This window comes from Anarhichas minor, unplaced genomic scaffold (genome assembly GCF_050575085.1).
Source record: "Anarhichas minor isolate MPS153535 unplaced genomic scaffold, ASM5057508v1 ptg000168l, whole genome shotgun sequence".
In the NCBI taxonomy this organism is placed as follows: Eukaryota; Metazoa; Chordata; class Actinopteri; order Perciformes; family Anarhichadidae; genus Anarhichas; species Anarhichas minor.
Genome location: NW_027466614.1, coordinates 5883 through 150061, shown reverse-complemented (window position 1 = coordinate 150061; position 144179 = coordinate 5883). Strand labels below are relative to the sequence as shown.

General features: G+C 42.3%; 7 protein-coding genes across 19 annotated transcripts in view; 5 read left to right on the top strand and 2 right to left on the bottom strand.

The window, feature by feature from the left end:
* cdk1 (cyclin dependent kinase 1) overlaps window positions 1-5018 on the top strand; it is a 9498-nt gene extending 4480 nt beyond the window's left edge. The window contains exons 5-8 of the mRNA XM_076085534.1: window positions 716-886; window positions 1067-1230; window positions 1955-2096; window positions 4750-5018. Of these exons, the coding sequence (XP_075941649.1) occupies window positions 716-886; window positions 1067-1230; window positions 1955-2096; window positions 4750-4866 (594 nt within the window). The 3' untranslated portion in view covers window positions 4867-5018. The remainder of the gene's footprint in view (window positions 1-715; window positions 887-1066; window positions 1231-1954; window positions 2097-4749) is intronic.
* Window positions 5019-5285: 267 nt separating this feature from the next.
* ctu2 (cytosolic thiouridylase subunit 2 homolog (S. pombe)) lies at window positions 5286-20525 on the top strand. Of its 6 annotated transcripts, XR_012952310.1 has the most exons (18): window positions 5286-5601; window positions 7525-7599; window positions 8434-8512; window positions 8636-8695; window positions 9432-9492; window positions 9583-9692; window positions 10407-10642; window positions 11083-11218; window positions 11344-11475; window positions 15564-15655; window positions 15896-15990; window positions 17329-17427; window positions 18213-18321; window positions 19045-19111; window positions 19333-19391; window positions 19573-19818; window positions 19948-20022; window positions 20207-20525. XR_012952310.1 is itself a non-coding variant. In XM_076085535.1 (16 exons), the coding sequence occupies exons 1-16, from the start codon at window positions 5546-5548 to the stop codon at window positions 20265-20267; spliced, it is 1527 nt and encodes a 508-aa protein (XP_075941650.1). In that variant the 5' UTR covers window positions 5286-5545; the 3' UTR covers window positions 20268-20525. The 6 variants fall into 6 exon arrangements, 2 of the variants coding, with proteins under 2 accessions (XP_075941650.1, XP_075941651.1); XR_012952311.1 differs by lacking the exon at window positions 19948-20022; XR_012952308.1 differs by having other exon boundaries at window positions 19948-20525.
* Window positions 20526-25974: 5449 nt separating this feature from the next.
* Window positions 25975-33466, top strand: rnf166 (ring finger protein 166). 2 transcript variants are annotated; one of them, XM_076085541.1, is made up of 6 exons: window positions 25975-26148; window position 26707; window positions 29640-29706; window positions 30629-30743; window positions 31752-31859; window positions 33401-33466. In XM_076085541.1, the coding sequence occupies exons 1-6, from the start codon at window positions 26035-26037 to the stop codon at window positions 33464-33466; spliced, it is 471 nt and encodes a 156-aa protein (XP_075941656.1). In that variant the 5' UTR covers window positions 25975-26034. The 2 variants fall into 2 exon arrangements, with proteins under 2 accessions (XP_075941656.1, XP_075941654.1); XM_076085539.1 differs by lacking the exon at window position 26707 and adding an exon at window positions 29108-29264 and having other exon boundaries at window positions 25975-26189; window positions 29594-29706.
* A 19729-nt stretch (window positions 33467-53195) lies between these two features.
* LOC142943985 (zinc finger protein SNAI3-like) lies at window positions 53196-63365 on the bottom strand. Its single transcript, XM_076085551.1, has 3 exons — window positions 63287-63365; window positions 56485-57108; window positions 53196-53396 (listed from the first exon to the last, which is right to left on the bottom strand). Exons 1-3 carry the CDS (start codon window positions 63363-63365, stop codon window positions 53218-53220), a joined length of 882 nt encoding a protein of 293 aa, XP_075941666.1. The 3' UTR covers window positions 53196-53217.
* A 3049-nt stretch (window positions 63366-66414) lies between these two features.
* Window positions 66415-76474, bottom strand: cyp17a1 (cytochrome P450, family 17, subfamily A, polypeptide 1). The gene is made up of 8 exons (XM_076085549.1): window positions 75155-76474; window positions 74918-75056; window positions 73208-73443; window positions 72600-72686; window positions 71043-71261; window positions 69467-69636; window positions 69148-69251; window positions 66415-67476 (listed from the first exon to the last, which is right to left on the bottom strand). Exons 1-8 carry the CDS (start codon window positions 75473-75475, stop codon window positions 67196-67198), a joined length of 1557 nt encoding a protein of 518 aa, XP_075941664.1. The 5' UTR covers window positions 75476-76474; the 3' UTR covers window positions 66415-67195.
* Window positions 76299-78097, top strand: borcs7 (BLOC-1 related complex subunit 7). Its single transcript, XM_076085552.1, has 5 exons — window positions 76299-76443; window positions 76668-76730; window positions 77000-77043; window positions 77138-77158; window positions 77284-78097. The coding sequence occupies exons 1-5, from the start codon at window positions 76312-76314 to the stop codon at window positions 77333-77335; spliced, it is 312 nt and encodes a 103-aa protein (XP_075941667.1). The 5' UTR covers window positions 76299-76311; the 3' UTR covers window positions 77336-78097.
* A 4167-nt stretch (window positions 78098-82264) lies between these two features.
* nt5c2a (5'-nucleotidase, cytosolic IIa) lies at window positions 82265-113157 on the top strand. Of its 7 annotated transcripts, XM_076085544.1 has the most exons (20): window positions 82265-82421; window positions 85442-85563; window positions 91695-91733; window positions 94568-94641; window positions 96026-96143; window positions 96258-96353; window positions 98200-98291; window positions 100919-100976; window positions 101415-101508; window positions 101611-101664; window positions 101789-101872; window positions 102065-102106; window positions 102323-102430; window positions 103588-103654; window positions 104765-104935; window positions 108101-108152; window positions 109153-109213; window positions 110110-110286; window positions 110375-110499; window positions 111199-113157. In XM_076085544.1, exons 2-20 carry the CDS (start codon window positions 85463-85465, stop codon window positions 111242-111244), a joined length of 1659 nt encoding a protein of 552 aa, XP_075941659.1. In that variant the 5' UTR covers window positions 82265-82421; window positions 85442-85462; the 3' UTR covers window positions 111245-113157. The 7 variants fall into 7 exon arrangements, with proteins under 7 accessions (XP_075941659.1, XP_075941657.1, XP_075941662.1 ...); XM_076085542.1 differs by lacking the exon at window positions 111199-113157 and having other exon boundaries at window positions 110375-110642; XM_076085547.1 differs by lacking the exon at window positions 111199-113157 and having other exon boundaries at window positions 110110-110196; window positions 110331-110469.
* The last annotated feature ends 31022 nt before the right edge of the window (window positions 113158-144179 follow it).

Here is a 144179-nt window from a genome sequence, read left to right as displayed (position 1 = left end):
TATTTACGTCTACATGACGTTATTCTGAGTGTTGGTGGAGCTGCTACAATGTTAGCATAGCCTAGCACCGACCCATCCGCGCTCCAAGACAAGTAAATCGGCATCATTACGGAGTTATTTCGAAGTCCCTTTTTGTCGGTTTATTGCTGTTAAATCACAGCCAAATCAGTTTATTTTGTGTTCATACAGCTGTAGTAAACAGCGACGTGTGGCTTGCTAGACACAGTGAATACAGCTCGATAACGAGTCTAACAAGACCAGAACGGACACGAGTCGTTACAGAGGGCCTTCTTATAAGTCTTAAGACTGTCTCGCCAGACTAACTGAGATTCTAACAAATTGGTGGAATGCCATGTTCTTTCAGATTTTCTTGTTTTTCTTAGTTTATTTTTTTAAGGGATGTACCATTTCTTTAACTTGTTAAATGTGAGGGAACATGCATCATGGGAGCTGAATTGAAGTGTCTGGCCACAGGGGATTTTATTTCTTGTGCTACATTTCTGTCCAGAAATCCTACTTTTTTTAGCTCGTATTGGGGCTTACCACTTTTCAGAAACAACATAACAAAAACCGATGACCTTTTGCAACACCATCTTTGTGAGTCACCTCTAGGGAAAGGGCGGTGCCATTTGTCTTGTTCTGCCCATTCAGTTTCTCAACTCTAAACATGTGTCCATGTCATGTTCATTCTGCCCCCCCCCACCCCACCTTTCAGAGCTACCTTTACCAGATCCTGGAGGGCATTTACTTCTGTCACTGTCGTCGAGTCCTCCACCGGGACTTGAAACCCCAGAACCTACTGATCGACAACAAAGGAGTTATCAAATTGGCCGACTTTGGCCTTGCTCGGGCCTTTGGTGTTCCTGTCAGGGTCTACACCCATGAGGTGAGAATTCTCTCATACACACACACACCACTGGGATTTCTGGACTAAAACTGCCCTCTCACAGTTGTCGGAGGTAGAGCATCACCAACACTTGGCGAATGATGTTCATGTACATATTTGATTAGCATCAACAAGCGGCAGGCCTCTAGAATGCTGAATGAACCCCTTGTGTGTTTCCAGGTGGTGACTCTTTGGTACCGAGCTCCAGAGGTCCTCCTGGGTTCACCCCGATACTCAACCCCCGTCGATGTTTGGAGCACTGGGACCATCTTTGCTGAGCTTGCCACTAAGAAGCCTCTGTTCCATGGAGACTCGGAGATAGACCAGCTCTTTAGGATCTTCAGGTAAACCTTCATCAGTTGTTCCATCTGGTATTTACTGAGAAAACATGGCCTAACTAAACGTCCATTTCACAGCCTAACTGTCTCAGTCAACTTTATAATAAACAACCTCTACACATCTCAACATCTTGCCCTCAGTTCAGACTGGAGTGGGTATGTTTGGTCTGGTAGTGGTGTTTCACATCGGTGCTTTCAATAATGGCCTCGATATCTGAACATATGAGACAGAGTGGTTTAGTGGCGCCAGCAGGAAGAATGAACAAATAGGAGTCCGTCCATTCTCTGTTAAAGCTCTGTGTTCGTGGTCCACTTCTCTCTTTTTAGAGCACGCCATGTGAAACTGCTTCTCTGACTGACTTCTCCCTCTGCTCTCTATCTCCCCATCTCTCCCGTGTCCGTGCAAATCTCACTCGGCTCACAATGCGTTTCAGAATACAGATATTCAAATGGCTGAGTAGCGTCACGTGCGATGATTTACAATGCATGTAATTAGTCGGTGTATTTCCTGGACTGCTGACAGAGTGCCGTAAAGGCTAGAAAAGCTGTGCAGGTTCAAATAGAAGCGCTCCGCCAAAATGTATAATTCTCAATTGTCCATCAGTTATACGGCCGGGTCCGGATAGGAAAGCGTCTGGGTCCGGACCGCGGTCCGCCTATTAGTGACCCCTGCTCTACACACTCGTCCTGGTCCTCTTAGAATCCTTCTGTCTGGTTCTGTTCTTTCTAGGACTCTGGGGACCCCAAACAATGAAGTGTGGCCGGAGGTAGAGAGCCTACCTGACTACAAAAACACCTTCCCGAAATGGAAGTCTGGCAACCTGTCATCAATGGTGAAAAACCTGGATAAGAATGGCCTGGACCTACTGGCGGTAAGGAAAGGGCTGAACAAGTGAAGAACTCAGTTCTTTATGATTAATATTAGGAGAGCAATTGAAATGATTTGCCACATCTCAAACTCCAGGCTTATACTGGTTGTGTGCATCCTATCAAACATCTAGCGTGATTACACATACATTGTCCCTCTACATGACAAGAACCAGAGTAAAGGATGCAGTTCCTCAATGCCTTGTAAGGTTCAATTTGGTCCTCATTCTCCAAATCCACGGGTTGATTTTAAGGGAACAATTTGATTGGATATTTATTTATTTTTGGTCTATTAAGATCAAAACTTCATTGGTGGTTGGCCCTGATGGCTGTTTCAAATTCATCTTTAAAAGGGGAAGCATTTTTATGGAATTTACCACAATATTTGTTCAAATGTAATAACAAGAACTTATTCACCAGTAAACAACAAAAGGTCCACTAGATGGCAGGAGAATCGCAGTGAGTCTTTAAATTGTCCACTGAGTCTTTAAATTGGCTGCCAACCTCTGAGCAGTAGCTGCCCGTTCTTGCGTTGACTGTTTGCTAGCATAGTTATTAGCGTGCTTGGAGGAAAAGTGACTGCTGATATTGTATTCTTTGAAAACCTCAACGGTTTCTTGGCAAATAAGACATACAGCCTTTGATCACACTTCGGTGAAAACATATTTAGCTGTCCACTCCTCATTAACCACTCGGCACTCACTGTCGACTTCTCTCTTCTTTGGTCCGCTCATTGTTACAGAAGGGCTCAATGCCGTGTCAAAGGTGAATATCATGTACACTGGGCATGATGGTGGGTGCCGTGTAAACAGGAAGTAGATTGGTTGCTTAGCGAAACAAAGTACGACAGAATAATAAAGTAGTCTTTAATAATGAAAGTGTGTGTTTGATACTTATAAACTCAAACACACATTTCGTGGAAAGTTTTAGAATTATTTTTCAGACTTAGTTACAACGCTGTGGGTCTCTCTCACACACATCAAATTTACTTTAAAATGAACACTTGCACATAAACGTTTACTTGATTATGGGTCCATAAATGTGTTTCATTGTTTCTGTTCACTCGTAGCTCTGCTGGTGTCTGAAGTCTCTGTCCTGCTGGAGAGCAATCAATGTTTTGTTCCTTTACAGTTTGTGAGTGTGTGGACTTCACAAAAGATGTGCAGAACAAAATAAGCATTAATAAGAAAAGGAAAGTTCTCCGTTTTGTGTCCGTCTGTCCTCGGAGCCACTAAACGTGACTTCAGCCGTCTGCTCCGTAGGTTTGATAACCGCTGGACACGCAGCTCACTAATCGCTCCAATAACAGCTGCTTCCTCCAAAGAAAGGCAGAATTTAACTGCACAGCTGCTAGTAAAGACAACAAGGTCAACAACGCCTGTAATCAGTTGTCCATGTTGAATTAACCTGGTAGTCAATCGGTAATCAATGTTGTTGTTTGTGATCTTCCGGGAAAGGGTCACGTGATAGAGGCGTGACGAACCAGGGAAGGACACGTCGTGACTGCTAAGAACCACTAGACAGAATAGACCAGACTCCAGCAAAGGTCAATTGTGTCTGGAGTGCGCCATCTAGTGGGATCAACTGAAACGCCGGGTATTGCAGGAAAAAGGCAAAATGAATGCGGCCTTTACTATAATTTGGACAATTATGTACCAATATTCAACGGGCCGGATTAAAAAGCCCAACGGGCCGTAGTTTGCCCATGCCTGTGTCCACGACTTCCGCTCACATTCAGTGTAGCATCTCATGCTCTCCGTCAATTTGATGGCTGCTGGGCCAAATACAGTAACTATAGGAGAGGAACCTCGGTTTAGTTCATTTTCCAACCAGTGTTGGTCATGTCAACAACCATGGTTGTCTTTTTAATTAAACCGTTCCTGTACTACCATCTTCGAGTCCCTCAGGCGGTCCTCCTTGCTGTCCTCCATATTCAGTAAAAAAATGTGATCAGGAGATCAGCATTATTGCTTTCTAGTCGTTCCTGATAATGTTACGTTGTAAACAACAAATCACTGTTGAAATCAACAGGAGAGCTAGAAACGCTAACGGCTAACACACGGAGGTTCACTTCAGTTACATTATGATGCGTTCAGGCTCTGCTCAGTCAATTGTTGGGCGTAGTTGCATTATAACGTTGTCGTGATGAAATGTAATCTTATAAAATGTACTAAAACCTGAATAAATCCAGTTTGAAGATGTTTTCACAGCAACATAAATAGATATTATAGATGAATTAAGAGCCGTTTAACTTCCTAACACTAAGCAGCTTATAATATATCATTAAAACTATTGATGACAAGATTTTTATTGAATCAATAAAAATCTAATCTTTCATTTCCTAATCATTTGAATAGTGTTTTTATGCAGATAACTCCTGTAGATGACTTTAACAAACTACAAAGTCTGGAGCCTTGTAGACCAGCTGCTATAATCAAACACAACCTAAATGGTATGGATCATCAACGATTGGCAAATATCAGCTACAAAAGAATGTGCTCCGGGATCTCTTGAAGATAGTTTTCCTCTTTTGCTGATCCGATCCATGAGACGGACCCGTTATACGAAGCCTGAGTTTTGTGATCTGATTGCAGCGCTGCTACACACATCTCCTGAGTGACACCGTCTCCTTTCCCCCGTCTTGTTTCTCTGCTGTAGAAAATGTTGATCTACAATCCTCCCAAGAGGATCTCCGCACGCGAGGCCATGACTCACGCCTACTTTGACGACTTGGACAAATCCACCCTGCCTGCTGCCAGCATCAATAAAATCTAAAGCGCATCCTCGGCTCGCATACAAACGCATTCATACTCATTGTGAATTCTCATTCTGTAAATACTTGTGTGTGTGATATATTTGTTGTAGACCTTTTTAGTAAAGTTTTGTCTTTCAACAGTCTTTTCAATAAAACTGCACTTTCTGTGAATCTCTAAACTTTTCAACATTTGCCTACGTACGTACATACAGTAAAAGCTTGAAGCTGTCGGTTTGACTGAGATCAAAAAGTGGCTGAAAAATGAGAAGTCATTATTTTGAGAGTTTCTCATTCTAATGACTTGCAGAATCTTTATTTCTGTTTCCATCACAGTGGCTCAATGACTTGTGTTGCTCCAGGTCTTGTTTCTCGATGACCGCTCCACACCAGCTGGCGGCGGCAACGCGCCCAAAACATCAAGAAGAAGATCCGCTACGTCATCAAAAAGAGCCACGATTTACACACGCGACAGTGGCGCACTGTAGTAACATAAATAAAGTTAGCGGAGTGAACATTTCACGACATAGCGTCCCACATGTATGTTGTCTATGTGAACGCTGCATAAAGGAGCTGGTGAACAGACCCGACTCTTCTACGAGCTCGACGTTAGACGCAGGTTTCTCTCCTGGTCACGAACCCTGTCTCTGGATTCAGTGGAACTAACGTCCGACCTGCTACAGCTCGTTAGCCGTCGCTCCAATGTGCCAGGTGGATGAAGATTACCACGAGCCGCTGCAGCGCGCGGAGGTGCCCAGGTGGGTTATTGCATCAGTGTGTACGTTGTCTGCTTCATTGAAAGTAGTGCTGGCATGTTTCCTCTTTGAACATTGACGGCCATGTTTAAGTCGGTCCCAGTTGATGCATCATCTCATGTCATCTTCACATTTAAAGCCCTCTGAGGCAAATTTGTGATTTTGGGCAGGACAAAATAAAATCAATTCAACTCGAGAGTTATGGGGGAGCACGTGCTGCCAACCTGGCTTCTCTTTACCAACGAATTTGTGACCGAGTAACATTTGACATTGCTGAAGTATGCTGAGTTCCCCTGAAAACAAAAGGTACGAGAGCAAATGTTATCAGCAGAGCAAACATCTCAAATATACAATCAATATTAAATGAAATAATTCACTATTTACGAACGGTCCTGTAGCCATAGTCAACCAGACAGACAGGCAGATAGGTTTTCTTATATTAAGGAATATTATTTTGAAAAAGCAAGGTTACATGATGCATTTCTACTTCCTGGTGCCACTGACTCAGTGTTTACACTTCTAAAGCGTTCTAAATAGATTTCTGAAGTAGCTGACTGATTGTAATGGCCATAAAAACGTTCAAGTGACCTGCCAAAGTGGCGGGTGAGGAAGAAACCCCACCCAGGAACCAAGACTCTCAGGGGCCCAAAAGCTCTATGTTCACTGCATATCAATTGGCTTTGGTCATATGATAAAATGCTATTCATTTGGGGTAATCAGTGCACCACTCACATACAACATCAACTATGGCAGGTCCTGTATTATTACAGTGCATGATCCAAAATACAGTTGTGTTTCTTCACACAATACTCCACATGCCATACGCACGCTGAAAGAGTTATCGGTTGCTAAACCAGGGATCGACAGTACGGGTTGACATGTTGCCATTGACGGTGAGCAGATTAGCAGAGGGTGTGCTGCCTTCTGTACTCTGGGTTCACGCGTATTCGGGCAGGCACGTCCTGATTGGCCGGCTGCGCTGATGCAAAACTTTAGTGGGCAAATATGTGCGCGTGATTGGAGAATAGTATTACCCATATCCTCCATGAGAGTGCGGAGCTTGTGTGAATCAGAACTCAATTACTCAAAATATGAGGTGCCTAAAAATGGCAACACTTTTTTCAGTTTCGTCAAAGAAAAGCTGATGCCTGGTTACCGGCTTGGCAGCCACTCATTGAGGTCAGTGTTGAGCCCAGTCAGTAACCTCCGGTGCTAAGGAGTGAGGCTGATGCTGAAGTGCCTTAAAGCTGCATTCTCTCGAGTGTCCACCAGGGGGCGACTCCTCTGGTTGTATAGAAGTCTATGAGAAAATGACTCTACTTCTCTCTTGATTTATTACCTCAGTAAACATTGTAAACATGAGTTTATGGTCTCAATCTCTAGTTTCAAGTCTTCTTCAATACAGCATGATGTTCATTTAGTACATTATGGTCCATTTAGAGTCAAATAGACCATAAAGCAGGGGATACAAACCAGGTGGTTGAGCTCTGTTGGTAGGAAAGGGTCACTTCATGGCCAGTTGGAGAGAAACAATTACAAGGACCAGCTACTCTTTCAGCATACTCTCACACATGGCATGTGAGTCTTGTGATCAGACACATTTCAAATGATCCCATCGAGGGCTGGGCAGTAGGGCCTCACATTCATATCACGGTATCCTTTTGAAGCCAGGACGGTATATTGCGCTATATATAATGAATAGGCAATAAATGATTGCATTTTCATTTCAATGATTGCTTGGTGGATAGGGGCCCAGCTCATCACACCCTCTCCATTACTGTTGTAGTGGGGCTTTCTACGACACAATGAACTTCCACAGTGTATTTAGACTAGAGGTTTGCAGTGAATAATGGCACATAAATGTGTCATAAAATATGAATCGTGAGTTGTTGTTTTTTTAAAGATGTGTATTCTTTCATTTATTAGTGTTTCCAAGAAATGTGTGAAATGCAAAGAGGGGACTGCAGCCGTGGTCATCAGAGCAGGAGATGCGTTCTGCAGGTAAGATGCCGTCACTGCCGTCTACTGCTAGAGGATGTTCTCCGTGGTGCAAGCTGCCTAAAGCACTGAGCTTCAACCTATAGATGCGTTCTGTGATTAAAAAGCAGCACTCAAAGGATTCACATGGCAATAATAGAACATGTTGATAATGCTGGTGAATATGGACATAGTCTTGCTAAATCTGTGGGTAGAAAAGATCCCATGTTTATGATGCATTATAAACATACTTATAATGTGTTGTTATCTGCTTCTAGCACTGTATAGTTCTGTTTAAAAGCACTCGTACAAATTCATAATGCTTTGGAACAATAATCTTATCACATTATGAAGCATTTCATAAACTCTGTTCAGCTGTATGTGGGAGGGGATTCCGCTGTGTCAGCAGAATCCAAACAGACTGAGGTGGTCTCTGACAGTACAGATGATGGACCAGCTGATGTTGAGAGAACCACGATCCAAGACTTCAGAGCTGATAACGTGTTAGATCACATTCTGTTTGGTTACTGTAACAGAGCTTTCACTCTTTAATGATACGTTTCATTGTTAACAACTGTATCGTGTCTTAATCACTTAAATATGAGGTAATCCTATTTTCAGTTTCAGCAACCAAAAGCTGATCACTGGTAGCCTGGCAACCACTTTTAACATTCAGTGTTGAGCGCTGATCCACCGGTCCCTGATACGAGCCACTATTTAAGAATTGACTATCCAGATATGACGTCGTGGTTAAACCTGCTGTGTGTCTGATGTCCTAAGTGTTCTCTACGACACAGAAGGTCTTGTTAGAGCTGGGGGTGTGGCTTAGCTCACATTGTTGTCATTTCTCTGTGTTAGGGGCTGTTTCAAGGAATACTTCATCCATAAGTTCAGAGCCGTGCTGGGCAAACACCGAGTCCTTTACCCTGGAGAGAAGGTGAGCTGTGTGCTCTGTTGTCTGAAGAACAGCTCCTGTTCTTTACTGACACAACAACATTCTTATTTTTATACAGTATATATATACATACACACATTATATACCTGACTGGTCTGGTTGTAGGTGCTGCTGGCTGTATCTGGAGGTCCTTCTTCCTGCTCAATGCTCAGTCAAGTCCAAGAGGTAAACTTGTTCATCCTTCAGTCATCTGTCTCCACCAACGAGTGCTGCTCTCATCTAGAGCTTTAGATCTTCACCTGTCAGCACTTCTCAATGCATCTTCATTTATCGCATCCTCAATTCTCCATACGACTGAACATGGCTGCTTTTTCAAGAATTTGTCCTTTGGATTATTGCAGATGATGATGTCATAATCTCTGTGTCAAACAAACGTTAATGATACTTACCCATGTTGTTCATCAAGCTAACCTTAATAAATGAACACTCCCCTTTTATAATGTTTGAAGTGTAAAGTAAAAAGCTAAAGTTAGGATAAAGGAACTCCACCGCGGTCACATGACTTCACGTCTCCAAGCTAAAGGAGGACTAGTGTTCTAGTGGACGTCTAGTCGTCTCATTTACACTCTTCTTGAAGACGCGTAAAAGCTTCTAAACTCACCAGAGGGGCGTTTACTGACCTATTTTATATCAGAGAACTAATCGTTCAAGATCAAAAACACGTAGACTTTGAGACAACGGAACAGGAAGTGGAAAAATGCTGACTCATTCCAATCAATGGAGGATTTTCACTAATGAACCGATCAGTACCCACATCCTGGCCCCGTTCCCCTAACATTCAATGAATGAAATGTACTTCAGAATATATATTCCTTCTCTATAGAGATTATGTATGACCCTGTGGATTCAAAGACAACCTCGATGTTCTTAATGCAACTGAAACACTTTCCTTCCTCCCTAGGGTTTGAGTCAGAATGCTCACAAGAAGTTGAGATTCTTACCTGGAATTGTCTTCATAGATGGTAAGTGAAAATGGCGACTGTCCCTCCTATATTGAGTGTAAATCATGTTCCTGTATCTTCAGCCATTGATTGTGTGTTGGCTCCCTGCAGAGGGCGGTGCTGTAGGTCAGTCTGTGGAGGACAGACGGAGGATGGCGGCTGAGCTGCAGGCTGTGTTCAAAGCTACTGGTTTCCCCTTCCTCGTGGTGCCTCTGGAGCAGGTCAGTGCGGTCTATTGAGGCTACATCCACACTAATACGTTTCCACTACGTTTACGCCTAGCGTCCAATCAACCCAGAGTTCTAAACATTACAAAATGGAGAGGTTTGGACACGCTACCGACTCCAGGGTTGAAATGTAGTGTGGACGGGCAGAAAATGATGACGTAGACACCCGCGGTCGCTACTTAATTGGGTCTTAGACGAGTGTTGACCAAATTTCTTGACCCATAATCTATTAAAAATTAGATTTGTAAGTGTAAAGTACATTTGATGTGAGTGTGACAGACAGACAGAGCCACACCTGCAGCCTTGGAACTAAGTTTGAAAAATCCAACTTTTTTTTTTATTCACGAAATTTGTCTATTCGAGTACATAGAGGAAGATTATAGAGGACGATCTTAAGTATCAGACACGGCCTTTTATTATTGAAGAGTTCTGTAATACAACCAATCTACTTCCTGTTTACACCGGCACCCGCATACCCAGTGTACATGAATAGTCGTGTGATCATGTGGTTAGTTTTCAGCCGTGTTACGTTAACATGACATCCAGTCAATGGAACGCCCCTTTCAAACATTCATTCACGTCACTTAACAGTTGTTTTTACTTAAAAGTCTCACGGCAGTCTGGTGAGGTTTAACCTGTAACTACACTGACAAAAAGCCTACAAGGGATCAAACGTGTTATTGAACGTGTCCTCCAACCTCCTCTCAGGTTCTGGACCTTCCCAGTTCAGTTGTGGTGGCGGCCCCGTCGCCTTCGGAGCGAGCAGCCGGCGCCTACAAAGTAGCCGTGGGTCACTTCATTCAGAGTGACGGCGTCGGCGTAACGCTGAAACGGGAGGAGACCGCTCCAGCTGATGTCCAGGAGTCCAGCACACACTTACTGCAGCAGCTGATTGGCTCTGCTAAGACACTGACGGCCAGAGAAGACCTGCTCAACACATTAAGGTAGTGCTTTTAATTTCCCGTATGATATACATTTTTAACACACCGTCATACCGGTGCATAGCCGAAACAACTGCTGTCACTCTTCAACAGGCAGCAGAATATATTATTCGCCGCTAGGGGCGCTACGGTCAGAGCTACTTAGAAACAGTCAAGGAAAAAGAAATACCGTGATTTACCGTGAAACCGCCAGAATCTTAAAAAATACCGTGATACAAACTTTTGGTCATACCGCCCAGCACAACATTAAGGTTCTACAGTCGCTGAATCCTCTTCTGTCTTCATGTTGCTTCTGTATTTAGTTTCAAGGGCCATCGGGAATAGTACACCTCCATTAATAATTCATATGAAACCATTGTTGGATACAAACAGGAGGCCAAGAGATGATTCAAACACAAACTCATGTTGAGAAAGTCCAATCTGTCATTTTGTTCTCCTCAAAGGCAGCATCTGCTGGTGCACACGGCTCGCACTGAAGGCTACAGTAAGGTGATGCTGGGAGACAACTGCACCAGACTGGCTGTCAAACTGCTCACCAGTATATCACTGGGCAGAGGAGCACAGCTGGCTCAGGACACGGTGTGTATGCGACGATGGACGGAGAGCCTTCAAATCTGTCTTCTCTCGTTTCACATGATATTAGATGTGAACTCTGACTCAAAGAAATACTATTATATTGTAATGATGTGTGTTTGTGTTGACAGGGTTTCTCAGACTCCAGGTATGGGGACATCATATTAGTGAGGCCAATGAGGGACTACTCGGCTAAAGAAATAGCTTACTACAACCGCATGTTCGGCGTGCCCTCTGTTTTCATACCGAGCCTGGACACGAAGGTAAGATCAAGCAGCAGACGTGACAGTAACAGGGTGTCACAATGACACTAGTGTCTGAAGCCATACGAGGCATTGTAGGGTGAGCGGCTCCTGCCCCGTTTCTAGATGGGGAAGTCTTACGCACCTCACACGGCGGTCACTCCGTCCGCTGTCCCACCTGTGAGGATATGCGTTCCTCTTGGAGGTGTTGGAACAATACCTTCGGCCTTTTATCTCATCCCGTAGCTGAATCGTTAGGATTTCGGAATTATTGTCTTTTTGAAAGTCTTGTACGGCTAATGCCCTATGCGCTCTCAGTAGCATGTAACCCTAACACCCTGTATGTAATAGTTATGTACGTCGTCTATACTTTACTATTGCCTATTGTGAACATTCTCACCATTCATGACTAACACTGCCAAGTTTTCACCCAGAGAACTCACCTTAAGCTCCTCTGCATGTTTCAGTCGTCACATCTTATCGCCCCGTTAACGGACAGGGGAAGAGGGTTAAACTTTTTTTAAAGGACCAGAGTACTTTGTTTTGCTTCAGACACTTACAAAATGTAAGGCTGTGTTTTTATTTAAGTTTTTCACACAACAATCACATTAAACAATTTCAATTCAATGAAACAGTCTCTGTTCACAAGAACTAATTCTAACACTCCTACTGTAATACCTTTTCCTCTTAATCAGCTTTCACTGATGTGCTGTGAAGTATAATCCACTAGTTGGGGAAAAGGCCCAACTCTCACAGCTGTTCTGCTGCTTTTATATGTTAAATCACTTCTATTATGAAATAAAACAGGTTATAGGTTTAATGGTTGTACTTTGAATCAACAGAGTTACAGGTTATAATAGTTATACTTTTATGCTTTCATACTTTTCTACGATCTTTCAACAGCAAAATCCATAAAACATGAGGAACAGCAATGGAATAATAGATGACAGAGGATGGAACTTAGAATTCTTCTTCTTTTTGTCATTGATTAAAAAAAACGTTGACAACGTCAATGAAAGGCGGTGGAAGTTGTGGAAAGGAGCCAGAAAACCACAGGAGTGAATTATTGAACCATGTTGTGTTCGTTCTGGACAAACTTGTATTAGATCAGATACACGTTCACACGTCTAACCCTTCACACTTGCAGATGACGGTTCACTCGTTGCTGAGACGTTGGAGCCGCACTGTAATATAATTGGTTGAGTTGCCTCTTGGTCAAATGCTCCGAGTAAACTAAAGTTCCCTTGTGTAAGCAGTGATTCAGTGGATATGTGTTGGGCTTTTATTGTGAAAGGTAAGCTGTGATGAGTGAAGCTGTAATGTGCTGACTCAGTGTTCATGTGATCTGGAGATGGCGATGTGCCTTCTGTGTGTAGATGAAGCATTGAGTTGTTTCATTTGACTCATTTAGCGGCTGGCTGGTTAGCTAGCTAACGTTAGCTAGCCAGTTCCACCATGCTAACGTTGGTTACAGGAAATGAGCAGAACAGCTGGTGACCAGAGTGCAGAGACGCTGGGGTTTGAATTCTTCCTGAAGTCTCATTTGTGGTCTGATAAACAGTAAAACTATCAGTGGCCCATATCACTATTTTCCAAGCTACTGTAGCTGTCATATTTGTTGATGCTGTCAGAAGTGCGCTTGGTTTCATCTCTCAGCCCATGCCTACTTTTTCAAAATGATGCAGTGGGTGGACTAAGCTCAGACCTGGGGTGAAGCTACACTTTAATAAGTATCGGCGCACCTCGTGACCCTCAGCTACATAACTTCAGTGCCATAGTTTGCTCGATGCATAAAAATGTACCAGGATGCAGGTAATTAAAAGTGTCTGACGCTCAAATATTTCCCCCCCAAATGTAGAAATCTTTGACCTAGTAGGCCCACGACGTCATGTTACATTGCCTTCATTATGTCTGTGTGTTAGCCTGACATCATTCAGTGCAGTCTTGTAACATGTTAACAGTGTTACAGAAATGTTTCAGGGCTGATTTAGTGAGATTGCAGTTGTGACTGCGTAAAAGTGACCAGGGTGCCATCAGATTAATGTAAAGCCTAAAAGCCCGAGTTAATCCCAAAGTAAACTGGCTAACTCTCCAACACTGCTTAGTGAGATGACCTTGCTGTATCTCTGTTAACAGATTCTGCTCATGAATACAGAATTATAGTCGGGTCCATAAATATTTGGACATTGACACAATTGTCATCATTTTGGCTCTGTACACAACCACAATGGAGTTGAAATGACACAAAGATGTGCTTTGGGTGCAGACGTTCAGCTTTTATTAGAGGGTATTTACATGATCCAAATCAGGTGAACACTGTAGCGATTACATCAAATGATGTACATGGTCCCCCCTTTTGAAGGGACCAAAAGTAATTGGACAGAGTAACATAATCATAAATCAAATTGTCACTTTTAATATTTGGTTGCAAATCCTTTGCAGTCAATGACAGCCTGAAGTGTGGAACCCATAGACATCACCAGACGCTGGGTTTCATCCCTGGTGATGCTCTGCCAGGCCTCTGCTGCAGCTGTCTTCAGTTCCTGCCTGTTCCTTGGCCAGTTCCCCTTCAGCTTTGTCTTCAGCAAGTGAAATGCATGCTCAATTGGACTCAGGTCAGGTGATTGACTTGGCCATTGCAGAACCTCCTTTGCCTTGATAAACTCTTTGGTTGCTTTTGCAGTATGCTTCGGGTCATTGTCCATCTGCACTGTGAAGCGCCGTCCAATGAGTTTTGAAGTATTTGGCTGAATATGAGCAGATAATATTGCCCCAAACACTTCAGAATTCATCCTGCTGCTGTTGTCTGCAGTCACATCAATAAATACGAGGGAACCAGTTCCATTGGCAGCCACACATGCCCACGCCATAACACTACCACCACCATGCTTCACTGACGAGGTGGTATGCTTTGGATCATGAGCAGTTCCTTCCCTTCTCCATACTCTTCTCTTTCCATCATTCTGGTACAAGTTGATCTCTGTCTCATCTGTCCATAGGATGTTGTTCCAGAACTGTACAGGCTTTTTTAGATGTTTTTTGGCAAACTCTAATCTGGTCTTCCTGTTTTTGAGGCTCACCAGTGGTTTACATCTTGTGGTGAACCCTCTGTATGTACTCTGGTGAAGTCTTCTCTTGATTGTTGACTTTGACACAGATCCGTCTACTTCCTGGAGAGTGTTCTTGATCTGGCCAACTGTTGTGAAGGGGTTTTTCTTCACCTGGTAAAGAATTATTCGGTCATCAACCACAGATGTTTCCCTGGTCTTCCTGGTCTTCCGGGTCTTTTGGTGTTGCTGAGCTCACCAGTGCTTTCTTTCTTTTTAAGAATGTACCAAACAGTTGATTTGGCCACACCTAATGTTTTTGCTGTCTCTCTGATGGGTTTGTTTTCATTCTTCAGGCTAATGATGGTTCTTCACTGATAGCGACAGCTCTTTGGACTTCATATTGAGAGTTGACAGATTCCAAATGCAAATCCCACACTTGAAATGAACTGCTCCTTGTTAACGAAATAATGAGGGAATAACACACACCTGGCCATGGAACAGCTGATCAGCCAATTGTCCAATTACTTTTGGTCCCTTCAAAAGAGAGGGACCACGTATAAAATGTCTTGTAATTGCTACACCGTTCACCTGATTTGGATCATGTAAATACCCTCAAAGTGAAGCTGAACGTCTGCACTCAAAGCACATCTTGATTGTTTCATTTCAAATCCATTGTGGTTGTGTACAGAGCCAAAATGATGACAATTGTGTCAATGTCCAAATATCTATGGAGCTGACTGTATGTCGGTAATGAGACAAGATCTTGTTATCTGAAGCGTTCTGGTTTCCCTTTGCGGTCTGAGTAGTATTGGCCAATCACGGTCGAGCATGTGGACCGGCACATGGGATGAACCTTAGGCTGTATGCTGACTACAGCAGACCCCTAGAAATATACCCCTCTGTTCTGAGATTGACGGCTGCCACAAAGCTTGACATTTTCTCCAGCTTGATATTTTGAAACTCTGCACTGAACAGTTGTTTAAAATTATATTATGTTAAACATGTTGGAGTTTGGCCTGTCCAACTGTTGCATTCAGTGTGTTTGTGTGCTTCCCACAGACAGCAGACAAGTCGAGCATCCAGCGTCTGACAGAGAGCTTTGTCACCAGACTGCAGGCAGACTTCCCCTCTACTGTCAGCACCATCTACAGGTCAGCACCAAACCTCAACCGCCGTGTACACGAGCATAGATTGTGCAGAAAGCACTCAATGTGAGGCCTTTGATACATCATTGTGGATAATGGATGCTGGACATTTAGTAAACGGTACATAATACGGCCTGCTTTTACAAAGATTAACAAGATACAATCTACCCAGCATTTTCCACATACACCCAAAGCAGCTGTTGAAGCCCCCATGAGATCCTTAACACTCTGCTGTGTTGGCTGTAGGACCAGTGAGAAGCTGCAGACGTGTAAGAGCTCCTCCACAGCTGACCACTGTGACAGATGTCTGCTCTGCATGTGTGCCCTGGACACGGCTGTTGGTGAGCTTTGCATGGAGTGACTTTGAACAAAAATACCTACACCTATAAGCCACTGAGGGACAAACGGGGTGAACTTGTTTTGGACGCATTCTAGGATCAAAAATAAACCAATGTCCAGTGTTTATTTCTATTTTTGGAGATCTATTTATTGACAGTTTGACATACAGACCGTAGCTTTATGTCGGTAGCAACATTGTCTATACTTATACTTATTCTCTGTTTCCATTCAGCTAAATCTGAATCCACGATGAACCATGATTAATGCATTGAGTTAGACATGCTAACAGTCATTGAAATGACCACTTCTCTCTCTAATTCTAATCTCTTTCTTTTTATCTCCAAGTCCTGCAATTTGTTTGTTTCTTGAAATTTGATTTCTACTTTTTTAGTTTAGTGCTTGCTGTACAGACAGTTTATGAATTTTCTAAACACATCAATTGGCACGGCAAGAATGGTTGATGGTGTCTTTCAGGTAACGGGTAGCGTTACCAGATGTCTCAGGCTGTACAGAGTCTGGCTCTATGTATTTATTTAATACATATAATGATTTAATACATATAATGATGGTAGTATAAACATGCTAGTTGATGTGTTTAACAGGATTCAGAAGCTCTCTGATGTCTGAACAGCACACCCTTAAAAGAAAAGAGGAGAAAATCTAATTCCACAAACAAACTTTAGTGTTAGAATTTTCCTTATTTTTAAAATGTAAAAAGTTGATCAGAGTTGCCAGTTGGTAAAATGTTGCCTCAGGTCCAGCAGCAGCACCGTGTCTGTCTTTGACACGTTCACTAGTGGCGTGTTAGTAAAGACTGTCCGTGTGCCGTCACACATGTTCATATGAAAGAGACAAGAATTTCAACTTTTTTCTTTTGCTGATGTAGATTCTAGTTATCCTCTTTTTAAAGTTGATGAAGATTATAAGTTGAGATATTTGTGTTGTAGTAGTTGTATCTTGTTCAGTAAGGAGAGAAATGGCATACTTTTTGAAGTTCAAATTTTTTTAATTTTATACTTTTCATGGATGAATTGGTGCCTTTGCTAGGGATAGAAATTCATGGCCAGAAAGCAACAAATTGTACCATTTACCAGATGCCCCCGGACCCCCCATCATGTTGTCCATCCGGCGTTTGTTACCCCAAAACCTGGACACAAGTAACAAAAAGTTCAGTCAAAAAGAAACGTCACTAGCACCCATGCAGTCCTTCGACATCCGGGCTCAACAATGTAATTGCCCTCTTGATCTATACAGCAGTTCTACGCATTCTTTACATTAAAGAAGACCTTAATGACGTTGTCTTTCCTCTCAGCCTTTTTTACAATTTTGTTTTTTTTTAGAGAATGCTTCAGCCTTCCAGGCCACGCTGATCTCAGAGCAGCTCTCTCAGACTAAAGCACCAGGAGCTACCAGTGCTGCGGTCCTAAGACAAAACCCAGGTACAGTATACAGTCAGTCAATGAACACATTCCACTCCCACTCATGGCTTCGACATTTCTTGCAGAGTGCGGAGAGTTCAGAAATACGAGCATTAAAGCTTGGGCCTGTCAGAAAAGTAACACTTGTGTTGTATTTCAGCGCTGTGTTTATAGCAGGCGGCATCCTCCGGTTCTGCAGAGTGAAGCTGATGCGAAAGTGTCTTAAGACTTGCATTCTCTCTAGTGTCCACCAGGGGGCGACTCCTCTGGTTGTATAGAAGTCTATGAGAAAATGACTCTACTTCTCTCTTGATTTATTACCTCAGTAAACATTGTAAACATGAGTTTATGGTCTCAATCTCTAGTTTCAAGTCTTCTTCAATACAGCATGATGTTCATTTAGTACATTATGGTCCATTTAGAGTCACACAGACCATAAAGCAGGGGATGCTTTAGGGCGGGGCTACTGTGATTGACAGGTCTCTGCTGCTACCAGAGACGTATATAGCATCTCTACTTCACTCCTTTGCATTCCAAATATGGCTTCTTTGGTTGGGAAAATCGCCAAACTCAAGGCTTCAAAACTTCAGTCCACAAACCAATGGATGACGTCCCGATGACTACTTCCACTTCTTATATACAGTCTATGGTTTATAGTGGCACAGCTAAGAGGTTGCTTTTGTAGCACCAGGCAGAAACCTCCTCCAGCTCAGGTCACATGATACACCTGCCGTACCGTAAAAGTCCACAATTGAGTTTCCGTACTTCTTAGTCATTCAAATCTGTTTCCTGTGTTTTCATTAAAGCTCCACTGGAGCCAGAATCCACTGCTGCCACTGGACAGTGCTGCTCCTCTGGTGGAGGAGAGGATTGTGGGAAAGCAGTAGGTGGTGTAGGCTGCTGTTCGTCTGCCAAGTAAGTGTTCAGGGATTTATAGATCTAATGTAATCGGGGATCACACCGACACTTAAAAGTCCAAAATACACAGTGTTCCTCTTACCCGTAGAGCTGTTTCTCATGCTCATAGTTTTGGTGTGAGATGCAGAGTGTTTGAGGTATCGGCCGTAGAGATGTCTGTCTTCACTCCAATGTAGTGTGACTGGATGGCACTCGCTCTGTGGTGCTCAAAGCTCTCAAAAAAAACAGCAATGTCTCTTTCTTTAATCAAGACTAATGTCCCTTAAACATGCAAAGGGATGTCAACGAGCAAATTCCAAACTTTCTAAACAGGACTCTGGATCTTGGCCTCATGTTGAGTGTGTCTGTCTTTATTCATCAGTCCTGTATGGACAATAGTTAGAGAGCTCACCTCTGCATATTGTATGACCAGGAGTTTCATTGGTTGTTGATCAGGACCACTGGGCTCTGGACCACTGGGCTCTGGACCACTGGGCTCTGGACCACTGGTCTGCTAACATCAGCACACTAGCATGCTGAGGTTTAGTGGGTAGCATTTTCACAGTGTTCACCATCTTAGTTTAGCATGTTAGCATGCTAACAATTAGCAGTAAACACAAAGCCGCCCTTGGATCATGTCTCGGACAGTGTCGGGTTTTCCAAAGATGCAGTGGTTATACCGCTCTGGTCTACTTGAAGTCAAACTTGTCTGTACATGAGTCTGACAGCCGTGTATTACAGGGGACCAGAGAGCACCGATCTGAGGAGCCTGGTGTGTTACGGCTGTCAGCTGACCATCAGAGACATGGTGAGTGAAAACATGTGCAGGAACAAACTCAATTCATCCTTTTCTACAATAATCTAAACTTTGTATTTGTTTTTAATCACTTCATCTAAATAGAAAATTTAGTTTTTTTGGAAGAAATTTGAAATGTTTCTCTCTTGTAGTACTTTGTCGCATGTTTTTCAAAGAAGCGGCATTTGATTAGTTTCACTGCTCTGATGTCTTTTCTTTATCTGTTCTTCTAGTCGTCGGTGGAACGTCTCCCGCACTACATCCTGTCTGAGGCTCAGAGGAGGCAGAGGAGGTAAGCAGAATCTTTGGCTCATTAATAATAAGAATCCCATCTGCGTTACATTAAACGACTCACTTTAGAGTCTGACCGCATTTCAGCTTTGTGAGGCCTAGTTTGCCGTGGATCACGGCCCGATCAACTGCTCTCCGACATGAATTTCTGACATGTCAGCGATTTTATTCGGCCGTTTCAGGTTCTTGCACCGTTGAGCAGAGCCAAGAGTCCATTCGGTGCCTTTTCATCTCGCTGCTCCTCCGCAAAGGGGCAACACAGCGTCTGAAGTGCCGTGGCGACATGACGCGTCATGTGGACGGGACAATACAGAGGCCAGAATGGTCGAGCTGTGGCAGCAGCACATGTGCCTCTTCGAAGTTTCCTCTTCCACCACCTATCACGAGCGGTATCAACAAGAGAGCATTCTTGAACCGCAACCGTACTGGTGACGCTCCAGACCTCTACCTGCCTCTAAGCTTGCAAACATATCTTTTTTTGACATTTGTCAATAGCCAGAACGGTGCGCAGCAGCATAGCAGTTGTTTAGTCCGTAAGCATTGGCTTTACGTTGCAGACGATGTGCTGGTTCCTTAAGAGTTTGAGTTGAAGAACATTTCTCCAGTGGGACGTCTGCCCAGCTTTACTGCTGGTCAGTAATGAAGCGCTTTTGAATGCATCTCTCAGACCTTCCTGGTCATGTCAGCCTAGAATCACTTCCTGGTCTCTATGTGCCAAACAAACTGTTGTACTGGAACAACCACATGGACATTATAACGATATATTTCAATAAGAAATGAAATGCCATCGTCCCTCCTTTGTGTTGTGTCCTGCAGGTCTCAGATGAGAGAGGAGATCGGTGAGTTCCTGCTGGATGAAGGTGACGAAGGCGATTAGAGGAAGAAGTGAAGCTGCAACCATCCACTCTGAAGAAATGTACAACACAACTATGCTCATTTCAACCTGCAGGATTGGGATTTATCAATGCTTAACACGTATAGTGATGTACATGTCCTGTAGGCTGCGGTCTGTTCTAACATGGTCTAATTCAAATATACACTCAAACTGGTGAATTCAAACCCAGCACACACACCATTAGTTCATTGTTACTGCATTCCACAAACAGAACATAATAAAGTGTCTATTGTTATTTTCCATGCAGTCTGCCACGTTTGTTCATTCATCCACCAAACCTATATGCTGACATTCACGGTAAACGCATTCAAACGGCACAGATCGGGAGCGAGCGAAGGACTTTGAAAGTTAGCGGAAAGATTAACGTGAGACAACATCCGGTTTCTTCAGACGAATATCCGGTTTTCAGAATAAGATGCCAACAAAGTATACATATTGCATAATGGAAATTAGATTAAATGAATTATATTCACATTAAGTATAAAACATGCTACCTGCATCTCGTGAGTTAAAGGGAAAATACACCTAAATTGTGCGCAAAGTGTCTTTATTCTTTGATTTGAGGGTTGCTGGAAATGAATAATACCTGACTGACAGTCAATTAAGATATTTTACTAAGTAAAAACTCTGAACTGAATTTGTACCTTCAAATGGCACATTTTTTAAATTTTTAAGGTGCTATAAAAATGTTTTTCTCAAAAATTTCACACAATGACTAATGCATATGTTCAGGACAAAAATGGGTAATATCACAATATTTGAGGTGCTACAAAAATATTTTTCTCAATAATTCCATACAATGACTGATGTATATGTAATCAAGGCATCGTTGACTTAATAATTGTTAATAGTTGTTTAAAACATTTAATAACAACAATAAATAACCACAAATGAATAAGAATAAAATTGAATATGATTGTCTGATTTATGTTTGTTTTTTGTTCAAAAAATCTAAGAAAACACTTTGAATCTGTAGACTACTGCCTAATAGTCTTATTGCCATTTGATGACAATTGCTCATATACATTGCCTAAATAAGTATATTTATTATTTTGAACAAAGGTTAAATGTTATTTCACAAGTTTCAAAAAGTGCCCCCAATTGTTTTTAAATGCCCTGGATTTCAGTCAGTGGGGGCAAAAATTGCCCCCTAAAAAATATGTAAATTTCCTACCCTGGGTAGATGGGTTGAGATGGACCTGACGGGTTGGTCTTGCTGCATTTGAGGTGATTGATGAGGGTGTTGGGAGGATGGATGGAAATGTTGGACATGGTTGTCGTGAAGGATGGTAGTTGAGGGTTGGAGCAGTGAACTGAGCAGGAAGCTGAACAATGCCAGTAAGAACATGGATTCTAAGACTTGACATATTGTGAAGTGGAGATTAAATGTTCCAGTTGCGGATTCAGTTGAAGAAGGTGGCTGAAAACAATGAGATGGGAGTTGGCAGAGGCTCAGAGGCTCGGCGGCTGGTGCCAATTGTATGAATATCTGGAACGAGAAACGTGAAAGTGAGTTTTTGTGCCCCGGGATGTAGGAGGCTTGGATGATGAACTGTTACTGGGCCAAAACCAGAGTGAGTCTCCTCATGAGCTTCATTCTATTGAGACAATGTGAGCGTCCTTTTTAGATGATGTCTAGAACGACGCTGTGGAAGAGATACCAATGGTCTTGTTGGACTATTTGTGCCCCAAAAGAATAGTTGCAATGACGACTGGGTACATTTCGGAGACCGTGGAGGTTTAGGGGTGATGGAAGGTGGGGGGGCAATGGGGCGCAGGCTGCTGAAAATGATAGCGCTTGGTTTATTAGGAGCTGAGGTACATGTGAGGGTGCATGCAATATGGGAGGGTGCGTCGCAATTCAAAGAAGAGCGAGCTGCAAAGCTTGACTTGGGGTCTAGTGTTTCCCCTAGTTGTGTTTGTAGTTGTGTTTCTAGTATGGGCAAGTTACCGGTGGCTTAAGATGCAAAAAGAACGTGATATGTATAAAAATCATTGCCGCCGAAACCGCAGGTTGAGGATCAGCGACAAGTACTCATCCAGCTCAGGCTGCGGTCGGGGAAGGCAGAGCAAAGTATTTGGCGGTACATGAGGGGGAAACAGAGACAGGAGGAAACAAAGGGTTTTGGCCAATGACACCACCGTGGAGCGCTGTCATGGGAGCAGTCCTTACAGCTGGAGTAGAAAATACAGAGGTGGGAGACAAAAAAACAGTCGTCCATTCCTGCAGTGCATATTTTTATTATATTGCATCATCAGGAATGTAAACAGCAGCAACAAAACAATCCTCTGGGCAGAAAAGATGGCCGACATCTTCACATTAAAGATTCAACACAAGGGAAACATTGTTGATCAACTTTAACTAGAGCACCAAACACCATCGATGTAAACACAGAGTCCTCCTCCTCTGGTCCCACTGGAGTCCTGCTCTCTGTCGGTCAATGCAGCTTGATCCTGGATGCCACGATGGAGCCAGGGGCCTGTACCACATAGCAAGTTCAACATATTCAGGGTATCTTTTGGTTATTTGGTTCACCGACTAAGCTGGTTATCACACAAACCGTGATCGACAAAACACTAGGAAATGGCTGGACACAGGACGAAGACGAGCTGGCACAGAGACGAGAACACAGGGTTTAAATACACTGAGGGTTAGGTGATAAGACACAGGTGAATCCAATCAGGGGCGGGGACGGCAATCACAAGGGCGGGAAAACACACAAAGGCAGGAAGTGAAGACTCTGAAACGAGAGGAAAGGTAAGAAATACAACAACAAAACAGGAAAAACTGACAAATGATAGAAAGCTGAATAGCTGAAAGGCTAAAATATTGTCATACACACCATGAGTTGTATAGTTGTAATAACTCATAATCTTTCCAATATTATTCTATACTGCTATCGCTCTACATAAAGATAGATTTATTCTGTCATTGTAAGTATCAGTTCTATTATGTTGTTCATTCTGTACACATGACATCTATTGTACCTCTGTCCATCCAGTGAGAGGATCCCTCCCCCAGTGAGAGGACCCCTCCTCTAGTGATAGGACCCCTCCTCTAGTGATAGGACCCCTCCTCTAGTGATAGGTCCCCTCCTTTAGTGAGAGGACCCCTCCTCCAGTGAGAGGACCCCTCCTCTAGTGATAGGACCCCTCCTTTAGTGATAGGACCCCTCCTCCAGTGAGAGGACCCCTCCTCTAGTGATAGGACCCCTCCTCCTGTGAGAGGACCCCTCCCCCAGTGAGAGGACCCCTCCCCCAGTGATAGGACCCCTCCTCCTGTGAGAGGACCCCTCCCCCAGTGAGAGGACCCTTCCTCCAGTGATAGGACCCCTCCCCCGGTGAGAGGACCCCTCCTCCAGTGAGAGGACCCCTCCTCCAGTGATAGGACCCCTCCCCCGGTGAGAGGACCCCTCCTCCAGTGAGAGGACCCCTCCTCTAGTGATAGGACCCCTCCTCCAGTGAGAGGACCCCTCCTCCTGTGAGAGGACCCCTCCTCTAGTGATAGGACCTCTCCTCCTGTGAGAGGACCCCTCCTCCAGGGAGAGGACCCCTCCTCCTGGGAGAGGACCCCTCCCCCAGTGAGGGACGGAGGACGTCGTATGCTGTACAGATTGTGAAGCCCTCTGAGGCAGATGTGTGATTTGGGGCTTTATAAATAAATAGAATTATATTGAAAACTGAATAATAATACATCTACAACACATCAGTCAGATCTATCGTGCTGTATATAAAGAGTGATATTATAAATCTGTTATTGATCTGTTATCTCTGGTTAGGTGTTCAGCTTAAGTTACCATGGCGATCTACCCCGGGAGGAAGGGAACCTCGGATGAAAGTAATAATAGTGTTTCATATTTTATGATGTATTATTATAGGTTAAGATAAAATAAATCAAAGCTTCAATAATTGTAATTCAATAATGTAGTTTTCCATTTTATATTCTGAATTCAGTGATTTCCTTCACTTACATAAAGACATTTGACGTTCAAAACATATCATCAAATAAAAGAAAGAAATGTGGACCTCACTAATATATAAACCCTGGCTGCAAGTCCGTCCAACTTTATGGAAATATAACACTAAATGACTCTCATAGCACTCTATTATTCCATATTTAAGGAGAAAAAAGAGGAAGACAAATAAAGCCATAAGGCGGCGTTATCTGTTTGTACACGTTCAACATGCTAAACGTCTGTTTGTTTGGTCTTGAATGGTCCCTCTAATACTTTACTAGTATTACTTGAATAACACCCGTTTGTCCCAATTGGTTTTCTGTGTACATTCATAGGCTGCTGGTTCATCTTTCTTATTCAGGACTTTTGGCCCAGTTCGCTTGCCGTCCGCCTCTGAACTGGCCTCTGGGATTTATTTTTATTTTTTCTGGTGGAAAAAAGTTAAAAGTAAAAACAAATGAAATGCACCAACTCTTTTGCTGCATCTATGACAGACCACATGTTTCCAGTTTCTGTTTAATGAAGGTCGCCACATCGGTGTCAGGATCCCTGTCAGACCAGACACCTCCCATTGCCACACAGCTGCAGCTACTTCAGCTAATCACCTCCTGCAGGCTGACACACCAGACTCAGGTCCCACTAACGATTCCCCTGGCAACATATAAACTCTGGTCCTGCAGTCTAGGGTTGTCAGGTCGTACCGTCTTTCACCCGCTTCAACCCCGTTGCATCCTCTGCCTCGAGCGCCTGCCTCCGGTGTCCGTCGGTCCGGGAATCCCCCGTGCCCTCCGTGGTGTTAACGGACTACACACGCCGTCAAGCTGCCAGCTCTCCGGTGTCGAGCCACGGGACTCACACCGTCGATCTGCCTACTCTCTGGTGTCGGACCACGGGCTCCACACCTTCCTGTCCTCTTTATTCAGGCTAAATAAAGTCTGTTTTACCGTACTCTGTCTCCTGTGGTCTTGCTATTGGGTCCTAACCCGTGAACTCCCGTGACAATCTGTTTTATTATTTCTACTCCAGAGCTGCTTCTTGTTTGAAATCCTGTCAAGGGTGCGTTTGGAACAGCAAGCAATTGAAGTATTTCATGTTTGTAAATGTCTCCATGTTCTCACAATCCATGTATAGGGTAACCTATGAAGAGCTGCTTCTACCACTGTTGTGTTAAACTATCTCATCATTTCGTCCGAATAATTCAAAATTCAAAGTGTTTTTTTATTTTTATTTTTATTTATTTTTTTGCTGGCAGAAAAAAAGTAGAAAAAAATGTAGTTTTTTATTTTACTTATTTACTTTTTTTCTGCCAGCAAAAAAACAACTTTAAATGATTTTATATATTTTTTTTCTTCTACTGCCTGAAATGGGGTTCCATAGAGACGCGAGGAGAAGACAGTCAGGACTTAATCATCTACAAAGCAGAGCGCGCGGAGGGTCTTTGATGTAGCCTCTCGTGCTGCTCGCGAGCGTTCACTGGCGTTTCTTCCAAAAGCGCTGATCTGACAACCAAGTGAGCCCAGCAGCGCACGTCCTCCGTCAGTGTGTAGATCGAAGTTTTCTATTCAGGTCATCCTCGCGGCACAGCGCGAACCCCCTGCTCCCGATGTTTACCTCAGCTGCGTGTCTCCTCCAGCTCGGGACAGTACCGCTTTGGTTTATTCACCATATGTTTCATGATTAGTAGAGAGGACAGCCGCCATGTTTGTACGGCATACGTTCAGTGTGCTGCACTGATCACTTCAGGGTGGATAGTTAGGAGCTGTCTTCGACAGTAGCGGTGTCCTCTCCGCTCCATGATGGCGATGTTCCGGAGCTTTGTCTCGACGAGCACCCAGCTCCGCCAGCAGCCCAGCAGCGGCCCGGCCGAGGGCATCGAGAGCCAGCTGTCCTGCCCCATCTGCCTGGAGGTGTTCCACAGACCCGTCAGCATCAACAGCTGCGCGCACACGTAAAGTAGCCTCTCTGTTTGGATGCGTGTTGTTATGTGTGTGCGCACGTGTACAGCAACGTTACGGCCCCGCTTTGACATCATGTGTTTGTGTTGGTGACAGCAGTTCATTCATTCTATACTGGAGCTTTCAGCATTCAACAGCAGTGACAGCAGTGCTTGTGTCATACACGTCCTTCACTGGAGGGGTGCAGCTCAACTATTTAATTATTGATACACAAATGTGAGTCTTGATCTTCACATGTATTGAAGAGAAACTAAGCCCATACTTCTGTGTCCAGCAGCAGGACTGGTGTTTCCGGTTGTTATGTCATGACTGACTACAGATAGTGAGCTGCATAGAACCTGTACGGCATTTATTACCAAGTTATACAATACAAATCAACATCAAATACAGCTACACCCATACATACCAGTACTATGATTCATTGTTGTATCACAACCAACTCAAAATATTCAGTTCTCAAAACGTGATGCCGTGTCCTGTATGAGAGGTTTGTTTGCTTCTGCTCTGCAGGGTGCACGAGTTACGTTAAATGTCCAGTGTGTAGCATTTAGGGATCTATTGGCAGGAAGTGAATATGATATTAAGAAGTGCGTTTTCTTTATTGTATAATCACCTGAAAGAATAGAATAGAATATAAATATACTTTATTCATCCCCAAGGGGAAATTTGTCTGTGGCAGCAGCAAACAAGGTTGCACAATAAAATAAAAATATTAAGTGTGGAAAATGCACAAAATATACAATATAATAAAATAACAGAGCAGGACCTATTAAATTTAAGAAAATAAAGTAAATTAAAAAAAATAAGAATCGTGTGTTTGTTGCCTTAGAATAAGCCGTTTACATCAGGGAGCCGGTCCCCATGTCGGCCACTGTAGTTCTCTCATATTATTCACTGGAGAACCTCTGAACCCTCCCATCTATAGATGCTGCCATTTCCTACACACTGGACCTTAAACCCACCACCTCTGCAGAGACCTGAGCTTGAGTCCTCGTGGTTCTCACTGATGGGTGACATCATGTGACGCGGAGGTAGCGCCTGTCTGTCAGCAGGAAGCAACCTCCGGTTCTACAGAGTGAAGCCGATGCTGAAGTGTCTTAAAACCTGCATTCTCTCTAGTGTCCACCAGGGGGCGACTCCTCTGGTTGTATAGAAGTCTATGAGAAAATGACTCTACTTCTCTCTTGATTTATTACCTCAGTAAACATTGTAAACATGAGTTTATGGTCTCAATCTCTAGTTTCAAGTCTTCTTCAATACAGCATGATGTTCATTTAGTACATTATGGTCCATTTAGAGTCAAACAGACCATAAAGCAGGGGATGCTTTAGGACGGGGCTACACGGTGATTGACAGGTCTCTGCTGCTACCAGAGACGTATACGGCGTCTCTACGTCACTCCTCAGTCCAAAAATGGTCACTTCTGTTTATTGGTTGAAAAAAAAAGCCAAGATGTTGACGGCAAAATCGCCGAATTCGAGGCTTCAAACCATCAGTCTACAGACCAATGGGTGACGTCGCCGTGACGACGTCCTATAAACAGGGTCTGCAGCCCTCCACAGGTCTCTCGGGGGACTACGGTGCACAAGGAGAAATCAAGACCACAATTCTGCCAAAAATGAACAAAATAAAATGAAGAAAAGCCATCAGTCATTCCACAGATTTAAAAAAAGTATTTTCTGCATGTCGGCCCAAGTGTAACACAATCAGCTGCTGTAGTTGTTTTCTAATGTTTGCTCATACTTGATGATTGTTACCTGAAGGACTGGTGGCTGTGAGGTGAACAGAGACCCAGCTGATCATGTGACTGATGGGATCATGACCTCATTGGCTCTAGAATGAGTGAGGAGTACCTCTAGTCTTTGTCAGTCTGGAGCTGAGAAGAAGAAAGAAGAGCAGACCTCAGGCAGCCTCTCTTCTGCTTCTAGTTAAGGAGAAAAGCATGTGTTGCTGGATGGATGCTTCCTTCTCTTCCTCTCCCATAGAAACACACGCACAGCGAGACAGCTTCTGTGTGATTCACTACCAAGCAGATTCCTATCGTATTAATATATATTATTGTTGATTGTTTTGTTAATGTTCCTTTATGTGCTATTAAATAAAAGACGGGCTGTAGTCCAGCATCTCTGATGTTATTGAAGAGAGAATCTGGAATATGGTAGAATTGTAATTTTACAACTGTGTGTACATCAAGGGCAAGAAAGTCAACTTATTAACAGAAACAAACAGCTTCTCAATGTGATTCTTTCTTCTTTCTTTGTAATATGAATGTGTGCATTTGATTATTGTTGGTCAGAATGGAGACGTCCCTTTAGGTTTAGCATTTTTATCGCTATTGTTATTAAAGAACAGGTCCATTATTTATTGCTTTGAGGTTTTTACATGGTTCTGTCGTCTGCACCGTGACCGTACATGTGTTAGTGTGAGTGAGAGGTCATCCCTCAGAACACCGATGAGCAGTGGAGTCTGGAGGCTTTGAGCGGTAACGATGTCTGAAGGCAGAGTGGTGAAACCACTCTAAATACAACACGCATTTATTTAGGTTAGCATACGTCTTTCTGCTGCTTTGGTCCACAGCCGCTTTATGGAAAACATTCCAAAGTTATCCCAGCTGTGTTAACGTTCATATTAACCTTATTGATTATCTCACTGTGGTGAACGACCTCTCTGCCTGAGTGAGTGAGCAACACACAGAACGCAGATGGAGTCTTAAACTATTCCACGTTCTCTGAGCATCGCAATGGGCTCATATCGTTGTTGAGCATGTTATCAGTGTGGGGGGGGGGGGGGGGGGGGGGGGGGCCTGGGGGGGGGGGCCTGGGACTCCCTCTCCCTCATTACCGTCACCGTGGTTCTCTTGAGCAATGACTTGAAGCGTTTCTCCCCGGCTGTCTGTTGTCTGCTCCTCCAGGTTCTGTGGGGAGTGTCTGCAGCCATGTCTCCAGGTGACCTCGCCCCTCTGCCCACTCTGTCGCGTGCCCTTTGACCCCAAGAAAGTGGAGCGCTCCTCCAGCATGGAGAAGCGGCTGGCCTCATACAAAGCACCCTGCAGGGGCTGTAACAAGAAGGTAGATACTGGGCATTCCTGTTAGCAACTCTCCATCACGGGTGTATGTCTGTTATCTGGTCCATAATTAAACTATTTATAGTCTTTATGTGTCTGCTCAGTCTGCATGTTAGCCAGATGTTTCATATCACGAGGGTGATGTAAAGTGTGTTGGACAGAAGAGCTGGTCAGTGTGAAGACGGCAGCATGGAACGCTAATGAGGCTGTGGTGACAAAATGAACAATGTTGTCTTTGTAGTATTGTTAATGACCTACAATCCTCGTGTGTGTGTGTGTGTGTGTGTGTGTGTGAGTGCGTGTGTGTGTGTGTGTGTGTGTGTGTGTTCTCAGGTGGCTCTGGTGAAGATGAGGTCCCACATTGCTTCCTGTTCTAAAGTACAGCAGCAGACAGCTAACTGTCCTGAGTTCGTCCCTGTGGTGCCCACCTCCCAACCTATACCGAGGTACACACACTCTGAACACACACATGCTGAGCGGACTCAATCCCAACATGCAGTTTCCATGCACAAACAATGTTCACGTGAGCATCTTGATAAGCAGTTATTCAGTGAAATAGTTCTAGAGAAAAAGGGACTTGTGAGTGATTCAGACACCTGCTCCCTGAAGAACTCGCATGAATTAAAAATGCTGCTCTCCCTAAAGAAATCATGTTTTTTTTGTTGTAAAATAGTAAACAATCTGTAAGAAAGTGGTGTGCTTATTATACATAAACTATGAAAACTATAAATAAAGTATGAAAAAACTATTAAAGGAAACATTTGGGCATAAGCAGATACGTAATGAGGATCTCTAGGTAATATGTATGTAGTCTCTATTTGATCATGTAACGAGACCATACAATGCTGTGTGTGTGTGTGTGTGTGTGTGTGTGTGTGTGTGTGTGTGCGCTTCATACTAGTGACTAGAGCGAGCACTGTGCCCCCCTGTCCTATCTACCGTACTCCACACGTTAGCTTTTTACTTCTGCCGATTATATTTACACTTCAAAAATCATAAAAGTGTTCATTTGTGAAGAAGTATCATAAACATGAAGCAGTGCTATGCTAACTTCCTCTATGAGCTGCATTATGTAGTTCAACTGAGATGGTCATCGTCTGTTCCTGGTTAAAGTGACATATTTGAGAGCCCAGTGCAGGAGAAGATACTCAGCCCTCTGCTGGAGAACCCAGGACCCGTCTCACTAGAACTCCATAACATGTGCTGTCTAGAGTAGAACAGACTGTATGCAATCCATTCCATATACTCTCTGACTCACCCACTACCTGGAACTCATAGAACGTGTGATATATTGTACATGTACACAGTGTACAGAGAGCAGATTGAAGTAGCTTGATCCAGGTCTTCTGTCTCTCTATCGGTCTGCAGCAATATTCCAAACCGGTCAACATTCGTGTGTCCGTTCTGTGGGGCCAGAAACCTGGACCAGCAGCAGCTGGTGAAGCACTGTATGGACAATCACCGTAATGACCCCAATAAAGTGGTAAGAGACTCACACAGGAAGTGATTCAGTGTGTCCGGGACACAAACACTCTCCTGCATGAACCTTTTAAAAACCCATGAACCGTCTGAGGTTCTCTGGAGCTCTAACACAGTAATCTAATGTTCTTGGTGTTCACAACAGTTCATCGTATGTCTCAGGAAACAGGGCTACCCTGGTGGTGTGGCTTTAAATGTGCTGACCACCGGTTCTAGTCCGGCCATGGACCTTTGTTTAGGGCCCCATGATGTCCACGATGCAGAGAACAGGGATGCAATTGTGGAATTTCATAATAAAATTTGAAACAACTTTAAAAATGAAGAAATCTGCCAAAATGTGAATGCAATGCCAAAAAACTGAGGAATAACACTGACAGCTACATTTAGAGCAGCGCAATATCCAAACCACTACTATCTTATAAGTGTGTATTAAGTGTGTATTAAGTGTGTAGAGGCACTTTCTTTGAGGAGAAATAGTGCAATGTTGTGTTCCATCAAATATTTTCTTTTTGAACAGTTGAAATTTCATTCGTCCACCACATGATTAGACTTTTTATGATGACTAAATGTGGTTAAATCATCAAACGCAGAATTCAGAAAAATGAAAAACGGAAAACATGGAATTTGAGAAACAAATGAAAAGGATTTCATACAACGCTACGGACCGTCTGTGTGCCCAGAGCACACAGACGGTCCTGACTGTAATCTCTTGGGAGTGCTTTGTGTGTAGACGGATAACTACCTCGATGGTCTGACTCATTCCACTGAGTTCACTTCCCTCAAAGCCAGCGACTGTGTACAACGAGACGGTAGCCGTGTGGCATGCTGTAGGTTCTGCTTGTATGCTAGTTTGTGTGGATCATGAGGACCTACTGGGGCTCACATGGTTTACACAGCTGAGATGGTGGTTTTTATCTTTCAACAGTAGTCAAAATAATCCACATGCTGGTGTGTGTGTTATGAGGTCCGGCAGTGACTCCACTTAAACTGAGCCGAGTGTTTGTGTCTCCAGGTGTGTCCGGTGTGCTCCGCCATGCCGTGGGGAGACCCCAGCTATAAGAGCTCCAACTTCCTCCAGCATCTCCTCCACAGACACAAGTTCTCCTACGACACCTTTGTTGTAAGTCCAGTGCTGATGTTTCAGTAACAGCTGTTTGTTTGGGGTTTGGATTTCTTTCATGATTATGATACAGGCAGCCAGAGCTCTTTATAAGCTAACCCAGCAACGTGCACTAAACCATCCAAACAACCCCTGGACCGCCCAAACTACCGTGGATCATAAAACAGTGAGAAACTACCTGACTGACCAAAGCACAGCCTCACGTCTAACATTACGGTGGCTGTCTATGGCTATGTTGAACCTGTTCCCATTTAGCTGAGAAGCTGCAATATACACTGTATATAAATACTGTAAATACACTATCATCTTAAAGCTCAGACTGTCCACCACAGAGCTTGACTGTGTCCAGTCAGATGTGTGAGAGGACGACTCTCTACGTCTGAATGATGCTTTTATCTGTAGAAAGTCTTCTTTACTATGAGCTGTTGTTATTTAGTTCAGTAGATGGAGAACAAAACGCTGTAGAATGGTCCAACCAGACTGACCAGTGAAAGACACAAAGATCCTCTGAGCAACAGTTGCATGAGAAGAGAAGAATCAGCAGTCATTAGTAAAAGAAACTGGAAGTTTTGATTTAAATTGGAACCATTTCCTGTTTCAGTGTCAAGAGTTTCACAATAAAAGCAGCCGAGAACAAGCTGGAGTTTACAGGCAACGTGTTGCTTTAGCAAAGATCTTCTTCAGACTTCACAAGAGAAATAGAAGGTTTGTCTCTAGGGTTAGCACTGCTGGAACATCAGCTGAACTAATGCTGAAACAGACAGACAGACAGACAGACAGAGAGAGACACAGAGAGACACAGAGAGACAGAGAGAGAGACAGACAGACAGAGACAGACAGACTGGAAGATTCTGCGTTAAAACTAAGCACGTCATTTATGTTGGCTTTGACATTATTCCAAATTTCTATCATCCCAGGAAGATTAATGACATGAAAGTATGATAGATATGATACCTGTCTTACTGTAGTGCACTCACTGTCATACCTGGACCTGATATCCAGAGTCATGAATGATCTTTCACTGTCCTTACTTGAGCAGCATCCAGTAATATTAATCTGCACTCAGCAGGGCTCATAGTATATAGTAGTAGCAGTGTCCTGCTGCTTGCATTCACTATAAATGTGACTCAACTATATTTGATCTGAGATCAATTAAAGTAACAATTCTTCTGAAAGACCACTTTCCACCTTCCTCGTCACGGTCTGAGTTAATATATCTGTGTACTTATTGCAAATATCAGAAAATTAATTTTTCTAACAGAGAAGGATTTAATTATTCTACATTATACAAACCTGCTAGAGGTGTTAGAGAGAGAGAGAGAGAGAGAGAGAGAGAGAGAGAGCTCCATCTCACAGGTCTTACATGTGCTGGGCTGAAGTCAAAAGTGCTCACATGGTTTCTGTTGTACATGTAGTCACATACAATCTGTTTAACTAAATGTACATGTCCCAGTGATCAGCCTCCTCACATACTGGACGTTTGTATGCGATGAGGATGCACTTCATGGTCTGCAGTCACTAGTGTCTCTTTCTTCTGTCAGGACTACAGCATCGATGAAGAAGCAGCACTGCAGGCGGCTCTGGCTCTCTCACTGGCTGGAAACTGACAGCAATCCCACCACAACCACCCTGTCACCATGACGCCTGCCCCCCCGTCCCTCCAGAAGAAGCTCCTGACCCAGCCAGACCCAGCCAGACCCAGCCTGGTCTCTACAGAGATCCACATCACAAAGAAGTCCAAGCAGCTTTGGATTTGGTGATAACCTTACTTCCTTTTTATTTGTTCTGGTGCAGCAGGACAGACAGTTTGCTACGCTACAAACCAACAGCTTGGATGCGTCTTCACTGCTTTCATTTGACGATGTGAAGACAGAATCATCCAGTGACTATAACAAGTGAGGTGACGGTGAAAAACACCGTTCCACTCACAGCTTCACTTCACCTGAACACCACAGCATGAGTGGAGCCTGTTGACCCTCATCAGTGGCCACGAGTCACTGGCTGTGCTAGTATTCACTGAGAGTAACTTATTCTTTAGATCGGTCAAGTTTGAACGGGCAAATTCACTTTATTTGAGGAGCTAACAGTAGCAGTAACTAGCACACAGGAGCTGAGGTAAACACAACAAATGAAGAGAAAGTATAAAATACAATGAGTCAGTAGCCACTGTATTCATCTCCATGTGGAGTATTTTGCACTAACAGAAGAAAACTAAATCTTTTTGACCACTTACACAGCAGAAGAGTTCATCCTGTTGCTCTGCAGGAAGGTCCAGATGACTTGTTGACTGAGCTGCTGGAAGTGAGGTCGTATGGTCACACCCGCAACGGTACTGTCGGTACGGTAGGTTAGATGTTAGGACCCCCCCCCCCCCCCCCCATAGATGGTGCCAGAAGACCATGCATGGAGAGGCTCACATTCTACAGAAGGGTCTCGCTGCAGAGCCCCAGGCTCGGCCCACCTCCTCCTGCGGACCCTTTAGGGCCCCGCGTTTGGAGAAGCGAGTAACGCCACACATCGTGATCGGATACGATAACATACGTTAGTTACAATAAGCCACACGTCCTCCACCAAGATAAACAATCAGCCTTCATACTAAAATAAGGTAACTTGTATTAACCTTAAGATAATATGAATAGTAAATAACGTTAGCTAGCCATGCTAAAGTTAACGTTCGCCAAAATTATTACATTTAGCTCTTTTTTTGTGTGCTAACGTTAACATTAGTTTGCTAAAAACATTAGCTAAACTTAAAAGTTAGTACAAAGTATTTATTGTTTAACGTTGCCTAACGTTATCAGTTTTATGAGATTTATTGAAATATGTGGATTGGTGTTATTGGAGTTTATTGATAAGGAAGAGTAATAAAGTTAACACACGTGATAGCACACGTTGCATCACGGGTCCCAGCCCGGAGCTCTGCAGTGGGACGCTATCGACATTCACCGACACATTGCTCCTCCCGTCACCTGTAACCTGTGACCTGTGACCTGTGTGTGCTGCTCCACGCTGTCCGACACGCTCCATCATTCAGAGACACTCTGTGTCCGGGTAAGATATCATAAATAAAGTGTTGAGTAACGACAACAGAATGTATGTTCCTGTGTGATACATGTGGAGCTGAATGGATAAAGGCAGGAGGTATAAACATCACTGTTCAGTTAACCCGACCGTATACAGTATGAAGAGGATACATTATGCAGGATTTTGAATTCCTATAAACTAGAGATTTTATATTTCCATTATTCTTGTTTTATTTTATTGTTATTTTGAATGCACACAATAATGGAATTTGTTAAATAAACCACTTCAGAAACAAAATATGCATTTTTGAAATGACTCCTCATATTTCTGTCAGCAGCTGGAAGTAGGAGTGTGTTTACCTGTGAATCAGCTGGTAGAGGGACGCCACCCCCCCCCCCCCCCAAGCTCACCACTTTGAATGAGCTCCACCTTTTCGGTCCCGTTACCACACATGCAGTACATTAGGTGGCTACTGCATATTAGTGGGTACACCCTGCTCTGGGTCAAGAAGTTATTTTACTTTTCAGCTAATTTACGAAAAACGGAAGAACAAATACATCAACTTTGGATGTAGTTTCATTCATGAGCAGTGTCAAGGCTAGCTGGAACTGATTATTCAAGTCTCTGAAACACCGTTCTTTCAACAGATATTCCCTGAGAAAGGTGGTGGAGGGAGCCATCTATCCTATAGGTGTTCACTTGGGTTGAGATCTGGTGATTTATATCATTTGTATATGCATCAAACCATTCAGTCACCCGTTTCTCCTTCATTATATGTACAATATACAGAATTGCTTGTGTGAGAAACATCGGTTCATGCGTCATTTGCTCGTAGACTACAATGCCTGGTGTTCACCAACAACCGTGCAAAGAGCCAGTAAACATCCAGTTACACGTTTAGGTGTTTATTCTACCATTGTGTCTATTTGACTTGGTTTGTTCTCAGACAGAATCCAGAAATCTCCACTTCAGCAGCTTTTACATACACCAAACTTTACACTTTCATTCCTCTCTATGTTCTGAAGGTTAACACATCATTCACCGACTCATTTATATGACATTTATTAATAAAAACATGGAGGAAATATATGTTTTAATGTTCTGATTAGAGTCATGTGAAGAGATATAAACTTCCTCTGTAAAAACCTTTAACTTTAATATGTCAACAAAGTAAAACAAGAATGATGAACCTGGCTTTATTTAATCTTCAGATTTATTTATCGTTAGTAATTTATCTTTAGTAAAGGTCATTAGGTACCCTTTAAGAGTATTGAGACCCTAAACCAAGGTGATGGCTTGATCCTCATCTGTAAATAGTTGAGTCTCTCAGGTTTGTTAGATGTGTTAATGCAGAACGTGAGACTGGACGGTGAATTAGTAGGAAAATATGTGTTGGTGTTGGCTTTGATGGTGTTGCCATTCTCTCCCTAGGCTGGTCTTGAATGCGTTGACTGAGGAGGCACTAACTGTTCCTTGACTCAGGCTGTTCCATACCGGTGTTGTTCTACTTGAGAAAAAAGGTTTCCATGGACCAGACTGGTGTAGTACCTGTAGTTTCAGATCGTGACCTCTTGTATTGGTGCTGAGGGATTTTTTGAACATACTATTGCCACATACTTCACAACTTCTGTCAGACTGTACGCTGTCGATTCCTGTCAGTATTTTAAAAGTTTGGACCATGTCGGCTCGTTTATGTTGTGGAAATGTATGAAAATTAGCAAATATTTCATAACATAATTCCTCATTTGCATATTTAAACAACTTGTAACACAAAATATAATTGTCTTAATAGTTGATATATCCAAGTTAAAATGTTTACCTTATTCACAAAAACATGTACTTAAAGTACCAAAAGTAGTATTCATTATGCAGCAAAGAAGACCCCTGACAGTAGTATATTATGATGTAATAATTTATTGAATTATTATGAAACAATGTTTAACTTGGCTTCATCCAATATTCACATTTTTGTTGTGAAAATATGTGCAAATTATCTCATGACATATATGGATAAGCAGGTAAGCAGTCAAAGTAACAGAGTAAAACATAAAAGATATTGAGTATAAAAATGCACAATATATACAATAGAAATAGAATAATATTATATGAACTAACTAAACAGTAGTGCAAAGATTTAACCAAACAGTGTAATGGTGTTATAGTTTGTGAATGATTTGGCCAGAGGTGATTGTTATGCTATAGTTACTTCATCGCTAGCTGCTAAGCTAACGTACGGTAGCTAACGTTAGCTTAGCAGAACTGAACAACGTGTAAACAACTGTTGGATTGAGCGAGGAGTCGCTAACAGATTGAGCGAGCTACGCGTGTTTACATGTTTAGATGTACAGCAGCTTGTACTGAATAATAAACACACAGTTAGCTTAGTTTAGCTTCTTCTTCTTCTTCTATTGTTTTTAATGGCGGTTGGCAAACAACTTTTAGGTGCATTACTGCCACCAACTAATCTGGAGTGTGGACTAAGGATTGTAATTATCTAATACGAAAACCAAACAAACAAACAAAAAATAAAACAAAATAAAATAAACCAAATCTAAATAAAACAAACCAAATATAAATCTCAAATTCTATTCACTAGTCTTGTTGCCTCCAAAAACTCCAAAAGTGGCTTCCAACACTCTTCACCAAAGCTTTTCTTTAATACATCAGTTATATTCTCCTCTCCCAACTCTCTTAGACCACTTTTTAATATTTCTCTCTCTGCCTCGTACCTCTGACATGACACTAACACATGGTCCACAGTTTCCTCTTCATTACAAAATCCACACAGTCCACTATTATGTTTTCCAATAATACAGAGGGAACTATTAAGACCAGTATGTCCATTCCTTAATCTTCTCATTACCCTCTCCTCTTTTCTATTTCGTCCACTAGATCCTGCACTCCCAACCAATGGTTTATTTTTAAACAGATATCTTCCTTTGTTCCCTTTATTCCATTCAGTCTGCCATATCTTTTTGATTTGTCCCTTAATCACCACTTTAGCTTCTGACTTACTTATATTTACTTTAACAATATTTCTCCCACTCTTCAAAGCCTTTTTTGCTGCTTTATCCGCCTTCTCGTTGCCATTGACTCCAACATGGGCAGGAACCCACACAAATTTAACCACTATCCGCATTTGATGGATTCTGTATAGTGCTTGTAATATTTCAAACAGTAAATCCTCTCTGCATCTGGAGTGGCTAAATTTCAGACTCATCAGTACTGCACATGAATCAGATGCAATCACTACTCTCTCTGGCCTGACGTCCTCTACCCACTGCAATGCAATAACTATGCCCATCATCTCACATGCAAACACCGACAAGTCATCACTCAGTCTCTTCCCACACTCATACTGGAACTCTGGTATTACTGCTGCTGCTGCTGTTCTGCCCTTATTGGGGTCTTTTGATCCATCTGTATACATTTTTATATAATTGTGATAATTCCCCCTGACGTATGACTTGAATATCCCACAGTTTACCCCACATTCATCTCTCATTACTTCAAGGAGGCCAAGATCAACTTCAGGCTGTAGCAGTAACCAAGGAGGAGCTTAGTTTAGCTGGAGCTATCAACAGCGAGACAACAGACAGGCTGGAGACCGGAAGTGAGACGGTACGCTTAACGTAACACGTCATCACGTCAGCACCGTCACAACGTCAGATTTTCATGACAGATGGAATCTGACGTCACAAAGCCATCAAAGCTTTGTGACGTCAGATTCCATCTGTCTGGTAAGTCTAGTATCCAAACAAGAATATATACACTACTGAAGTCTGTGAGGTCTAATATCCAAACAAGTATATATATACACCACTGAATATAATAATTATAAGATCATATTATAATTATAATTCACAATGAGTGCATCACAAACACGACAGATGGATGAGATATTGAACTTCAGATCAACCGTTGAACTGCTGATCAAATCCTTCTTGATAATGACGACTGAACAGAAGGAACAGCTGAAATCAGGCACCCCAGACGACAACACCCTAGTCCTGGTGCGGGATCTGCTTTGGGACATCATAAAGGCATTATTTAAAGCCCTCCGGAAAGCTGTTAGGAACATGAACCTGGAGGTGACGGAAGAACGCGTCAAGTCCAGTCTGAGCGACACGGTCACCGACAGCTTTAAAGCTACTCCGGGCATCACGGACGTCACAGACCTCGATCAGTTGACGGACATGATCGTGAAAGAGGTCATGGTCAGAGTCTTGCCTCTTCACAACACTCCGATGGACCTCATCATTCCCGACAGGGACGTGATGCTTCGACTCACCTCCAAAATGATCGAGGTGTTCGCAAGCGAGAAGAAGACCTTGCTCACGCCACAATCGCGTAGGACAAGTCCAACGCAAGACCGCGATCCAGAATCAGAACCAGAAGAAAAATCCACTCAGTCGATGCCTAAAGCTGACACACCAGAGGAAACAAAACCAACTTCAGTCTCTGAGAGTGATTACATGTATTCTTACAGCCCTATGGTGACAGACGTGTCAGAGACCTATGAGGAGAAGCAGGAAACGAAGGGAACAAAGGAAACTAAGGCAACGAAAGCAATGAAAGCAACGAAGAAAATGAATGGAACAACGGAAACGACTGCAACAATAGCAACGATTGCAACGATGGAAACGAAGGCAACTCCAGGCTCTCAGAGTGATTACACGGAGTCTTACAGCCTTAAGGCGATAGAGGTGTTGCAGACCATCGAGGATGAGCAGGGAAGGAAAGTAACAAAGGTCACGAAGGCAACAAAGACAACTAGGGTAACGAAGGAAACAAAGGCAACGTCAGGCTGTGTGAGTGATTCTTACAGCCCCATGGCTCCTTCAGCGACTCATCCCAACGCAGAGAGAGAGGAAACTAAGAGGAAAATATCCGTGAGGATGGTCGTGGTGTTGCTGGTCACGCGAATATTGAAGAAGTCCAAGATGATCCAGAATGCTGTGGCCATCACGCGTCTGTTCGAGAGGACGTGGGCCGTGGTCAAGAGGGTCGACTTCAATATCTCCCCGGAAACCTTCAAGAACTTCGACAAGATCATTGTTAAGGATTTGTGCAAAAAGTGGGGCAATGACAAAATGGTGCTGCTCGCCATGAACATAGGGGAACCGGCATTTGAGAAGTACATCGCCTCTGCCATCAAAGATCACCTCGTGACACCACTAAAGAAGAGCAGCTCCTTCTCCTGTTTTTTCTCGTCCGTGGGCCAAGCCATCACCGGCATCTGCAAGAGGAGGAGTACGGTCAGGTGATGGGTCACTGTTAAGGTTTTCACCGGGCACTCCGGTTTCTCCCACATTCATTCAATATAAACTTATTGAGAAGATAAAAAACATCAAAATATGGGAACGTCAGGCTGTGAGAGTGATTCTTACAGCCTCATGGCTCCTTCAGCGACTCGTCTCGACGCAGAGATTCAGGAATCTATGAGGAAAAATTCCGTGAGGATCTTCGTGGATATGGTGGTCATGCGAATATTGAGGAAGTCCAAGGTGAGCTCAAACGCTGTGGACGTCACTGACATCATCATGCGTCTATTCGAGAGGACGTGGGCCGCGGTCGAGAGGGTCGACTGCGATATCTCCTCGCAAACCTTCAAGAACCTCGACAAGATCATTTTTAAGGATTTGTGCAAAAATGGTGCTGCTCGCCATGAACACAGGGGAACCGGCACTTGAGAACTGCATCGCCTCCGCCATCAAAGATCACCTCGTGACACCACCAAGCAGCTCCATCTCCCGGTTCTTCTCGCCCGTGGGCCAAGCCATCACCGCCATCTATAAGAGGAGGACTACGGTCGGCGTCGTATAAGTGACGGGTCACTGTTAGGGTGTGCGTGCGTGTGCACGTAACACCTAAATTGAAATATTCAAATTTGCTGTAATTATTATATATTAGTTGTATATATATATTTTAGAGAATGTTTCTTTCTTTTTATTGTAATTATTTAATGTCTTATAAAGAATATTATAAATAATACAAAATAGAATCCTATAAAAGAATACCAGTAGAGTTGAATTAAACACAATCATCATTTATTTTGAACAAACAAATCAGAAAACATTAGTGAACGTCCGAATCGGAGTTTGCTCAAATAAATATTTACAACATTGCAAGGAACATATAGAAATAGAAATAGAAATCCTTTTTATTGTCATAAACGAAATTTGACCGATCCCTGTATATAGGGAGCAGTGGGCTGCCATTGACAGGTGCCCGGGGAGCCGGGGGTTCAGTGTCTTGCTCAGGGACACTACGACACGTGACACGTCTCAGTCGAGGATCGAACCATTGACCCTGCGGTTACCAGACAACCCTCTTAAACCATTGAGCCACGGTCGCCCCCTATATCATCTATAGCCACCAAATATTCCTACATCCAGTTCCTATAAAACAGATTTGCTTTTGTGAAGTATTTGTTCCATAATGTTGTATATTATGAGTTTGTTGTTGCAAAAGAATTTTCTAAAAAGTAGAACCTGATGGTGAAATTTAGAAAGCTTAAGAGGCAATTTGGTGACATTGTTATTGCATTTTTAGACAAATCCAATTGCCATCTAGTCATAGATCTTTCTTTGTTATCAACAATCATTAAAAAACAAACGTGTCTACATTCACCTTCAGTAGGTAGCTAACATAGAAGTGCTAACGCTAGTTAACGATGTGCTAACGTACTCTGCTAATGTTAGCTCCATAGGTTTTTATGTATAAATGTAACATTTTAGAAACGTTTTTATCCTTCCAACCTCTCAGGGTAATGAGTATCACGTTAACGCTTCCGTTTAATCATTAAAAGCCCGAAAACAACAAAACTAGCCTTGGAATCTGAAACGATTGCATGAGAGTCTACGGAGCAGAGGTGGATAGTTGTAGGATCCTGGTTATAGTTGGCCGATGCTACGCTACGGTTTGCAAGTCTGTGTGCGAGGGGCGGGACTTAGCAAAGGGTCAAATATAATATAATATCTTTTTTTAAGTTAATAAATAATGAATACATCCACTTGGTATAGTACATTTACCCCACTCAGCCACATACCCAGCCACTGAGGAATGTGAAACAGTGTGTCACAGCTTGTTGGGGTTTATCATGGATGAATGAATCTGCTCACAACAAAGCTATAAACAGTGCATAATACATTAGTTTACCTATGAAAAGTACAGTTGTATCAGACTTGGCTTTCCAGTTTGTGGTACTGTGAACTTCAAGAAGGTCAGTAAGATATAAAAGGAAACAGAGAGGACGTACAGTGAAGATTCAAGTTAACATGTATGCACAAAAACACACTAACTCTAGCCCTGTCCCTCTTCCTTTTCTCCCTCGTATGCTCACTCTGTCTACATCCCTTTCTCTGACACACACACACACACGCACATGCACACACATGCACACAAAAAACACTGTTGTATTTCCACTTGTAACATAATGCATATTTGATCTGCAGTCACAGAGTTATCAATTATACACAGAGCAGCCTACACAGAACTTAAAAGTTGTGTTGCGTATTTGTGTGTGTGTGTGTGCGCGCGTGTGTGCGTGTGTGTGTGTGCGTGTGTGAGAGAGGAGCAGAGAGCAGTGTCATATTCACAAAGATGCACGGTAAAGTCTTAGATTCTGACACCTGAAGGACAGTGTGTGTCCTGTTGGCTCAGCTGGTTCAGGTGAGTCACTATACAGAACAGAACATAAGTTATGGCCAAAATGTGCTTTGCCATGAGCACCAAACACTAATCAGTTCATCCTTGAGTAGACTTTTGTGCCACATTTGTGCCCCCCCGTGTTCTTGAAAGTCCTTCCTGAGATATTGTGTTCACAGGTCAAAGGTCATAGGCACAAGAACCCCTGTTTTACCTGTGATGCTGAAATCTTGTACAAATTGTTATAACGGATGGATGGAAAACTTGAAATACAATCCTCTATGTTAGAGCAGTTATTTATTTGCCATTTACAAAAAGTATCCAAGGGATTAAAAGACAATGCAAATTAAAAAAATTATCTTTCTTCATTTAAAGATAAGCCAAGGTGTAAATCCTCCAATTAGTTCTAATTAATCTAATGAGAGACTAGTGAAAGCTCATCATAGATAGAGAACAAGGTGTCTGCAGGACACTGATATCCTTCACCATCATGATGAAACAGGAGCAAGTTTGAGCAATAAAGGCAGAAGGCAATAAAAAATACGATTATATTTCCTTCTGGATGGGAGTGTTGGTGCAAAACAAATGAAGACAACAGCAGACAAACAACACACAGGTAGTAATTCTCTATCTGTCACAGTAACATGGTTGTATCTGCACTGTTGTAGATGTTGCAGCAGTAGCACAGCACAAGGTTATGTTTACATTTTTTAAATCAAACTAGTGAAATCATATTTTATAACTTAAGCACACTGGGATGCTCAACCTGATTTTAAGGCAGCTTCACACAGGTGTTACTAATGATGTTAACGATGCCTGGATTCCTGTTGTGACAGGAGGCCGTTTTTAACAGCACATATTTTGACTTGTGATAGTAGGAAAAGCACAGGTGTTGCTTATAACATTAACAATGTCTCTGTCTGTCTGTCTGTCTCTGTCGCTCTCTCTCTCTCTCTCTCTCTCTCTCTCTCTCACAAGACACACAAACTAATGATTTAGTTAGAAATGAGCAAGTGATGATGCAAGATGATGGGACACTTCTTAAAGAATCACCTACAAAATGAAAATTAAATGACGGCACCTGTTGAAGAAAATCCTCATATAACTTGTTATGTTGAACTTAGCACACTTGGTTTCATAAGAACATTACTAGAAAGTGATAAAGGCGCACCAGACAAATTGGAACATATCATTCCAATTGATTCCAAACATTTCCCGTACATGTATCATTTGTCCTGCCTGAATGTTATCTTGACCCAGACGAGGACATGAGAGCATGACATAATGAGGAGACCAGATGTGCTGTGTTTGTGGTTCAATTGACGGATTTGATTGGTGGAAAATGACATAAGGGGCTGACTATAGACTAAGAGTAAGCTGTAAGAACTAACACTTTGTTATGAATTGCCATTGTGTGCATTAAACAGTCCCGCTGGTTTGCAACTCCAATAATTACATCTCTTCTCTTCTTTTCAGCCACGACATAATGATGGTGTTTGTGCCACAACACAACCACAAAGGGAATAACACACTAACAAGAACACCAGTGAAGTTACTTCAGATAGTGAATGAGTCTATTCTAAAATAAACGATCTACTGTCTAGAACAGATTTGTAGGTTTCTAGAAACAACAAAAGAGATCTGGTTGTGGAGGATTTTCTCCCTAATCGGAAAGAGATGCTTTGTGAGACAGTGGGGGCATTGATGGCCTTTTAGACACAGAGGAAAATAGTACAAGTAGTACAAGTACTGATCGATATTGCCATCCCTCGGGCTGAGCTGCTATCATAGCTAATACAAAGTGTACAGCATAATGCGACGAGAAAATGTTAATTCTGTCTTGAAAGTGAATCATTTCATATTAAATATCCTCATGTCCGACCCCCCTACATTTCTTCCTTCATCTTTCCTCTGCTGTCCCCACTACATCCGGCATGTCTGCCCCTGAACTCAAAACATTTTCCTGCCCTTTTTTTTTTCTCCAACAAATTCACCTTCAAAGAACTTGCTTATCTCCTTTTTACACTTCATCTCCTTCCTTCTCGGTCTGCTCCTCTCCTCTCTGCATTCATCCCTCCTTCCTTCTCTCTCTCATCTCTTTCCTTCCTAAAAATCCTCTATCACTCCTCTATAAGTCCTCTCCCAAATTACCAATAAATGAAAAAGAGGATTAGAGACACTGTGATCCTCTGTTTAAGCCTCAATTTATTCTTAAAGCAATCGCACAGCTCTTAACAGAAGGTATCCCATTCATTATAGGGATACCGTCATATCATGAGAAACTAAATGCGAGCAAAGAATCGGAGGACACCTGTGAATTTGTCAGTGCATATGTCTGTGTGTTTGTGCCTGGTGGCCTAAATTCAAAGTAATTATCTACCCTCATCACTGGCAAGTAACTGTTTGCTGTAAATCTGCACAAACACTGTTCCAAAAAGCAGCAAGAAATAACTGCTTGGAAAACTGCCTGGTCTGTGATGATTTAAAGATACCAAAGGGAGGAGAGAGGCAAAAGATGAACTGGAACAGTCAAGAGGAAAGATGACGTACAGTGCACACACACACACACACACACAAAACTTTCCTATACTAGATAAACTAAACTAGATACTTTTTATCTATTAGAATAATGCCTCGCTGTGTGAAGTTGGCAGACATATTTGGAGGCTTAACCTTTACAGTGTCATTGCGAAATAAAAAAACGGCTTTAGTGGTGTTAGGATTCGTCACTGGCATCAAATCAACATCTAGTCTAATCCAAATAAGGTTAAACGAGCACTAACATCTATTTATGGCTTGTGCATGTGCACAGTTTCATGATACTTAATGTACAACATGTTAAATATGTGATTTACTACTGTGAAAATGCAGGCTTTACTTTTGATCGATAGAGATTTGTGCATCTGGCCTCAGTTTTCTCTGAGTGGAACCTTCACTTGCAACTGTTTGTGTTTTGTTTTTAAGCATTTGGATGTGTGAATGGCAATGTCGGCCTGTTGCTTGGTTGATTGGTCCACTTTGGTCTAGGCTGAACTGTCTCAACAACTGTTCCATGGATTGCTCTAAAATTTTGTTTGGACATTCATGCTCCCCAGAGGATGAATCTTATACTGACTTTAGTGGTCTGCTGACGTCTTTCTAGCATCACTGTGAGGTTGACATTTTTGCTTTTGAGTGGTTGTTTCACTATTTTGTAGTTGAGGCAAACCATCCACAACCGTACAAACCGTTGCATTGTCATACAACGGTTTGTACGATATCTTAAGAACATTTTTTGTGTGTTTTCCAACGAAAGCCAGCAACACGTGTCAATTTCCGCTTGTTACATGCAGACAGTCTTTTTAAATAAACTTCCGTCAACACAGGAAACACCTCAGTTAAGTTTAGGCAATAAAACTTAGTTCGGTTTTTAAAAAATAGTCGTTTGGGTTAAAAAAATTACTGAAGTACGCAAGTTTCGTGACAAATAAATCAACGTTGACTTCTTGTTTCCCACGAGGAACAAACAGCATTCTCCTGGCTGAAAAATCGCTGGTTGTTGGACCCATCCACCTCCACTCCCTCCTGCCCTGTGTGGGCTTTTACTGTCTTTATATCCTTCCTCGTTGATGATTACATGGATAACATACAAACTTATTTTGTGGGATATCTACGAATTACAACGCATTATTTAGCTGTAAAAGCTGGATGAGACCAGCCTGAAATGTTCTAGATCAGGGATTCCCAAAGTGTGGTGCGTGCACCCCTGGGGGTGCGCGAGCTGCCTCTAGGGGGTGCGCGAGAGGAAAAATGTAATGGTGGTCTAATGGTGTAAGAATTTCACAAAATAAAAACATGAATTATAAAAATTCCCTTTGTAAGATTTGAATTTAAAATTAAAAACTTACTATTTAATAAATAAATGCACTTCAGCTCCTGCCGCCAGTCTTTTACACACTAGCTAGCCTAGCTTGTGCAGCTAACGTCAGCTATGCTAAACTGGCTGAAATCTGGGAAACTGTCAGGTGGAACATCTGAAGCTATCAGTCATAAAAGAGGAGAGGGACAGAGAGAGAGAGAGAGAGAGAGAGAGAGAGAGAGAGAGAGAGAGAGAGACAGAGAGAGAGAGAGAGAGAGAGAGAGAGAGAGAGAGGAATCGGAGGCGAGAGGAACGGAGAGGTGCGTTGGGGAGAGACCGGGAGAAGAAATCGAGCAGGAGTCAGAGAAAGATGAGATGGAGGAGACCGAAAAGGAGGAAGGGATAGCACAGACAAATGGGGAGCACATAGGCCCATCGCGGAGTCAAGGTGAAAAAAGAGGAAACGAGAGTGAGCATCAGACTGGAAAAAAAAGAGGAAATATGATGAAAAGTATCTGGGTCTGGGCTTCACTTGGATTGTAATGCAGATTGCCCGAAGCCACAGTGCGTGGTGTGCAGTGAGGTTCTGGCTAACAGCTGTCTGAAGCCCTCTTATTTACGTCGCCACCTGTACACCAAGCATGCCAGTGCAAGTCAAAAGCCCCTTACATATTTTAAATCGAAATTGGAGGAGTTACAAAACAGCCCAAAACAACTGCAGTCTCATTCTATGTATGGTTAATTGTAAATTAAATGTGATGCAATCTGCCTCTAAGCCTGTGCGTGTGTCCTCGCCATCCTTATTGCTCTTTAAAAGTGACGCTTGTGTAACTGAAAGTTATTGAAACTTTGTTGCAGTGTTTCAGGGCGTTTTCACACCTTCAGTTCGTTTGCTTTGTTCTGATTCAGGGATTAATATGATACAATGTTGCAGTTGCCCCTTTGTTCGGTTTGTGTTCACACTGCAACATTTAACAGCGGACTAAATCTTGTAAACAAACGCCACGCGCGAGCAAACTGTTCTCTCATTGGTCCGATTTTTATGCGGCTATAAATAGGCTCTGTTGCTTCTTCTTTTTTTAAAGGTGTGGGGGATTGGGGGTGCGTGAACCCGGTCGGGATGTAGAATGGGGTGCGTGGCCTAAAACGTTTGGGAACCGCTGCTCTAGATGAAAGCCACTATATCTCACTGAACAGACAAATGCAGAGAAAAAAGTTTAATGCAATTATTAGGAATCATTTTAGAGTCTTCTATCTGTTTGAAGAATAATGACATGAAAGTGTACTTCACCGACCAACATAATTGGTTTAATGTTACGTCTCCAGCTGTGGAAAAACATCTGCGAAGCGAGTACCAGCGATACCAACTGTTTTCCATAATGTTGGATGGGTGCAGATTATTTGAGATGAAACAGACTATGGAGTTGTTTTCTTGGGAGAATTAGCATGTTAGCATGCCGATCTTCGCATTTAGCACAAAGCACTTTTGCACATACAGTAAATACAGCCTCAAAGAGACGCTTGCGTGGAAGTATACATAATAGTCTTGTTGTCTATTGTAGCTGTAACTTGACATTACAGCTTCCATAACAACTCATACAATAGGCTTGACAATTTAAAAATCAAAGTGTAATGTCGACTAGGGAGATGAAAGGACAAAAAGGGAGAGGACTCAGAATGTGCGTAAGAAAAGAGGAGAGGTAAATGGAAGAGTGAAACTGAGACATGCGAGAGTTAAACCCATTTTCCATTTTCCTCATTCTTGTTATCTCTCTCTATCTCTATCTCTACTTTCACTGTAACCTCCTCAGCTTCTCCCATTTCTCCCCCTCTCTCTGAACACTCCCCACTCCCCTCTTTTGTCTGACCCCACTCAGTAGAAGAGCATCACCGGGGGATTAGATAACCTTTGAGTCCATCCTTTTAATCTCACACACACCCACATCCTCTCTTTGTTTGTGTATCTCTGCCTCCCTCTGTCCTGGGGGTTTGACCCATCCTTCCCCATCCCACCTGCCAAACTCGAACCTTCTTGTTATTTGAACCACATCAGTTGCTCTGACCGTCTAATGACACGGATGGGTTTACATCAGAGTTAGTCCGGAGCGTCCCGTACAGATAGAAGCAAGTCACAGTGAGACAGAGATGAACATACTCTGGACGACACCTGGACATTTGAGGAAAGAAAGTTTCCAAGTGGCCAACAATGAAATGATGCAGCTGTGCTGGTTCCATCCATCTTGTTGTATCTCCCTCTGCAGGTAGCTTTGGTTTAAATGGCCAAGAGTTAGGATATATGTCTGTGATTTTTCTCTCCAGATATATCATTTATGAATTATTTATAGTGAGCACCACACATGAAATCCCATCTGCCTCCATTGTATTCTCTCATTGTATCTCTTAAACAAAATGATCTACATGGAGAGGAAGTAAGAAAATATGTCGTATGCAATTCTTTAGTAGATGAATTTAACAGTAGTAGGGGTTAACAACATGTTACACACACACACACACACACACACACACACACACACACACACTTACTTCCAGTCGTGGTGTAAAAAGGGAGGGGGTGTAATGACTTGGCATAGTTGGAAATGTTAGCGCCCCACTGAGCTGCTTTTCCACTGCACACATATATCCAGCTCCCTCTCCTGTCTGGCTATACACCACCGTAACAAATCAGCCTCTCTTTTCTCACTTATCACTCACATAAACAAAACTAACAACGTTGCAAAATGTTCATACTGTGTGTATCTCCACTGACATCACATTTCAGCATTTTTCCCACACAATATCTGCTTGTAGCAACTAAAGTATGATAAACATTCTTACGGTTATGTTTAAGCAACTCAAAGCACTTCGTTAAAAGTGCCCAATTTGAAATTCAGAGCATATCTATTGCATCACGGTCCTGAACTAACTTAAAACTCTCTTCAAGATCTGTGCGGTTCAAGAACCTTCAATAAGTCAAAATAATATTTCCTCTAAGATGTTTTATACAATACTTTTCAGTAGTATATGAACAGAATGTTCTTGTAACTTTGCATCTGGAAATCACATCTGCAATTACTGTCGTCTTCTCCTCGTCCCGCCCCTTTACTTTGCATTAAAGGAGAACCGCTGATGTTACACATGAAGGTTTGTTCAGTCGTGGGAAGTAGCACTTGAGAAAGCAGAGACTGGGCTTGAGGAAAGCCCGAGGAGCATGTGGTTTAAAAGTGTGCACACTCAAATCAACAGTGAATGTATCTACTAACAAGTAAAGTGTGCATCAAGGCCACAGAGCTCCATTGTTGTGCTAAACCTAACGCAGTAAAAACTGTCCACACACTATTTCCTGCTGTTTGAAGTCACTGGGGCTTTAAAATGAAATAAAATGATTTGCAAATTGTTTTGAAAGATTTACGTATTCAACAGCAACCAATGAGCTTGTAGAGACACAGACAGAGAAGGTATTGACAGATGGACTCACACATTGTTGGTTTGGATCTTTATAAGGGATGTGTTGATATTAATAAAAACAATATTCTGTATATTTCTTTTTGTTTCAGGAGTTCGTGGGCATGTAAGTGTCCTGTAGAGCAGTAGAGTTGAGACTATTCAAGAGATACTCCATAAAAACTTGAGAATGAAAACAAAAACAAGTTCCATTATTTGACCTGGTAAAACTCACTATAAAAATAAATAAAATGAATGTCATGCAGGCATTGCATAGCTACACACCTTGAATATTTCAAATGATATGCTTATGCATTGAAAGCGACATTTTAATGGGCAGCATTCATGTCTCTTAAACACAACCTTGACTGTTCCCTCTTCTTCCCCTCATCTAACACATCGAACTCTGACCTTCTTCATCCTGTGTTGAATTGAATTGAATAAGAACAAACTCTATTCCACACAAGTGTAACACCGTGTCATTTGCAGTGCATCAGAGGCTTGTGATGAGGGACTTTATCCAAACACTCACATTTACTGTGGAAAATACCAACATAATCACACACACTTCTACTGTATCCGTTGGCCTAATATTGTCGCCTAAAAATAGGCCTTGACAGCAGCTAAATCCGGTGGCGCTGTCTTGTATTACTGACACACTGTGAGATGGAGAGCTGCCCTCATGCTAATATAACAGCTTTCCATGTATTTATAGGCCTGCAGGGAGTCAGAATAGCATCTGTGTGAATTGAAAAGGAACCCGACTGACTGGTTAGGAATATTTAGATCTTGTTCCACAGACAGTTACTGTTCACAGCATTCCATTACATCATAGCAGAGCTATTCTGGTGGGCAAACAGCAGGTGCTCACATATATACTACAGGTGCAGGGCAGGGAAAGTGTTTACAGCATTGGGACATCAAGTCAAGTATCTTTTCCGCTGGTGGGAAAACTTGGATCATGTCTTTATTAAACTGCACCAAGACAATATATATATGCCTAGACTGTGCCGACTGATCATTTAGATATAGATTCACTCGTATTCACACATGTTACCTTTATGCATTTTCATAGAGTAGCTGATGCTGAAGTAAAGAAATACACTACGCAGTTCAAAGGCTTCAGTAGTAGCCTACTCCCCATGACTTACGGTATCTGTCATGATGAATTGATGGTTACGATATTGTAACCCTAGTTCTATAAGCACAGGTAGAATCCTCTACTGGAAGTGTAGTCAGCCAATCAGGGGCATGCCTAACCGAATATGCAGACCCCAGAGTATATAAGGCAGCACACACCGCTGCCTGTTATCCTACATGCTCTTCCGTAAGAGCTGTAGGAGCGCAGGGCCCCCTTGGTAGAGGGCTCCACCCGTGCATAAAGATTAAGGGTTACAATATCGTAACCTTCCTTCTAACTCAAACAGGCTTTTCTCCTGACTGGACTATGGGTACAGTGGGTTGAGCCCAAATCCACACCCTGCTGAAATAGAACCATATGAGAGGACAAGGCATCCACCACAATGCCGCGGTACATATGGTATATCACCCCACCCAACAGCTATGCTGTGCACCGACCACAGTGCAAGGGACTCTTCCTGCCTGCCTGTAGGCTTGGGCACTCACAAAGTCATCCTACCAGGCATTTCTTGAATAGGGCTTTATCACACCATCCCAAATCACACAAGAAGCTGTTCAGTGTATAACGTGGGTGTGCAATGAACATAACATGCCAACACACAAACTGGGCAAAGCAGATGTGGCTTAGCCTCCTTGTACCCTGCATGAGGTGGAAGACAAAAAGCATCCAGCTGTATAACCCGCACCCTGAAAGAAACAAAGGAGGGATAAGGTCTAAGTCTAGCCCCGCTTCAGTCTCCACAAAGCAGCAAGCAACCAGAGTCCACCGACAGGGCAGTTAGTTCACACACTCTCTTAGCTGACGTCAGTTCAATCAGCAAAACTGTCTAGAATGACAATGCCAGATAGGAGCGCTCCAGAGATTCAATGGGGCCCTTTACCAAGGCCTGGAGCACCAATGGCTGTTCCCACTCTGGGGAGAAGGCACGCATCACAGGAAGAAATGTTTACTGCATACACTTTAACAGTGGTATGAAATGTGCCTCTATCCACCAAAAGGACTCAATTGCACAGGTCCTAGCCTCCTTTCTTTGCACAGGCATGCAGGCTGTTCTCCGTGTTGATATAGGCCACTGTGGTGCGGTTGTTGGTCCTCACCATCACGAGCTTGCCCCGTATGAGGAGTCTGAAGTCCCGGAGGATGGGTTGATGTGTCTATCCTCTGCTGGAGGGCACACACCACCAACTGCTCTCCCCAAGCCGGTCCTCCCCACCCAGTCAGGGAAGCATCCGTGAACTACACGACGTAGGACGTCACTCAATTCCAGTGGTGTTCCCTTCGACAGATGTTGTGGGGACACCAAGGATAGGTCTTTATCTAGTTAAGTGGGAATGGTAACCAAGCGCCACCTGCAGGTGTCACTTTGGAATGAAAAAATGGTAAATGGCTTTTCTTGTCTTCAAACCACTCAAAGCTCTTTAACAATACATGTCACCCATTCACACACATTCATACACTGATGGCAGAAGCTACTATGCAAGGTGCCACCATCTACTTTTACCTGTAAATGCAGCAGCAGCAATCATGTCATTGTGTGTCATCCCTGCCTTCAAAAGTTGTAACTACTACCAAAGTCTTTGTCATAACTGGTTATGACTTTGGATTAGTGATTTAAGATGGTTAAACATGTGCCTTCAAATTGGATTGCGAAATGTGATCATTCCAACATATCCATGCTTTTACTGTCAGTACAAATCAAGGACCATCCTAAAACCAGGAAGTATTTTTACACTTCCTATTCCCTTAACGAAGCCAAAAGAATGATCCAAGAAAAGTATTTTCAATGGATTTTTGGTTAGATCCCTGAAATAAGGTGCGGTTAATATAACTCACCCGTTTAAATCTTATTAAATCATCGCATTTTAACAGAGCATACCGTTTTTTTCACAACTTCTAAGGTATTTGTCACTCACTTTAAAATGATTTCAAAGAAAAAGCAGTTTTATGCAGAAACAAAACAACTTTATTACATAATAATCTTGATGTGATTCAATGTGATACTCAGTCGGCTAATTGTTACTTCAGCACTAGTTCTAGTCAGTTAGTAAGTTCAAACTTCACTGTTACCAGGCAATAAGGGCAAAATGATAACATCAACATAAATTTGAGGCGGTTCCATTTATGCTGACTCAATCTGTGCAAGATTGTGCACACTTACATGTTGGTTTGTATATACACTTAAGATCCAGTTTCAAAGACTGTTGATGTGGACCAGTGAAGCTCTACGGAAGAGTATTTGTGAGCAGGTTGACGTTAACAGGCTGTCAGGACAGCGGGCAGCCAGCCTCTTGGTGCTTAGCTAACAGTGAGATCCTGGAGAAGGTCTTGAAGCAGCTTGAACACTGGTACTTTTTCACTTCAGAGTGGGTTTGGAGGTGAGCTCGCAGGTTGGATCGGTCAGCAAAAGCTCTGCTGCAGTGGAAGCATGAGAACGGTTTCTCTCCTGCAGAAGGAACACAGAGATTCATGAAAGTGATTCCGGGGCTCTAGTTTCCTGTTTCTGGTTAAGTCTAACCAATCCCAAGCAGAACAATACCCCATTCAGACAGACACATCGATGCAGGTCAAACGTGTCTGTAGAGACTGGAGTCAAACACGATTCACCTCGTAGTAGTGGGCTAAAGTTTCATATTGAAGATGTCATCTCGCTGTGTTGTTTGGCGTCAGAATCGCATACAGAATCGCATACACTAGGATAAACTGTGGTTCAAGGCTGTAGCAAGCTACAATGTTGGCAATGCGTTTCAGAAATGGAAAGAAAATGTTGCTAATAGTTAAACTTAGCTTTCTGCTAACCTCCTCAGTTGTCACTGCTGAGCTGAGCTCTATGCTCACGCAGAAGGCTAAACTCTTCTAGAGATGAAGAGATGGCCCACCATTGGGCTCATCTATTGCAACCAGTGCAGCACCAAATCATGGCGAACCCAGCAAGGCAACAGCGGACGTCTTGCTACTTAGTCAGCCTGATATTTCCGCCATGCTACCACGAAACACCAGTCACAGAAAATGATGGGAACAAAGTCGTCATTTATCAGGCGATAGCAATGAGCTTTCCTACGCTGTGTGTGGATGATGCATTAAGTTGTTACATTTTAGCAACTGGCTAGTTAGCTACCTTAAAATTCCTTCATGCTATCATTAAGCTTAGTTTATACTCGCCGTATTTAAACCGGCGTGACACACCTGCGCCATAAAATGCTGTAATCACAGCCTACGTGTGTGCAAAAACTTGGTGAAGATCCTCTGAATTTCTTTTCAAGACTCAAGAGTGGGGGCGTGTCCCGATGAGCTTCATACCAAAACAAGTTGTTTTCTTGTTTTTTGCCACTTTGGATTTAATAAATATAAAACCTACCAAAACATACATGGACCATACAGCCCTTGGTAGTGGCACAGTAAACATACAGATGGCTAACGTAAACTATAGAACAGGGGTTTTCAATTCAAATTCCAAAAGGTCCAGATTGAGAAAGTCTCCTCGTTCAAAGGTCCGGAACATTACAATAATATCTAATGTGCGCTATTTAGTGACATATATATACTAGTGCTGGGCAACGATTAATATTTTTAATCGCGATTAATCGCATGATTTTTTTGCGATTAATCGCGATTAATCTCATTGTTATGCGCAAAATTCAATAATTAATTCAAAAGTAGTGTATTGTGCACTTTTATTTTAACAGTACTGCTATATGAACAAAAGGTCAATAACATTTGGTTTTTAAACACTTTAAACAAATAAGGTTATTTTTAACAGCAGTATTCCCTTTACACAGTAGCAGTTAAAACACAGTTATAATGATTCTGATCATAGATATTCAGCCGGTGTTCATAACTTTATTTTCATGTGTGTAATAGATGCAATTTGAAATATACACCTTGAAAACTGCAAACCTATCTACTTCTTTTTTATGTTTGTTAAATTCCCAGTAGCGATAACTAAATGATGCTTATTATACATATTACAAACAAAACACTTTAAAAACTCGACAATATGTATTTTAATATTGTCACTGTTGTAAATTGTTTGATTGCATCATTTACTTTTATTGTGAAGAGCATGAAAACGGAAGTGCTTTTACTTTGAAGAGACAGGAAGTAGAATGGTACGTGTTCTTGACGCTAATAATGTTGATACATAGAAAACCACATGTCGGGTGCAAGAGCTCGTTGTGTTCACTGTAACACTAATACTGCAGTTCAGACAGTAAAGTGTTCCGTTCAAACCAGACGTGTCTTGGTCCTCACTAGAAGCTCCACTTCACAACAGTCACGTTTTATCTGTAACGAGACGATCGCGCTCGCATGTTTGTGAGACAAGAGTGAACGACGGTGACAGAGGGTAGGAGGGGTTCAGGACCCGGGGGAGAAGGAAGTGATGCCACACGAACACAGCTGTTCACCGCTGGCTGCCTGGTTCTTGTGTTAAAAATGTCGCTTAATAATAAAAATAAACAAAACTGCGTTAACGCGCGATAATATAATTGTCGGCGTTAATTAATTGCGTTAACGCGATAATAACGTGTTAACTTGCCCAGCACTAAAAAATATATATATATATTCAAGAATTCGTGGTAGTAACGTCTCTGTCAACTGTCAAGTCAAATAAAGAAAGTACACATCAATTATATTTTAACAATTATTATTCTCAGTTTTCAAATTTAACTGGATGGATTATAAATAATACATAGAAATACATAAATAAATGTTTTCTCATTTCAAGTAAAATAAAGGCTCCATCTAAAAATAAAATACACAAAAAAGAACTTTTGAAGAAAGTGCTTGATTTTAGAAAAATGAATGAAGGTGAAAAAAGTAAAGTGTGGCTGGAGTGAACTTTTTTTGTTCTCTTTTGTTAAATCCATTTCACATCCTAACTGTCTCAGTCAACTTTATAATAAACAACCTCTACACATCTCAACATCTTGCCCTCAGTTCAGACTGGAGTGGGTATGTTTGGTCTGGTTGTGGTGTTACACATCGGTGCTTTCAATAATGGCCTCGATATCTGAACATATGAGACAGAGTGGTTTATTAGCGCCAGCAGGAAGAATGAACAAATAGGAGTCCGTCCATTCTCTGTTAAAAGCTCTGTTTTCACTTTTTAGAGACGCCATGTGCTGTCTGTGTTTAGATCTCCTCGACTCACGATGTATTTTGGAATACAAATATTCGAATGGCCGAGTAGCATCACGTGAGATGATTTACAATGCATGTAATTGGTCGGTGTGTTTCCTGGACTGCTGACAGAGTGCCGTAAAGGCTAGAAAAGCTGTGCAGGTTCAAATAGAAGTGCTCCGCCCAAATGTATAATTCTCAATTATCCATCAGTCATACGTGCGGGTCCGGATCCAGACCCCGGTCTGCCTATTAGTGACCCCTGCTATAGGCCAATGCACGTGAAGATTATAATAGCAGCGTTATCCTGACCATCTCTCAGAGATTTGCAGTTTAGTCGAATTTTGAATGTTATTTGTTGTAAACATGTGCACATTGCACCTTTAAGGTGTGAATGTGTGTGTTTCACTGACCTGTGTGTGTTCGTATATGTCCCTGAAGCAGCCAGGGTCTGGAGAAGGCCTTGCCACAGAGTTTACACACACAGGGCAGTGTGTGTGTCCTGATGTGCATCTTGAGAGCTCCGAGGCTGACGTACTCCTTCTCACAGTACTTACAGCTGAAGTACTTCTTACCGCTCCACTCACACTGGAGCCGCTTGTGTTTGGTCAGGCTCGAGAAGTTTAAGAACTCTTTATGACAGTCCAAACACTCACAGCACTCATGGCTGCTGCCGCCGGGAGGAATGATTGGAAAGAGGGCCAGGAGAGGCAGGGATGAAGGGACGACGCTCTCTCTCCTCCTGTGGTCTCCTGTGACACACTGGAGCTCCAGGTTCCCTTTGATACAGGATTCAGCTGGTTTGAAGGCATCTGCAGTGCTTCTGCTGTAAGCCTCTGAAGAGTGGCCCAAAAAGGAGAGTGGGGAGGTGTTAGGAGAAGATGGAAGAGACAGTCGATCTGCTCTGAGAGAAAGAGGACAGGAGGAGGAGAGAGACTGGGCTCTCTGCTGTAGCCATGGGCTCGGGGCTGGACGATGATGGTGAGGGGGGGTGTCATTGTGCAGCTGAGAGTCTTCGTGGGTGCTGCAGGGGGCCTCTGTAGAATAGACATACATACACACATTTAGCTTATTGTCGATTATATTCATTCAGCCACAGTATGTCTAGATGCTATTTGAACCTTTAAAGGGGAGGTTCGGTTTTGTTCCTTTCTAACGCTCACATGCACGGGCAGCTGCTGCATTTTCTCCAGGGGGGCTTTTTTTAAAAATTCGAGGATTCAAGAATCATTTATTGTCACTATGCAACACAGGGATGCACAACCAAATGCAGATGTAGCCCAAAAATCTACAAAAACGTACCTGTAGTGCATTTTTTAAATTTTCATCATCAGGAATGTAGGCTGCAGTAACAGAAACAATTCTCTGGTCAGATAACATGGCCGACATCTTCACATTAAGAACTCAACATGAAGAAAACATTGTTCATCAACTGTGACTGTGTTTGAGCACCAAGCATCAGGATGTAAACACAGAGTCCTCCTCCTCTGGTCCACCAGAGTCCTGCTCTCTGTCCTCATGGCCAATCAAGTTCAGCTTGATCCTGGACCACGATGGATCCAGGTCTCTGTGAAGATGTGGACTCAGCAGTCACCGACCTCCCGCTGCTTTCATCCTTCTTATTTTTCTGTGACCAGGCATCAGGCAGCCAGCAGCATGCTGGGTAGTGGAGTAGCCTGAGGTCCTAGCTGGGTTAGCTTAGCTTCCGTCTGAGCTCTCCTCCCTCTCCTCCATGGGGCAGTGTGGTGGTGTTTAATCCAGCAGGTCTGGCTGGGTGGTCGGCCGTGGACGGTGATCGTCTCAAGGTCCGCTGCTCTTAATCCTCACATTTCCTTTTCACGTTGATGAGTGTATTCTGTCATATGCCATTAGTGATGAATACGAGAAAAATAATAATAATAATAATACATTTTATTTATATAGCACTTTAAAAGGCACTCAAAGATACTTTACATGTTAAAAACAGAAACAATAGAAGCATTTATAATAAGAACAAAATCTACGACATAATAGTAAGAAAAATAAAATAAAATAAAATAAACATGAAGAGAAAGAAAGAAAACATACATGACTGACTTTAGAGGTTAAAAGCAGATTTGAATAGGTGAGTTTTAAGTGCAGTTTTGAAAGTGGCGAGTGACGAAGAATGTCTGAGGTGTTGGGGCAGGGAGTTCCAGAGGGAGGGGGCAGCAACGGAGAAGGCCCTGTCCCCCCAGGTCCGATGGTTGGACAGAGTAGGGGGGGTAAGGAGGTTGGCGTCGGCAGATCTGAGGTTGCGGTTGGGAGTGTGATGGTACAGGAGGTCCGAAAGGTATGAAGGGGCAAGGTTGTGGAGGGCTTTGTAAGTGATGAGGAGGATCTTGAACTGGATTCTTTGCTGTATGGGGAGCCAGTGGAGGTTTTGAAGGACTGGGGTGATGTGGTCTCTGCTGCGGGAGTGGGAGAGCAGACGGGCAGCTGAGTTCTGGATGTATTGTAGTTTATTGATGATTTTGGTGGGTGAGCCGTACAGGATGCTGTTGCAGTAGTCCAGTCGAGAGGTGATGAAGGCGTGGATGAGTGTTTCAGCGGGCGATGTTTTTGAGATGAAAGAAGGCGGTTTTTGTGATGTGATTGACGTGGCGTTCATATGAGAGTTTGATCGAAAATGATCCCGAGGTTACGGACATGTGTGGAGGCAGGAACAGTGATGCCATCGATGCAGAGGGAGAAGTTGTGGTGGGAATTGTTTAATGATTTGGGGCCGATGATGAGGACTTCAGATTTGTCGGTGTTGAGTTTGAGGAAGTTTGCTTGCATCCAGGTTTTTATATCTGTGAGGCAGTTGGTGATGGTGGAGTGGATGGTGGGGGTGATGGATTTGGTGGAGATGTAGAGCTGGGTGTTGTCAGCATAGCAGTGGAAGTGGAGACCATGGTGGTGTATAATGTCGCCAAGGGGGAGCAGGTAGAGGATGAAGAGGAGGGGACCGAGTACCGAACCTTGGGGGACACCATGAGAGACTGGGGCTGTGTCAGACTTGAATTTGTTGATGCTAATGAGCTGTTCACGGTCGGAGAGGTATGATTTGAACCAGGAGAGGGCTGTGCCAGTGATGTGGAGGGAGGACTCGAGACGGGGAAGGAGGATGGAGTGGTTGATGGTGTCGAAGGCTGCGCTGAGGTCGAGCAGTATCAGGATGTTGAGGGAGTGTTTAATCAGAGGAGAGGAGGAGGTCGTTGGTGACTTTGATGAGGGCAGTTTCTGTGCTGGGATGAGATCTGAATCCGGATTAAAATGGTTCATACAGTTGGTTTGAGTCCAGGTGAGTTTTCAGTTGATGGGCAACAGTGCGTTCCAGTATTTTAGACAGAAAAGGGAAATTGGAGATGGGTCTGTAATTGTTGTGAATGTCGGGGTCAAGGCCAGGTTTTTTGAGGATGGGTGTGACTGAGGCGAGTTTGAGGGCGGGAGGCATGGAGCCAGTAGACAGGGAGGAGTTGATGACAGAGAGGAGGTGCGGGCGGAGGGCCGGGAGACAGGCCATAACTAAAGTGGAAGGGATAGGGTCGAGGTCACAGGTCGGAGTCTTCATGCCAGAGAGTGATTTATTGAGATCCGAGGGGGAGATGAGAGAGAATCGGAAGAGTGACCGGTCAGTTAGTGGAGGATTTGCAGATACAGGGTTGGACAAAGCGGGGCTGGAAGTGGCCAGTTGGTTGTAGATGGTGTCGATTTTAGCTTTGTAGAACGTCAGAAAGGAGTTGCATTTCTCTGCTGTGGAGGAGTGGGAGAGATTGTCCATAGGTTTGAGGAGTTTGTTTATTGTGGAGAAGAGGACCTTGGGGTTGATGCCAGAGTAGTAGGTGGAGCGAGCAGAGTTTAGAGCCAGTTTGTATTGCTGTATGTGTTCCTTGTACGCCAGGGTGTGAACTGTGAGGCCGGTTTTTTTGGAGAGTCGCTCTAGTCTGCGTTTCCGGGATTTCATGAGGCGGAGTTCAGGGGTGAACCAGGGAGCAGTGTGGGTGAATGAGACAGTTCTGGTTTTGAGAGGGGCAAGCTGATCAAGGCAGGAGGACAGTGTGTTATTGTAGAGGTTGTCCAGGTCTGAGGGGGAGGGGCTACAGTGGGTCAGAGAGGCTGAGTGGACTGGTTATAGTGGGACAGAGAGGCTGAGTGGACTGGTTACAGTTGGACAGAGAGACTGAGTGGACTGGTTACAGTGGGACAAAGAGACTGAGTGGACTGTTTATAGTGGGACAGAGAGACTGAGTGGACTAGTTACAGTGGGACAGAGAGGCTGAGTGGACTGGTTACAGTGGGACAGAGAGGCTGAGTGGACTGGTTACAGTGGGACAAAGAGACTGAGTGGACTGGTTACAGTGGGACAGAGAGACTGAGTGGACTAGTTATAGTGGGACAGAGAGACTGAGTGGACTTGTTATAGTGGGACAGAGAGGCTCAGTGGACTGGTTATAGTGGGACAGAGAGACTAAGTGGACTGGTTAGAGTGGGACAGAGAGACTGAGTGGACTGGTTATAGTGGGACAGAGAGACTGAGTGGACTGGTTACAGTGGGACAGAGAGACTCAGTGGACTGGTTATAGTGGGACAGAGAGACTAAGTGGACTGGTTACAGTGGGACAGAGAGACTGAGTGGACTGGTTATAGTGGGACAGAGAGGCTGAGTGGACTGGTTACAGTGGGACAGAGAGACTGAGTGGACTGGTCACAGTGGGACAAAGATACTGAGTGGACTGTTTATAGTGGGACAGAGAGACTGAGTGGACTAGTTACAGTGGGACAGAGAGACTGAGTGGACTAGTTATAGTGGGACAGAGAGACTGAGTGGACTGGTTATAGTGGGACAGAGAGGCTCAGTGGACTGGTTATAGTGGGACAGAGACTAAGTGGACTGGTTACAGTGGGACAGAGAGACTGAGTGGACTGGTTATAGTGGGACAGAGAGGCTGAGTGGACTGTTTATAGTGGGACAGAGAGACTGAGTGGACTGGTTACAGTGGGACAGAGAGACTGAGTGGACTGGTTACAGTGGGACAGAGAGACTGAGTGGACTGGTTACAGTGGGACAGAGAGACTGAGTGGACTGGTTACAGTGGGACAGAGAGACTGAGTGGACTGGTTACAGTGGGACAGAGAGACTGAGTGGACTGGTTACAGTGGGACACAACACCACAGATTGTTGTCAGACAGGTCAGTACTACAGCAAACTTACTTATTATTTTAACTCACTCTCCATAAGACATCAATGACCAACGTTGCTGCACAACATAGCTTTGTGTTAGCTGCTTTTGGTCGGTCTCTATTTTAGGTATCAATCTGCCCACCCTTCTTCTTTTTCAAACGTTACCATTGACTGATTGATTGACTGAATATTCATTTAATCTTCAAGAGAGAAGAGAAAACTTTGAAAATGTATTTGAAACCAACTTTTCAGGCGCTTTAATTCTAATCTTAAACTTCACTCGAGATCCAAAACTCAAGCTGTTTTTCATACAGATCATGCAAAAATACAATTACTGTGATAGAATCTTTGAAAACATGCAGGAAATCACCATCTGCAGTCCTCAAAAATGTATTTAAAGTTTGTACAGCTTAATTCCTGAATATGTATCGTTAAATTAAATATCATTTCAGTCCATTACCAGCTCTTCTTCCTTACTACTCTGGTGGCAGTAATGGGAGTCATCATTATAGCGGGATGGGGAGCTCAAGCTCGCTTTAATGCAGGGGTCTCAAACTCAAGGCCCGCGGGCCGAATCTGGCCGGCCACGTCATTTTATGTGGCCCGTGAATCCGCCAGCAAAAAATTTAAATAATTGAATTTAACAATAAATAATTAAATGTTAGACTTGATAATCAAAATATCCCCGTAGTCGAAATTATGATAGAAAGTCATAATTATGATAGAAAGTCAAAATTATGATAGAAAGTCATAATGATGAGATACTTAAACACAGTCGTAGAAGCAGCTCTTTGGCTGGTTACTGTACATTTGACATGAAATGTATTGTGAGTACATTGAAGACTACTTTAAACGTGTCTTTAAAACACATGAAATACTTCACGTGGGATTGTGCAAACGCACCCTTGAAAGGATTTTAAGCTTTGAACAAAGTTATTGTAATAACTTGTGTTTGATTTGTCTTTGATATTTTCTTTAATAGTTTGATCTTTGATAGAGTAATGTGGGTTTATTAACCCTAAATTAAAAGGATTTAAGTTATAATAACAGAAATGTGCTTAAATATATTTTTACATTTATATAACTGCATGTACAATATTTTAACACTTGAATAAACAATAATCAAATGCAGAGACAGTTATTTAACAATATGTTAGGAGTAGTTACATTTACACCGTCTTACAGTTACAACCGGCCCTTTGAGGGAAACCATGATGCTGATGTGGCCCAGAGTGAAGAGGAGTTTGACACCCCTGCTTTAAGGGCTGTATTGGAACAGATACAAAGGCTGGAGGAGGGGTTTGTCAGGAGGAGCCTGGAAGGCTACATAGGCTCTTGAGGCTGCTTAATGGGGCCCTTCTGCTCTTCTTAAGGACCTGGGGATTTTGCACCTGCTAATCACAAAACTACATTTTGTTTGTGGCTGGACAAAACTGTTATGTCGCTTTATGCAGCATTATTCTCCTTCCATCATTTTGTAAAGAGCTACACAACAGAAAGGGTGTGCTGGTTTTAAAGGATAGAAGGATAATATGATCAGTCACAAGTCTTTAAATGCTGTAAAACATGAACTTCTTACCTCACAGTTTGGTCAAAAGGAGGATGTTTTTAATCTTTGATATATGTGAGCCACTGAACACCTCGGACATCACAGAGCTGTGACTCCATATAGAGCTAAAGGCTAAAACACACTTAACAAATATGGGAAACATTCAAATGCTCTTCTTGAAACATGGCAAGTAAAAGTCTGCATTCATACTTCCAAGCAGTAAAATGTACTTAAATGTACAAATGAAATCACTTATTCTGAAGTTTGGCGTGTTCAATTATGTGTATGTGTAAACATTGTCTTTGGATATCAGGTGTTGTGTAATATTCAGTTTCTATGTTAGCTTAAGTCACTCCAGGCTGTCTCCTGTTCAAGTAACATTTGAATCTACAAAGCAGTAGGCTACCAAGAATATTTCTATTTTGAATTGTTGTTGCTTTGCCTCCTCGCACACTGATGTGGTGACTAGAGACGGTCCTACCTCCAGTCTGTGACTTCAGGCTCCCAGAGTTTGCTCTCCTGGCGCTGTGCTGGTTCTTCACCAGGAAGGACCGCGGCATGGTGTCGTCCTCTTCGCGGGAGTTTGGCGTAGAGTGACGGGCGGGTGGTCTCAACGGAAGCAGCCGTGGTTGCAAGTGAGAGAGCCCGTTTGTGATTCACAGCGACGGGCGGCTGTTTGTGTGTGTGTGTGTGTGTGAGTATGTGTGTGTGTGTGTGTGAGTATGTGCGTGTGTACGTCCGCCTACGGCCTCGCGCATTCTCCCGCTAGTCAAGGTGTGAGCCAAGGGTCGCGCGTGGGGAATTTCCATACACGCCAGTGTCGAGCCAATTACAATGAAAGGACAAGTGCAGGGGCCGGGCTCTGTGTGTCAATCAGCATACCCCAACAAAACAGGTGTATGAGTGGTAATGAGGCTCACTATAGAGGCGCGGAAACACTGCTGGAGCTGGGGTCTCAGGACCCCCGTGTGTACATATATATATATATATATATATATATATATATATACACTTATATATAAAACATAGTCAATTTGAATGAAAGGGGTTAGGTTAGGTTGAGGTTATCTGGGGCAGGGGCTCTGTTATTTTGAAGGAGACACACAGATCGTCTCATGTGCTCTGTCAATAGACTGGTGCGGGGATGACGTGTTTTGGTTCCCTTGGCAAAACGCCCATGGGATTTTTCTATTGGATTTTTGAATATTGCAGAAAAATAAACTCTGTGGAGAACACAAGTTTATGCCACTTATACGTTATGTTCAGCAAGATAATCTTCACAGATGAACACTGTTACGTTTATATTTTTGAAGCATAAATATGCTAACGTTTCTTTTCTAGTCTTCTGACCACTCAAAGCTCTTTAACCCATTCATACAATGATGGCAGGGGCTACCATGCAAGGTGCCACCTATATACAGTTGTGTGAAAAAGTGTTTGCCCCCTTCCTGATTTCTTATTTTTTTGCATGTTTGTCACACTTAAATGTTTCAGATCATCAAACAAATTTAAATATTAGACAAAGATAACACAAGTAAACACAAAATGCAGTTTTTAAATGAAGGTTTTTATTATTAAGGGGGAAAAAAAATGCAAACCTACATGGCCCTGTGTGAAAAAGTGATTGCCCCCTAAACCTAATAACTGGTTGGGCCACCCTTAGCAGCAACAACTGCAGTCAAGCGTTTGCGATAACTGGCAATGAGTCTTTTACAGCGCTGTAGAGGAATTTTGGCCCACTCATCTTTGCAGAATTGTTGTAATTCAGCCACATTGGAGGGTTTTCGAGCATGAACCGCCTTTTTAAGGTCATGCCACAGCATCTCAATCGGATTCAGGTCGGGACTTTGACTAGGCCACTCCAAAGTCTTCATTTTGTTTTTCTTAAGCCATTCAGAGGTGGACTTGCTGGTGTGTTTTGGATCATTGTCCTGCTGCAGAACCCAAGTGCGCTTCAGCTTGAGGTCACGAACAGATGGCCGGACATTCTCCTTCAGGATTTTTTGGTAGACAGCAGAATTCATGGTTCCATTTACCACAGCAAGTCTTCCAGGTCCTGAAGCAGCAAAACAGCCCCAGACCATCACACTACCACCACCATATTTTACTGTTGGTATGATGTTCCTTTTCTGAAATGCCGTGTTACTTTTACGCCAGATGTAATGGGACATACACCTTCCAAAAAGTTCAACTTTTGTCTCGTCAGTCCACAGAGTATTTTCCCAAAAGTCTTGGGGATCATCAAGATGTTTTCTGGCAAAACTGAGACGAGCCTTTATGTTCTTTTTGCTCAGCAGTGGTTTTCGTCTTGGAACTCTGCCATGCAGGCCATTTTTGCCCAGTCTCTTTCTTATGGTGGAGTCATGAACACTGACCTTAATTGAGGCAAGTGAGGCCTGCAGTTCTTTGGATGTTGTTCTGGGGTCTTTTGTGACCTCTTGGATGAGTCGTCGCTGCGCTCTTGGGGTAATTTTGGTCGGCCGGCCACTCCTGGGAAGGTTCACCACTGTTCCATGTTTTCGCCATTTGTGGATAATGGCTCTCACTGTGGTTCGCTGGAGTCCCAAAGTTTAGAAATGGCTTTGTAACCTTTTCCAGACTGATAGATCTCAATTACTTTGGTAAACCACAGTTAATTTATGTTTTAACAGGGGGGGGGGGGGGGCAATCACTTTTTCACACAGGGCCATGTAGGTTTGGATTTTTTTTCCCCCTTAATAATAAAAACCTTCATTTAAAAACTGCATTTTGTGTTTACTTGTGTTATCTTTGTCTAATATTTAAATTTGTTTGATGATCTGAAACATTTAAGTGTGACAAACATGCAAAAAAATAAGAAATCAGGAAGGGGGCAAACACTTTTTCACACAACTGTATATATATATATATGTATATATATATATATATATATATATGTATATATATATATATATATATATATGTATATATAGATATATATATATATATATATTAGTGCTGGGCAACGATTACAATTTTTTATCGCGATTAATCGCATGATTTTTTTGCGATTAATCGCATTGTTATGCGCAAAATTCAATCATGAATTCAAAAGTAGTGTATTGCGCACTTTTATTTTAAAAGTACTGCTATATGAACAAAAGTGCAATAACATTTGGTTTGCAAACACTTTAAACAAATCAGGTTATTTTTAACAGCAGTATTCTCTTTACACAGTAGCAGTTATAATACAGTTATGATTCTGATAATAGATATTCAGCTGGTGTTTTTTCTCTTTATGTTTGTTAAATTCTCAGTAGCGATAACTAAATGATGCTTATTACATATTACAAACAAAAACACTTAAAAAAAATAATTTAAATGAATCATTTCTTTTTTGGTATTTTGGTCAGACACATATGCAACGCTGATTACCGTATTATGTGTGGTATTTGTTATAAATGTACGTTGGTACATAGAGGGTGATAAGAAGCTGTACATGGAGGGACTCAGGACCCAGGGGAATGTAGGTGAAGGAAACGCGACACAAACAGCTGTTCACCGCTTGCTGCCCGGTTCTGGTGTTAAAAATGTCCACTTAATAATAAAAAAATTAACTGCGTTAACGCGCGATAAAATAATTGTCGGCGTTAATTAATTAATGCGTTAACGCGATAATGACGCGTTAACTTGCCCAGCACTAATATATATATATAACAACATATTGACTTTGAGGCGATGGAACCAGAAGGGCAAAAAAAGTCACTTCTGGTTTCAGGACTCATTACTTTCTTAAAATGATAATAATCAGTTTTGTTCTTCAGATGACAACTGATAATGTTTTAAAAAGAAATAAGTTAACATTTTGCTATAATATGTTGGTAGGATGAGGGTTAAATGGTGGAAATACCACAGAACAATTTGTGAATGTCGAGAAAACTTTCAAAATCATGACATTGTTTGTTTTTATAACTTTGAAGAAAAGTACAATTAAATTCAATAGCGCAAGTTTCACTTCAACATTGATGGGGACACATATACAGAGGAGGGGGTGGGGGGGGTGAGTTGACCGATTAGTCACCTAATCGGTTGTATTGCTCTTAGTTGATTAGTCATGTTTTTATACTTTTTTCATGCTGAATGACTGGAGAAACTCAGTTTTACAGATATATCTTTCAAATCAACTAATCAATTTGTCAACTGATGTGTTAGTACTTAGACTAAGAATTTCCCTCTGAGCAAAGGGTCAATTATGTCAATAGAGAGTGTGTCTCCTATTACTATGAAGTATGCCATTGCAGCAGAAATAACTTGTTCAAATACTGTATATTAGACCTTAAATTGTATTTATAAATATATCGAAGTGTTCGTTGAGATTGTGTTACATTGAGAAGAAATAATAATAAATGTAGCCGAGAACATGCGGCCAGTCTCAACACGGCTTGCACTTGTTGCTCTCCCAGCCCGGTCTAGGCTTGGCGTTCACCTTGTACCTGGCTGGCTGGAGGACCACACCAAACTTGCCCTCCAGACTGGGCAGGGAGTGGCCTGGTGGGACAGAGAGGGTGAAGCGCTGTAGGATCCATGACAGGAAGAGGAAGAGCTCCATCTTGGCCAAGGCCTCGCCCAGACACACCCTAACCCCGGCACCAAAAGGCAGGTAGCTGGACGACGGGATGATCAGACCTGTGCCTTCACTGTTCAAGAACCGACCTGCAGAAGAACAAGATGGAATCAGAATCAACACACGCACCAGCAAAACTACAAACCTCGCAATTAGGTTTCAACCAATGATGGTCATGGAGCTAAACTGCTGACAACCTCTGAACCCACTGGCTATCGATCAGTAGTGTGCCTGGGCTTTTTATTGTTATTTAATTTCTTGTGTTACTTGCTACTCAAGTAATCTTTTTAGAAATACTTTTGTACTGTTACTTAAGTAGTTATTTTATTTTATATTATTTTTACTTCTACTTGAATACTTGTTTTTTTCAAAGTAACTGTACTTCTACTTGAGTACTTGCTTTTGCAAAGTAACAGTACTTTTACTTGAGTACAGTTTTTGTCTTCGCTACCCACCACTGGATGTTACAGACCTCCTTCTGCACTAAAAGATACAGTACATTGTCTTCACAGTCAGAATCTTTGGTGAATAGCGGGTCTTCCTTCAATCAAAGGATCGGCGGTTTGATCCCCGCCTTCAATAATCCATGTGGATGTGTCCTGTAGGCTGTGCCGGCAGTGTATGAATGGATATGAATGTTAGATAGTCCTGATGGAGTGGTAATAGGACTAGAAAAGCGCTATACAAGTACAAGTCCATTGGACAGGATTTATGGACAGAATTTTCAAGGCGCAGCGTCTGCTTTGGGGACCTCAGACTTGCGTCCCTGCTCTTTGCAGATGATGTGGTTCTGTTGAATCCTTCAGAATGTGACCTTCAGCACGCTCTTGGCCGGTTTGCTGCCGAGTGTGAAGTGGTCGGGATGAGAGCCGGTAGTTCCAAGTCTGAGGCCATGGGTCTCTGCAGGAAAATGGTGGATTGCACTTTGGGTTGGAAATGAGTCACTGCCCCAAGAGAGGGAGTTCATGTATCTCGGGGTCTCATTCCAGAGTGGGGGTAAAACTGAGCGTGAGATGGACAGGAGGTTCGGTGTGATGTCAGCAGTGATGCAGGAGTTGTACCGGACCGTTGTGGTTAAGAGGGAGCTGAGCTGGAAGGCAAAGCTCCACATATGTTCCGACCTTCACCTATGGTCATGAGCTTGGGTAGTGACCAAAAGACTGAGCTCACCGAAAAGAGCTTCCTTTGTAGTGTGGCTGGGGGCAGCCTTAGAGCTAAGGAGAGGAGCTCAGGTATCCGGATGGAGCTCGGAGTCGAAAGTGATCAGCTGAGGTTATTCGGGCATCTAATTAGGATGCCTCCTGGACTCCTCCCTTTAGAGGTTTTCGGCCACATCCAACTGGTAAGAGGCCTCGAGGTAGACCCAGAATATGGTGGAGGGATTATATATCTTGGCTTGCCTGGGAATGCCTCTGGGTTCCCCAGGAAGAGCTGGAAAACATTGCTGGGGAGAGGGTCATCTGAAATACCCTTCTAAGCCTGCTGCCCCCGCGACCCAACCCCACGTAAGTGGATGGTAAATGGATAGATGGATGGATGGATGATAGCCAATGAACGGTTAATTTTCCCATTCTACATAACAGAGATGACTTATTCCTTTGAATCATCATTAATCCATATTCATGAAAAGGCTACAATAGGCCTTTCTTCGCAGCAGACATGAGAAAAAAGACCTATTGGCTCCATAAATGACATTAAATTTCAGTAGATAATTTTCCAGGATCAAATATGGCAGACATTAGACAGCAGGATCCTCTCACCGGGGTCAAAGAGCTCAGGGCTTTTCCATGCCTTCTCATCGTGGTGCAGGGACCACAGGTTGATGATGACTCGAGATCCTTTCTTCACTGTGAAGTCCCCGATGCTACAGAGAAGGTCAGAGACACAATGTTTGCGGGTTTGCGTGGCTCAGCATTAAAACACATATCTTTGTCATGAGCATGAGTTTCAGACAAGTTATGTCATACCAGTCAGTCATAACTGGTGCTGTATTGATCAGTTATTGATCAATTGCATTGTTTCCATCATGTCAGAGATGGATAACAGGGACGCTAAATGAGTGTCATGTGTTTAGTGTACCTGGTGTCACTGAGGGCAACATGGGGGATGAGTAGAGGGGCCACAGGGCGGATCCGTAACACCTCCCTGATGGTGGCCTCCAGGTAGGGCAGACTGCCTCTGTCACTGAGCTGGGGGCACCTTTCCCCCCCCACCTTGCTGTCCAGTTCCTCCTGGATACGCCTCTGTACCTAAACACACACACAAACAGTCACAAATATCCATGTTCTGCAACAAAAGTACACCTTATTTTAATGCACATGTGTTCTTAATATTCAGGTTCTTTTTTGACAGGGTTCACAGACTTTTCTCAGTCCTTGGATTTGTAGGAATAACACGCTTTTTAGAAATATCACTTTTTGGCATTTTTAACCTTCATTGGCTAGTGGACAGAGGGAGGTGTACGACATGCAATAGAGGTTCGTGTTGGCATTGTGGCTATACTATGATCAGAAATATGTGTCACTAGAACCTGAATATGAATGATTTATATTTGAATTAACTTGAATAGTTGGATTTAAAACTGAATCTGCATTGCTCGATGTGTGTCTCAACAAACTGAAATTAAAATCAAAGAACTGAACTTGAATAATGATTGTAATTGTAATTGACTGTAAAACTCATATTCATGGACATATTTTATCACCTTTATACAATCCCTGTAAAGAAAGGGGTCGAATATCCTGTAAACAATATGAGTCGGCTGGCACACTGTAGGGGCTGCACAGTGTTCTCCCTGTGTCAGCGTGGGTTCTCTACGGGTTCTCCGGCTTCCTCCCACAGTCCAATAACATGCAGCTTAGGTTAACTGTTGACTCTCAGCTGCCTGTAGGTGTGAATGGGTATCTTTCTCTTTGTGTCAGCCCTGTGATCGTCTGTTGTCTTGTCCAGGATGAACCCGGCCTTCACCCAATGTCAGCTGGGATCGGCTCACAAGAGGAGAAGTGACATAAATGCTGAGCGCCTTAATTGTGGTAATGAAATGACATCAGAGCAGCATCTAGTGGACTCCAGGGGTACTGCAGCTTTAAAGAATGCAAGATTCTTTAAAGGTTTGCAAAGTCAAAATATGTCACAAATTTAAAACCCAGCTTACTGACACATGGCCAAACTCTAACTGAATCCAGACAGTGTCACGTATGTGGAAAACAAGAATACAGGTACAGATCAAATATGTCTGTATGACTAAATATATGCATTCCACATTCCAACAGGAGCCTGTTCTCACTTCAGTTTGTAGACCTACACGGACCCTATTTGGACAGATTGGATCATGTTGGTCTGTGTGTTGGTCTAGAGTGTGATGGTGTGTGCTTCGGGTTAAAGTGAGAGAGGCGAGTGCGCTGTGTGGATTCTGCTGTAGGGCAGAGTTGTTGCATGGTTGTTGTGTGAATGGCCATATTGTCAACAATATTAGCTTTAGTGATGTGTGTGCAAGGTGTGTTTAGTAAATTGCCCTGGCTTGAATCCATTAAATCTTGTACATTGCATGTTAAGTCTGTGTAAGACTTCAGGATGACACTGGAGATTGCCACCAGGTGCCCCCCCTCCCCCCCAACGCAGGTGCACGCACACACCGATGCTGCTCCAGGCTTACCTGCGGGTGATGGATGAGGTAGGCGATGGCCCATTTGAGCACGGTGGTGGTGGTTTCCACTCCGGCTCCAAAGATGTCCCCCACAGTCATGAGGAGGTGGTCGTCGCTCAGGCCCACGGACTCCGCGCTGAACTCTGCCGTGTTGTTGTTCTCAGCGCTGCGTTTGGCTCTCAGCAGAGCGTCCAGTAGGTCCCTCTGCACATGGTCACTGTAGTCTGCCTGAGGGGGGTACAGCACACACACTCATAGTGTACAGTATATTGTATCTGATGGGGTAGCATTTAGCAGATAGAGCTTCACTTAAACTGGCTGTCACAGTGAAACATGACAGTTATCAATGCATCACATTAATGATCATTAGAATAAGTATGTTGAGATAGATTGGTTGACTGGGTTGCTAATCACGATGGCCATATTTCCTATCCAGCACTTTCACTTAAAGGTGATGGATATGATGCTGTTTGATTGTTGAGTAGAGCTGGATAGAGCTCCAGGATTTGAGTTGTAATCCCTTTCACTCCACTGTCCGTCTGTCCGTCTGTCCGTCTGTCCGTCTGTCCGTCTGTATGCATTTTGCCTCAGACTGTCAGTCGGATTAATCAATCTGTACACAACTTTGTGCAATGCAATGCAACAAAGAAATGGTCTCAACACTTTAAAATCATTTTCCAGGAAGTTTCCTGGAAAAAAATAATAATGCTCTGATACATTATCCACTCATTTATTTGAGTTTTAAAAAAGGAGCCGGGTAATGATATGCAACAGCTGTTATATAGCTGGATAGAGTTCATAAGCAACTGTTGATTTCCAGAAATTCCCTTGAAAAAATTCTGATATCAAACCTAAATCACAGACTGACAGAGATTTGCTTTGTTATTGGAAACCTTATCCTCCATGTTTGCTGAATTGTCTGCTAGCCTGTAATTATACGATCATTGCTCAGAAAGACAAGTTTACCAGTTCTTCATATTCAGCCAACCTGTTGTGTGCACTGACTACAACTTTGTGTGTCTAACTTAGGCAAAACAAGTTCCACAGTTATTTCCAGGACCTTCCCTTCGAGATCGTAGTTACAGGTTGTGGTAAGTTGCCAGCTACACTCTATCCCCCTTCAGGGTGCAATGTGTCGGGCCACAAATAAGTTTATTACATTCAAGAAATGAACGAACATCATCAACAGAATGTGAAGAGGTGACAGTATTGAGGTTGTGTTGCAGAGCTATCTCCTGAAATGAGCATGCTAACCAGCTAGCCCGTCTTGTCTTGAGATAGTGAGTCACTGCAGCATCCAGTCTTTCTCAGCCCAACATGAGAGGACGAAGAAGAAGAGCTGCCCCGAGGGCTTGTCGATCACATCGAGGGTATGTGGTCCGTGTGAGTTTTGATGTTTTGTTTTTTGGATTAAACCCAAAGTGGCAGAAACAAGGAGTGGAAGTTTAGATTGTCTGGACCCAGAAGTAGAGGTGACACGCTGACCCCTATTTCTATTAGAGCATGTGGCCAGGAACTACACATTTATTTACATATTACATATTATTAGCAAGAGGCCAACTGTACCTTGTGTTCATCATATTTCTTCTGCAGAAGTTGGTCTCTGGTTGAAACACACTGTTTTAGGAGCTGCAGGTCCGCATTAGGAAAGATCTGTGACAAAGAGAAACACGTCAATGTGGTATATTATATAAGTATATATATTTTCTGTAGACATACATTATAATACAAATATGACAGAATAACAGATTCTCTAAAAACAGTAAACTGTACAAGTCATTCTCTTGTTCTCCCATTCTTCCTATTAGTTGGGCGGTTGTATTAGAATTAAATGTCCCCTTTTGCTTCAACATTAAAGGTGTTAAGAACACTTTTTTATCATTAATAAATAGACTACATATTAATCAGTATAACTGCTTTTCACACTGGCAGGCACTCACTAGTCCACAACAACAGGAGAGGACTGTTCCTCCAGCACAAGAGCTGCATGACACATCGGAAAATGGGATTTATGGGAAATGTGGTCTTATAGTGTTAAGACAGCGGCTAGTTAGCACCTTTACTGTTACACAGCAAACATTGATAGTAATGAATTATTAATAACACTGTTTAAACACATTCATGTAATTGTATTGCTATGGCTTCTTGTTTCATGCTCTCATGTTCACGTCTACCTGTAACCAGGGGAAGATGTCCACCAGGCTGTCCTTTGCCACGGTGTCCACGATGCCCTGGCTGTAGCGCAGCATGGCCTCGAACTCCTGGTCCCCTCGGCGGTAGGAGGAGTTGAAGCAGAGCGAACAGATGACGTTAGTGACGGCCCGAGTCAGCTCTGGAGACAGATCCAGGGCCAGTCCAGCAGCCGCTGCCTCGGACAGGACGGAGCACAGAGACTGGGCCTCTGCATGGACTGAGCAGAACACGGGCAACAGACCGTCGTCACTCACTGACATGTTTCCAATGCTTACTCTCTAAAAGAATGATCAAAATGTTAACTTATTTATATATGTTCACTGTATATTGTGTCTGTGTATCTTCTATTCACCTCCATTGTTATCCAAAACCTATTCAAAACACATCAATGACCCAAACTGTTGCACTGGGGGACATATTGCATGAACACATACGGTGCAGTTCATTCTATTTAATTCAATTTCATTCAATGTAACTTTATTGGCATGAAAGTTTCAGAAAAACAATGTTGCCAAAGCATAAAAATACAAAAGTACACAATAATATTAATATGAATATGAATATGAACACAACATTACGTTGTATAATAATGATAAATACAGTATTACAATTACATTTCAACAAACATGTGTGCGTGTGCGTGTTGTGACATGTTGATACATATTGGGCAGCAAGATCGGCCTTGTCTGTATTTCAATCATTAAACTCTTTGAAGTCTAGGATTACAGAGTTGAATTTGTTAAAGTAAATGTTCTTTATTTCATTCTTTTAGGAGGACATAGATCAGCCTCAACAGGTCCAGTTGGTGCCACTGAGCCTGTACTTGGTGAGGATCTGTCTCTGCTGTCTGTCTCTGACAGTAGAGACATATTCTGACTGTTCATCATCTCTTTTTAGTTCCAGATAACATCCTGATCTTTGGCTCTATGTTTCTTCTTTCCAGTGTTCGAAATAGTTTTCTTTACATCGTGTTATAATTCTCAATCAATACAGACACCGTCCTGTATAAAAAAAAAAGAAAATAAATATTTTGTCGGCCCAGCATTAACACATTGCACTTCTTCATGTCGGTAGTTTTCCCCTTTAACATGAAACCTTTGGGTTTAGGATTATTACAAGGCCAAAAGAAGCTATTTGAATATGTCAGCTTGGGTATTTTCAATGAAATGAATCCCTTGTTGCTGCATTACTGCTCATGAGCATTTGTCTCTTTGTTATTTTAGTGATGCTCCCACATTTCTATCGGATCTTTCTGGAGGAATCTGGGTTCTTCCACTTTTACACTTTCATGGAGATGTTTCTTAACAGATAGATGACAGAACGATATGAAGCATCTTGCACACTTATTTAAGGATTTATGCATTAAGAGTTATTTAAAATGTTGTCAACTTCACTACATTTATTTCCAGTTTAAGCTTTAATGTTTCCTAGTTCTCGTTTACATTATTACAATACAAGACATTACAATAAGTACCATACTGTACAAAGTGAAATAATGCAAAATATGCACAACTGTAAAGTGCTGATGACAAGAGCAAAAGTTAAAGGCTCAGTACAGCCAAATAACAAACAACTTTGATTTATTACATTTGTTTTGGTAGAAGTAGATTATCCAGAGTAAGAAGTGTCAGGTGCGTTTACAGTCTATCATAACCCTCGTGTCAGAGGAGTGTAGAGGGAATTGTACTCACTGATCTTCTCAATGGAGGCAGAGCCCTCTCCAAACATGCACAGAGCTCCGTGGACTATCTTCCTGTGGAATCTCCACGTGGTGCTGTAGTCTCCAAATGCGATGTCTTTCCCATCTCTGGTCAGAACATCTGTGGTTACCTTCATCACACATAGACAAAATATACATGACTACTGGTGCTGCTGCTGACAAGAAGAAGAAGAAGAAGAAGAAGAAGAAGAAGAAGAAGTGTACCCACAGTTCTGGGTCTTCCTGCAAATATCTTTCCCTTCTTCAGCAGGACTTGCTTAGCGTGCGCGTGCTGGTTGACAACGATGACACAGTGGGAGCCCATCATTAGAGAGTACGTCGGTCCGTATTTCCCCTGCAGTTCTTTGAAGAGCACATGAGGAGGGTGCGGGCTCCGCAAACTCAGCAGACTGCCGATGAGTGGGAGTGCTGGGAGGTGGGGGGGCTCCCGGGGGCCATGCGCCAACACCCTGAGCTTCAACTGCAGTGCCAACAAAGCCAGGCCCACGGCCAGAAACACACACAGACACAGAAACCAAGTCATATCCATTGCAAAGGGGTCCTGAGAGAGGGGTCTGATCCAGCGGAGGCCGAGCAGAGAGGAGCTCTGCAGGGCCCTACATTTATACAGCTCCTTCAATGCCAAATCCTTGAGTCGGCATGTTTAAGGCTGGGCCAATTCAAACAAGATAAGATGATTCATTGAATCCTTGCCATAACGACACAAAGAAATGGAAATGGTGAAAGTCAGAAGTGTTGGAAAGTAACTGAGTGCATTACTGTATTGAAGTACAGTTTTGAGATATTATATTTTCTGAAACTTAACATTTCCACCCCAACGCCATTACTCTGACAGTTATTGCTCATTTTGCAGATAAACATTATACACAAAATATACGTTCCGTTTATAAAACATGATACACTGGTATACATTAAGCAGCTTATAAAGTAACATACAAATACAACACAGTAATATAATTATACAATTATGCAACACCAAGGGGCCATCTTGAGTCCTTCACTTATGAAAGCAAATGACATTTGACTGATAACACCTCTGCATTTGTAGACTACTTAAAGTAAAATGTTGACTCCAGCAGTTTAGTACTTTACATAAGGAGTCAAACTGTGACGGTTTACAGGGATCTTGATATTTATCATTTGATTATCACATGCATTTGCATATGATAATGAAGTATAAATCACTTTTAATTCATTTATTGACTACTAATTACCAAAAATCGCAGTTCTGTCTCTCTGTTTGCGCCAATTTGTACGCGATAAAAATGTTGAATTATGTGACACATCTGTAAAGGGGGACGCGTTGCTATGAATTTTGACCCTGGCGACGCACCATCCATCACTAACCAAAACAGAAAACAGAAAATGGCGTCAGCTGAGTCCCAGCCGCGGTTTGGCCAGTCTGTCAAAGGGCTCTTATCCGATAAAGTGGGCTCCTGTAGCGGGGACGTGATCGCGCTGACCCGCCAAGTGCTGAAGGGATCTCGCAGTCAGGAGGTAAAACGAGACGAGTGACAAATATGATGCTCGCTTCTAGCTAACGCCATAGGGCTAATACGGAGAGGACAAACGGAAACGTCATTTCGACTTCAAAATAAAAGCATGGCCGGATTTTTGGACAGACAAAACGATCAATCTATTCATGGAGAAAAAGAATATCAGCTTTTATTGGTCATGAATCAAAGCCCTAAATGCCTCATTGTCGCTAATGTCTCTTCCAGCTTCTTGGTCAAGCAGCAAGAAATATGGTGATTCAGGAGGATGCCATCCTGCACTCTGAGGATGCAAGTATACTGTATATATATACTGTGTATATATGTATTTAATATATAGAGGCAGGGATCACACCCGAGTTATATAGCATGCCATGGGGGGACAACATACTGGAAACTCTTTTTACAAACTAAACTAAATGAACACTCCTAAGAGTGTCCCAACGAAACGAGTCCAGTCCATCATACAACAAAATAAAGTAGTGTATTAAGAAGTTATCTGCCCTTGTTTGCGTGCTCCAAAATGACACAATTCAACACTGTTACCATCTGTCTTCCAGAGTCTGAGAAAAATGTCCATTATCACCACACATCTGCAATACCAGTGAGTATCAATCAGCTGTCTACAAACACATGCAACTTCAAATTGGAAGTGAATGTTAAGAGTCTGTCTGTCTGTCTGTCTGTCCGTCACTAAGGCAGGAGGCCATCCAGAAGAAGTAAGTCTCAACACCACACTCTGTTTATCCTTCAGGGTAAACAGCTGACATCACTGTCTCACTGTCTCACTGGTTAGCCATAACACACACCGATGACGTGCACTGACTTCTGTTCCATCCTCCAGCGTGGAGCACTCCAAAAACCTGCAGGACCAGCTGAGACACCTGCTGAAGTGACGGAGCAGCATTAGGACGCGGGAGGGACTAACGTCGGATGAGACGCCATGTTTCTGCTTCCTAACACACAGTAGTGCATCTGGGAACGTCATGCACGAGTGTATCAAACGCAAACACAGTTCCTGTGCTTAAAGGTGTTCTAAACGGGATTCAGAGCACTAACATAGAGGCAAACGACTACTATCTATGTAGAGACATAGAGCAGTAATGTGTATGAGCAGAGAGTGTTGTCATCAGAGCTTCCTCTGTGCCCACACGCCCCCTTAATGGCCGCCCCTCTGGGCTGCTCTTATACGGCGGTTGCAGCTGATAACGCCGTCCCCGAAGTGTAGCGCTACATCAGGAGTTATTTGGCAGAGGCCTTTTCATAATCCATTTATTGCATTAACTCTTCTTCGGCAAAGTCAAAAAACAAACCTTCTTTTTGAAGAAGATGGATCAAATCCTGCTGGTTCCATTCGGCTTGATGTGCATACAAACATGTGAATGGAAGCCAGGCTTATCATAGATGTGCTCTGGATTTCTCATTTAGCCCCTTTAGAGTTACCCTGCAAAACAAGCACCTCTGACCATGTTGTTCTTGAGTCATTTCAAATGTTTTGATCAGTTTACATTAATATATTCAATATATTCTCTGTAAGATCACAGAGCACACAGGTGCCCTGCTGTGCCTCAGTGTCTCTAGTTGTGTAGTAGTAGTGTGGTTCGCTGTAAATACATGTACAGAATTAAACAAGATGAAATGTCACCACTCTCGGTTCAGCTCAAGTGATTTATTGGGGAAGGTTTAGTCAGGGACACGTGTGTTCAAGGATGGAGCAGACGCTGGCAGTGAGCAGTGTGGGGGGGCATCTCAAGACAAGCACTTGTTAACCCACATGCTGTCTATACGTTGTGCTTAGCAAATATACCTACTTATAAACACATGGATTGCTCCTCTAACTTTTACAATCTTCATTCTGTGAACGCTGACACTACAGGCCAGAAACATTCGGGCTATTCTTCTTGCTTAATGTCTTCTGTGAGACTAGTGGACAGAAGGAGGTCCAACATGCACATTCAGATATTTACTACCCTTTGACTTGTCATGTCATGCACAATGTATGGAACCTGATCTCGATAAACTACGTGAAATAACCACAACAAATAAGTTTAGACACAAAGACGTGTAAGCAGTGCGCCACCCAAACGTGTGCCAGTCAGCAGAAAATGAGAAGTGCTGGAAGGTCTACAGTAAAAGGATATTGTCTCCACACAGACGAGCCTTTCTTTGGCTGCATCCTCCGCTCCGAGCCGCGATAAGGAGCAAAGAGACGACGTTATCAGCAGCCCGAGGCCAGACAGCTGCTCCATCCCGACAGTGTCCCTGAGGACACGCCGCCGAGTCTTGGACCTCTTGGCGCTGCACGTGTTCCACACCACATGTGTGTCGAGTGCGGTGATGAGGATGAGCCGGTGTTTATTGTTTATTCAGCTGACGCCTTGGCGGCCGCTAATCTCCCCGGGGTCAACGGAAAGGAGACGACATAATATAGAGTACATGACGTCAGACACACACTTAAGACAGGCTTGGATGTGTAGTTTCAGAACCGAGCGTATACATTATGTATCCATAACTTCTTCAAAGAAGGATCAGTCATAAGCATTGAATGTGTTGTAACTCTGTAATGGTGTTCATTCTGTACTCATGACATCTATCACCCGTCTGTCCATCCTGAGAGAGGACCCTCCTCCGTTGCTCTCTCTCAGGTATCCTCCTCTTTCCTCCGTTAAAGGCTTCTCCTGTTCTGATGTGAGGGTCCTGGGACAGAGGATGTTGTACACATGTGTACAGATTGTAAAGCCCTCTGAGGAGAATTAGTGATTTGTGATTTTGGGCTCTACAACAATAAATTGAATTGAATTGAACCGAGTGGTCGGTGGCCTTAAGTGAGCCTTTGTTTCTTTAAATGACAGTTGTTACCTGTATAAGCTATTTGAGGAGGTGGTGAGTAACGAGCCTTTATTTAACGGTAGATTACTGCGTTTGAGAAAGTTTGTTCTTGGGGTTGGAGGTATCAAGTGATGGTGCTAGCATTCCTTGTGTGATGGTTATGTCTGTTGTGTTTTGTTATGGTTGAAGAAATATTCAGGTGTCTCATTAAATACTACATTTCTGGAAAACATGAGAAGGCTGTAGTGGAGAATCCATGTATGTAGATATAGTTCTAGAATTATGCAGATTCATATCAAACAGCTTGAGGAGGCAGATCTGACAGAAGCTCTGATGCAGCAGCAGTGGAACATGTCTGTGATTTGAGATATTTCCGGAGCAAAGCAGACAATTGAAATATCATGAAGCAATTATTGTAAGTGTAAAGGACCATGCCAGCTGTTATACAGCATGCCGGGTACTTTATAGTTTATTACTGTGATGAATGAATTAAACAAAGCCACAGTAGAGCGACCCAGGTGGGCTTCTTCAGTACACTATAAGGTTTGTTCAGTGTCTCTACTGTCCACCTCGAACCCTTCAGAGTTTACAAATAAAAACAAATGGACAAATATTACAGACATTTCTGAATATGAGGTTCAACATTATTCTTAACTCTGGAAACAGCAACTGAGAGAACAATCTCAGCTGGACTTCTCAGGTTGACTTCCATTGAGAGTTACACAGACATCATGTTCCTCTGGTGCTAGTCTGTGCTTCACATCTTTAACATTTTCTTTTATTGTTTTTATTCCGTTCTTTTGCAGCATTAGTTCTTCATTTCATCTTTTAAATAGTTTTTTATATTATATTTCTGATTCCCTTTAGTGTAATGTCTTCTGTGTGCTAAATGAAGTTGTTATTAATGTTATGGTGATGTTGATACCTCTCCCTCCACCTTACAAACCTTTGTCTCACAGTGCAATGAGCTTCATCACAGCTCTTATATTCCTCCTTCATCATTCTTCAAACAACAGAAGGGATATTCTTTGACACTATATCTCTTCATCTTTGTGCCCAGCTGGTCTCTGCTGAGCTGACAGTGACAGTCCTGCGTGCTGCCAGGCCGTCTTCAGCTCCCTTCATTAAACCTTGAGTCTAGATGATGTTGTCCCCCTGCGACAGCACGTGGTCTTATCAGAGGATTGCGAGGATACAGGTCCAGGGACAGCGGCTCATCAGGGAACGCCTCACATCTTCCGCCTCTGAAAAATGGTTTCACCTCAGGACTTCAAGACTAAACCTTGTGTTTGTGCTGGCTGCTCGGGCTAATACTTACAGATACCACAGGCACTTCTACAAATGTGAGATAGATTATTTTCCTATGTGAGTTTATACATTTGCTGATCCCAACATCTGCTGAGACAACGTTTCATCTACAGGCATGGTACCACCATGAAGTGTGAGGAAGGTGCTGTTCCACCACCAGCCTCCAGAGCAGCTTCACTGCTCCTTGTTAGAGAGGTGTGTGGACCAGAGGGATGGACGGCAGGACAGACAGACTTGCTTTATTAGAATATGTATCCTGCTTTAGTGCGTTTGAGATTATGGTTGTATTGTATTTGGATCAGGTCTGTGTACATCCCTAAAACTCCCTTCAGGTAAGTTGGGGAAAAGCAGCTTCTTTCTAAGAAAAAAGCAATTAGTGGTAAATTATTGAGCAAATCTGCAGAGCCATAAGGATATACACTCAACAAAAAGGTTAACATATTCAAAAACGATTATGTGAACCTTTTTTAATGTTGTTATTTCAGATATACCTGAAGAATTCAGAATCAATGTGTCAAATTGTTTTAATGCCAGCTGTTCCACCATTTTTCCATATTTGATCAAGTACATTCAAGCAGAAAGGCATTGAATTTGTCAACATGTTTCTCCATGAAAGGAACATAGAGCTGATGTTTCTAAAAACCCTGATAATGGTAAAACATGCATTTTATGTCCCACGGCTAAAAGTTAAGGTAACAAGTGAACAATATATTCATTTGAAGATGATTCACTCTGCGGTGATAGAGGAAATCAAACCCCCTGCAAATCCTGATACGCAGTACAGCCCAGGTAACTCTCAAACCGCTCCAAGATGTAGACAGGATATCTTTTTATGAATTATTGCAATCTTTATATTGAAGTATTAGGTTATGATGCAGTTTTTATGGGCACCAGCTCATGTAGGCATTCAAGATGCATTCATGAAACCGCAGATAAAGCGACCCCAAAATGGATTAAAAGCAAGTAGAGTTAGTTAATGAATGAATTCAAGACACAGTGGCAGAGGTTAATGGGTGGAGATAGAAAAGATTAAACATTTTGCAGATGCTTGCCTCGTCTTTAAGGTTCTACATGGGCTTGCACCTCCCACACTGAGTCAGTTCATAATGCGGACGGATAGCAGCAGCAGGGCAACACCGTGAAGCACCAGAGGGGACTGTGTGGATCAGGTTTGGCTTTTGTCAGTCAGAGCTACTGGAACAGTCTTCTTATCGAGTTCAGAGAAAGCTCTAATTACTAAAGCTTTAAACAAAAACTAAAGAGATGAAGCAAACCAAACCTGCAACAATCATGCTACCTCATCTCTGACACTGCTGTTACTCACTCCACTTGATTTGACAAATCTGCTACTTTTGTACTGCATTTATGTATTTTATAGTATTGTGCTGTACAGTGCAGTACCACAGTGTTTGCTGATGAATTGTACTCATAATATTTGGCCACTCATTTGTAATAACCTGTCCAGGGACTACAGACGGAAATGAGCTCTCTAGCTAACTCTTGCACATTCCACACAGGTGGAAACTGAAATGTTGATAACGTGCACTGTCCCTGGTAAGTAAATAAAAAGTCACCTGTTTGTCCTAAATATACAAATGTAAGAAAGGTAGGCTATTAGGGAACGACGTACTTCATGGACCAAAAAAGTGATGAAGAATTGTGTTTTGAAGCACGCGGTCACGTGTTATCTTCAAACACAGGACTGATGACACACACGAGAAAAGAGTTCTGTAACTCTACAGTTGGTGGCGATAATGCTGCACGCGGCCGCAATTCACCATCTGAAGAAGAAGAAGAAGAATAAGAAAATAAGAAGAAGAAGAAGAACCTGGAGAACACGACATCGTGAGTAGTGTTGTTGTCGTGCTCTTGTCCACAAGTAAAGAGTGTTTTTAGTCAAATGGAGACCCGGTTAAAGCCCGCACACTTCCTATCACGTGATGTTTCAAACGTTAAATACAATAACGCTAACTCACTTCAGCAGGTGAATTAGCTCGCTGGCTAAACTAACATAGCGGTAACTGTCAGAAGATTGAAACATAACGGAGCAGTTACATGAGCTAACGTTAGCATCTGAAGCTAACGTTACGGGACACCGAGCTAAGTTTAGCTTAGCCTCGGTGTCTCTGCTCATGTTCAGAAGACTCATTAACGTTATGCACGTTAAAGTGCTGTGGTCCTGCAGCTGATAACGTAACGCTACTTAAAGTATTTGTTAAACCGTTGGTTTGCTTCATTAACGTTAATATATTAGTTATTTATTCTTTATTATATTATATATCGTATATTACAATGGGTATTGGGATTATTTCCTGGTCCCGACAGTTTTTAGCTAACGTCCCAATAAATATCAACTTAAAATACATAAATGATGAGTCATTTTTTCAGATTTAATGGTGTATAATTACTCGTAATAATATTAATATAATATCTAGTGTCAGATGGAAGATAATCCATCCATTAGGAAACCAAGTTTCAAAATATTGGGCTTTCTTTAGGCAACTAAATGTTCAATGTGGTTAACGTTGGTTAGCGTTAATATAAAACTAAGTAAAGTTATTGAGTTGAAGGTGAAATAATGCTGACTTGACTGTAAATCAGTGTTTTAGCATAGCTTCGTTAATCCTCCCACTTTGTTTTGTTCAGTATGTTATGAATCTATAGTCGGTGTCACTATTTAACATGATAATATTACATAATCTCAGTTATCAGAGTCTCACAAGCTGAATGACTCTGTGTGTGTGTATGTGGTACTGCGGTCAATTGAGTCGTCATCTGCGGAACCTCGGTTGAAATGTAATGCTTGTCTATTCGTGGTGTTACGGTACGGGGGCGTGGATAGCCCAAAAAGCCCGGAGATAGACCTATACCAGGGGTCGGCAACCTTTACTATCCAAAGAGACATTTTGCCCCATTTTCCACCAAATAAAATTCGTCTGGAGCCGCAAAAGCTATTTGATATCACAGCTTATAAAGTTTTATATTTGGTTATATTATATATACAAAAACTATAGTTTGTTATATTTATGAAAATATAGAACAAGAATTAAGACAATTCTTGATATTTTATTGCTATTTTCAGTGACACAGTATCACCTCAAACTCCAAGATAAGAGCTGTTCCTTTGAAAGAGTGTCCACTGTGCAAAAAATACAATAAAAATAACCGTTATTTATTTCCATATTATTTTTTGTCAGAGCCTGAGGCCACGTCCACACTACTACGTTCACATTTGAAAACACATGTTTACATGTTTAGCTACCTTTACACTGAGCGTCCACACTACGCCGGAGTTTTCAAAGCACCGAAAACGGAAGAGTTTGAAAACTCCGGGGTTACCTTTTCATGTGGACGCTCGTAAACGCATACGTTTAGAAACGATGACGTAGACGCCCACGTTCACTACTTGATTGGTTCACGATGTGACCTTACCTGATTCGTCACGCCCCTATCACGTGACCTTTTCACGGAAGATCACAAACAACAGCAGTCTTGATTACCGATCGACTACCAGGTTAATTCAACATGGACAACTGATTACAGTTGTGACCGTGTTGTCTTTACTAGCAGCTGTTCAGTTAAAGTCTGCATTTCTGAGGAGGAAGCAGCTGTTATTGGAGCGATTAGTGAGAGGCGTGTCCAGCGGCATTATCAGACCTACGGAGCGGCCGTCTGAAGTCACTGTTAGCGGCTTTGAGGAGGACGGACACAAAAAGGAGGACTTTCCTTTTCATATTATTGTTTTCTTATTATTTCCTAACTATTGTGAAGTCCACACACATAAACTGTAAAGGAACAAAACAGTAAATGCTCTCCAGTAGACAGACTTCAGACACCAGTAGAGCTACGAGTGAGAACAACAATGGAAACGAGTGAGAGACGTGTGTTGACCACATTTATGGATCCATAATCTAGTAAACCTTTACGTGTAAGTGTTGATTTTTAAAGTAAATTTGATGTGAGAGAGAGAGAGAGATCCACAGCGCTGTAACTAAGTCTGAAAAATAAAACTTCTAAAACTTTCCACCAAATGTGTGTTTGAGTTTATGAGTATCAAACACAAGCTTTCATTATTAAAGACTACTTTATTATTCTGTCGTATTTTTTAAACTAAGCAACCAATCTACTTCCTGTTTACACCGGCACACACCATCATGCCCAGTGTACGTGAATAGTCACGTGATATTCGTTTTCAGGCGTTTTAGTCTGGACGGAGATCATCTCGAACACGATGCTGAAACATGTGGACGGATATCATAGTAGAGTAGAGACTCGGAGACTCGGAGCCGCAACAGAGGGCTGAAGAGCCGCGGGTTGCCGACCCCTGACCTAAATGATATAACAAGTCAAAAACAACATTATGCTGTACATTATATGAAATCCAAGTATAATAACATCTGAAGTTACACTACTGTACTGTTTTTTTATTGAAAAAGGGGTTTTGAAAGTTAAAATATGATCAAATAATAAACTTTGATCTGTAATAAAAAACATTTCCCTCATTGTCTAGCTAAAATTTCCACTGGATTTCTGTTCATGATGACCACTACTATGTCCATGTCTAATTTCATTAGATTTTGCTCTACAGTTTTTGAGAATATTAATGGCAAAATCAGCTCAAATGACATTATGATGTTCATATTTTTCCCACATTTTGCTGGTTATAAAATAAAATGCTTAAGAGGTTATAATATTATTATTGTTATTACTATACATGCTATCCAAGCTCTTGTACCGTAACACCACGAATAGACACGCATTGCATTTCAAGCGCCTGCTGGCTTGACCAAGGTTCTGCAGATGACGACTCACTTGAGCGCAGTTGTGTGGTTCTGGGTTTAACAAATAGCTCCTTTTCCTCACAGAAACAGTTGGTACGCTTCAAGATGACAACTTCTTGGAGTGACCGTCTGCAGAACTATGCCGACATACCAGCCAATATGGACGGCGTGGCCATGAAGAAGTATCGACGTGAAGCTCACCACAGGTAGGTGTTAGTTTAGACTGGCAGAAAGGTCCTGCTAAAGTCTTAAATCAGGACAAATAGGTTATGTTTATTGGCTGTAGTGTGTGTGTGTGTGTGATGTTATTTCAATGCATTAGAAAGGCTTCACATTAATGATCTATGATAAAACCCCATTCAGATACATTAAAGCAGATGTGTTCCCCTTACTAAGTAGAAATGAGGCTCAGGCTTTGTTCATGGAGAAATTAGTCATTTTGGTTTGTTGTTGACAATCTGACAGGAACCTGATATTTTTTTAGTAATTATGAAAATAAACGAGCTAATTCAAAGTGATAAAGATCCTGGCTGATCCTCATTAGTTGGTGATGGCAAAAAGTCCGAACTCAAGGTTTCCAAACATCAGTCCACAAACCAATGGGTGACGTCACGACGACTACGTCCACTTCTTCTACACAGTCTGTGGTGTAGACGTTCAGTTTACCTTCAGTAGTTAGTGTACCGTAGACATGTTAACGCATTCTGGTGTGTCCATAGCATCAAGGATCAAAACATGTCTCAAAGTTCACATCAAAAGATCTAATCTTGTTGACTTAATCCTTAACGAAGTAGTAGTTGATTCATTCTAAATATGCCTGTTCTGTATTGAAGTTCTCTTACAGCTGCTTGTATGTGACAAATTTGGCCTCTTTTATCAAATTCATAAAACAATTTTGTCAAAACCTTTAATATTCCTCAGGGTAAGCTATCGGAAAAGAATATATAAATTTGGTATTTTATGGCAATTTTGTGAAACTTTGGTATTGTATTGACTGTAGTTGTAAAATAATGATACCCAGCCCTGCATCATTGATGCTCCACTTGACTCACCAGTTACTTGTTTCCTTGGCTCTTTGCCATTTCTCGCTGGTTTGCTGGATAGCAGAGTGGGGGTCATGTTGGTCATGTACCAGTCAGTGTCTGCCTCAGGACTCTGTGAGACTGTTGAGTGGACCTGGGACCCTCTGGGATCTTATGAAGTAGTATATCATTATTAAGTAGGCCTATATAAAGTAGTTGAAATGAGCTCCACATTTACCGGCTGCAACATTAAAGTAATGATCACATGAATACATCAATCATTATTATCAATGATATAATAAATATTTATTCTCATGAAATTGGCCATTCTGCATAATGAGTACTTTTACTTTTGGTGCTTGAAGTATATTTTGATGCTATACTTTTGTATTCACACCCATTCATACACTGATGACAGGACTACCATGCAAGGTGCCACCTGCTCATCAGCACTGTCTAACATTCACACACCTCAGGCACAGCTTGCTGGAGACATGTGGGGTTAAGTCTCTTGCCCAAGGACACATCGACACGTACTAGTGGAGCCGGGATCGAACCGCCGATCTTCTGATTGAAGGACGACCTGCTCTACCACAGTACCAAACAGTACAACTATTGTCATCATGCACAACGATCCATTTCAAATGATATATACAGTAGGCCTATATCATTGGATTACATCTATTGATGCATTAATGTGTTCATCACTTTAATGTTGCAGCTGGTGAAGGTGGAGTTCATTTGAAGTACTTTACATAGTTAATAACTAGGCTATATACTTCTTCATAATACATCATAGTTTGTGAGTTGATTCATATTTTGTATTAAGAATCTGTATCGGTAAAGTAGCCTAACCGGTGACTCATATTGTCAAATACAGTGGGTACGGAAAGTATTCAGACCCCTTTACATTTTTCAATCTTTGTTTTTTATTGCAGCCATTTGCTAAAATCAAAAAAGTTCATTTTATTTCTCATTAATGTACACTCAGTACCCCATCTTGACAGAAAAAAACAGAAATGTAGAAATTTTTGCAAATTTATTAAAAAAGAAAAACTGAAATATCACATGGTCATAAGTATTCAGACCCTTTGCTGTGACACTCATATTTAACTCACATGCTGTCCATTTCTTCTGAGATGGTTCTACTCCTTCATTGGAGTCCAGCTGTGTTTAATTAAACTGATTGGACTTGATTAGGAAAGGCACACACCTGTCTATATAAGACCTTACAGCTCACAGTGCATGTCAGAGCAAATGAGAATCATGAGGTCGAAGGAACTGCCCAAGGAGCTCAGAGACAGAATTGTGGCAAGGCACAGATCTGGCCAAGGTTACAAAAGAATTTCTGCAGCACTCAAGGTTCCTAAGAGCACAGTGGCCTCCATAATCCTTAAATGGAAGAAGTTTGGGACGACCAGAACTCTTCCTAGACCTGGCCGTCCACCCAAACTGAGCAATCGTGGAAGAAGAGCCTTGGTGAGAGAGGTAAAGAAGAACCCAAAGATCACTGTGGCTGAGCTCCAGAGATGCAGTAGGGAGATGGGAGAAAGTTCCACAAAGTCAACTATCACTGCAGCACTCCACCAGTCGGGGCTTTATGGCAGAGTGGCCCGACGGAAGCCTCTCCTCAGTGCAAGACATATGAAAGCCCGCATAGAGTTTGCCAAAAAACACATGAAGGACTCCCAGACTATGAGAAATAAGATTCTCTGGTCTGATGAGACCAAGATTGAACTTTTTGGCGTTAATTCTAAGCGGTATGTGTGGAGAAAACCAGGCACTGCTCATCACCTGCCCAATACAATCCCAACAGTGAAACATGGTGGTGGCAGCATCATGCTATGGGGGTGTTTTTTCAGCTGCAGGGACAGGACGACTGGTTGCAATTGAAGGAAAGATGAATGCGGCCAAGTACAGAGATATCCTGGAAGAAAACCTCTTCCAGAGTGCTCTGGACCTCAGACTGGGCCGAAGGTTCACCTTCCAACAAGACAATGACCCTAAGCACACAGCTAAAATAACAAAGGAGTGGCTTCGGAACAACTCTGTGACCCAGCCAGAGCCCTGACCTAAACCCAATTGAGCATCTCTGGAGAGACCTGAAAATGGCTGTCCACCAACGTTCACCATCCAACCTGACGGAACTGGAGAGGATCTGCAAGGAAGAATGGCAGAGGATCCCCAAATCCAGGTGTGAAAAACTTGTTGCATCATTCCCAAGAAGACTCATGGCTGTACTAGCTCAAAAGGGTGCTTCTACTCAATACTGAGCAAAGGGTCTGAATACTTATGACCATGTGATATTTCAGTTTTTCTATTTTAATAAATTTGCAAAAATTTCTACATTTCTGTTTTTTTCTGTCAAGATGGGGTGCTGAGTGTACATTAATGAGAAATAAAATGAACTTTTTTGATTTTAGCAAATGGCTGCAATGAAACAAAGAGTGAAAAATGTAAAGGGGTCTGAATACTTTCCGTACCCAATGTATATGTTGAAAGTACGATATATCGCTCTGCGTTCTAGTGGAGTAGAAGTACAAAGGAACATAAAATGGAAATATTCAAGTAAATAAAATAAAAAATGTACTTAATTACAGTACCTGAGGAGCCTGAATCTACTTAGCTACATTCCACCACAATTAGTGCACAGAATAGTTTTCATAGATCTAGCCTTTTCATTTTGCTCTCAAAGTGCACAAGATTGATGCATTTGACTTTAAATTCTTCCAGAGGAGTTTACCCCGAGACCCCCTTAACGGGTCTAGGGGTCCACCCACCATAGTCTCTCTAAATCCTGTGGGAAACACTAAATCTGACTATGGCAGGCTGCCACAGTCTCTAGGTAATGAATGGAAACACGGCAGTAGATACAAAACATACTCCACAGCTGTACTAGTGGTCAAAACTCCACAGGGTGCCTTTTACTGTAAACACACATCATTTAAACAAAGAACCTCCACTCAAGGCCCCGTACTAAGTTGTTATCCTAGAACTGTACATGTTCATGTCCACATTGGCTTGAAGGCGGAGTCAGAGATTCTGGACACCCAAACCAGATGTCCTGTCCCTGTTGCTACCACAGCCTCTGTCTTTAGGCGCCCTGTTGCTTATTGGCTGCAGTAGTGTTGTGCGGCACAGAGCTGGGGCTGTGTATACACACTGGATCTTTGTGTTCAGCACACACACAGAATGGACAGCAAGTGAACTGTGAGGAGATACCCGCTGAATTTGATAAAAAGTGTATTGGATTCGAATCGCTGACTCCACCTTTTAAAGGTGGAGCTTGACACTTGAGTGAAGTCTGTGTGATTTGCCTGAAAGCTCCAGAACAAGCTATTCTTTTAACTGTTGTTTCCTGAGCTTAAACACGTGATGAAGCTTTAAAAGCAACTTTATTTTAAATGAAAAGTACAGAACAGAGCATGGTAGTTCCTTTCTTCAGCAACCTGGGAAGCTGAAAGCGAAATAATAAGAAACATTGAAACATCATGTTAACCTAGATTATTGGATGCAACAAATGGGCCGCTGGTCCCATCAAATCTAAATAAAAGGATGCTTTGAAATGTCAGATGTGTATGTTGATTATTGAATATGTAAGATTTTGATAAATAGATAAATAGCAGGTACTGGAGGCAGATCTTATTACTGATGTTGTAATAGGGGTTGTTCACATGTCGCATGTTTTGCGCCCTCAAATCCATTGTTGTCAAGAGCAACGCCGTCGCCATGAGCAAACGCCTATTTCCTATATACTATAGTTCATCTTTTGGATGCCCACTGCATGCCATGTGACGAGGAACAACCAATCAGAGCTTGTAGATATCTGTACTTTCTTCCGTAAATTACATTACATTACAGTCATTTAGCAGACGCTTTTATCCAAAGCGACTTACAATAAGTGTATTCATCATCGGTATTCAAGAGAACTAGTCACCAGAAGTCATAAGTACATCTCCTTTAAACAAGCATCTAAGAGCATAAACCAGAGCAAACGTACAGAGACAAACTAATATGAATACAATAAGTGCAACAAACTAGTACGAATACAATAAGTGCAACAAACTAGTACGAATACAATAAGTGCAACAAACTAGTACGAATACAATAAGTGCAACAAACTAGTACGAATACAATAAGTGCAACAAACTAGTACGAATACAATAAGTGCAACAAACTAGTACGAATACAATAAGTGCAACAAACTAGTACGAATACAATAAGTGCAACAAACTAGTACGAATACAATAAGTGCAACAAACTAGTACGAATACAATAAGTGGAACAAACTAGTACGAATACAATAAGTGGAACAAACTAGTACGAATACAATAAGTGCAACAAACTAGTACGAATACAATAAGTGCAACAAACTAGTACGAATACAATAAGTGCAACAAACTACTACGAATACAATAAGTGCAACAAACTAGTACGAATACAATAAGTGCAACAAACTAGTACGAATACAATAAGTGCAACAAACTAGTACGAATACAATAGGTGCAACAAACTAGTACGAATACAATAAGTGCAACAAACTAGTACGAATACAATAAGTGCAACAAACTAGTACGAATACAATGAGTGCAACAAACTAGTACGAATACAATGAGTGCAACAAACTAGTACGAATACAATGAGTGCAACAAACTATTACGAATACAATAAGTGGAACAAACTAGTATGAATACAATAAGTGGAAGGCTCAGGGTAGTACTTCTTGAAGAGGTGAGTTTTCAGCCTGATGAAAGATGGGCAGCGACTCTGCTGTCCTGACGTCAGTGGGGAGTTCATTCCACCACTGTGGGGCCAGGACAGAAAACAGCCACGACCGGGTCGATCGCGGTCTACGGTAAATAACAGTCTACGATAAATAACAGTCTACGGTAAATTAATGGAGAAGTTGATCATTTTAGTTCAGGACCACCCGGAGCTTTACTATCCGTCCCACGGACTATCTTAGTGGCTTCACAACATCCGGTCAAAAGTTCAGCCAAGTTGTCACAGACACATCAAGTAAAGCTACTGTGAGGGATTTATGCTGCTGGAAATCTATTTAACTGCTAAATTACCGCAACTTCACTATCATCATCGTTATCGTAGCACACAGATTTTGGTTGCTTAGTAACAGCAACCCCCCCCCCCCCAAGCACTTTGGATAAATAGATGAAAGCGGCACGGCCTGGGTTTTCCACGCGTTTTAGACGCAACATGTGAACGGCCCCGTAGAAGACCGATTCTTCACTGACAAAGACACCAGAGCCATGTACATGAGCTCAGTGGTAATACGACATGTATTCTCTATCACAAAGCTTTCCAAGGGATCTGGCTCAAAACCATCCTGCAATGAGGTATGCCATCCTTCTGTTGTTAACAACAAACTGTGACTACTGACTAAATGACTCTTCTGTTGTGATGCCCATGATGTGAGTTGACCCTTCATCCAGTTCTCATGGAAGTGCTTCCACACTGACACTGATGCGTGATATTCGGGTGTCTCGCTGTGGAGACAGCAGGTGGTGGTCATTGTGATTTGTCAGTGTGAGCTCCTTCTGTTGCATTTCCATCTGCTCCTGCATCTTTCCTTTTAATCCTCATCTGTTACTGTCAACCTGACGTCATCTCTCACGCCATCTGAATGGAAACTCAAGGACCGTGTGCAGTCTGAGTAGAGTCACAGATTACATGTAATCTGTATTTCTGCGTCAGCAGTCAGAGATGTGAGACGAGTGTACGAGGCTGATTGTTGTGAGCTGCTCTCAGCGAGAGTTTTACTGTGGATGTATTACTGCCGAGCAGTAATTGCACATGAGTTGTTATTTTAGCACATCTGTAGGTTGCCTAATATGCTCGAATGTATTAAACGTTATTTTGTAATCTTATTTCCGTTTGTAGAGGTCCGATTACTTTGCTTCGACTCCCTAGCTTTGTCATCCTTTACGCGTCAATTTTTTTATTAAGTTTTAATTTTATAGTTGATCAGTCAATCCCAAACATTTGTTGGGAAATGTATGCTTACATATTTGGAGCTGTGAGGATCTGCTGGCTGTGTGAGATTGGCCAGTCGGTACAAAAAGCACATGTCGACAGTGTTTTTGTAATTACACACAGGTCCACACTGCATGTTGAAGCATGGGGTATGGCAGGAGCAGGTTTGGTTATGATTATATTAATAAGATTATTAATATGGATTAATGATAATGGGGCACTACCCTGGGATCAGGGACCAATAACCAAAAATCAATTATATTTAAACAAACATCTATTATACATCTACACGCAGCTACAGTACTAAACCTAAAAGCAACAAACGTGTGTGTGTGTGTGTGTGTGTGTGTTAGTCAGGATAGAATGGGAAAACTCAAAGCAAGGCACAGAGGATCCTCACCACCGCAGTGAAGTACAGTAACTGTAACTTTATCACACAGGAGCCCGACTGGCGAACTCCGTTTCGGCAGCTGCGGCACTGGAGCTTTAACTGATAAAGTCCAGTTTACTAACCCGCGGTGGGCTGATCTAAACACTAACAAAGCCAAGCGGTACCTGTAATGTACACAATAACACGTTATCAACGGTAAAATGATCTTCAAGAAAAACAGGGTTACAATAACACACTTTGACCTCTCTCTGCCCAGACAGAGGCCTCTTACTTGAGATCACTTCACGTAGCGATCGGCGTGTGCACTTCCGTCTTTGTGTTTGGATCAGTTTCATCCAGACGATGACGGGGGACCGTAATGCGCTGTGTCGGCGGATTAAGCGGCTAGCTGGTCCTCATGTGACAGCGGGGAAAACAGCGAATGTGGACTTGAATAGGAAGAGAGCTAGGTAGAAGTTATCCTTCTCTCCTTCAGGATCCAAGTGTGTTCGGGAGCACAAGAACAGTCTGTTGCTCGTCCAACGAGGATGGGACTGTTACCTCGGTTAATGCTTATGTCCTGTAGCTAAACGAGTTGCAGTGGGAATGTGTTATGATTCAAACCAAATCTCACACTCAGGTGAGCACTAGCAGACAGACGGACAGTCTGTTGTAAACTGGTTGGTTTAATTCTGTCTTTAGATGAACTAATGAATTATGCAAACTCTCTCTGTGGACCTTTCGTCCAGCCCTCTGACAGTGAGAGTAATCACTAAAACACCGTCCACATGTGCTTCTGTCAGCCGAGTCCGATCGGCAGGTGTACTGATCTGCTTCACTACTTTTATAGTTCCTCATAGCGGAGCCATCCACACCAAAAAAAACACCACAAAGTCATAAAATGTTTTCATCTGTCGTCCTTCCAGTCACTGCCGTGATGGATGTGGTTCTGTAAAACCATCTGATTGCTGCAGTGAAGCTGCTGAATGTTCCCAGATATCATTCATTCTTTACAACGCTCCTAGCGCTAAACTGGAAGAACCAATACAATTGTGTTTGACCCATAAATAATTGTCGGAGCATCATAAGGTGAATAATGCAATACAGTTCAACAGCAGCCTCCAAAATGTTGAATCAACACCTTGAAACAGTTTCAAAACAAACAGAACTTAGTCAGTTAGCTGTACCTAATACAGTGGCAGCTGAGTGTATATTTCCATTTACAAATCATTATTGTGTTGATTTTTATTCTGCCTACAGCATTGTGGTGGCAGCATCTGAGAAAGATTGTTGCGCTGGTCTAAAACTACTGACAGATAGCTATGAATATGACCCATACAATCTACACACCAGGGATGATAGTAGTGTTGCCTGTGTGTGTAGCAGCTGATGAGTTGATGTTGAGTTCCGATTTGATGTTGTTCGCTGTCTTACATTTCCTGTTAACAACTTAGACTTTTAGGAAAAGTGTTTGAAATTCAATCTGTCTCCAGAAGTCCCATTTGAAGGGGAACCAGAAGGCTATTGACAGGTTTTTACATCAGATGCACTGGTCACTACAAGTAGGTAGGGTTGCATGTCTGTTGGTGTTGTGGTTGTGACTCATGCTAGTTCACTATGTCTGCCATGCATCAAAAGCTGACCTGCAGAAAGTGTTGCTGCTCTTCAGTATGTTCCCCCTGTAACTCTAGAATGTTCCACCAGACTGATTGTCTACTATCCACCATGAATTAGACGTTTGCTGTAGGAATCCGTGGCAGTGCCACATTTCATTTAAACAGCCAGCTGGCATGCATTGATTGACCGCTCATTGTTCTCCCCTTCCAGAGTGTTTGTCAACCGAAGCTTGGCCATGGAGAAGATCAAGTGTTTTGGTTTTGATATGGATTACACTCTGGCAGGTAAGTGCAGTCTGAGTTCCATGTTTATTTCATTTATGTTGCACTGCGTCTGTCTGTCCTGAGCTTTATGTGTGTTTATACGACACACTATTATAACAGAGTATCGCTGTACGCGTTGTCCTTATCGGATCGTCCTTCTTGCTCTTTGCGGCTATCAATTATTTGAACACTTTATAAAAATCAGGCTTTGTCTGACTCTGTCCCAATGGCAGAGACCAATCCTTGAAGCGCCCTGAATACAAAATAGTGGGTCCTTGAGGGCAGGCACAGTCCTCTGGCAGTCTCACTGCAGCACCCACTGTAACCCAAGCTGCTCCTGTCCAACCGTGTGTAAGGATATACTTCTGACCTGGAGGCATTCAAGACATGTGATACCACAATAACAGGAGGGGACTGTGGTTGGAGCAAGGGTTACAGCCATATGGTCTGTTTTGTGGCCTGTGCTTGTGGACAGCTTTGATACATCTGATACATGAGAGTCAGCTGCATTTATGAGCTAAGGAATGATTAGCAAAGTAATTTCTCCACAATCTCCACCATGTATTTGAATGTAACACCCTGTCTGGCTTTAAAGAGTCTGCAGTTACAACCAGTGGTTGCGTTAAACATTCTCGTTGTCTGTCATTTAATATTTGTGTTATAATGAGACGGAGGCTAAAGATATATGTGAAGGTGGAGTCTGTGATTCTAATGTCCTCACGGTCCACTAGCTGTTCGGTCAACGTGAGTAATGATAATAGATCCGGTGTTCATACAGTTTTAGTTTTGAATTTTGTAATATAATTTGAGTTTTCAACTGACACAGGTGTTTTTATATCATTACTATACAGAACAAGCTTCTAAATTGTGTATCTATAAGGGAATGGAGAGAAACGTCACCGACTGAGCAGATCAATTATGTTTTTCCATATTTGCCTCGGACAGACGACTTCTCAAGGCTGTTTTTATTTTGTTCTGAAGGCTGAACGCTCTGCTGCCACACGGGAGACTGGACTCACCAGATTCTGTGAACGTGGGATTTCCCGATCCTGCAAGCACTCGCTTCAGCGGGAGGAAATCCCACAGCATAGGCGCTGGTGCTCGTCGTGGTCACAGACGCTCCAAGGCCTCCAGTCCGTCAAAGTGACAGACGGCCTTCAGTTTTTTTCCGTCATTGTCAAAAAAATTCCGCCATTAACAGAAAATGTTCGGTTAACGCGACCTCTGGTTACAACTGCAGTTCCAAACTTACCTGACAGTCGTAAATGATCGATTTGTTTGAGAGAAGATGTTTATGGAAGACATTTCTGTCAAACTAACCCTCTGTGTGGCGTTATTGTACGATCACTGTGTTTTTTGGTGCACCGCCTTCATCAGAAGCCTGTCTCCCTCTCTGTCTGTCCAGTGTATAAATCTCCTGAGTACGAGTCGATGGGCTTCGACTTGACGGTGGAGCGTCTGGTGTCCATTGGTTATCCACAAGAGCTGCTCAACTTTGTCTACGACCCCTCCTTCCCCACCAGGCTGGTTCACTTAGCCCTGCTTCTTTTGTTTGAATACCAGTGCAACAAATCCTCACTCTCAGGTGTGCTGTGTGCTCTCTGTCTCTGACACTCACCTGTCTCCATTCTTCTCAGAGGTCTGGTGTTTGACACAATGTATGGCAACCTGCTCAAAGTGGATGCATACGGGAACATCCTGGTGTGTGTGCACGGATTCAACTTCGTGAAGGGGTGAGGTCCACCACTCTAGCTCAGCTATCAAAAAAATGTAACTCTAAAGTCATGCTAAGCTTGTTAGTGATGCTAACAGGCTGATGTTCAGTAGGTATAATATTGATACCATGTTTATCATCTTAGTTTAGCTGAACAGCCATGAACACAAAGTAAAACTGAGGCTGAGGGGAATGTAATTAGTTCTACAGGTATTTGGTCATAAACCAAAGAATTGGACAAATTAAAATTTTGACCTGATGGTAATACATTTAATAGATGAGCTGATATTTCACTTAAAAACCACAATTGTCAAAAAAGTCAGAGGATCCCCAAAGTTGTTAGTAATCATTTGGGCGCCATGAATTTCTGCAGAAAATGTGCCGATCAGTCCGGTAGATGTTGAGATCTTTCACAGAGTAAATGGAAATGTTCCATCTATTGGTGTCAGAGGATCATTTAAGTCAATGGGATTCATCCTCTGGGCACCGTGAATGTCTGTACAAGATTTCATGGCAATCTATCCAATATTTTTTGAGGTAGTCCAGTCAGGACCAAAGTGGTAGACCGCATGACATTGACATTCTTAGCCACTAGCATGGCGAACAATCCCATGAATAGACTATAGGGAAGATGTAACGGTATTGCATCCTGCCTCACCAGAGTTCTGTACCCTTAGGCCTACATATGAGTGTGGCTTTGTTGATTTGTCTAGACATCTGGCGCATAAGCAGCCAGTAAACGTCGAGGTTACACACAGTGTACTCAAGTGCATTTGATAGACTGAATTTAAACTTACTGAATACGTTTGTGATAAATGTTCAGAGCATTAAAATAATAGCAAAAAAATATAAAGAGGTGAAGTCCTGCCCCTTCTAGTGTCCCTCATGGGACCTTATTTAGGAAAATAATATGTGCAGTATTCCACGAACAATGACGAATAATTTTCTGATGCCGTTTGAATAGTGCTGTGAATTACAGTGCTGTCAATAAAAAAAAATGTTTGCACGTCAAGAAAGTCGCAGTTCGTCATAGTTTTGTCGTAGTATCATTTAGTTTAGTGTGAAACTACATCTCTTGTCCTGCACAATGTGCGTCACCATCAAGGCCGTTACCTTGGCCTGCTAGGTAGCTAGCTAACGTAGCTATGTTCCACGCACAAATAGAATGTTTCCTTACCTGATGTGTTTTTATCACCTGGAAAGCAAAAGAACGAGCAAAACCCATTGTTGGTGTAAGTACATCCTGGTATGAAACACACAAGCATCGTAGCTTTTGAGGACAAAATTTGGCTAAAATTAAAAATGTTCCTTTTAAATTGACTAACGCCACATGTCACACTTCAAACAGGATCAAAAAGTTATTTGTTTCTCTCCATTGACTACCGTGCATATATTTTTCAAAATAAGGTCCCATGGTGGTCCACCGGATGTAAAGGTATAGACCTGAGCAGAGAATGAAGTGTGTTGTAATCAGAGCTTCTCTGTGCTTTGTTTACACTGCTCGGCTGGGCTGCACCTTTCTTTTAGTGCATGTGAGCGTGCCCCACTGGCGAGCTCATTGCTGCCACTCTGCAAAGCGCTAATTCGTCAGCTCCGTCAGCACTGTTGCCGTTGTTTACACTGTTCAGGCTGTTAGCTTCGTTAGCTGCCAGCTGAGCCATTGCTATGTTGAGAGCCGTGGAAAGGCAATCCCTCTGCTGACAGTATTGAATTCAGCACCTTTAACCACTGATGGCACTGTAGAGGAGTAATAAGACATGTCTGACCACTGCATAGGGGATAATGAAGATGCACTGTAATTTGAATAATGAACCGGTATAACTGATGTTTCCTGGTTTGTTACCTTCCTGGCTCACTCTGCAAAGACCTGACATCAGAGACATGTACCCCAACAAGTTTATTCAGCGTGGAGACACGGAGCGCTTCTACATCCTCAACACACTCTTCAACCTGCCCGGTAAGAAAACACATCAACACGCCACAGCTTTTGGTAGTCTTAGAATGAAATTTAATTGTTAATGTATTAGAACACGGTATAGTCATGCATTTAAGCTTTTAAGGTATTTGATGTATATGACGTGAATCAGCTGAGACATTGTTACCAGCAGGCTTCAGGCTACTTTTATGACTTGGCCTGTGATAATTAGTCTGAATAATCAATGCTCATTAGGCTCTAGTCTCTACATTGGTGTTGTTGGTATTGACTGACGATGTTCGTACTCTGTTATTTGATTTGTGCAATGTCTGTGTGAACGGGTACTCAAAAGCCAGCGTTCTATCCCTTCAGTTTCAATACACAGAGTTCAACATTGTTACCTGTTGCTTATGCCGCGTTTATGTGAAATGGGAGTCATTCACGGTCCAGCTCTACAGGAGAGCAAACTGGTTTAAAAGTAAACCCAGTGAAAATGTTTTTGAAAGGCTCAATGCCAACAGATATATGGATTCAAGCTGAATATTTAGTTTGGTATCTTGCGAATTTTGGAAATGATTAAATCTCTCTTTTTCAATACATTTTGACATTTTGACTTGAGTTATTGAAATGTTTGGATCATACGGGTCTGTAACCATTCTATAAGTGGAACTACTTCTACAAATAGTATGATATTCACTACCAAGCAGGTGTGACAATGAGGGCGAGTAGACCCTGTGAGATACAGTCTGAAGTCAAGGAGACCGCTGAGGAAACACAAAGGTCAAGCGCTCATGCCTATCAATTGTTTTTTAGCTAATAATTTGTTATATTTTGTCAGGTCACAGAACATCATCCATTATGAAAGTACATTTGAATCTTCTTTACATTTGAATCATTTGAATCTTCTTTGTTAATGTTCAGTTAAAGAGGGTAAATAATACTAAACTAAAGTACTATCCCTCGTCTGCCCAAAACAAAGCCAACTATGTGGTCTCGTCTTTACTCGTATGGGCTTAAAGACATTTCACCCTCATTTCGTTTGTCTGTGTTAGTTGTTACAATTTAGTCATAAAATAAAGGGATGTCAATGAATACTTATTGTCAGAATGACTGTTGACATAATGAATAGTGTATTGAGGGAGTGCAGTTAGTGGCAGTGTGGGCTCTATGGTAGCTTGGACAGCTTGACAGAGTAGCAGCTGGGCTTTGCCAAGGGTCGGCTATGGCTATGGCTGGGATTTTTTTGAAAGTTCCAATATATCTGACTTGGTGCTGACTAATACGGAAGTGTCTGAATCCAAAACTAATGTGGATGCCTCCCATCAGCCAAAGACTGATACCCGTCACAGCTATTGCACCTAGATGTGATGGGTATGCTGTTATTTTGTCAGTCATACAACCCTCTTGATGACGTGAACATGTCAATGTTTCCCATCTGTACCATATGACATGAGTGCAGCTTTAGCCCCATCTGTGATCTCAGCGCTGATGGATATATGAACATTTGCAGACTACACGGTACAACGGTCTTTGCTCTGAAGACTATGAAAGCATCTTAAGTAATGTCTGCCCACGTGTCATCACTGCCCACTCGGGTGAACAAAAACAAATATGCAGAACAGCTGTAGGATCGTAGGATCTTAGTTCCTATTTCCTGACACAAAAAGTGAGGAATTTAATTGTAGTTTGAATTTAATACTAGCTTGAAAAACCCTGACTTTAAAAAGAGAATGTGTTCTATAGAAGAGCATTTGTGAGGATATTACGGTATCATGGTGTGAATGCTGGATGCTGAACATCTGACTGAACTGGTGTCTTACATGTGTAAAGAAGTGAAGTAGTAGGAATAGTTGGAAACGTGGGAATGGGTTTAATTCGGGTGAATGTGATTGAAAAGTTGAATTACACCATTCATTTATAAAAGATTAAAAATATTTTAGGATTCTTTTGAAGAGCTGATGCTAGACTGTATTGCTGGCTGTCATCGGTGTGAAGTAGTAGGAATAGTGAAGTAGGACTGAGTTAAATGAGTGTGAATGTCATTAGAAAGTTGAATAACAGCAATAGGGGGAGAGACAGATTCAAAAGGTATTTCATAAGAACAGCGTATCAAAGGAACAGCCAACCCGTGACATGACACATGCACTGTTTCTGGCTGATATTCAATGATAGGCCTCATACTTAGCTTTCTGTGAACAAACAGTTACTCCATGGGGCTTTTATTTTGAAGGGGTGGAGAGGCACAATATCACCGTTGAAACAACCAAAAGTTGAGGTCAGTTTGCTTCCACAGCTACATTGTTTGAAAGAACACAGATTTACCTTCATTTCAACCAAAATGATGAATGACGAGTGAAACTTGTGGAGCTAGTTGAAGATCATTTTTAAGCTGCAGCAGTTCACTGTAACTGTTGATTCAGCAATCAAAGGTTGCCATGGGAATGGCTATTACTAAGTGAATCCTGGGTTAGATAAGTCGTTGTATAAAGTTTAGCAGAGAGGCACATCTCATACCCCTACTTCCCAGACTAAAGGTACACATAGGTACACCAATGAAAGAAGAGGAATGGTGCTTCAACTGGAGTTCACTGGCTCTGAATGGGGATGAACTCTCATGTTGTAAACATGTTCATGTTCAGTCTCACTGACCCCTATTTCTTCTTCCTCAGAAACCTACCTCTTTGCTTGCCTGGTTGATTTCTTCAGTAACTGCTCCCGATACTCGAGGTACTGCACACTCGCATACAGAACGCTGTCTGTCTGGAGGAAACACTGAGTCCTTGGTCGTAGTTACTCTTGTCTTTTCAATGTGACTTTTCTGTGAATGCACCAGAACACAGCTGTGTCCACCTGTGTGTCCGCACTTGACACTTCAATGGAAACTGCCTGATCGAATAGTGATCGGATACAAGAAGCGGATAAACACATCAAATTTCCTATGAATCCTTCACATAAATGCCCCCTGTTATTTTGTTATTGAAAAGCTTTTATTTTGAAGTATCAAAAGCCCTGGCAGCATACAGACTTGTCAGTTCATGCGTCTCACGATCAATGACAAAGGTTGCGTTGAAAAGACAAGCGTCGCCACAGCCCTTATCGTGTTTGACTCTCAGAATTGCATGTCACGCAGGATCCAATGGTAACGCCATTTAACTGTCTCTGTAGTTGTGAGAACGGCTTCAAAGATGGCGACCTCTTCATGTCCTATAAGAGCGTGTTCCAGGATGTCAGAGACGGCGTGGACTGGGTTCACTTCAAGGTAGAATCATTTATTTTCCACAATGAAAGCGTCCAGCTGTCGGCCGTCATCTGTCGTCAAATCCGGTCACAGCCATCAGTGCTCTGTTGTTTCTCCTCTCAGGGGTCCTTAAAAGAGAAGACTGTTGAAAACCTGGAGAAGTATGTGGTAAAGGATGTAAGTACTGCTGCTTTATAGTGACAACAAGTACTGTATTACTCTGTCATGGTGAAACAAGGTAATGTAGCTGGTTCAGTCTGTTCTGCGTTGTTGATGTTGCTTCTGTTTCTCCTCCACCAAGTCAAAGCTTCCTCTCCTCCTCAGTCGCATGAACGAAGTAGCCAAAGTGTTTCTGGCCACCAACAGTGATTACAGATACACAGAGGTGAGAGGAAGGTCCACTCAGACGGCCTACACTGTCACAATGTAGCCATTCATTTTCACTGCTGCATGAATGGTTATACAGTTCTAATGGTCGGGGATGTTAATGATGGAATAGAGTTTCCCTTTGTTCTGTATTGTTCTGGGCCAGCATGTTAAGACAAATCTAATAGAAAGCTCTCTTGTCTTCTTCCAGAAAATCATGACCTACCTCTTTGACTTTCCTCACGGCCCAAAGGTAACAATGATTTAATAACAGTTGTACCGTCAGGAATCTTAATAGATTTGAATCAAAGTGGAGCAGATGTGGTCTGATGATCCAAACAATAAGAAACAGCAGCTCTCAATTATCACGAATGAGATGAGGAGACGTGTTACTGTACAACCATGGTTGACTTAAGAACCATTGACCTCATAGATGGTGTGTGTGCGTGTGTGTGTGTATTTATCACAGCCGGGTTCACCCCACCGGCCCTGGAAGTCCTACTTTGACCTGATCTTGGTGGACGCTCGCAAGCCTGTGTTCTTTGGAGAGGGAACAGTGCTGCGGCAAGTGGACACTGTGAGTGTGTACTACAGGAGCCTGCATGGACAAAATACCATACTGTACTAACACATTACTAAAATCAAATAATGATCGGATATATTTAGTGGGCAAAGCAGCGGCGTTAAAATGGCGGATAAACAATTTAAGTTGTTGTCAGTGAAAGCAGCCCCTTATTGTTGCTGCTTACTCCTCCTCGCTGCACTGTTAGCTGGCTTCTTTCATTGCTTTATTGGATATTTTTGTTGTTTCAAAGCTTTTTGTAGCAAAATCATGAAATGTTGTGCTTCCATCATCAGTAACTTAACCGACTCAGACAGCAGGTCTCAGCTGTGCTCCAACATGATGGAGACCTATGTTTGATTAGTAAATAAGATTTATTTATAAAGAGCTTTATACAGACATAAGTCACAAAGTGCTTAACAGGGCAGGATTAGAGACGTAAAAAACACAATGTGACCATATAAGGGCCAATAATTTACATACACACTGAAAGTACAAAATTAAAACATGGTTTAAAAGCTGGCCTGGGACATGAGCTTTTAGTCAAACGCCAGTCTAAACAGATGTGTCTTGAGCTGATTCTGGAATGAATTCACAGAATCTGCAAAGCGTAGAGGTGCAGGCAGATCATTCCACAGCCTCGGTGCTACTGCCTCAAAGGCTCGGTCACCACGGGTCTTAAGGCGAGTGCGTGGGACAGACAGAAGACCTAACACGTCTGACCTGAGAGCGCGGGCGGGTGAAGTAAATCAGCTACATATGTGGGAGCCTGACCGTGTAGTGCTCTGTAAGTGAGAGTGAGGATTTTGAAGTGGATCCTAAATGCTACAGGGAGCCAGTGGAGAGATCTGAGTACGGGGGTGATGTGAGACCGTGGATTTGTCTTGGTGAGTAATCTGGCGGCAGCGTTTTGGATGACCTGCAAATGGTTAAGAGCAGATACACTGAGTGATGAGAAAAGTGTGTTACAGATTCGGAGTCTGGATTGTGTTCACATGCTGTTCACAACTCACTGAGATCCAAACTCAACCCTATCCAGCCCACCTCGCCATGTGGTCTGGATGATCCCATCTGAAAGCGCACAGACCTGACAGTTAGTGCGTCTGGGCATGATCAGATGACAATGGTGGCAGTGAATAGACCAGCGTAACCACAGCCCTGCTTTCTTTCAGACCACAGGTCGGCTGAAGATCGGCACGTACACGGGACCTCTCCAGCATGGCATCGTCTACTCTGGAGGTAAATAAGGAACCCTCTTAACACAGCTGGTTGTGGTTTTAATTCCCTTGACTTGCTTTAAGAATTGAAATATTCACACAAACACTCCTCAATGTGTGTCCTAATGTCATATCTGCTGATTGCACATGCATCTCACAGTAGCTGACTGTGATTCATACAGACTCATTACAATACATGCTTCTAACGGGGACACAGAGGGAACAGTTCTGGATGCTGATTTGTTTACATCAGCATCTGTATATCTTATATCGAGTCCTCACTAAGACCAGGAGGGTGGATCACATCACTCCAGTTCTGAGGTCTTTGCACTGGCTTCCTGTCCAACAAAGAATTGACTTTAAAATCCTGCTGCTGGTTTATAAAGCACTGAATGGTTTAGGGCCAAAACACATCTCTGATGTGCTGCTACCTTATGAACCATCCCGACCCCTTAGGTCGTCTGGGACCGGTCTACTTTCTGTTCCCAGAGTCAGAACTAAACATGGAGAAGCAGCGTTCAGTTCTTCTGCTCCACAGATCTGGAACAAAGTCCAGAAAGCTGCAGGTCTGCTGAGACCCTCAGCTCCTTTAAATCAAGACTGAAGACTTTTCTGTTTGCTGCCTTTAATTGAACCAGATTCAATTAATATATTAATCAATTTCCTGCATTTCTGCATTTTACTACTGTATTTTATTTGTTACACTGTTTTTATTGTTTCAATGAATGTTCTTAATTGTTTTTAAATCTCCTTTTCTTTTGCCTTATGTTTTGATGCTTTTAATGGTTTTATGTGAAGCACTTTGAATTACCTTGTTGTTGAAATGTGCTATACTTATAAACTTGCCTTGCCTTATATGGTCAGAAATATTCACTTTAAGAAAGAGAAGAAGAAAGATGCCATGAATAAGTACATTGTGCAACATGGGAGTAACAGAGCTGATGTGCTGACTCATGGAAACATTAGTTAAATGAAATGTGGGCAGCAGCAGTAGCACAAGCCTGAGATGTAACACCTTGTGTGGGGTTGAATCTCAGCTGTAATTGCTACTTTTATATAAAAGCATCATTGATTATTGCTTCTAGAGCTTTTCATAGTGGGGATGAAATTAAAGCTTTTTTTGTAATCCCAGGTTCCTCTGACATCGTGTGCGACTTGCTGGGCGCTAAAGGAAAGGACATCATCTACATTGGAGACCACATTTTTGGTGACATCCTCAAATCCAAGAAGCGCCAGGGCTGGAGGACGTTCCTGGTGATACCTGAGCTGGCCCAGGAGCTGCATGTGTGGACGGACAAGAGCTGTGAGACTAGACCTGTACTCACTCATGTATACATAGACCTGTACTCACTCATGTATACATAGACCTGTACTCACTCATGCATACATAGACCTGTACTCACTCATGTATACATAGACCTGTACTCACTCATGTATACATAGACCTGTACTCACTCATGCATACATAGACCTGTACTCACTCATGCATACATAGACCTGTACTCACTCATGTATACATAGACCTGTACTCACTCATGCATACATAGACCTGTACTCACTCATGTATACATAGACCTGTACTCACTCATGCATACATAGACCTGTACTCACTCATGTATACATAGACCTGTACTCACTCATGCATACATAGACCTGTACTCACTCATGCATACATAGACCTGTACTCACTCATGCATACATAGACCTGTACTCACTCATGCATACATAGACCTGTACTCACTCATGTATACATAGACCTGTACTCACTCATGCATACATAGACCTGTACTCACTCATGTATACATAGACCTGTACTCACTCATGCATACATAGACCTGTACTCACTCATGTATACATAGACCTGTACTCACTCATGTATACATAGACCTGTACTCACTCATGTATACATAGACCTGTACTCACTCATGCATACATAGACCTGTACTCACTCATGCATACATAGACCTGTACTCACTCATGTATACATAGACCTGTACTCACTCATGTATACATAGACCTGTACTCACTCATGCATACATAGACCTGTACTCACTCATGTATACATAGACCTGTACTCACTCATGCATACATAGACCTGTACTCACTCATGCATACATAGACCTGTACTCACTCATGCATACATAGACCTGTACTCACTCATGTATACATAGACCTGTACTCACTCATGTATACATAGACCTGTACTCACTCATGCATACATAGACCTGTACTCACTCATGCATACATAGACCTGTACTCACTCATGTATACATAGACCTGTACTCACTCATGCATACATAGACCTGTACTCACTCATGCATACATAGACCTGTACTCACTCATGCATACATAGACCTGTACTCACTCATGTATACATAGACCTGTACTCACTCATGCATACATAGACCTGTACTCACTCATGTATACATAGACCTGTACTCACTCATGTATACATAGACCTGTACTCACTCATGTATACATAGACCTGTACTCACTCATGCATACATAGACCTGTACTCACTCATGTATACATAGACCTGTACTCACTCATGTATACATAGACCTGTACTCACTCATGCATACATAGACCTGTACTCACTCATGTATACATAGACCTGTACTCACTCATGTATACATAGACCTGTACTCACTCATGTATACATAGACCTGTACTCACTCATGCATACATAGACCTGTACTCACTCATGTATACATAGACCTGTACTCACTCATGCATACATAGACCTGTACTCACTCATGTATACATAGACCTGTACTCACTCATGCATACATAGACCTGTACTCACTCATGTATACATAGACCTGTACTCACTCATGCATACATAGACCTGTACTCACTCATGTATACATAGACCTGTACTCACTCATGCATACATAGACCTGTACTCACTCATGTATACATAGACCTGTACTCACTCATGTATACATAGACCTGTACTCACTCATGCATACATAGACCTGTACTCACTCATGTATACATAGACCTGTACTCACTCATGCATACATAGACCTGTACTCACTCATGTATACATAGACCTGTACTCACTCATGCATACATAGACCTGTACTCACTCATGCATACATAGACCTGTACTCACTCATGTATACATAGACCTGTACTCACTCATGCATACATAGACCTGTACTCACTCATGTATACATAGACCTGTACTCACTCATGCATACATAGACCTGTACTCACTCATGCATACATAGACCTGTACTCACTCATGTATACATAGACCTGTACTCACTCATGCATACATAGACCTGTACTCACTCATGTATACATAGACCTGTACTCACTCATGCATACATAGACCTGTACTCACTCATGTATACATAGACCTGTACTCACTCATGTATACATAGACCTGTACTCACTCATGCATACATAGACCTGTACTCACTCATGTATACATAGACCTGTACTCACTCATGCATACATAGACCTGTACTCACTCATGTATACATAGACCTGTACTCACTCATGCATACATAGACCTGTACTCACTCATGTATACATAGACCTGTACTCACTCATGCATACATAGACCTGTACTCACTCATGCATACATAGACCTGTACTCACTCATGCATACATAGACCTGTACTCACTCATGTATACATAGACCTGTACTCACTCATGTATACATAGACCTGTACTCACTCATGCATACATAGACCTGTACTCACTCATGTATACATAGACCTGTACTCACTCATGTATACATAGACCTGTACTCACTCATGCATACATAGACCTGTACTCACTCATGCATACATAGACCTGTACTCACTCATGTATACATAGACCTGTACTCACTCATGCATACATAGACCTGTACTCACTCATGTATACATAGACCTGTACTCACTCATGTATACATGGACCTGTACTCACTCATGCATACATAGACCTGTACTCACTCATGCATACATAGACCTGTACTCACTCATGCATACATAGACCTGTACTCACTCATGTATACATAGACCTGTACTCACTCATGTATACATAGACCTGTACTCACTCATGCATACATGGACATATATGGCTGCCTAACTTCTGTTTCTAGTTGAATTTAACGGCGTGATTTTAGCAGCAACAGACCTTGAGAGCAGTTATGATCTGGCTTTATTAGAGATCACGTTATTCAAATTTTAGTAACAGCTTTAGCGGTAGTTCACTGTTACTTAATCATCAATGTACAAAATGGATATTATTAGAGGGTTAGTAAATAATACACAAACATCACCAAGCATGACAGAAGATGTTTTTTCCAGAGCTCTTCATCTCACCAAGTGGAACCAGGTGGAACGTTGTGACCGTAGAATAACTCACTGCAGCTCAGACCAGAGCTCGGCCCACCAGTGATAGTTCAAAGTAAAAAGTGTTATTAAAGATTGAAGCATTATAGATGTACTAATGCAAGTTGTTTTTCAGCCATATTTGAGGAACTTCAGTCTCTGGAATGCCTCCTTGCAGAGCTTTACAAGTGAGTTCCTCTTTGTTTGGTCAGCTGTTGGTGTGTCTTGCAATGTATTCTTTCAAAAGTTTCTTAATGCTCTTTTTAGCGACAGAATGACCAACTAACCAGCAGACTAACTTTGCTCCAAAAACAGATGTGGTGTGGAGTCACTATTTGATTTGATTTACCCTGCACCGATCTCTTCATCGACACCAGCCTCAGACTGATCTCAGATGAGTGGATAGGTGTCAGTCTTTACGTCAGTGTATGGAGCTGAGCAGGGCTGTGTGAGGCCTCGGTCTACAGAGAGTGTAGGAGTCGGCAGCATGCAGGGCTCCATGTGCATATACATACTTTATACAACATCACATTTGTGTTACGCTCTGTTCAGCTCATGTTCACTTCTCACTGCGTTCTATTAAGAAAGCGGTTGTTGTTATTCCAATGATGGATGGCCCAATAAATAACTGTCTCTTTTAGGCATTGTGTTTGGATGATGTGCATGAATTGGTCATAAGCTGCTGTTGGAGTGAAATGAAATGAAGTGAAAGTCACTACATTTGGTCATTTGTGTAAAAACTCTGGTTTAGTGGAATAAATGTTCCAGCTGAAGATCCAATTTAACGTTATCTATAACGTTTAGTTTCATTGACCAGATACAGTGGCAGAGTAGTGACATGACCGTTTGTGACGAGATCCTAGAATAGTGGATTTGGTCTAGTACCACTTATCTAGTTCTATCCAATCAAAGACCAAGTGGAACCCTGAAGATAACACTTTTCCTAGTCTTCCACTAGCGTTTACATTGTTGAATCATCGGTGTACATTTGTGTAAAACAGCGAGTACGTCATCAGTGAAGACGTAACACACCCTTTGTGTTCTGCATGAAACATAACTCCTTATCAATGACATGGACTTCATAGTGTTCAAAACATCAAATGCTTCACTGTGATCCAGTTCCACTGCAGCTGTCATTCTGCCCAGTGAATGTTAACGTGTCACAGTACACCTGTGTTTGCTGCTCAGGCATCTGGACAGCAGCAGCAACGAGAGGCCCGACATCAGCTCACTGCAGAGACGGATTAAGGTACAACCGTCTCCATCACAATCATCTCTTCATCCTGTTGTTCACGTAAAAAGAGCTCCACTAAAGTAGGCTCCACTAAAGTAGAGTCCACTAAAGTAGAGCTCCACTAAAGTAGAGTCCACTAAAGTAGGCTCCACTAAAGTAGAGTCCACTAAAGTAGAGCTCCACTAAAGTAGAGTCCACTAAAGTAGGCTCCACTAAAGTAGAGTCCACTAAAGTAGGCTCCACTAAAGTAGAGCTCCACTAAAGTAGAGTCCACTAAAGTAGGCTCCACTAAAGTAGAGCTCCACTAAAGTAGAGTCCACTAAAGTAGAGTCCACTAAAGTAGAGCTCCACTAAAGTAGAGTCCACTAAAGTAGAGCTCCACTAAAGTAGAGTCCACTAAAGTAGAGCTCCACTAAAGTAGGCTCCACTAAAGTAGAGTCCACTAAAGTAGAGTCCACTAAAGTAGGCTCCACTAAAGTAGAGCTCCACTAAAGTAGAGTCCACTAAAGTAGAGTCCACTAAAGTAGAGTCCACTAGAAGGAACTAGAAGTTACAAAACTTCTGATGTGCACGACCAGGCGCCGCCACCACTTGTGGTTACATGAGCTTCACTACGGCGAGTAGAAGCTACGTTTCAAGCAGATAACGGTTAACTGACACCACGACAACAGCACTCATTTGGACTAAATGATTTATGAACTCAACACAGCAGACAGAGACAAGTCTACATTAAGTGACCGCAGTTCAGTACAACTGTATTTATGCCCGTGCACTCAAAGAGGTTCCACTCCCATTAAGAAGACATTCTTCCTCCTTGCGTATAAAGGTTTGGTCTGCTGCCAAAAAGACAAATCATGGCTGCTAGGATGCTCAGGATTGAGGAGAAATAATAAGTCTCCTTGTCCTTCCAGAAAGTGACACATGACATGGACATGTGCTACGGCATGATGGGAAGTCTGTTCCGCAGTGGATCCCGGCAGACGCTGTTCGCCTCCCAGGTGATGCGCTATGCTGACCTGTACGCCGCCTCCTTCATCAACCTGCTGTACTACCCCTTCAGCTATCTGTTCCGAGCTGCACACGTGCTGGTGAGCTTCACTCTGACCCACCTTTGTGTCTCTGCACTTTAAAGGCTTTCGGATTCATGGCTTTACGTTGAAAACTCTCCTTACCCAGATGCCCCATGAGTCAACAGTGGAGCACGCCCACATCAGCGTCATCGACACAGAGTCGCCGCTGGCCACGCGGAACCGCCACGACGTCGACCTCGAGATGGAGTGCAAACGGCACCAGCTGACTCGGTCCGTCAGCGAGATCCAGCCCCCCCACTTCTTCCCTCAGGCTCCGCAGGAGATCACGCACTGCCACGATGAGGACGATGACGAGGAGGAGGAGGAGGAGGAGGAGGAATAGGAATAGGAGGAGGAGGAGGAGGAAGAGGAGGAGGAAGAGGAAGAGGAGGAGGAGGAGGAGGAGGAGGAGGAAGAGGAGGAGGAGGAAGAGGAGGAGGAGGAAGAGGAGGAGGAGGAGGAATAGGAATAGGAATAGGAGGAGGAGGAGGAATAGGAGGAGGAGGAGGAGGAATAGGAGGAGGAGGAATAGGTGGTGGTGGAGGAGGAGGAGGAATAGGAGGAGGAGGAGGAGGAATAGGTGGTGGTGGAGGAGTAGGAGGAGGAGGAGGAGGAATAGGTGGTGGTGGAGGAGGAGGAGGAATAGGAGGTGGAGGAGTAGGAGGTGGAGGAGGAGAAGGAGGAGGAGGAGAGCAGAGGGGTCTCAGATAAGGCTTGCTGTCACATCCAGTACATGCTGGTTTTGAAGCTGATCTTTTGTCTTTGTTTCTTAACTACAGTCTGATCCCTTTTACATTTAGAAGAATCATTTAGCTTAACCTCTCTCAAAGGAACAATTCACCCTAAAACTCCACTGTCATAGACTTTGCATTTTTGGGAGCATATTGTTTTTTTTTTAGGATGACAAGAATACTGGCCTGTGTGTTACAGAACAGCTAGAAGAAGAAACAGACACCGGCAGCCTGAACAGAGCTGATGACGAGATGTCTGGATCATCGACTTGCCCCAACAAACCTTCATCCCTTCTTTGGGGTTATTTAATAGGAATTGTGGGAAATGTATGAACTAAATAACAGCACATCTGAGGGCGGATTTTTACTTGGAAGAAAAGTGGACTGCAGTTTGTGCACTAAAGATTCAATCGTAAAACGCTTCTATTCCACAGGAGTGTTGTCTGTCGAGCAGACAGCTTGCAATGTCCAGCTGTGGTGAGGGGAAGTCAGCAGGAAGTTGCTAATAGCTCATGAGAGCAGCTTAGAGGAGCCTCACCCAGTGATTCACCTCTGTGTTGTAAAGTTGGAGAATGTGAATGACGTCTCACCCTGAAGTCCTTACTGTAATACAGTGTAGATACTACAGCCTGCCTTATTCATCTCGCTGTGAGACCATACAGAGTGCATGAGGACTATTGTTCTATTGTTAAGTATATTTTGAACACCAGTGGTGGATATGGAAGGCCATTTCTGCCAGATAATAACAACACTTAGGTTTAAATGAAAAGATGCTAAGTTTCAAAGACAAACTTCTGAAACGAGGCAACATTTACCCCATAACGCTTAATTTCGGTCATGATGACATCATCAGCTGTAACCGCTGGATGAGAGCAGTGCAGAGCTAACCAGTGGGGCACGATCACATGCACTAACGTGTACTAACGTGCGATAAAAAACAGAGGCCGCATATAAGAGGTGGGCGTAGTCATGGTGACGTCACCCATTGGTTTGTGGACTGATGTTTTGAAGCCGTCGCTATTTTGGATTACGGCCGTCGCCATGTTGTTTTTTCAACCAATGAACAGAAGTGACCATATTTGGAATGCACAGGAGTGAGGTAGAGACGGCGTATACTTCTCTGGTAGAGACCCGTCCATCACACCAAGAGAGAAGTAGAGTCGTTGTCTCATAGACTTCCATACAATCTCACTTCTTTTTGCAGCCAGAGGAGTCGCCCCCTGATGGTCAGTAGAGAGAATGCACGTCTTAAGACACTTCAGCATCGGCTTTAAGACTCAGAACCGGAGGTTGCCGTCTGGGTAAAAGCTGAGCGGCCGGTCGGCAATGTGAACAAAAAGAGAAGCTCTGATGACAACACACAGAGTGAATCAAAGAGTTGTTTGTATTCATATTCTATTAATGCTATAAATGTTGCATACTACTCCTTTACGTGAACGGTTACAATTTTAACAAAGTCAAATTCATGAGATCATAAACTGTAAATATGGGATGAGTCTAAATACCTTTAATTATACTAATTACTGTCATCATTGTGACGCACTATTTCTCCTTGACAGTCATGGTCTTCCATGCTGCTGATCACTGTTAACATGCTGGTACTGTAATGTGAGAGGTGAGGACTCCACACACATGCTGTCAACAGGACGATGGTGCAATAATGTTTTAGTGCTGATGCGGTGGTTTCCATGTGTTGTATTACTGCCTTGATGTGAAGTCTGATCTGCTGGAGTGATCACAACGTATTGATCCCTGAAAGTGTGTCTGACTCCAGAAGGCTGATCTGTTCACTGAATGTGCTTCTTCTGCTTACATGAGCTGAAGAAGCCTCACCTCTACTGTACTTCTACTAGTTTAAATTGTGCTGCTGACAGCTGATTGTTGCACCTTGTGTTGTTTATGGACTCATTATGGGATGTTTGGAGCTGCTCTGAAGCAGCACCAACAGTTTCAGCACATTATACGATCACACAGCTGTTAGCATGCCTGTGTTCGCTCACTGAGCTGTGATAATCACACATGCTCAAGAGTAAAGTCAACCAAAAGGTTTCTTGTTTTACCAGCGATAGCTCTGCATGAGTTGACGTTGTATTTGAGATGTTGTCTTAGTTTTGAAGACATGGTTTGACTGATGTTTGTATTAAATTTTCTGATCGGATATTGTGACGAGTTTCATTTTTTTCCGGTCAAAGATATTCACAATTCCGATATTCTCTTCACCATTTTCATCTGTAAGTAATTACACTGTAGAATAACCTGTTACAGTAAAAGTACTAACACGTTAACTTATGATTATAATGATTATATTCACTGCTGATTATCGTCTCCATTCATCCGTTGATCAGTTTGTATAACTAGTGAAAAGAAGTAAGAAATGACGTCACAATTACTCCGAGCCCAGAGTGGCACCTTCACAAGGTTTGTTTGTCCAAATCTCAACGTTATTACTAATACGTCATTTTTAACATGGTCAAAATGAAAAGCCACAAATCTGGAAGCATCAAATGTTCACCGAAACATAAACAAATGTTTGGTCACCCGTTAGAGAGAAACACTGACAACAAGTGCGTCGTGTTGCTCAATGTGATATGTTGACAAAATATAACATTTCAAACATTTGTTGAAATAGTATACCTAAAGTATAAACAGTCAGCCATCATCAGAATCTAGTATTAATATTAATAAGAGTTATTTAGGTGACATGAATTTCTTATTTGTTACAAATTGAAGAGACACAAATAATTCCGTTTGAATGAAAAACAACTTAAAGATGTGGTTGAGTTAGGAAATGTAGCTCAATTGTCCGTTCAATATTCTCTTTTAAACTATGACAATCAATCCACTCATAAAAAGGAATTACATAAAACACGGTGTGTTGTATTTCACTTTATTTTGTTTGATTTGTTTTAAAACAGGCATTTCAAATCTTCCATGAGTTCCAACTTCATGTAAGTCTGGTACTTAGCATGTTTTGAAACACAAGCGTATTTTCAGTGTTGGGGAGTAACACATCATGAATAAAGTTACACATAACGGCACAACATTAACGTTCTCGTTATCCATTACAGTTACTGAGAAAGAATATAATTACATGAATTAAAATGTTGGTGATTACAAAGTTCAATCCAAAGATATTTAGTTGGCGTATGCAGTGAGCAGCAGGTAGAGGTCTACATCAGGGGTCTCAAACTCCTCTTCACTCTGGGCCACATCAGCATCATGGTTTCCCTCAAAGGGCCGGTTGTAACTGTAAGACTTTTAGTTTGAGTTTGTCAATCAAATCAATGCGCATTGCTCTAAGCAACCTGAGGGCTGATCACACCGAGATGTGTTGCTACCAGGAGGCAACCGCCGCTTCTGCCGAGTGAAGCCGGAAGCGTCTTAAATCCTGCATTATCTCTAATGTCCACCAGGGGGCGACTCCTCTGGTTGCAAAAAGAAGTCTGATTGTATGGAAGTCTATGAGAATATGACTTCTATACATGTGACTGTTTAGCCCACATCTTCACAGAGACCTGGATCCATGGTGGTCCAGGATCAAGCTGAACTTGATTGGACATGAGGACAGAGAGCAGGACTCTGGTGGACCAGAGGAGGACTCTGTGTTTACATCCTGTCACAGTTGATGAACAATGTTTTCTTCATGTTGAGTTCTTAATGTGAAGATGTCGGCCATGTTATCTGACCAGAGAATTGTTTCTGTTACTGCAGCCTACATTGATGATGCGTGTGGGGCGAGTGTGTCATCGATGAGCGGTGCGACTCCGTGCACGTCGCTGAAAGATCTGGAATATTTGAGCTGTTATATGCTTCTAACTACCGCGAGAACAAGGTGCAGAGAGGAGCCATAGAAAAACAACATGGAGTCGGACTAGAATGTAATTCAACAATCTTTTCTTTCTGAAATCATAAAAAGTGTTCAAACATTACTGTCAAGCATTTATTCGCTTTTTTATTTTTTAGCAGAAAATGTCGTCAACGTCGATTTCAAACCTTATTGCCCAGTTTAAACATTTGTTAGAGAAGTAATATTGTAACTTTATAAATATAAGTAACTTTGATGAAGCAAATTTAAATAGTACTTATTACATTTTTAAGAGGGTAACTAGTAATATGTAACCTATTACTTTCAGAAGTAGCCTTCCCAACACTGCATATTTTATGTTGTTTCTATGTTTTATCTTTTGTATCGTTCATCTCTTGTCTTCAGATTTCATCCTTTAGCTGCCATCCTTCATCCTTCATCCTCTGTCCTGTCCTTTCCGTTGCCTCACGGCCTTCATCATCATCCCTCCAGCTGTGTCTTCCTGTCGGGCAGCGGAGGAGAAAACACGTCCTCCACCAGCACCTCCTCAGGAGGACGAACAGGGAACGCAGTCGGTCTCTCTGTTTTACTAACTTGCACGTACATCGAATCCCCCGTCGCTGCGGAGCAAATGCCAGGCTCCTCCCCTGGCTCGTGATTGGTCAGCGGTGCTGATACGTCAGCGTGGTTGCTGCTCCCTCCTCCCCTGATGGTATGGTAGATGTTGTCTGGAGCGTTAGAGCTGTTCACATCTGTAAGACGGACATAACAGTTTCACAAAGGTCGCTGCCGCTACCAGACAACATGGCAACGGCCATAATCCAAGATGGCGACGGCGAAATCAACGCACTCGATCGAAACAGCAGTCCACAAACCAATGGGTGACATCACGATGACTGCGTCCACTTATACACAGTCTATGGTCAGAACATGACGTCATCACGGCCTGCATGTCGTGAGTGTAGCTCTGCAAGTGGTTGCAGCGCTGAGATTAAACGTTTCTATTTTCACCTGATTCATGCTAACGCGCTGCTTCTCACTGCGTTTCTGTTGAACACACTACACTGCTCTACTTAGGAACTTTAGACACAGACAGATGTTTCTTACGGTAACAAGCCCCGCCTTCTGTTTTGCATCAAAGTTTCTGTAACTTTGAAACACAGCTGGGGAAACGATTTTAGAGCAAAGAAAAGAAGTTCTAATGGTTAACATGCGTCTCCGGCCCTGAGCCCACACTCAGACCACCATGTTATCATCCATTCAATTCAGCATCACAGATCTACATCCTAACGATGGCAGGCACTTTTCATCGATCTGGTTTTACTCTTGACTGATTGGTTACAGAAACTTTGAGCTTACTGGCGATGCAGAACAGAAGGAGGGGCTCATTACCATCACAGTCATTACCTTGACAGGCCGTTTAAAGCTCCTGAGTGAATCGGCATAAAAAGTTGTGTTTTGTTGGTCAGCATCGTTTGAACATAAATCTGTTGAAGATAGGAGCGTTTAATGTCACTGCAGAGGCTGAGGCTCGGGGGCCACACGCGAGTAAAAACAAAGCCTGAGGAGGAGGGCCAGTCCCAAAGTCCCCCCAGAGCCTGAAACCCTGAACCCTCAGGGACCCATCTCATGTCACCTGTTAAGTGGTTGAGTGTGAGAGACTGAGGGCTTGAAATGATGCAGATATATGCGACATATCACGTTACCACGACAACCTCATATCAGAATTGTGATTATTTTATACTTTTACTTGATTTGAACGTCTTCCAGGCTCTTGCCTCACAAGACGAGAGGTAATTGTCAAATAATCTATCAAGTCGTTTTTGCTACAGTGTCACCAGCTTTACTGCCACTGACCAAGCTGCACATGTGAGAAGATGTGAGAACATGTTGCTCTGATCACTTCTACCTTCTTGGTTGTTTGTCGTTATTGTGTCACAGAAACATGAAGTATAGACCTTGGTTCAGGTGACTCCTCCACAGAGGGAACGGGGCGGAGTTCTCCTCTTCTGAGAACACAGAGCAGTGGAATCGAGCATCGTTAGTGTTGTCCCACAAAACTAAGTAGAGATTGTTAACTTGTTTCTTCTTATTAACATGATAATAATGTCATGATGGTCTGACCATCTGAGGATAAACACACACGTATAAAGACACACACACAGAGAGGCTCTTGTCTGTTTAAAGGAGATCTATATCATATTATCATATCTATATCGTACTTTACAGCTGTTTACTGGGACAAATAAGAGGAACAGAGTGAACTGAAAGCACATGGAGGGTTTAAACCCAGCAGATATGTTGTTTTGGTCAGTGAGCATGTTAGAAGAGACAGAACGTCTCTAATGCAATAAGGCTAAATTCACAAAAGGATTGCACAGCTTTTGCACAAATAAGACAAAACCATGTCATTGTCAAACCACCCACAGATGGTGAAATGTACGCCTTCGATGCCGAGCCAATCGTGTCTCTGTGATATTGTGCTATTTGCACTCAAAGTACGTAATATACAGACATTTGGCTCTAGAACTGACCCTTTATGCAAACGAGTCCAATTCATGTAATTATTACATTATTAGCGTCTTTAAAGAGTTGGTTGTAGCAGAAGTACATTTCTAAGGCGTGTCCGCTCAGACTGCTTGGTTGTTTGGATGCAGTCGCTGCAAATAAATGATCTTCAAATGTGATGATGATCGTTTTTGAACATAAATGAGAAAGACGTGGGGTTTGTAGCTCAGACTCTCCCCTCCCACAACCGAGGCATCGCCTCAAGAGCAGAATCTATACTTTGTCATTTGGATAGTTGCACTCAGCTGCAACACTTTATGGGTTGTTTAAGCTGCAATATCATTGGTGCAGATGTTTAGTGAGTCTGACCTTGCGGTGGCGGTTGCGAATGATTTTTGGTGCTATCAGCGGCCGCAACGCATACTCTGTGAGCTCACCCTCAAGCATCTCATGTCTGACATGTTGAACATTTACTGATCAGGCAGACTGACCGTGGTGGTTCTGTGGCGCCCCCAAGTGGCTCCTCCATGGAGTGAAGGACACAGTGTTTCCTTTTCCAGGATTTAAGTCTGAGCACGCACGCACACACACACACACACACACACACACACACACACACACACACACACACACACACACACACACACACACACACAAGGAAAAGATGGATAAGAGACAAAACAACGAATGGTCATCTGTTGCTGTTCAGAACTTCACTCACCTGTCTCATCTCTCAGGCACTGGTTGATCATCGGATTGTCTCTCACCACCACGGCTTCTTCCAGCTTCGCCTGTCAATCAACATGACACTAACAGCTCTTTGTTCCGTCTTCTCTGACGTTTCATTGTTTGAAATGAACAGATGGAAAAATCAGGATGGAGTTGAAAGGTCAAAGATCTCTTACCACTTTGATGAGAGCTGAGGGATCTTTGTCCGCCTCAGAGTCTCTCAGCTCAAACGAACGCCTAGAAAACAAGACAAGACGAATCAGGTCAACCTTATTATAAATGATATATTATTATTATATTAAGCTGAACAACCCGGAGACTTCTGGGACTGTCGTCAGGTTTTGGACCTTTGGGATTTTTTTCTCTTCCTTCTTCTGGATATGTGTTCATTGAACCCGTAACACAGCATTGCGCTGATCTACACTTTAAATACCCTTACAGCGTTTGTAAAACATGCTATCACCATATGACAGCAGCCAGCGAACAAGTACTCCATGTATATATATGTGATTTATAGTTTATACACTGTATTCAGACCTCCAGCTGTTTATCATGTGTGTGGCTCACTATTGACCCTGCACTCTATATAGTTGTGTTCATGCTGTATTATATCTTAGCGTACACCTTACTGAGTATTCTATACATATGGTACATTGTAAGAGGACTGACGTCTGTAGTCTTTCCCCCACTAAAGGCAACGAGCCGCTCCGCCTCTGAGCCACTGGATATTGTTAATAATAACTTTAATGTTCTACTTAATACATGTAATGTTGAATGTGAATGAGATTTAATTCATGAAACTGATTTAAAATGAAAAGTGAAGGCTCCACTTCACGTATGATCAAAGTGAGAAGATCAGTCCTAGAAGTTAGGATTTCAAATCATTTGATGATCCTCTTCCATCCAAACACACTCTTGTTGATATATTATATTCCCTGAGGTAAGGTGAGTTATCTTTTAGATTTTAGTACAACTAGGAGCTGCTCTCATTAATACTCTGCTTTACATGACTCAATAATTGCTTAAAAACATATATAGACAACAAATAAAAACGAATAAATTCGGTTGCTTGTTTGTTTACAACAAGAAAGTCACGATATAAAGTGATTCATATCTCTGGTGCTGCTTTGTCTCAGCCAGCAGAGAAACCTGCTGTGCTTTTGTAAACATGGCAGCGGTGGCACATTGAATTATGTCTCACTTTTGTTTACGTGTCCACGCTTGTTGCACAGTTGTATTGAAAAAGAAACAGGTTTTTTTTCTTGCAAATATTTCCTTGCACTGTGCGAACCCTCCCTTCCACCAGGGGTCTGTGTCCTGTTTGCTGTCTATTAAGACGCATCTCAACATGGCTCTCTCTGCCTCTTCTTTGGCTGAGACGGCTGCTTATTTGTTTAGTTTGTTTAGTTTGAATAAATGTTTATTTATTACTTTTATACCTTCATGCTGCAGCCTTTGAGCCGGGTTGTAACATGAACGTACAGTGACAAACATGTCATCTTCCCTTCACCACAGCGGCCTCTCTGCTCGCGCTTCGTGTGCGTGTTTGTGTGTGTGTGTGTGTTTGTGTCCATGTGTGTGTGTGTGTTTGTGTCTGTGTGTGTCTATGTGTGTGTCTATGTGTGTGTCTATGTGTGTGTGTGTGTGTGTGTTTATGTGTGTGTGTGTGTGTGTGTTTGTGTCTATGTGTGTGTGTGTCCATGTGTGTGTGTGTGTGTTTGTGTCCATGTGTGTGTGTGTGTGTTTGTGTCCATGTGTGTGTTTGTGTCTGTGTGTGTCTATGTGTGTGTCGATGTGTGTGTGTGTGTGTGTGTTTATGTGTGTGTGTGTGTGTGTGTTTGTGTCTATGTGTGTGTGTGTGTGAGTGTGTCTTTGTGTCTGTGTGTGTGTGTGTTTGTGTCCATGTGTGTATGTGTTTGTGTCTGTGTGTGTGTTTGTGTCTATGTGTGTGTGTGTGTTTGTGTCTATGTGTGTGTGTGTGTTTGTGTCTATGTGTGTGTCTGTGTGTGTGTGTTTGTGTCTATGTGTGTGTGTGTGTGTGTGTTTGTGTCTATGTGTGTGTGTGTGTTTGTGTCTATGTGTGTGTCTGTGTGTGTGTGTTTGTGTCCATGTGTGTGTGTATGTGTGTGTTTGTGTCTATGTCTGTGTGTGTGTGTTTGTGTCTATGTGTGTGTGTGTGTGTCTATGTCTGTGTGTGTGTGTTTGTGTCTATGTGTGTCTGTGTGTGTGTGTCTATGTGTGTGTGTGTGTGTGTGTGTGTGTCTGTGTGTGTCTGTGTGTGTGTGTCTATGTGTGTGTGTGTGTGTTTGTGTCTATGTGTGTTTGTGGCTATGTGTTTGTGTCTGTGTGTGTGTGTCTGTGTGTGTCTATGTGTGTGTGTGTGTGTCTATGTCTGTGTGTGTGTGTTTGTGTCTATGTGTGTGTGTGTGTGTCTATGTCTGTGTGTGTGTGTTTGTGTCTATGTGTGTCTGTGTGTGTGTGTCTATGTGTGTGTGTGTGTGTGTGTGTGTGTCTGTGTGTGTCTGTGTGTGTGTGTCTATGTGTGTGTGTGTGTGTTTGTGTCTATGTGTGTTTGTGGCTATGTGTTTGTGTCTGTGTGTGTGTGTGTGTGTGTGTCTGTGTGTGTTTGTGTGTGTCTATGTGTGTGTGTGTGTGTGTGTGTGTTTGTGTGTGTGTGTGTTTGTGTCTATGTGTGTGTGTGTTTGTGTCTGTGTGTGTGTGTCTGTGTGTGTTTGTGTGTGTCTATGTGTGTGTGTGTGTGTCTGTGTGTGTCTATGTGTGTGTGTGTGTGTGTGTGTGTGTGTTTGTGTCTATGTGTGTGTGTGTTTGTGTCTGTGTGTGTGTGTGTCTGTGTGTGTGTGTGTCTATACATTAAAGTCTCTCTCTAGAGCCAGTGTTCTGTTTGTCCGTTCTGGGTTGCTGTAGAAACATGGCGGTGCAAGATGGCGGACTCCGTGGAAGACAACCTGCTCCCTACGTGGATATAAATGGCTTTCCCTAAGCTAACGGGAACACTATGATTCTTAGTTGCAGGTGATTATACACCGATTAAAACACAGTTATGAATATTATATTCCATTGCTATCAATTAATCCCCATAAATGTCACACACTGTTCCTTTAATATACTTTGACATTCTACTACTACTCCTAAATCCTCCTCTACCTACCTTTTAGTGCTCCTTTGTGTCAGAAGGCTTTTTGGTTAGTTAGCTATTGCTAAATCAGGTGTAAATAGCCAAATAGCTGCCGTGTGACGACTCTCACGCGTCAAAATAAACTATAGTGTGTATGTTTATGATAATGAAGGAACATGTCACCCAATGCAACAGCATTGATGTGTTTGTAATAGAGCTCTATGGCACACAGGAAGAAGATATTTTCGGCTTCGGATTGTTGGTTTGGATCAGAACATGCATTCGTAGACAGAAATAGAAATATAGAACACAGAACCAGCTGACCTGCTGCACTCGCTGCAGAGAGCTGTGAGGAAGATGGAGAGGAGGAGGACGATGAGGAAACCAACGACTCCTGATGTCAGGAACCACGACACGCCAACTTCTGCGCCGACTGCCGTCATGATCACTGAGAGACGGAAGTGAAAGAAGATGGTGCTGAGAGACAGAGAGACAGAGAGAGAGAGAGAGAGAGAGAGATTTGATTTTTAGAAACCTTTATTTACTTAAAAAACAATATGAACGAATGTTCATATTGTTTCCCAATGTATTAAAAGGAGTGTTAAACACTACTTCGTCTCCAGACACACAACATATTATCTCATTGTAGCACCATTTTTCATTAAAATCCTGCATGTTGTTCACACTGTTAAAATATCTAAAATCCACCCAGACTCTGGCTCTGACCAGAGAGATGAAGACAGGAAGAGCTTCCTGTCCTGCTCTGTCCTCTACTCTGTTCTTCCTGCTTGTATAGATAGATAGTTTGGCCTCTCCAACCAAGTGGTTCAACAGCTTCCACTTGGAGGAGTTCACTTTTTATAGCAGACTCCTAGAATGAAGGTGGTCCCAGGACCAGGTCTCACCAAACCCTTTAAAAACATCCTGCAGTGTGTTACAGAGTCTGTCACAATGATAACAACTGTGGAAAACGGTCTCCACTGTTTCACAGAATGGACATTGGCTACAAACGGTGGGATTAATGACAGAAATAAAAGCGTTAACAGCAATAGCACCGTGTAGGATCCCCCACTGTAGATCTCCAGTTCTCTTTTTAATAGGAGGTCTGTATGAAACCCTCCAAACTGGTTTCACACCAGTGTCCAAGTCCAGTTTCTGTCTCCACACAGTGTCGGCTCTCTGGTTCAGTTTGTTTCTGTTGAGCACTTTCACACAGTTTGTGTAGACAGTTTTCCCTTTCACTGTGTGGAGGTCCAAGAGTTTAGACTGTTTCATTGAATGATGGTCCTGAGACCCCATTCAGCTGTGGAATAAATCCTAAATCCGGAAATGGATCTGTAGAGTCAGGAGCTTCCTCTCCTCTGTCGTACTCCTGCAGTATCTCGACCTCGTTCTCCGTCAGTCTCCCCGCCCACCTGCTCAGGATCCTCGTGCTCTGCCGGATGGATTTCAGCCCGAGTAGAGAAGCCACTGCAGGTGCGTCTGTCAGTCCAGGACCGGCTACATCCACTAGTCTCCTCAGGGTGGTGGTTCCGGAGGAGCACAACATGCTGCTGAGACCTAGAGTTGTACCGTCCTGTATGCCCAACCTGGCTCCGTACACCAGCGGTTCCCGAAGCAGCGAGTGTAGTGAGCACGTGGGTTCCGGTCTCATCCATTTAAAACAGTTCCATGCCTTAAAAAGTGACTGGTAAAAAGGAGATAATCCACACAATTTAAAAAGATTGAAATCCATTTTAAAAAGTGCAGCGTCCACTCCCAGACCAGCTGTCACACCTCTCCACACCACATCCGTTGGACCTGTGAGATATCTCTGTATAAACTGGAACCTGAAAGTAGTCACTCTGCTGTCAATGTGCACCAGCCCCTGACCCCCCCTCCTCCTTAGGTAAAACGAGTACGCTCTGAGGGACCCAGTGCAGCCTGTCCCAGAAGAAGTCTGTGAGGATGGCCTGTAGTCTCTGTGTGAGGCCTTTAGGGGGGTGCATGCAGGCCAGCTTGTGCCACAGAGCCGAAGCCACCAGATTGTTGATGACCAGAGTCCTGCCTCTGTATGACATCTGTGGCTTTAGCCATTTCCACTTTGCCAGTCTTCCCTGCATTTTCTCCACAACTCCCTCCCAGTTCTGGTTTACAGTACATTTATTCCCCACATACACACCAAGATATTTAAACCCGTCTTTTTTCCAGGTCAACCCCCCTGGTAGACTGGGCAGACCCTCCCTCCAGTTCCCCACTGCCAGTGCTTCGCTCTTTGCCCAGTTAACCTTTGCGGCTGACAGGGTGCCGAAGTCTTTGACAATAGTGGTCAGTTTACTGACCTCCTCTTGGTTTTTAACAAAGACAACAACGTCGTCAGCATAAGCTGATAAAACAAAACTTTTGTTAAAACCCTTTAAAACCTGACCTTCAATGTTCGCTCTGATTTTGCACAACATGGGTTCAATAGCCAGCACATACAGCATCCTTGAGAGGCAGCAGCCCTGTCTCACCCCTCTAGACACTCTAAAGGGGGCACTAAGACCTCCATTCATTTTCAGTACACTCTCAATGTCCTGGTACAAAACCTTGATCATAGCTATGAGACCTGGGCTGAGGCCAAAACTCTCTAGAGTCTTCCAGAGGTAAAGGTGCTCAACCCAGTCAAAAGCCTTTTCCTGGTCTAGCGAAATGAGACCAGTTTTAATGCCCAAAGAACCAGAGATTTCCAAAATATCACGAATTAAGGTACACATTTTGCCAGGCACACCTTAGGTCTGGTCTCGGTGGATCACCTGGTCCATCACCTCTCTCAGCCGGTTGGCCAGCGCTTTGGACAGGATCTTGTAGTCTGAGCAGAGAAGGGACACAGGACGCCAGTTCTTCATTTCTTGCGGGTCTCCTTTTTTCGGTAGCAAAGTTATTACTGCCCTCCTGCAACTGAGCGGTAGCATCATGTCTTTAAAACTCTCGTTAAAAACAGTTAATAGATCCTCCCCCATCACGCTCCAGAACTCTTTGTAGAGCTCTATTGTGATCCCATCGATTCCTGGGTCCTTCCTCCCCTCCATGCCCTGCAGAGTCGCGTACAGTTCATCTGTCACCAGAGGACCCTCCAACCCGGCGTTCACATCCTCTGGGACCTTTGGCAGCTCTCTACAGAAGGACTCAAACAGTTCATTGTCATTGGTGTATTCCTCAGAGTAAAAACTCACCGCTCTCCTCCGGATCTCATTTGCGTCTCTGACTTCTTGCCCTGACTCAGAGCGCAGAGCGTGAATAAACCTGCTCTGCCCATTCTTCTTCTCCAGTCCGAAGAAGAACTTTGATGGTGCGTCCATTAGCACTGCGTTCATAAAGCGGGACCTGACCAGCGCCCCCTGAGCCTTGGTGCCCAGCAGGTCTATAAGAGCAGACTTTTGAGACTTGTAATCTTTAATATGATCTTGATTTCCAGTGGATTCTGCTAAACTCTGCAGCTCCACGATTTCAATCTCCAGATCTTTCATTGATCTGGTAAAGTCCCGTGTGATGTGAAGAATTTAAGTTTTAAAGCGCTCCTAATTATGTATATTATGTGATACAGTATATTTATTTAGGAAGTTTTAAACCAAGGAGTGTGTTTGAGTGTCTGTGTAATCAGGTTAAGGAATGTGCTGAGAAGTGGCTGGGTGAGGTGTTAAGATCAGAACAACAGGTCAAGGGCCAAGGAGGGGCTTATTGGACTTCAGCCAATCATTGAGCCGATCGATATGTAATGTGAGACTTTTCAGAGACTTTGGGGGAAAAAGGAGATGTGAATCCCCAGAGATCCTCAGACCAACTCATGACCATGGGGCAGACATGCCGCGCCATCGCAAACTGTCTGTCGTGTGGCCCGGATGGGGCCTCACTTTCATTTTATATATATGTTTGTTTTGTTATTAATAGTGTGATTCGGTTAGTAACTGTTTGTAACTGTTTTATGTTTGTTGGATAATAAATCCATACGATTTTGACTTAAACGTGCTGTAGTGTTTTGGAGGCGATTGAGAACACATGGCTGCAGGGGGGGGGTGATTTCTCCCTGTGTACAAAAGTTCGGCCCTAATGCCGTGTTCACACCAAACGCGAATTCATCGCGCCGCATATTCGCGTCAATCGCGCCGCAGGTCTCACCGGGGACCATTTGTGTACATTCGCGCGAATCGCGCCGGAGAGGGGGCGGGGCTTATCGCCCTGAAAGCCGTTCAACTGTCCGCCATTAACCATGGAAAAATTAACCTATTTCGGCTTAGTACGTGTTGTGGAAGTCACAGATATCCCGGGAAACTAAACGCCGTCATGTCTGGTTCATAATATTTTCCAGAGGAGCTCCGTGGATTTTATCGAGCTGTATTCACTGTGTCTAGCAAGCCACAGGTCGCTGTTTACTACAGCTATATGAACACAAAATAAACTGTTTTGGCTGTGATTTAACGGCAATAAACCGACAAAAAGGGACTCCGAAATAACTACGTAATGATGCCGATTTGTACTTGTCTTCTCAATGGAGCGGATGGATTGGTGCTAGGCTAAGCTAACATTGTAGCAGCTCCACCAACACTCCGACTAACGTCATGTAGACGTAAATACGGCAGCGTCTATTCATTGTTTGTACCATATGGTTTACACACACACATTTATACACATAGTTTGGTCCGGTCTCTATTGATATGAGGTATCGTAGAGCTCTGGGTGAACACAGACGGCTACAGTATTTATTTCCTGATTCAACAACGGCAGGACGTCACTGATAACAGGGGGAGCAACTCAACGCTGATAGGCTATCGCGCCGGGGCGTAACGCGAATATTTTGCCGAAGTTGAAAGTTTGGGGCGATGGACGCGAATTCCATCGCGCCGCAAATTCGCGTCCATCGCGCCGCGCCATCGCAAATTTGCGCCACGCCAGTCTCATCGCGTCTGTGCATAGACTTTGTATGTAATCTACTCACGCGAATAATTTGCGCCGCGTTTGGTGTGAACGCAGCATAACAGTGACATTGAGAGTGTAAATAAAAACCTCCTTAAAACGTGTATCATCTAAAAGAGCCGTGTTAAAATGCCAGTATGCGCTTTTTGACTTTACGTTAGGGATACAAATGTTGCACATAACCAGAGCGTGGTCAGTAAACCCAACAGCATGCTGCACTTTTAAAAAATGTTAAAATGGTGTTTAACACAATAAAACCTGTCCAGTCTAGCGAGGGAAATTAAATTCCCTCTCGAATGAGCCCACGTATATTGTCTCTTGTCTCCATTCATCCTTCTCCAGACATCGACCACCTCATGCTCCTCTAACAGCTGCCTCAGTGCTCTCTGTGAAGGACCGTGAGGTTCCAGATGGTTCCTGTCTATTGAATCATTCTGTGCAGTTAAAATCTCCTCCCAAAAATAAAAACTCAAACTCTGCTGCTCCTTTGCTTCCTTTCGTTGTGCTTGTTGTCACTTTCTTTGCCTGTGAGCTTCCACTGCTCTTTGTTTTCCTCTTCAGTTGAGGTACTCAACTCGTCTCCCTCCATGTCCACCTCACCGTCTCCCTCCATGTCCACCTCACTGCCTGTCAACCCGACATCTTTCACCACTTTTTCATTCTCACACTTCTTTTTCTTTTACTGTTTTCTGTCTCCTACCGGTCTCCACCTGTCCTCCCGTACTCACCTGACTGCCCTGTTGTATTTCCCCCATCTCCTCCTGTCCTCCTTCTCTCACCTGGCTGTCCTCCTGTCTTTGTGTGCTCATCTGTTGGACCCCCCCCCCTGTCCCCTCTTCTTCCCCCTGCTGGACCCCCCCTGTCCCCTCTTTACTCACCTGTTGGACCCCCACTGTCCCCTCTTCTTCCCCCTGCTGGACCCCCCCTGTCCCCTCTTCTTCCCCCTGCTGCACCCCCCCTGTCCCCTCTTTACTCACCTGCTGGACCCCCCCTGCCGCCTCCCGTCCTTCCTGACTGCCCTGTTTGTCCCCTCTGTCCTCCTCAGTGTCTTTCTGGTTCTGGTTTTTATTGGTACTGTCCTGTTCAGCAGAGTTTTTTCAGGACAAGCTTTACTCTGATGTCCCTCCCTACCACGACTGAAGCATTTCAAATTATCGGAAGTCACAAAAATCACATAGTCAAAGTCCTCCACTCTCAGTTTGACACGAGGTTGAGCTCTTCACTCCTGTTGTTAAGGATCACGAAGAGACACCACGTGTTTTAGGAGAGGAGACTTGCACCCAGAAGACAGTTTCCTAACCTGGGAGACTATCTTCCCGTGTCTGGATAGTTAGTGTATTATCTCTAATGAACGGTGGGACGTTAGACACAGTGATTTTAACCGCCGGTGTGCTGAGAGGAAGAACGGGTACGAGGGTATCAAACACCACGATCCCGTTCTCCACCACCATGTTGGCCTGATATATACTATCTAAAAGAATGACCTCAGCATTGTTCATCCGGGCAGCGGACTTCACGCTGCTGTGGCCGACCACCTTCCTCCACCGAACACGCGACCGCCGTCAGCTTGTGCAGGTCCATGGTGGCGTTTAGCACGCCGACCAGCGCGCACTGATCGACTGCAAACACACTCACAAACAAGTACCCGAAAACCCCCTAAACGTACACACAAACACCGTGAACCCTACACACCACAATACACTATAATATACAACATTACCCAGTGAAGAAAAAGATCGAAAAATCGCTGTGAATTGCTCTAAAACACACTCCGTCAACTCCGCACTCCTTCCACTCAGAGAGAGAGAGAGAGAGAGAGAGAGAACGAGAGAGAAAGAGAGTCAGAGTGAACGAGAGAGAGAGATAGACAGACAGACAGACAGAGAGAGAAAGAGAGAGAGAGAGAGAGAGAGAGAGAGAGAGAGGAGAGAGAGATAGAGAGAGATGTACAAGTCATTTTAAACCCAAATCTAACCAAAAGCTGAACCATAGTGTTGTCACATAATAAAACACATATATATATATATTAGTGCTGGGCAACGATTAAAATATTTAATCGTGATTAATCGCATGGAAATTTTTCGATTAATCGCATTATGGCAAAGTTCAATAATGAATTCAAAAGTAGTGTATTGCACACTTTTATTTTAAAAGTACTGCTATATGAACAAAAGGGCAATAACATTTGGTTCACGAGATGCAGGTAGCATGTTTTATACTTAATGTGAATATAATTCATACTTTGTTGGCATCTTATTCTGAAAACCGGATGTTCGTCTGAAGAAACCGGATGTTGTCTCACATTAATCTTTCCGCTAACTTTCAAAGTCCTTCGCTTGCTCCCGATCTGTGCCGTTTAAATGCGTTTACCGTGAATGTCAGCATATAGGTGCACTAACATGTAAGTGTCTGCTGAGTTGACCACGGAGATCTGAGTGTCTGCTGACTTTACTGCAGCGATGTCCAGTAGTCTCCAGGGAGAGCAACAGCTGGTGCAGCTTCTCTCTTTATTTCTGCCCCCCCCCCCTCGACCAGAAGCGGAAGTCGCCATTTCTCTACGGCAACCCTGAAGGGACATCATATCTCCAATACAAAACGATAAACATGAGACAGTCTGTTACAATAATAATAAATTAAAAATACTTACCTGTTTTTTTGTTGTTGTTGTTTTTTTATTATTATTATTATTTTTTTCCCATCTCAAAAGGCTCAAGGACATACACACACACGTTCACACACACACACACACGTTCACACACACACACACACACACACACACACACACACACACACACACACACACACACATACATACACTTCTGACTATAGGATGTTTGCTGGCTTTTATCCCACTGTTCTTGTCATCTTCTTGTTGTTATGTATATGTATTGTCTCTTGTCTTTCAATAAAAAATAAAAAAAATTAAAATTATAATAAATTTTAAAAATGCGTTAACACACGATAAAATAATTGTCGGCGTTAATTAATGAATGCGTTAACGCGAAATTAGCGCGTTAACTTGCCCAGCACTAGTATATATATATATATAATATAACACAGTCCTCACAGCATCAGATGAGAAAAGACTGGTTTTAAATGGCAGGGACATGCGCCATTTGTGTCTCATTGCATTTGAAGGCCTTAGGACAGGGGTCTTCAATGTTGTTCAGGCCAAGGACCCCCAAACTGATAGAGAGATGAAGCAGGGACCCCTGCTGTATATATTTGATACCATTGTGTTTTATATTAAACTAGGCCTAGTACCATGTATAAACATACCTCTTTATTGTGCATTCAATAAGCTATTCAAATAATACATAGGTTCATATATTCATGTTTTTATGTTAAACATGTGCAAGGTACAGTGAGTAGGGTGGCCGTGCCACTGCCATTCATAAACATACCTTGTCAGCTGATACCAATGCCAATATCAACATTGTCTGTCAATTGCATGATAATCATCATACAAGATATTCAAATTGATGTTTTCATTTTAAACATAAATGTGGAAACGAAAAATGAGTGATGGCCTATTAGTGCCACTGCCATGCATAAACATACCTGTTATCTTGCATACAATACTGACCTATTAAAATAATGAAAGATTCATGTTTTTTTTTAAACAGACATGTAGGGAGACAGGTCCAGGCTAGTCTCTGGCTGTCAGTGAACGGTGCCCAGCTTGAGAGCTCCTGTGTGTCGATGAATGTGTGCATTTCTGACTGAAAGATAAGATCTTCTGCCTCCTTTATCCATTTGCTACAATATGTTGGATTCATGTTAACGTGTAGTTAAAGACATTTAAATTTGTGGAAAAAAATAAATAATAATAAAATAAAACAAATTCTAATCAAGCAAAAATGTCACGACTGCGGTACCTCAGTACCCCCTGTTGAAGACCTCTGCCTTAGGGAATAATGTAAAGTCCAAATGTTCACCTCTAGCAGACAGCGGTCTTGATGTTAACAGCTCCAGGTTCAGCTGTACAGAATCATCAGACTGCAGGCTGTTTGGTTTCACTTCATGTCAACGTGCCAACTCAAACCGAAAAGAGCTTTCAGGCAGCGAGGAGGAGCCGCTGCAGGAGGAAGTGAGACCTGTTGGATATTTCAACAGCAAACAGCTTTTATTACTTATTTACAGAAAAAACAACACACAAGTAACTACATTTGCATTTTTGTGTTTTATACAGAAACCTATTGGCCGCTGCATGTAGATAAGCTCGAGTTTCTCTGATCATTAACGTGACACGTGATCACAGGTATTTCCCCCTCTGTGATCACTTATGAGAAATGCCAACTAAGCTTTCAACATTTTCAACGACTTCAAGTAACTCACACGGATGACAAATGACACTGCGTGTTGCTCAAACGAATAGTTATCTTTAAAGAACATGCTCATGTCTGGAGCTATACATCCTCTAAAAACCTCCTAAATAAAAATGTCATTTCTGAGCTTTTCCTCAGATGCCAAAACACACAGAAAATGTAGAATATTTATGACAGACGACTGTTTTGGTGTGTTAACATAACTGACTAAATATGAGTTCATATTTACTTTCAAACTCCATAAAAAGAACAGTTCATGTATGCAAAGGCCTGGAGGAACATGAGGGAACACATGCTTTGTGTGTTGTGTGATGTCAGGTCCTGAGACCACGACGTTCTGTAGATGTTTACCTTGTTCTCTCACTTCCAGCTCAGAAGAATTGAAGCAGCAGCTCTTTAATCATCCCGACTGATTCCTGTCAAACAAGCACAAGATCATCAGAACAAACAAACAGCTGAAGCTCATCTCACTGTGTCTCAGTGCTGTCAATAAAGGGCCCCGGGGGGGGGATCTAACACATTGTTGGTAAAATATGTGTGTGTGTGTGCTTCACAACTCATAATCACCGTGCACTATGGCTCATAAATGTATTTATTCTTTAGATAAATACATATTTACATATGCAGATTTTCATGTGAAGACCTTCTATATATACTCAAGATTCAAGATGTTGGATCAACAACTCAACGAACACGTTCGCAGGAGAACCTCTGGCTGGAACTGAACTGATGTTCTGTACAACCGCGTCATTAAACTCTTTGTAATCAAAGAAAGGAGGATGGACTTCCTCTTGAAGTGAACAGCAGCTTTGGTAAGTGAACTGCTTTTGTGTTTTTACATCTGCAGTAGCGTTACTACTGTGTTCATTTGTCTATGATGTTGTTTTTATGATATGGTTAATATTGTTCCCTCTGATGTGAATAATATTTGAATGGCTCGTGCTCTTCAGTGTGCGGTGGAATACGTGTTTTAGCGCTGCAGTGTTGCTGCATTGATTTGTTGCTTTGTTGTCATAGAAATATATGTGACTGGTTCTTGTGAGTTTGTTCTTGTTATTGTGTTAATTACATTGATTCTGACTATATGCATTATTGTCCGTTAATGACGAAGCATCCCGTCATCGCGATGTTTGCCGCGGTTGTTTTTCCGTTAAGCTAGTTTAGCGTAGCCTCAGCTGTTTTTTGTTTTTGTTTTTTTTGTTCCGGGTTCAGAGGTCACAGCCCGTTGTCTCCTACATGAGCGATGTCCACCGAAAACATTATATTTCCCACAATTTAAGCTTCTGCATTTTCCAAATGCACTAGTATTATTCAAACGTATTGTTCGGTTCGTAAGCCTCGTACCGAACGGTTTAATATGAATACGTGATGAAACAAATAATAACCGTAGCTGTTGCTCATAATTAGGTTATTCAACTGTAGGACAGCACAGCAGGCCCAGGTATAAAATGCACGGCCCGTATATATATATAATATATATATATACAGTATATATATATAATATATATATATACAGTATATATATATATACTGTATATATATACTGTATATATATATACAGTATATATATATAATGTATATATATATACTGTATATATATATACAGTATATATATACACACACATACATATCTACATACATACATGATTAACACTTGAGATGATACACATGATAATTTTGTTGTTCTTGACAGTGAATGATGCAGAATCCCAAAACAGAGACAGTCTTGATGAATTGAAGTAAATGGGGGCATATTTTTAACAGACACTCGTAGAGATGCGCTACTCCTCCATGCGAGTACTGTTTGTGCGGAAGTGTTTCAAATAGCAAGATTCAAGGTAACACAAGGTGTTATGGATAAACAGATGGTCATTTTGGGGTAAAGTATTCCTTTAAGATGCTAAATACAGAATGATGTTAGATTCTAATTAGATTTATTATTGTTTTATGTTCAAGGCAACATCTGGCTTGACTTTACATTTTAAAACAAAATATAAGACAAATAAATACATAGCAATAAATGTACTGAATTGTTATTTATTAAAGTAGTGTCATATCAGTTCGGCCAATTGTCACCTATACCCAATCCAGCTATTAGAGTAAGTATGTAACTGATATCCGATATGTCTGGATGTGACTGGAAACCTGGTTTTCTCAACAGTTACATAATAATGTTAGGCTTATGTTAGGATTTATTCATTTACATATACATATAAGTTGTGCCTTTCATAAAGACTGTTTTAATGTGTTAATAACGACTGATCTATACTTAACATTGGAACATTTACGAGAATAATACTAATCCTATGACCATTGCATTTAAATCTAACAGATATATTATAAAATATATCCATATTGGCTGGCAGATGAACTTGTCAAAGTAGAAATAGAGTGTGTATAAAGCCTACCTGAGTCCATGGTGCAGGCAGCTGTGAGTTCAGGTTCAGATACCGTATGTGATGAGTTATTCCTGCAGCAGAATTACTCATTGACAGACTGATCAAACACTGAGAGCTCTGCTGTTTGAGCTGCTTAAAGACACACACACACACACACACACACACACACACACACACACACACACACACACACACACACACACACACACACACACACACACTCCACACATACAGTATATGACACTGATGGACAGACTATTGAGGAGACAGGAGAGACACTGTCTTCTTGTTCTCTGTCTCCAGAGTCAGTTTTATCTCTGGGGTCCAGTGCAGAGGTAGGATATGTTCAGCCTAAAACAGAGACTAGAAGCAGTGCTTCCACTACGGTAACCCTAACCCTAACACTAACCCTAACTAACCACGTCTTCCTGGCCATGCTACGAAATTCATTTTTTTCTTTTATCCATTTAACTGTTTGAGATATTTTTGTATTTTTCTTGCATTTGTTCAACTCCAATATCTCTGCTCTTTTAACTGTATTCAGTCCTGTACCTCACACCCTGTATGCATTCATCTCATATTGTTTAATTGCTTTGTCAGACAAAGGACAATGAACTGCACACACTTTGATGAAAGGTTACATATTAAATACAGTTTGCTTGGTGTCAAACTGAAGAATTTGGTACCAAACAGTTCACAAGTGCATGAAAAGTTTAGTGTCACTTTCAGCTTGCTCTGCCATGACACATTCTCCTCAAACAATGAAATGCAGAGGTAGTGTTAATCAATTATTATGGCAGTTCCTGTGACCAGACTGCTGGGACAGATAATCCCTCTGAAGTCCCAATCACACTGAAACTGGAACAATATCAGCAGCTCCACCGAAAGACTGAACCTGTCACTGCTTGACTGTAGAGCTGTAAGAGGGAGATATGAACATCTACTGTGCAGTTAAACTTACAAGTAATAGATGATTAAGTGTCTGGACATGTAAAGAGTTTGGGTATTATCTTGGGTATTTTTTGATTGGGTATATCTTTGAATTGACGTTGTGAGTCAGGGCAACATTGTGCAGTTAGACCACTTATGTTCAAGCAATACCCTGCTATAGTGTGGAGATGATAGCTATGACCATCGTCATTTTTACTTTACTATCTACTGATGATTACAGTTATGGACACAGGAACATGTTAGGAGCCTAACGAACAGGATCAGGCAGTTCGATTCGTTTGAGAGACAATCTGGAGGTCAGGGGTCAGTCATCAGAGTAACTTGTCTGTGCGCGTGTTTGTGTGTGTGTGTAGCAGTTTGTTTGCATGAGTGTCAGTGGATAAAGAAGGACAAATGACACATTCAAATGTGCTTCATGCTTTCTTATAGGAGAATGTTTGTGTGTTGAATGGCACTGAGTCTGTACATGAAGAGCAAGAGGAAGTTCCATGCCTAACCTGGCGAAGAACACCCCGCAAAGCATTCTACAATGATTACCCAGAACATCAGGGTCTTTCCAGATATGACACACACACACAGTGTTCATGTTTTATATGTTTCTTCTATAAATGAGGTCCTGGTAATTTGTAGTCATTTCTTTGATGTTTTCTATTGGTTGGTTGGAACCATTTGTGTTGATTTTGTCAAAATTAAACTTCTAAATGCATATATTGCTTGTTTTTCTTATTCCATACTATAGAAAACCTTGATGTTTCAATACCCTCGTGGCACATTTTATGATTGATAAAATATTACACCTCCAACTTCCCAAAAAATGGTGTGAATTTTTACCTCCCAAAATAAAAATTCATGCCATAGAGCAGAGGTCTTCAACAGGGGGTTCGCGGCCCCTAGGGGGTCCGCAAAATTTTTGGTTGATTAGACAATTAAAATATATTTTTTTTTCTCTAAACATGAATGTGTCCATTATGTTAATAGTTCAGTTTTGTATGAAAGATAACAGGTATGTTTATGCATGGCAGTGGCACTAATGGGCCATCACTCATTTTTCGTTTCCACATTTATGTTTAAAATGAAAACATCAATTTGAATAGCTTGTGTGCATGATTATCATGCAATTGACAGACAATGTTGATATTGGCATTGGTATCAGTTGACAAGGTATGTTTATAAATGGCAGTGTCACGGCCTCCCTGCTCACTGTACCTTGTACATGTTTAAAATAAAAACATGGATATATAGGAACCTGTGTATTATTTGAATAGCTTAGTATTGCATGCACAGTAAAGATGTATGTTTATACATGGCACTAGGCCCATTTAATATAAAACACAATTTTATACAATATATATAGTCAGGGGTCCCTGCTCCATCTCTCTATCGGTTTGGGGGTCCTTGGCCTGAAAAACGTTGAAGACCCCTGCCATAGAGGGTTAGGATGTATGGTATCAAATTTAGATTTTCAATTTCTCTCAGCTCTTTTCCTTTGAGATGTTTTCCATTTTGGATGGCCTGTAAAACTGTGGCTTGGACCGAGTTCCATCCATTTTTAAGTTGTGTATGTGTATTTCTCTTTTTCGAGATATCAAACCTTTATAGTGAATCTAACTTGTAGTGTCTGTTTATTGTAAAACCCATTGTTTGCATGTGATAAGATACAGTTTTGGGTTTCCCATGTGATTGTGTCCAAAAATATTTTTTTGCTTGATCACGCAACGCAAAATATTCCCCACAGCCTGTGACTTTAGGGTGAATGGTAACTGCCAAAAGGTTTTGTGGTGTGTTAGGGGTTAGGTCATTGGGGGATTTTGAGAAGTCCTGCACTGTCCATCACCGCTCCACACTATGACGCTCCTATCTCCCATTGAGGCCCATAGGATACGTTGCTCTGCTGGTCCATAGTGGATCCAATGTTAAAAAAATAAATAAAATTAAAGCTGCGAGCAGCGATGAACAGACCCTCGCATCCTCCCGCATGTCGGGGGTGCCGACGGGACTCCGGCTCGCACGGCCGAGAACGTCTGCGATCGTCGGACAACACGCCCACGTTTCTTTTCCCGCATGGATCGCGTGACTCTGGAAATTTTGCTTAGCAAATAGTGCACCGCTTCCTGTATCCTGTGATAGAAAATTTCATTGTGCTTTATAACGTTCTACTGTGACTTGCTTGTATGCTTTATTCTATGTTTTACTTACTATTGTACAGTATGTCGGCCACAGCTCCCTTCAAAGGAAGAATCTGGAAGGGAGTGCTGCGAGCATGTTTAGATTAGATTAGTCGTAAATCGAAACTGTCGTGAGTGTTGTTGTTTAGAATAGATCAGTCATAGACCTTTGATGTAGGGAATGCAGATAGTAATCACTGAGTGTTTAGTTTAGAGGTAGTAAGCCTATAGATTAGGATCTGTAGTAAATGTTTTATTTCAGGTACTATTGTGAAATGTGTAGATTAGAAACAAACCAGATGTCTTGGAGAAACACACCTTCCCCCTCTCTTTTGATGCTCTAACCCTTTAAAAGTGTACTCAAACGGCACACAGGTCACTCTCTCCATCCCACAGACAACACAGGCACTCTGTCTTCTTTGCGCAGGGAATAAATACTTTAAAGGTTTTTGTTTTTCTCGGGTTTCCTTATTTCAGTGTTGTAGGACTCACTCGGTTCTATTGTATAGTTTTTCCACCACAATCTGCTGTGTGGCGCTACAGAACACGCGCAAACATGCATTATGTTGCTCTATATCAAGTGTAAACCACATTGTGTAAAAGTCAGGTAAATCGGATGCTGTTTGTCAGAAAACGCAGATTTCCTTACGCCAGCAGGTGGTGCTGTAAATATTAGTGGACATTAGCTTGTAGACATCCTCAGGCCATGAGTGTTATCAAGCATGGGAAGTTTGGGACCGTTTGGAACAAGTCCAGTGGAGTTACATCAGCTTTTTTGATGGGGAATCACGTAAAGTAGCCTTCCGCTATGGCTACACCATTCGACCAAACGTAAAGCTATTAACACATTTTAGTCACAAAGGTCTTGAGATTGTATTGACCAAATTTGAAGAGGATCAGACAAATTCCCTAAGAGGAGTTTCTTAAAGTATAGCGACTACAAATGGGCAGAAATCTTTCGAAAAATGACACAGAAATCAAAATGGCCGACTTACGGTACGGTTTAGAGCATCGTCCCAAAATACTTTTCTTTAAGTCTCTATGTGTTTCATGTGCAAACCAACTTTCATACATGTAAGTGAAACATAGCGATGGGGCTGGTCATTTGGAAATTTGTAGGGGGCGCTATGGAGGCAATTTCAAATGGCCAAGGCAAAAACCCAGATAAAATATGTATTTCCATCACCTCTGACACATGTACAAAGTTCAATGAATTTTTGAATATCCCAAGCTACAGAAAAATAAGTGTCCTTTTAATGGCGAATGATGCATTACCACGGAAAGTCACAATAATCATGATCAAGCATCTTCAATGTCTTAAGGCATTCCATAGCAAATTTGAGACTGATCTGGTCAACTGGCTAGGAGGAGTATGTCAAAGTATAAAACTTGTCATTTCCTTTTGCCAGTAGGTGGTGTTATGACTTTGTAAAGATTTTGATATTGAAATGTGGTCAGGCCTAAACTAACATCATGCATAAGACATTTTGTGCAGATTGAATAATGTTCCTTGGAGTTACAACAACTTCCTGTTTCATGGTGAAAGGCGCAAAATGGCCGCCACGCCACATCAAGGTCCGTGGATGAAAACTCACCTCAGCAAATTTGGTGGCAATTGGACCCAACGTGTAGGAGGAGTTCGCAAAAATGCGCTTTTTTAACAAAAGTAAAAATGGCGGAATATTTTAGAAGGTGGAGTTTAGGGTCCAAGAGGCTTTTTTGTAGAGCTAGTGAAGCTGGACATGTGTGTCGAATTTCAAGTCAATCGGACATACTGGGCGAGGGGCGTCGCCGGTCCGACTTGTAGGGGGCGCTAGAGAGCCATTTTTTAAAACACAAATATGCAACCTATATCAGATGGCTATTTTCACCAGTCCTGGCAAGTCTGCAACATTTGGTGAGTTTTCGAGCATGGCAAGTACTCCAAAAATGCGCCCAATTACCAAAAATATTTGAATTTCAAAAGGGCCTTCGCGGTTGCTCGGGCCCTAATAAAATAAAATAGTGGCTTATAGCCTGGAATGGTCTCTGTAGGTGTAGGTCCGTTGGCGCAAGCTGATTAGCTTTTTTAGCACTTGGCCTTAGTTAGACAGTTGTGTGGTAGAGAAGGTGTTAGTTACGTGAGCCCAAGCTTAAGACCTATTTAATGAGGAATCCCTAGATGTAGTTGCTTAAAGTATTTTGCATTTACCACAGATAGTCCGGTAAGAACTGGGGAATAAGAAGATGTCCTCAAATGGTGATTTATTAACAACAACACCTATAATGCAAACTAATCTGACTTCATACTGAGTTGAGATTGACATCTGTGAACCGACGTGTGGTTTCTGCAACATAATAAACAATAAGAATAGCACACAAATGAACTACAATATAGCTACACTGAACATACAGTATATATGAATTTAACTGATTTACAACAGTGACGTATAAAGCAAGTAGAAAGCTTAGCTTGTTCAATTAGTAAAGCAAAGTTACTGCCTTGAAGCTGTAGTCGAGTTGAACTACACTGACATTAAATGAGATAAACAAGGATTGTACACAGAGATAATAACTTCAACTTTTCCAACAGGCAGGAAATAAGAGTAAAATGACAAACCTCTCAACAGATTATTTGTTAAGACTTCCAGTCTCATGGACACAGGATCTCTCAGTCCAGCAAAAGTTGGATGGCGGTGCAAAAATGAAACCTACTGAAACAGGCTTTTTTATTTGTCCACAAGGGATTCTCAAGGGTTATGTAAAGGCACCTAATGCTCTCCTTTTTAACAAGTTGACAAAAGTCAATGTGTAAATACTGTCACTGGGCTTACGTGCAGACACTTGGGTTCTCAAAGGAAGTTCTTCAGGCTGGCTTCTTTCCGTAGTAGAGTGCTTGAGTCCGTGTACAACGGGAATATTGCGAGGTCAAGTCCGTGGAGGTCTGTGATTGGTCTATTACTCCACCTGGCTTGACCTGGAACTCAAATACAGAGACGTTACACCGTTGCTTTTAACCTATGATTTAGCACAATCTTGGTGTTCCTTAACTCACTTTATATATCACTGCACCATAACCAGCCCACACTAATGCCTGTCAATCATGTCCAATTCTGATCAATTATGTTAACTGTGGTCCAATATTTGCGTTTCCAAAGCAAGGTTTTCAGAATATAATTTAAGGTTCCCCGACTTAAAAATCACAACAAAAGCTTTTGCCATCAGATGTGTCATGTGTTAGCAGAAAGACAGCAGGGGATCGACCGAAATGCACACAAACTCCGGGAGTAGAAGGATATTAACAGTGATCTCAAGAATAGTCCAAAACAAAACTGAGAAAGGTGAGTCCAAAAGTGCGTACTGAAAATCCAAAAACCAAGAACAGGCAAAATGACATGTGACACAGGATCAGATGAATCCCAAAATAACACGAGGGATACATACAGGAAGCATAGCAGACGAAGCGAATATGGTTTCAATTTAGACGGAACTTTGGTTTTAATTATCTTCTTAACATAAGCCCCATATGCAATCACCACCTCTTCCCCCCCGCTAGATTAGATGCTACATTCTCTCTCTGGCAAAGAAAAGGCATCGTTCAATATTAAGGACATGTACATAAACTGTATATTTGCCAGCTTTGAGGACTTATCACACAAATTTAGCCTTCCTCGGTCCAGCTTATTTCGATATTTCCAAATCCGCCACTTCCATAAGTGTCATGACCCTAGCTTTCCAAACATCTCTTCAGTGTCAGGCTCAAAAAGGCTCATTTCAAGAATACATGACTGTATAGCCTCTCTTAAAAACGTAACCCTGGCGAAGATAAGGGCGGACTGGGAAGGTGAGCTCGGGGGTGACATAGAAGAAGACATGTGGAACGGTGCTTTACAAAGACTGAATGACACTTCCTCTTGTGCAAAACTCAGCATAATACAATTCAAAGTTCTGCATCGAGCTCATTTCTCAAAAGCAAGATTAGTTAAAATGTACCTTAATTCAGATGCTCGTTGTAACAGATGTCGTAACACACCTGCCAACTTAACTCCCATGTTGTGGTCACGCCCTGCTCTGGCATCTTACTGGTCTGTGATCTTTAAAACACTCTCTGAGGCTCTTAATATTGATCTCCAACCCAATGCAGCATCAGCTATATGTGGTGTCACAGATAGACAACTCTACAATAAGAGAATACATAAAAACATCATGGCGTTTACGACACTTCTTGCTCGTAGAAGAATATTGTTGAATTGGAAATCAACAAATCCACCTAAGGTTTAGTGAGCTGATGCAATTCATACAATTAGAGAAAACAGGTTTGTTGTTTGTTAGCATATGTTAACAAAAAGCTGAAAAACAATAGAAATATTAGTCAAAGTACATGTTTACTGTATTCTGTGTCTGCTAATATTTCCAAATAATGAAATAAAAACACAAAGCAATATATGCAGGCTAGACTTTGTAGAATGTAGAAGGTTCAGTACACATACACTTCTGATTAGCTCCCATCTTCCATTTGTATAATGCAGTTTAAACATCTACCGAGGCTTTAAATCTTCACATTAACACAGTATTGCATGTAACACAATGCTTGACGTTATATAATAAAAAATACCTTTTGATGGTAATTTCATGTTTTAATAACTGACCATAGTCAGCAGTAGTGTGAAATAAACACTTTAACAGAAACGCTAGTCATCCCTACAGTCACCCCTGGGTTTAGGATGAGGAGGGTCGGTCCAGAGATGAGACTGAGATGATCAGGGACTCACACACAAAGAGCTGCCCCACTGTGGCCTGATGAGGGATGACTATCATTGTATAATCACTTCTGATATGGTGATTATTTCACACTATATACTTGTCAGGCCAAGAAACATGTTCAATATGTTTAAAGTTCACATTTTTTATACAACATTTGCTGTTTATACGTACAATGACAGGACCCGGAGAGAACCCACTACCATGCAAACTCCACACAGAGGTCCGGCCGGCCGGGGATCACACCCTGATGTTAAGAGGCAACGGTGCTAATCACTACACCCCTGTGCATCCCGGTACATGGTGCAATAAATCCCTCATATAATACATAACCAAACGGACAAACTAAAAAACTAAATATACTTAAACAACAACAACAAATCAAACTAAACGAAGGACTATCAAAAGAAAAATATATCTTAATATTTAAACAAATCTAACCTAAATAAACAAACTTCTAGAATAATGAAACAATACTACTTATGAATAACATAATAAAATACTAACATCAAATAAATAGCTCCTACAGAGTTAATAGATACTTCATTTCATATTCTCAACTCCTTAACTGCTTAACAGAAGAAGAAGCAGCGATGGAGAAGTGATGGACTGCAGACAATATGAGATGAAATGTGGGCTCGTGACAGCAGCTCTGTGGTCCGTCCAGAGGAGAGGAAGGCTCCGGAAACAGTGAGACACGTTCAGCTCTCTGCTGCCGTCGGGTGGTCAGTTGTATGAACTGAATTAGTTGGTAAAACCAATGGAAGCATTGAATGTCATTCTCATCTCACTTTCACTTTCAGATGACTTCATAGGCATGACAGGAACACACATTGTGTTGACAAAGCATCTAGAGAGTGAAATGATGAATATAGAGATAAATAAAACGTCAAATGAGACAATAACGGCTAAAAACTGAGCATTGAATTATGAAGGTTCAGGATGTGCAAAACAAAAGGTCTTTCCTCCAATGCGGCATTGCATGCAGATGATGTGATTATTGAAAGTATGTTTTTTATGGATAGTAACTCCAGGTTCTATGAGTGCAGGCACGGCCCTCTCTCCCGTGTCTCTGTAGACTCTGCTGAAGGATTGGAAGCAACTGAGATCATCTCATCTCCAGAATGTATCGTTTGTTCACATATCAGAGGATGAATTCCGAACATATTATCTAATCTAGAAATAACAACGGGATATTGTGTTGATTTAAACTGATAGGCTTTTGTATTGAATACACATTTCCCTATATACTGTTATGTCTTCAACATCATGCTTATTTTTATTTACTATATTGTATTATTTCAGTGTCCTTATCTGGGTTTATAGTCAATAACAAGTTGTGATTGTTGGCCTTCTTTTTACCAAAATCACCAAAATCCAGAAAAAGGTCTTGTAACTGCCAAACTACAAGGAGAGAGAAATCACGTGACAGCCTCTTTGCGTTGGTTTCCAGATGTTTTTTACTTGATTTCAATTAAAGACCATCGATGGAAGAAACACTCAGGTCTCCTCCTCAAGTGTACATATCTGTTTAAAAGAAAACGGTCTGCGGTCAGGTATTTACTTCAGTAAAAGTACACCAGTATTTGCATCGAAATGTGCTTAAAGTACCAAAAGCAAAAGGGCTCATTATGCAGAATGACCCATTTCAGAATAATGCCTATTAAATTGCTGAATTATAATTATTGATACATTGTTGTGTTTGTCACTTAAATGTGTCTCTTAAGAGAAAGCCTTGAGACTATATTCTGTGTGTAGATCGCTTCTCATACAGAAACGTGTGTTTCTATTCCCTGTCTCTGTTATCTTCTTCATTATGACCCAACAATTTCTGTTTTTATTTCTCCTGTAAGCACTTCGTAGCCTACCGTCATTTTTGAAAAGAGTAAGATTGTATATTTCGTGGTATAGGTGCTTTACTCTGATCCTGCATATATTAATAACCATGTTGTGTTCGGTACAGTAACCCATACTTTATTATAGGATCTCTTCTGAAGAGAAAGATTAAACTGTGTAAATTGTATTCATCCTGTGGGATTAGCCATTTATGAAAACACCGTGTTATTGATCACTTATCATAAAAATATTATCTTCAGCCGTCAGCCATCCCTCCACTTTGTTTCCCCAACACTGTCGAAGTTCCGGAGCCGTTAGACTTCTATATATGGCGAACTGACGCCGCTGGTTAACCGGCCGACAGAAGGGTGTCACGGATTAGACACACACACACACACACACACACACACACACACACACACACACACACACACACACACACACACACACACACACACACAGACCTCGCCCCCACTGGTTTGGCTGTGTGGCAGAGCCCATTAGAAAGTCGCTGCCGTGATAGCAGTCATTGCCGCAGTATTCCCCCGTCCGGCACGCGCCGCCCCTCGCTGCCGCTTAATCTAATTAGATAGTCGGGCGGCTCCTGTTTTTGGTGGGAGGGGGGAGTTCTTCTATTGATATTCATTAAAAATATATGATTCATCAGCTCCGTGAGCTGCGGCCTGCTCACACTGCGGCCCGCTGTAGAAATAACACCGCGCGAAGATTTACCGAATCCGACTTTATTTCGAGCCGCTGATACCTGCTGCGGAATTATTGGACTGGATTAATAATCCTATCCTCATTCAGTCGGGACGAGATTCAATATTGCACCAATTATGGGCTGTCAGGGATAGGGAAATTGTTTCTGCCCCTTATTTCCATTATTAGGGATTTGTGTTCAAAATCACTGATTTTAATAGTAAAACAATTATTAGAAAATAATTAGAAAATCAGGTCAACATTAATTTTTTTACAGATTTGTAAATAAATACATATCATGTTCATTTGACCGCTAAGCATCTCAAAACACTTTTTTTTGCCTTTTGATAAATTCTTGTGTAATTATATTTGTATATCGTTGCGTGTGTATATCAGTATATTACACACGGTTTACTTTCATTTTGAATCTTAAACAGCAAACACTTTTCAGAATTTGAGAATTAGTTATCTATAACCCGAACCATAAATCCTGACAAAAGATATATATCACAATATTATCTATAAGATCTTCTGTTTTATTATTATTATTATTTTTCAAATGTAACAATAATTTGGCTTCAGTGTCTCCGTAACAAAAGAACACCTCCTCGCTGTTGCTGCTGCTTATTTGGTAAATTTTCATGAATATTTCCAAAAGTACAAGATTTCAATTCGTTTCAAAACAAATCCTCTCCTCTCCATACACACTGAGCTTAGTGCGGACGCTCCGGGCCCTCCGCGGCTGATTAAGCCTGTGCACCCCCCCCTCTCTGGAACATTTCCCTGCGCTTTTCCACTGCTCCAGCTTTTGGAGACTAGAGGGAGCTAGAGTCCATGTTTTGTTAGATGTTATAAGGCATGATAGGAGCCAGCGTCTTTATCTTGTATTCTAAAGATTAGGCTTTGGACGAAGGACTCACTCGCGTCACGAGACACACAGTCCACCAAC

Coding starts and splice junctions, on each gene's coding strand:
- borcs7 (XM_076085552.1), top strand. CDS start 76,312: ATGGCGTCAGCTGAGTCCCAGCCGCGGTTTGGCCAGTCTGTCAAAGGG. Junction 76,731..76,999: donor CCATCCTGCACTCTGAGGAT/GCAAGTATACTG, acceptor TCTGTCTTCCAG/AGTCTGAGAAAAATGTCCAT. Junction 77,044..77,137: donor ACCACACATCTGCAATACCA/GTGAGTATCAAT, acceptor TCCGTCACTAAG/GCAGGAGGCCATCCAGAAGA.
- LOC142943985 (XM_076085551.1), bottom strand. CDS start 63,365: ATGCCGCGGTCCTTCCTGGTGAAGAACCAGCACAGCGCCAGGAGAGCA. Junction 57,109..63,286: donor CCTGAAGTCACAGACTGGAG/GTAGGACCGTCT, acceptor TCTATTCTACAG/AGGCCCCCTGCAGCACCCAC. Junction 53,397..56,484: donor ACATATACGAACACACACAG/GTCAGTGAAACA, acceptor TTCCTTCTGCAG/GAGAGAAACCGTTCTCATGC.
- nt5c2a (XM_076085542.1), top strand. CDS start 85,463: ATGACAACTTCTTGGAGTGACCGTCTGCAGAACTATGCCGACATACCA. Junction 101,509..101,610: donor TGGACTGGGTTCACTTCAAG/GTAGAATCATTT, acceptor TTCTCCTCTCAG/GGGTCCTTAAAAGAGAAGAC. Junction 103,655..104,764: donor TGGCATCGTCTACTCTGGAG/GTAAATAAGGAA, acceptor TTGTAATCCCAG/GTTCCTCTGACATCGTGTGC.
- cyp17a1 (XM_076085549.1), bottom strand. CDS start 75,475: ATGGATATGACTTGGTTTCTGTGTCTGTGTGTGTTTCTGGCCGTGGGC. Junction 75,057..75,154: donor TTGCAGGAAGACCCAGAACT/GTGGGTACACTT, acceptor TGTGTGATGAAG/GTAACCACAGATGTTCTGAC. Junction 72,687..73,207: donor ACATCTTCCCCTGGTTACAG/GTAGACGTGAAC, acceptor TCTTTGTCACAG/ATCTTTCCTAATGCGGACCT.
- rnf166 (XM_076085539.1), top strand. CDS start 26,035: ATGATGGCGATGTTCCGGAGCTTTGTCTCGACGAGCACCCAGCTCCGC. Junction 29,707..30,628: donor ACCTCCCAACCTATACCGAG/GTACACACACTC, acceptor ATCGGTCTGCAG/CAATATTCCAAACCGGTCAA. Junction 31,860..33,400: donor TCTCCTACGACACCTTTGTT/GTAAGTCCAGTG, acceptor TTCTTCTGTCAG/GACTACAGCATCGATGAAGA.
- ctu2 (XM_076085535.1), top strand. CDS start 5,546: ATGTGCCAGGTGGATGAAGATTACCACGAGCCGCTGCAGCGCGCGGAG. Junction 9,493..9,582: donor TGGAATTGTCTTCATAGATG/GTAAGTGAAAAT, acceptor GGCTCCCTGCAG/AGGGCGGTGCTGTAGGTCAG. Junction 9,693..10,406: donor TCGTGGTGCCTCTGGAGCAG/GTCAGTGCGGTC, acceptor ACCTCCTCTCAG/GTTCTGGACCTTCCCAGTTC.